General features: G+C 36.1%; 1 protein-coding gene and 1 pseudogene across 1 annotated transcript; one reads left to right on the forward strand and one right to left on the reverse strand.

Moving 5' to 3' along the window:
- Positions 1-19958: 19958 nt before the first annotated feature.
- On the reverse strand, positions 19959-37029 carry LOC130833989 (NF-X1-type zinc finger protein NFXL1-like; annotated as a pseudogene).
- Positions 37030-51355: 14326 nt separating this feature from the next.
- SYT10 (synaptotagmin 10) lies at positions 51356-117975 on the forward strand. Its single transcript, XM_057702932.1, has 7 exons — positions 51356-51820; positions 70450-70807; positions 83672-84239; positions 107249-107369; positions 111762-111933; positions 114322-114451; positions 117904-117975. The coding sequence occupies exons 1-7, from the start codon at positions 51670-51672 to the stop codon at positions 117973-117975; spliced, it is 1572 nt and encodes a 523-aa protein (XP_057558915.1). The 5' UTR covers positions 51356-51669.
- The last annotated feature ends 26204 nt before the right edge of the window (positions 117976-144179 follow it).

A 144179-nucleotide genomic window follows, 5' to 3' on the forward strand; every position in this document is an offset into this window, starting at 1 on the left:
TTTCTCTAGTTGCTTTAGGTGTAAACTTAGGTTGTTTATTTGATATTTTTCTTGTTTTTTGAGGTAGAATGTATTGCTAGAAACTCCCCTCTTAGAACTGCTTTTGCTGCATCCCATAGGTTTTGGGTCATCATGTTTTCATTGCCATTTGTTTCTAGGTATGTTTTTATTTCCTCTTTGATTTCTTCAGCGATCCATTGGTTATTTAGTAACATATTGTTTAGCCTCCATGTGTTTGTGTTCTTTACAGTTTTATTTATCCTGTCATTGATTTCTAATCTCATCATGTTATGGTCAGATAATATGCTTGAAATGATTTCAGTTTTCTTAAGTTTACCGAGGATTGATTTGTGACCTAAGTTGTGAGCTATCCTGGAGAAAGTTCTGGTGCACTTGAAAAAAAGTGATTCTGCTTTCGGGTGGAATGTCCTATAAATATCAATTTAGTCTATTTGGTCTAATGTGTCATTTATGGCTTGTGTTTCCTTATTGATTTTCTTTCTGGATGATCTCTCCATTGGTGTAAGTGGGATGTTAATGTCCCCCACTCTTATTGTATCACTGTCCATTTCTCCTTTTGTGGGTGTTAGCATTTACCATATGTATTGAGGTGCTCCTATGTTGGGTCCATATATATTTACAATTGTTGTGTCTTCTTGGATTGACCCCATGATCATTATGTTGTGTCCTTGTTGTCTCTTGTAATAGTATTTATGTTAAAGTCTATTTTGTCTGATAAGAATTTTGCAACTCCAGCTTTCTTTTCATTTCCATTTCCATGGAATAGCTTTTTCCATCCCCTCATTTTCAGTCTATATGTGTCCCTAGGTCTGAAGTGGATCTCTAGTAGACAGCATATATATGGGTCTTATTTTTGTGTCCATTCAGCCAGTCTGTGTCTTTTGGTTGGAGCATTTAATCCACTTACATTTAAGGTAATTTTTTAATGTATGTTCTATTACCATTTTATTAATTCTTTTGGATTTGTTTCTGTAGGTCTTTTCCTTCTCTTGTATTTCCTGCCTAGAGAAGTTCCTTTAACATTTGTTGTAAAGCTTGTTTGATGGTGCTGGATTCTCTTAACTTTCACTTGTCTGTAAAGTTTTTGACTTCTCCACAGAATTTTAATGAGATCCTTGCTGGGTAAAGTAATCTTGGCTGTAGGTTTTTCCATTCACCACTTTAAATATATCATGCCACTCCCTTCTGGCCTGCAGATTTTCTGCTGAAAAGTCAGGTGATAACTTTATGGGGATTCCCTTGAATGTTATTTGTTGCTTTTCCCTTGTTGCTTTTAATATTTTTTCTTAGTATTTAATTTTTGTTAGTTTGATTAATATGTGTCTCAGCATGTTCTTCCTTGGTTTTATCCTGTATGGGACTCTAGGTGCTTCCTGGACTTGGGTGACTATTTCTTTTCCCAGCTTAAGGAAGTTTTTTACTACAATCTCTTCAAATATTTTCTCAGGACTTTTCTGTTTTTCATCTTCTTCTGGGACCCCTATAATTTGAATGTTTGTGTGCTTAATATTTTCCCAAATGTCTCTGAGGCCATCCTGATTTCTTTTCATTCCTTTTTTCTTTATTCTGCTTCATGGCAGAGATTTCCACCATTCTTTCTTTCAGGTCACTTATTCATTCTTCTGCCTTAGTTATTCTGCTATTGATTCCTTCTAGTGTATTTTTCATTTCAGTTATTATCTTGTTTGCCTCTGCTTGTTTGTTCTTTAGTTCTTCTAGGTCCTTGTTAAACTTTTCTTATATCTTCTCAATTCATGCCTCCACTCAGTTTCCAAGATCTTGGATCATCTTTACTATCATTACTCTGAATTCCTTTTTTTTTTTTTTTTCAGATAGATTGCCTATATCCTCTTCATTTAGTTGTCCTTGTAGGTTTTTATCTTGCTCCTTCACCTGCAACATATTCCTTTGTCTCATTTTGTCAGACTTAATGTGTTTGTGGTCCCCTTTCCACAAGCTGCAGGATCATAGCTCCTCTTGCCCCTTGTGTCTGCCCCCAGTAGGTGAGTTTGGTCCAGAGGTTTGTGCAATTATCCACCTTAATAGGAGGTTTGATTGGTCTTGTGGTGATCAGAGCCTGTCCTAGATACTGAGTGGGACCTCCCCTTTGTTCTGTGTTTTTCACTGCCCTGTCAGGGACAGGGCTTTCTCCCCACTTGTTGGAATAGGGGCCCTCAGATCTGTTTCTTAGCTATGATTCTCACCTGTGGTGGGAGGTAGGTGGGACTGGAGCACTATCACTGAGAGGAAAGCCACTGAGTTGTCCTCCTCTGGAGCTGTTTACCTATGAATGTGCTCTGTTGTGTCCCCTTTTGACTGTTGTGCAGACTCACAAAATATACTGTTGTTGGCACTGCTCTCTGCCCCACCTTATCTGTGGGTGTGCTGGCAATTGGCCCTGGTGACTCTCAGGCATTGTTTTTACCCAGCCACTGGCACAGGTCCACTGAGGTTAGGTCCCAGGACTGCAGTAGTCATGCACCTGGACCCCTGCGGGAGCTATGGAGGCAGCTCAAAGTCTGGTCTGGCCCAAACCCCATGTGTATGTGCCCATAGAGCCCACAGCTGCTAAAGCCAGACCATTCTCAGCTGAAAGAGCAGTTGTTGTCTTTTCAGATTTTTCACAGGTGCTGAATTTAGGAAGCCATTACAGCCCATGGGGCTCACCACCTTCTCCAGGTGAATTTCCTAGTGGAAGGAGCTATCTGCACCCTCTCAGGACAGCAGGGCAGGTCGCAGCACCCACTGGTGGATTTCCTAGTAGTGAGAGATTTCTGTGCACTCCTAGGACAGTGGGGAAGCTCTTGGCACCCACTGACAAATTACCTAGTGGGAGGAGTTATCTGTACCCTCCCAGAACAGCAGGGTAGGTTCCAGCACCCACTGACAGATTTCCTAGTTGTAGAAGCTACCCATGCCCTCCCAGGACAGTGGGAGAGGTCCCAACACCCACTGATGGATTTCCTAGTAGCAAGAACTATCCGCACCCTCCTGGAACAGCATGGGCAGATCCTGGGGTCCTCTGGCAGAATTGCTAGTGACTGGATCAGTCCAGGCCTAGCATCTGCCCATAGGTCTGGAAGAGGCAGCTAGTGCCTACCTCTGGAGCCCAAGAAGGCAGCAGCAATTTTGGTCTGACCCAGAGCTCCTGTGGGCAGTGTCCTGTTGCCTGGGAGTGCTCACAGGGATAGAAGTTCTTATGGTTGCCCCACCTCTCTCCTCGTGCATCTCCCAATAATGGTGTCTTGCTTCTCTGGTGGGCCCAGGCTTTCTCCTAGTACACTCTCAGTTGCCAAGGCCTAACCTTTTGATATTGTTTCTGCACCTAACCCTGGTCTTCTCCCTGGGACTGAACTTCAGATTCTGAGCTTCAGCACCTGACCTCCACCTTCACTGACAGAGGAGTATCTCAGTTTGGGGAGCACAGGATTGTGGTGTGACCCTCTGTTCAGGTTAGTCTCCATTTTGCCTTTCACAAACCAGTTGCTGCTCTGCCCCTTCAGGCTCTGAAATTCCCCCTATGTCCAGACTAATATCTCCACTTGTGAGGAGCCTTCCCAAGGTGTGGGAAACTTTCCTCCTTCACAGTTGCTTCCTCAAGGCACAGGCCCCATCATGATCCCTTCTGTTTCTTTTTCCATTTTTCTTACCCAGTTACGTGGAGGTTTTGTTCCTTTCTCAGATGTCTGAGGTGTTCTGTTGGAGTTCAGTAACTGTTCTGTGTGAATTATTCCATTTGTAGATGTATTTTCAATGTTTCTGTGGAGGGAGGTGGACTCTGCTTCCTACTCCTCCACCATCTTGATGCCGACCTCAGGGGAGTCCTTTTGAACTCACGCAAAGTATTTTCACTGCCCTAAAAATCCTGTGTTCTACCTATTCATCCCTCCATCTCCCAAAATGCTTGGCAAGAAGTGACCTTCTCACTTTCACTAGTTTTGCTTTTTCCAGAATGTTATATAGTTGGAATCACACAGTTTATAGCTTTTTCAGATTAGTTTCTTTCACTTAGTAAAATGTGTTTAAGGTTCCTCCATGCTTTTTCATGGCTTTATAGTCATTTCTATCTAGTGCTGGATAATATTCCTTTACCTGGATGTACCACAGGTTATTTATCCATTCATCTAGTGAAGGACATCTTTGTTGCTTCTAACTGAATTTTATCAATTATAAATAAAGCTGCTATAAATATATCCACATGCAGGTTTTCATGTGGACATAAGCAGCTGGATCATGAGGTAAGAGTATGTTTAGTTTTGTAAGAAACCACCAAACTGTCTTCCAGAGTAGCTGTACTATTTTGCATTCCCACAAGCAATGTATGAGAGTTCCTTTTGTTCCACAGAGTCACCAGCATTTGATGTTGTCATTGCTCTGGATTTTGGCCACACAATATGTGTGTAGTGGTATCTCATTGTCATTTTAATTTGCATTTCCCCTGATTACATATGATGTGGAATATCTTTTTATGTGCATATTTGCCATCTGTATATCTTCTTTGTTGGGGTAGCTGTTAAGGTCTTTGCCCTATTTTAAAATTGGATTATTTCACTTTTTATTGTTGAGTTTTAACAATTTGGTGGGAGGGGGGAGTGTATATTTTGGACAACAGGCCTGACCTTCCATTTATTCAAAGGGTTCTGGATCAGTAAACTAACCTAAGTCTGAGAATTGAACTGGGGGACATGATTATCTGTTTTAGTGATTTGAGTTGGACTCTAGTGCACTTGACCCAGAACTTTTTTGCTTATACAGATCAAGTAAGAATTTAGTAGGCTTCCCATCTATTTCACTTATAGGGATGCCATAATTAACTGGCCAATGCCATAGGTTTGTGAGAGTCAGACTATTCTGATTACTTATCTGTCTCTGCTGTCCATTACCACACCCACCTTGCTTTTGGTGATTGAGTGCCATCCTGGGTGCCCTTGCCACCCCAGGATCCAATTACTCCCACTGCATTAGGTTTTCCAGTTGAGTGGTTATATTTCCCACTCTAAGGTCTGGCCTCCAGAGAAGAACAATCATGGAGCTCTTTAAGGAGCCTGGTACTCCTGTAACAAATTTATTTCTCAAAGTACTGGTGAAAGGTATGTCTTCTGGACCACCCCAGTGTGGGTAAGTAGGTCTCAAATGAAAAATCTACTCTAACATTCCAATCTCTCTAGCTCTCTGACTCTTTTCCTCTATCTTAAACCAAGGGAGATTGGGCATTTCCAATTCACTCATGGTGAACCATCTTTGGTCCATGTTTCAGCTGACCAACCAAACTGTTAAAGCCCTTTCTAACTCTCTAAGATGTAATATTAAACTCAGAATCTCTGCTTAGTGAACCCATATAAATAAATTCAGCCTGCCCCAACTTTATGTTCCTTCCACCATTATCTCACATCCTTTGCAACCATTCACACATATGTTCCCTGGACTTTTGTCTGTATAAATTAGAAAGCAGACATAGTAACTTGGAGTGAAGCATACCTACTCATGTATCACATTTTGTGCTTCACCTTTGGGATTCTGTTGGGACTTGAGTCTAGTTGTAGGCTTAGAAGAAAAGAGGGGTGGTAAAAATGGGTCCTAAGGATAATAAGCATTGTCTAATGTGGCAACTACCTCAGAGGATACAATTACCATTTCCTCAGGCAATGTAGAGTTAATTCTTTCAAATAGAGGTGGAAAAGCTGATATCAGAGTTAGTGGGGAGGCTTCCACTGAGATTGAGAGACCATTTCCACTGGGGTTGTAGAAGCCACTTATGCTAGGAATGCAGTGGCTAATTCCACAGGAGGTGTGAAGGCTGCTTCCGCTGATAAAGAAAACTCAAAAGAACTTGGGGACTCAATGCCTTCCTCTTCATCAGGATCCTCCTACGCACAACCCCATCCCATTCTTTTCCAATCAATCAATGGCCCCACTTTAACAGTAGAAACCTCTGTTATGCTGGAAGTTCAAATTGCATTGTAATTAGTCCAATCACAGTTCAGCATTTGATTTTTAGCAATTTTTGCCTTGTTTTTACAGGAGGTAAAGCTGTCCTTCAGGGCACATGTAGAAAGTTTTAGGTCATTTATATGGCAATTGTCCTGGGAATTTGAATCCCTGTGCTCGTTTTTTTTCTTTCACCATTTTGACCAGCGACATTAGGAGCAACCAACAAACCTCATTACATTCCCTAGTTTTCCCAAAGTGTTCTGAAGTATTATATACAGAGTCATTTATCCCCTTGCCAAAGTGAATGATTAAGAGTATCCAAGGCAAATATTATATGTATCTCCATCAACAGTTCATGGCATGGACTGTCAGTGCACTCTTTACTACTGGAAATAGAGTCATTAGCATCTTTAAGTATGATCAGATAATTTTAGAAACCCCAGAACCAAGTCATAAAATTCATCCTTAAAATTCTTTTCCTCTGAAACCACGCTTGATACCAAAATCTGTATTAGTCAGGATTCTCCAGAGAAATAGAAACAATAGAAGATCTCTCTCTCTCTCTCTCTCTCCCCCCACATGCACACACACACACACACACCCACACACAAATGCATTTATCTTTCATTTATATATGTAAAATATAGAGTTGACCCTTAAATAACACAGGGGTTGGGGTGCTGACTCCCCACCCTGCAAAAGAAAATATGACTTTCAGTTGGTCCTCCATACCCATGTATTCAGCCACGATGGATCATGTAGTACTGTAGTAGGTATTTACTGCAAAAAATCCACATATAAGTGGACCTGTGCAGTTCAAACCCATGTTGTTCAAGGGTCAACTTGTGTGTAAATATATATAGGTAAACATATTTGTTTATAAATTATTAATATATACATTATAATATAATATATATACATTAAAATATATCTATTATGCATAAATATATACTACATATATATATATATAAAATAGAGAGAAAGAGAGGAAGATTTATTATAGGAACTGACTCATATGATTATGGAGGCTGAGAATCTGCTGCCTGCAAGCTGGAGAACCGGGAAAGATAGTGGTGTAATTCAGCCCAAGTTCAAAGACCTAAGAACCAGGAATGCCAAAGTCCAAGGGGAGAAAAAGATAGATGTCAGGTGTGCCAGCTCAAATAGAGAGAAAATTTGCCCTTCCTTCAGACTTGGAATTTCAGATTAGTCTCAGATTTGAAGTTTTCCCCTTAGAAGAATTGGGTGCAATTCATTCATCCATACATTTAACAAATATATTTTGAGTTTTTACCATGTACCAAGTACCATGCTAGGTGGTAGGAATAGAGAAGTCAACTAAAAAATATACCCATCTTTGTGACACTAACATGAAATGGAGGAACACAGATGTTAAGCAGCAAACATTTGAAAAAAAATGTATTTTGGATAATCATAAATGTTACTAAGAGTGTAAATCAGAATAATTGGATCAAGGGCAACTGAAATTTAGGAACTGGGGAAGGAAGGTACTTAAGAAAGAATGTTTAGGTAATGCCTCTTTCATAAAGGAACATTTGAGTGGAGTTATGAGGGATAGGATACAGTGTCAGGCAAGAAGAAGGCTGCCAAAGAACCACATTCCCTGTTCTTTCTTGAGTACTAAGGCACCAAGAATGGTACTGTATGGCAGAGAGAAGTGGAAAAGTCAGTGGTTAAGAGGGGAAAATTTAGGAGCACAATACAACATATTCTATTTTGGAGAGCATGGCAGGTAAAGGGAAGGAGTGTATCCTCCTCTAAGGAGCACAACAACTAAGCTAACAGGCTGGGGAACGTTATGAAATCTCTCCATAAAAAGACAGGAAGGCAAAGGTAGGACAAATAAAGGAGAGGTCACCTGAAGCAAGGAGACAGTTCTAAAGAAAATATATGTTTATTACATAGTTTTGAAAAAGTATATCTTTTCTACAAGCCCATACTTTCCCTGAGGACAGGATTTTTCTCGTTCATTTCTCTATTTCTGATGTGGTCCACTGACTCCTTCTGTCATCACAAAAAGAACCTACAATTGATTATGCTTTTATAGAATAAATGTTCATTAAGTTTCTGTACAAGATATTTATGATGTGGGAGACACTTACTTAAAGCTATATGGAATTTCACTGAGAGGTCATTTGAAAGGGATGGATATACCCAGGAGAAAGGAAATATAGAGGCTATCATGGCCATACCAGCAGAAATAGTGCATATCAGGGAAGATTTCAAATACTTGAAGATTATTTTTGAACCACTCTGCATTAATTTCTCCAAAAATCTTTGTGCAAAGTATAACCTTTGTTTGAGTTTCACTTTTAATTAAAGTTTATACATCTTTCAGACTCATCAATGAGCAAGGAAAAAGCAATCATGCAACTGGTAAGAGCCAGGATATACAGCACACCAGGCTTGAAATTAGTGGTGGCAAAAATAATTAACAGATAATGTCAATACAATGAAATGTTGTCACAAGATGGTCTCCAGCTGTTGTATAAATGTTGCAGTGAGACCCATTTTTAAAGACAAATGTCAAAGTTGAGACATGAATTTTTATCATATAAAGTTAATAACTCTTAAACAACATTCTATTGCCATAATTTATTTCTGATACTTATACTTTGCTCTAAAAAAATACTAGAAAAAGTAATTATTTTATAATAGAGATGCTATAATTTTGTCCTAACTGTTATTTGTTATATTCAATGTTATGATTAGTCAACTTGATCAAAATTTAGCTTTTTAACCATCTAAAAGTGTTTATTTTAGTGTATTTTTCAACATCATTTGTTATCATCTTACTTCCTATATAGGTACCCTGTATAAGTTCTATTTGAAAATAATGATTAGCATCTGATAATTGAAATGCCAGATTATGCCTTTTTTTAATCAGTTAGCATGTTTTATTGACAGTGCTTGAAAATTCACTGTTAGTTTTATCTAATATCTTCAATTGAACATTATAGTATTATATGCTTATTTTTTAAAAATATCTCACCTTTTTTTCCTAAGGAACATATCTACCCAACTCCAGATGACTGTAGGTAAGATCACAAACCTAGATGACAACCAAGTAATCATATCTGGATTCTTAGATGACTCCTGAACTAATTTTGCAGGCTATGGCTAAAGTCAGAGATGTTTGTGTAACTTATTTTATTTAAACTTACTTTAAAATAATTATGTGCCTGTTATCAATTCATTGCTTCTCAGCAGAAAACCCTCTTTTATTTCCTGCTATGTAATAATGGAAATAATAATGTAACCTCATAAATATGTCTCCTTTGCCAGTTGGCACCACGTTAAGCTTTGTTAATGCAGTGCTGGAGGGACCCAGCAGAAGGAAAGGTCTTCTGGTTTTGGTTTCAGGGCACTGGTCTTAGCAAATTCCTGCAGTGTGCAGCAGCCAGTGGCACTTCTCCTTGAGCAGCTTTCCCCAGAAGGCAACTTCCCAGTCCATCACCCTTGCAAGAAGATTACCAGTAAGTTCCACAGTGCAGGACCTCAGTGAACATTTCCACCATCCTGCAGGCAACTGCCACATCCTTTCCAATAAGGTCTGGGTCTGAGCCTTGGGAGAGAATTTCTTCCATATTTGCTGTGTCTCAGCCAAAAGGGAGGTTCATCCCTATATCACTTCTTGTATTCTTCAAAGTTCTCTTTTCCCATTAGTAGATAATCCCGTATAACTAATCATTCTTTATATTAAATTTTCCCTGTTAAAATTAATGTGTGCTTTGATTGGACTGTGACTAGTACTACTTTCAATTTCATGCTTTCAGTTTTTTTTTATTGTTGTTTTGTTTGTTTTTGTTTTAATCACTAGAATGTAGTGGGTTCTTTATTTTCTTATTGAGGTAAGACATTCAATATAAAATTACTCTTTAAAGTATATAATTCAGTGCATTTAGTATATTCACGATGTTGTTTAACCACCACTTACCTCTATCGAGTTCCAAAATACTTTCATCACCCCATAAGAAAACTCTGCTCTTGTTAAGTGGTCACTCCCATTTCCCCTTAGCCTCATCCCTGGCAATCATCAATCTGCTTTCTACCTTTAAGGTGTACCTATGCTGATTATTTCATATAAATGTAATCATATAATATGTGGCATTTTGTGTCTAGCTTCATTCAAATAACATAATGTTTCCAAGCTTCATTTACATTGTCGCTTGTATCAGCACTTCATTCCTTTTTAAGCTGAGTAACGTTCTATTCTATGCATACACCTCATTTGCTTGTTTATTCTCCCCATGAAAGACATTGGGTTATTTGTACGTCTTAGCTATTTTGAATAGCTGCAATGAACATTCATATATAAGAATTGATATGAGTACCTGTTTTTAATTCTTTTGGATATATACCTAGAAGTACAAATACTGAGCCACATGGTAATTCTCTGCTTAACTTTTTAAGGAATCCCCAAATTTTACCATGATGGCTGCATTTTATATTCCCACCAGCAGTGTACAAGGGTTCCAGTTTCTTTGCATTTTGGCATTTGTTGTTTTTCATTTTTTTGATTATAGCCATCCTACTGGTTGTGAAGTGGTATCTCATTGTGGTCTTAATTTGCATTTTCTAATGATGTTGAGCATTTTATGTGTTTGTTGGCTATTTGTATATCTGCTCTGGAGAAAAGTCTATTCATGTCCTTTGCCCATTAATTTGGGTTGTTTGTCATTTTGTTGTTGAGTTGGAAGAATTCTTTATATATTCTGGATAATAGATCTTTACAAATATTTTTTCCATTGCCTAGGTTGTCTTTTTTAGTTTCTTGATAAGGTCCTTTGAATGCACAACTCTTTACATTTTTATGTAGTCCAGTTTATCTTCTTTTCCTTCTGTTACTCATACTTTGGTATCACATTGATAAATCTATTGTCAGATCAACATTGTAAAGATTTATCCCTACAATTTCTTGTAAGAGTTTTATAGCTTTAACCTTTGTCTTTAGATCATTAACCCATTTTGAGTTAATTTTTGTATACAATGTGAAGTAAGCATCAACTTATTCTTTTGCATGTGGATATTCAGCTGTGCAAGCCAAGCATTGCTTGTTGAAGAGATTACTATTTTCCAATTGAATGGATTTGAAATTACAGATATTTTCTATTGGATACAGGTGTATGAGCTAAATTCTTGTCTTTCAATTGTATTCCATCTGTCTCTATATCTATTCTTATGCTGGTAACACATTGTTTTGATTAACTACAGCTTTGTACTAAATTTTGAAATCATAAAGTGTGAGTCCTCCAATTTTTTTTCTTATTTTTCTTTGGGTTAGTCAGGGCTCCTTGCAATTCCATACAAATTTGAGAATTGGTATTTATAAATTCTGCAAAACAATGATGCTAGAAATTTTATGGGAATTGCATTAAATCTATAGACCACTTAGAGTAATTTTGCCATCTTCACAATATTCTCTTCCAATCCATGAACACAGGATGTCTTTCCATTTATTTAGGTATTCCTCAATTTCTTTTAGCAACATTTTGTATTTTTAGTGTATAAGTATCTCACCTCATTGATTAAATTTATTTTAGGTGTTTTATTCTTTAGATAACATTGCAAATGAGACTGTTTTCTTTTTAGATTAATTGTTCTTGCATAGAAACACAACTGGTTTTTGTTTGTTGATTTGTACTCTGCAATTTTGCTGAATTAATTTATTAGCTTTATTAGTTTGGGGGGTTCCATATAGGATCATGTCTTCCATGACAGAAATAGTTTTACTTTTTCTTTTCTAATTTGGATTCCATTTATTTCTTTTTCTTACCTAATTGTCCTGACTTAAACTCCCAGTACAATGTGGAATAGCAGTAATGAAAGCAGGCATAATTGTCTTATTTCTGATCTTAGGAGAAAAACTTTCAGTCTTTCACCATTGATTATGATATTAGTTGTGGGTTTTTCATAAATGACTTTTATCATGTTGAGGTTTGCTGGGTGTTTTTAATCATAAAAAGATGTTGAATTTTGTCACATGCTTTATCTGAGTCAATTGAGATGATCATGAGGGTTTTTGTTGTTGTTGTTCTATTAATGTGGTTCTTTACATTGATTTTCTTATGTTGAACCAACATGTATTCCACGTATAAATTCCACTTGGTCATGGTACATTATCCTTTTCATATGCTGCTGGATTTGGCTTACTGGCAGTTTGTTGATGTTTTTGCATATTTTTTCATAAGTGATATTGGTCTATAGTTTTCTCTTATCTTGGTGTCTTTGGCTCTGGTAATAAATAAGGTAATGCTGGCCCCATGCAATGTTAGGGAGTATTCCTCCCTATTCTAGTTTTCAGAAGAGTTTGAGAACCATTGGTGTTAATTCTTCTTTAAATGTGTGGCAGAATTCACTATGAAAGTCATCTGGTCGTGGACTTTTTTTAGTGAGGTTTTTGATTACTGATTCAATCTTTTTAGTTTCTATGGGTCTGTCCATATTTTCTATTGCTTTTTTACTCAGTTTTGACCATTTGTGTGTTCCTAAGGAATTTATCTAGTTCATCTAGGTTTTCTAATTTTTTGCTGTACTGTTGTTTGTAGTTTTCGCTTATACTCCTTTTAATGTCTGTGAGATTAGTAGCAATGTTGACATTTTCATTTCTGATTTGTTACTTTCAGGTTTTCTGTTTTCTTTTCCCCTTCGTCAATCTAGCTAAAGCTTTCTCAATTTTTTCGATCACTTTAAAGAACCAGTTTTTGGTTTCATTGATTCTATTGTTTTTCTGTTCTCTATTTTGTTTATTCCACATTATTAGTTCTCTTCATTAGCTTTGTATTTAGGTTGGCCTTCCCTTTCTGATTCCTTATGGTATAAAGTTTCCATATTATTGATTTCAGATCCTTATTCTTCTTTTAATCTATTCATTTAAACTTTAAAAATTCCCACAGAGCACTGCTTTCACTGCAAGCAATGTTTCTTATATTGTGTTTTTTTATTTTTTCTATTTTTAAATATTTTCTCATTATTCTCATAATTTCTTCTTTGACTAATTTGTTGTTGAGTGTGTTATTTAATTTCCAAATATTTGTGAATTTTCTAGCTTTTTTTATGTTATTGACTTCTAGCTTCATTCCATAGTGGTCAGAGAAGATACTTTCATGATATCAATTTTTTAAATATACTAAAACATGTTTTGTCACCTATTATATTATCTATCCTGAATAATGTCCATATGCACTTGAGAAGAATGTGTATTCTGATGTGCTGAATATATAGATAGATAAATGATATAGATAGATAGATAGATAGATAGATAGATAGATAGATAGATAATCTTAAGGCTCATTATTTTATAGTGCTGTTAAAGTCCTCTATTTCTTTTATTGATCTCCAGTCTAAATGTTCTACACATTATTGAAAGTAATGTATTGAAATCTCCAACTATTATTTTAGAACACTCTTTGTCACACTTCAATTCTGTCAGTATTTGCTTCATATATTTTAAGACTTATTTGATTAGTATATATTTATAATTTTTATGTATTCTTGATTAAATAAACCCTTTCATCAGTATATAATATCCTTCTTGGTTTTTCTAACAATTTTGACTCTATTTTTCTCATACTATTATATATATCTCAGCGATCTTATTATGATTTGCATATTTTCCCATCTTTTCACTTTGAACCTATTTGTGTCTTTGATTCTAAAGCAGGTCTCTTAGCAATGTTTTGTTTTATTTTTCAGATTTTCTCTGCCAGTCTCTGTCTTTAAATTGGTGAATCTAATCCATTTATGTTTAAAGTGATTAGTGAAAAGTAAGAACATCTACATTTTGCTCTCTGTTTTCTCTACAGCTTAATTTTTATTGCTCCTCAATTTCTCTAATACTATTTTCTTTTCTGTATAATCAGTTACTTCCACTGTACTATTATGATTTCCTCCTCATTTTCTTTTCTGTATACTTTCAGTAATTTTCTTAGTGATCTCCCTGAGAATTACAATTAGCAACATAAATTTGCAACATTCTAGTTTGAATTGATACCAGGTTAGGTTCAGTAGCATTCAAAATGTCTGCTTCTATATATCTCAATTCCCCATTTGTATTGTCAAAAATTACATCTTCATATATCATGTGTCTATGCTAAAGTTTTATAATTATTGTTTTATGTATTTATCTTTCAAACTATATATTAAAAAGAGGTATTATAAACCAGTAGTAGAATAATGCAAGATTTGTATTTATTTATGTAATTATCCTTACTGGGTTTCTTTATTTCTACATATGCCCTCAAGTTACTGTCTAATATCTTTTTATTTCAATGTAAAGGATTCCCTTTAACACCTATTGTAGGGCAAGTCTATAGTTTTATTAATGTCTTAACTTCTCTTTCATTTTTGAAAAATGTTTTCACAAGATATAAACTTCTTGGTCAACAGCTATTTTTTTTTCAGTACTTTAAATATCTCATTTATTGTCTTATGGCCTGTATAATTTCTAATAGTAAATCACTTACTCAGCTTATTGAGGATTACTTGAAGTTTAAGTAACTTCTCTCTTGCTACTTTCAAGATTCTCTATCTTTGGCTTTTGACAGGGTTTGATTACAACATGTCTCATGTAAATCTGTTTCAGTTTATCCTATTGGAGTTTGATGAACTTTTTGGATTTGTAGATTCATGTATTTTACCAAATTCTGTTAGGTTTTCAGCCATTATTTCTCCATATATTCTTTTCTTCTCTTTAGCTCTCTCTCCTTCTTCGGGGGCTCCCATAATGCTATGTTAGTGTACTTCCTAGTGCCTAAAATTTTCCTTAGGCTCTGTTCATTTTACTTCTTTTTTTTTCCTTTCTCTTTCTCAAAGTGAATACTTTCAACTATCCTCTAAGTTAATTGATTATTTCTTCTCCTACTCAAGTATACTGTTTATCCCTCTAAATCTTTTATCCCTCTGGATCTTTTATTTCCACTATTGTATTTTTTAACTCCAAAATTTCTGATTCCTTTTTATAATTTCTATGTCCTTATCAATATTCTATATTTCATAAGGCATCAGTCTCCTAGTATCATTTAGTTTTTCATTTAATTTCTTTGTGCTCTTTAAGCAAATTTAAGATAGTTGATTTTAAGTTTTATCAAGTAAGTCCAATGTCTGGACTTCTTCAGTGATGGTTTATATATAAATTGTGTGTGTGTGTGAATGGGCCATACTTTCCTGTTTATTTATATGCTTTGTAATTTTTTTGTTAAAAACTCAATATTTTGAATATTACAATGTGGAAACTCTGAAAGTCAGATTTTCTCCTTTCCTAAAGGTTGCTGCTGTTGTCTGCTGAGGGCTGCAATTGTCCATTTGTTTTGTGAATTCTCCAAGCTGCTTTAGCAAAGAATTGTTTTTCCTTGTTATATGTAGTCACAGAATTCTCTGTTCCATTATCTCAGCATTCAGCTAGTGACCTGACAAAGGTTTCCTTAAATGCTGAAATTTAACAAACTTTTTCTCCATTAAGTACTTCTCTGGTTGCTATAAAACTTTCATTAGATTCTAGGGTTCTACAGCTTTTTATCAGGATTGCTTTGGCAATTCAGTGTCTTTTGTGGTTCAATATAAATTTTATGATAATTTGTTGTAGTTTAGAGAAAAATGCCCTCAATATTTTGATAGGGATTGCATTAAATCTGTAGATTGCTTTTTGTAGAATACTCTTTTACAATAATATTGATTCTTCCAATCCAAGAGCACAGGATATCTTTCCAGTTCTTTGAATATCTTCAGTTTCCATTATAATATTTTGTACTTTTCAGCATATGTTTTTCACCTCCTTGCTTAAGTTTATTGCTAGGGTTTTCATTTGTTTTTTGTTTCTTTGATTGATTTTGATTTTGGATGTGATTTTAACCAGGATTTTTTTTAACTTTCTCTTTATGATGTTTTGATAATTTATTAGCATATAGAAATGTAACAGATTTCTGTACATTACTCTTGTATCCTGCAATCTTGCTGAGTTAAGTTAATAATTCTAATAGTTTCTGAGTGGAAACTTTAGGATTCTCTACATAGAGTATCATGTCATCCTCAAATGGTGACAATATTACCTCTTCACTTCCAATTTGGATAACTTTTATTTCTTTTTCTTATTTGATTACTGTGAATAGGACTCTTAATACTATGTTACATAGGAGTGGTGAGAGTGGGAACCCTTGTTTTGTTCCTGAATTTTGTGGGAAGGCTTTCAGCTTTTCACTGTTGAGTATCTTGTTGGTTGTGGGATTGTTGTAAATGGCCTTTGTTATGTTCAGATATGTTTCCTTTATACCCACATTGATGAAAGTCTTTATCATTAATAGATTTTGGATTTTGTCAAATGATTTACTAGGTCTATTGAGATGATCATGTGTTTTTTGTCTTTCCTTTTGTGATGTGGTATATCAAATCAATTGATTTGCATATGTTGAGCCATTCTTCTGACCCTGGAATAAATCCAACTCAATCATGGTGTATGCTATTTTTTTATGTATTGTTAGATTAAGTTTGTTAATATTTTGTTGAGAAGTCTGCATCCATATTCATCAAAGGTGTTGGCCTACAATTTTCTTCTTTTGTAGCATCTATATCTGTCTTTGGTATCAAGATGATGGTGGCCTCATAGAATGAATTTGGAAGGGTTCCCTCCTCTTCAATTTTTTGGAATAGCTTGAGAAGGATAGATATAAGTTCTTTGTACATTTGGTAGAATTCCCCAGTGAAGCCATTCAATCCTGGACATCTGTTTGCAGTGATTTTTTTTTTTTCAAATAACATATCCTATTTCACTTCTAGCAATTGATCTGTTCAATGTATCTGTTCCTTCTTCATTCAGTCTTGGAAAGCTGTGTATTTCTAAAAATTTGTCCATTTCTTCCTGGTTAACCAATTTGTTGGCATAACTGTTCACAGTATTCTCTTATGATTTGTTTCATTTTTTGTTTGTTTGTTTTGTTTTGTTTTTTATATTTCTGTGGTATCAGTTGTTATTTCTCCTCATTCATGTCTTATTTTGTTTATGTAGGTCCTCTCTCTTTGCTTCTTGGTAAGCCTGGCTAGAAGTCTGTTAATTTTGTTTACCTTTAAAAAAAAGGTTTTTTTGATCTTTTTTTAACTCTCTTTTATTTATTGTCTCACTCATCTTTATCACTTCCTTCCTTCTACTGACTTTGGATTTTGATTTTTTTATTTTTCTATTTCTTTCAGGTGTCAGGGTAGGATATAATTGAGATTTTTCTTGTTTCTTGAGGAACTCCTGTATTAAATTCTCTCTTAGGACTATTTTTGTTGCATCCCATAGATTTTGTGAGATTGTTTTCATTGTTTGTCTCTAATTATTTTCTGATTTCTTTTTTTTATTTCATCACTGACATTGTTTTTTAAGTAGCATGTTGTTAAGTCTCCATATGTTCATTATTTTACAGTTCTTATTTCTATAGTTGAATTCCAGTTTCGTATATTGAGGGTCAGAAAAGATGCTTGTAATAATTTCTATTCACTTAAGTTTGTTGAGGCTTATTTTATGATCTAGTATGTGGTCTAGCCTAATGAAAATTCCATGTGTGCTTGATGAGAATGTATGTTCTTGTTTTTGGATGTAGTCTTCTGTAGGTATCAGTTAAGTCCAACAGCTCTATTCTGTTATTTAAGACCTCTGTTTCACCTTGTTGAATTTTTGTCTGCATGATCTGCCCATTTATGGCAATGTTAAAGTCTCCTACTCTTGTTGTATTATTGCTAATTTCTCTCTTTGTTAGTATTTGCTTTACATATTTAGGTTCTGGCATACTGGGTGAATTTTTTTGTTAGAGTACCAAAATTTATTTTTTTCTCTCATTATAAGAGGAAAAAATTAAATCTGAGTTATATTTTACTGGTACACTAGTTTCTCAGGAGCCAACTGATTTTCACCAAGTGCAGAGAGAAATGTCAACTTTTTTTGGACAATTTTTTTTCAGATCTTTATTGGAGTATAATTTCTTTATAATGTTGTTTATTTTCTGCTGTACAACAAAGTGAATCACCTATATTTATACATATATCCCCATATCCCTTCCCTCTTAAGCCTCCCTCTCAGCTGCCCTATCCCACCCATCTAGGTCATCACCAAGCATTGAGTTGATTTCCCTATGATATGCAGCAGCTTCCCACTAGCTATCTGTTTTACATTTGGTAGTGTATATATGATGATGCTACTCTCTCACATCATCCCAGCTTCCCTTTATCCACGCACGTCCACAAGCCCATTCTCTAAAGCTACATCTTTATTCTTGCCCTGCCACTAGGTTAATGCAGTACTACTTTTCTAGATTCCATATATATGAATTAGCATAGGGTATTTCTTTTTCCCTTTCTGACAACTTCACTCTGTGTGACAGACTATAGGTCCATCCACCTCACTACAAACAACTCAATTTCATTCCTTTTTATGGCTGAGTAATATTACATTGTATATATGTGCCTCACCTTCTTTACCCATTCATCTGTCAATGGACATTTTGTTTGCTTCCATGTCCTGGCTATTGTAAATAGTGCTGCAATGAGCATTGTGGTACTTGTATCTTTTTCAATTATGGTTTTCTCAGGATATATAGCCACTGGTGGGATTGCTCAGTCATATGGTAGTTCTACTTTTAGTTTTTAAAGCAACCTCCATACTGTTGACCATAGTGTCTGTATTAATTTACACTCCCACCAACAATGCAAGAGCATTCCCTTTTCTTTTCTTTTCTTTATTTTTTTGGGGGGTGTGTTTTCAGTATTTTACTAACAAATGAATTGGCAAAAGAACAACTTACCTGGTAATACGCCCTTTCCCCCATTTAGCATCCACCACGTGCTCCCCCACGATGGCAGGGGTCTAACATGGTTTGCTAGACAAGTTCTCAGTAGCTCTGAGTCTTTCATCCAACTCAGTCACCCTCACAACTGCTCAGGGGCAGGAAGAGATTTCCCTTCATCAAAAGGGCAAGAGAGAGAGAGAAGCTCCTGTTTGGATGCCAGGGCTACATGGGCAAGCCAGGCCTTTATTCCTTTTGGAGGATGGCACTGATTCTTCTTCCTAGGACAGAGTGCCTCTGCCCACAGCATCAGTCTTCTGGAGGTTAGCTTGGTCCATGAAAGCCCTGAGTAGAGCCTCAGCATCATGAAGGCATCGTCCTGTCCCTCAGACTAGCTAAGAGGGCACCCTGTGATCTTTGTCGGCAGACAGGGGAGTCCAGGACTAAGACAAAAGCCCATGGTGGGTCCTTTCTTTGGCACAAAGTCCCTACAGAACCTTGGATGAGTCAAATCCCCACACTGTACCCCCCTTAGTATCTACAGCTATGAAGTGGGAATAATATCAACATATGAGGAGGTACTGAGGAGGAACATTTCCGGTAAAACACTTCTGTTCATTGAGCACCTTTTCCCCAAGAAACATGGCACCAACTCTGCACCATGTCCTCAACACTTCAGTGAACACAGCAGTGACCAACTCACTCTCCCTGGTCTTTGGGCAGGCATTTGTATGAGCTCAAAGTCTCATTCCTCTAATTTCAAATTAAAATAATCATGGCTGTGCATCAACATCTCTTCATAGTATGTTTACAGTAAATAAAATGGCTCATACTTTTCCTGCAGAACTGTAACAGCAACCCAGGGATTCTCCCAATCACAGTGCCCAAACAGCTTGATTTGCACCATGAAGGCAGGACTCCTGGAAGTTCCACCTCAGCAGACCATGGATGTTTCAGACATCCAAGACAGAGACACCCACAGGAAAATATGCCCTCAGAAACAGACAATCCATTTCTCATCTTCAAAGACTTTGGCCTCCTCTGGCTTTATCAAGTTTCCATTTAAGCAAATCTCCATTATGCCAGTGTTCTTCTGTAATGCATCTGCCAGCTGGGCAATCCCCTTGGCTGTGATCTGGTTCTGGATAAGCCATAAATGTTTCAATGTCTGGTTGACTTTCAACATCTCTGTCAAGCTCTCTGCCCCTTCATCATCAAGTTCATTTTTGGTTAGCCAGAATATTTCAGAGATGCATTATGCTGCAGGGCCCACATGAGGATCTTTCCTCCCTTCGTTGAGATGCCGTTCAATGTGAGACTTAGGTTGGTCAAGCCGGAGTGGTTCCTCAGAGCCTCTGCAAAGGCCTTTGCTCCTTCATCACCAATTTGATTGCCCCACATCCCAACTTCAAAGATGGACTTGCTGTTCTTCACAGCCAGGGTGAGACACTTTCCTCCTTCACTCATTATTTTGTTTTTTCCCAGTTTCAGATGCATGGGGATTTTGCACTCATCCAGGATTCTGGTGATGTACCTGGCTCTGACATCAGTGATTTGATTGTTGTATAAAGCTAAAAATGTCAGAATTTTGTATTTGGTCAGCTCTTCATATAGCACCTTCACCCCACTGTCGGTGATCTGGTTCACACTGAGTCTGATGACAGTGAGGAGGCTGAAGAAGGGCTGCAGTTCCCACACACCATAGTTGTTGAGATTGTGGTCGTCAAGTTCAAGTGCGAGCCACTTGCGGAAGTGGTTCAGAACGAAGATAAGGTGTCCATATGTGCATGGGTTTATCTCTGGGCATTCTACACTGTTCCATTAATCTATATTTCTGTTTTTGTGCCAGTACCATTCTGTCTTGATTACTATAGCTTTGTAGTATAGTCTGAAGTCAGGGAGCCTGATTCCTCCAGTTCCCTCTTTTCTTCTCAAGATTGCTTTGGCTATTGGGATCTTTTGAGTTTCCATACAAATCACAATTTTTTTTCATCTAATTCTGTGAAAAATGCCATAGGTAATTTGATAGGAATTGCATTGACTCTGTAGATTGCTTTGGGTAGTATAGTCATTTTCACAGTGTTAATTTTTTTCAATCCGAGAACATAGTATATCTCTCCATCTGTTTGTATCATCTCTTATTTCTTTCATCAATGTCTTATACTTTTCTGCATACAGATCTTTTGCCTCCTTAGGTAGGTTTATTTCTAGGTATTTTATTCTTTTTGTTGCAGTAGTAAATGAGATTTTTTTCCTTAATATTCTTAGTGTATAGGAATGCAAGAGATTTCTGTGTGTTAATTTTGTATCCTGCTACTCTACTAAATGCATTCATTAGCTCTAGCAGTTTTCTGGTGGCATCTTTAGGATTTTCTATGTATAGTGTCATGTCATCTGCAAACAATGACAGTTTTACTTCTTTTCCAATTTGGATTCCTTTTAATTTCTTTTTCTTTTCTGATTGCCATGGCTAAAACTTCCAAAACTATGTGTTTGAATAATAGTGGTGAGAGTGGGTACCTTTGTCTTCTTCCTGATCTTAGAGGAAATGCTTTCAGATTTTCACCGTTGAGAATTATGTTGGCTGTGGGTTTGTCATATATGTCTTTTATTATGTTGAAGTAGGTTCCATCTAGGCCCAATTTCTGGAGAGTTTTTATCATAAATGAATGTTGAATTTTGTCAAAATCTTTTTCTGTATCTATCAAGATTATCATACGGTTTTTATCCTTCAACTTGCTAATATGGTGTATCATACTGATTGATTTGTGTATATTAAAGAATCCTTGCATTCCTGGGATAAACTCCACTTGATCATAGTGTATGATCCTTTGAATATGCTGTTGCTTTCTGTTTGCTAGTATTTGGTTGAGGATTTTTGCATCTATGTTCATCAGTGATATTAGCCTGTAGTTTTCTTTTTTTGTGACATCTTTGCCTGGTTTTGGTATCAGGGTGATGGTGGCCTCATAGAATGAATTTGGGAGTGTTCCTCCTCCTGCTATATTTTGGAAGATTTTGAGAAGGATAGGTGTTAGCTCTTCTCTAAATGTTTGGTAGAATTTGCCTGTGAAGCCATCTGGCCCTGGGCTTTTTTTTCTGTTGTTGGAAGATCACAATTTCAATTTCAGTGCTTGTGATTGGTCTTTACATACATTCTACTTCTTCCTTGTCAGTCTTGGAAGGTTGTACTTTTCTAAGAATTTGTCTATTTCTTCTAGGTTGTCCATTTTATTGGCATATAGTTTGTAGTAGTCTCTCATGATCCTTTGTATTTCTGTGATGTCAGTTGCAACTTCTCCTTTTTCACTTCTAATTTTTGTTGATTTGAGTCCTCTCCCTTTTTTTCCTGATTAGTCTGGCTAATAGTTTATCACAAAACCAGCTTAACTTCTCACAAAACCAGTTTTTAGTTTTATTGATCTTTGCTATTGTTTCTTTCATTTCTTTTTCCTTTATTTCTGCTCTGATCTTTATGATATCTTTCCTTCTGCTAACTTTGGAGGGTTTTTTGTTGTTGTTGTTGCTCTTTCTCTAATTACTTTAGGTGTAAGGCCAGGTTGTTTGAGATTTTTCTTGTCTCTTCAGGTAGACTTGTATTGCTATAAGCTTCCCTCTTAGGACTGCTTTTGCTGCCTCCCATAGGTTTTGGGTTGTCATGTTTTCATTGTCATTTACTTGTAGGTATTTTTTTTTTATTTCCGCTTTGATTTCTTCAGTGAACTCTTGGGTGTTTAGTAGCATATTTTTTAGTCTCCATATGTTTGTATTTTTTACAGTTTTTTTTTTCCTGTAATTGATATCTAGAGTCATAGCATTGTGGTCTGAAAATATGCTTGATATGATTTCAATTTTCTTAAATTTACTGAGGCTTGATTTGTGAGCCAAGATTTGATCTGTCCTGGAGAATGTTCCATGTGTACTTGAGAAGAAAGTGTATTCTGTTGTTTTTGGAAGAAATGTCCTACAAATATCAATTAAGTCCACCTGATCTAATGTGTCATTTACAGCTTGTGTTTCCTTGTTTATTGTCTGTTTGGATTATCTGTCCATTGGCGGAAATGGGGTGTTAGAGTCCCCTATTATTTTGTTACTGTTGATTTCCCCTTTTATTGTTGTTAGCATTTGCCTTATGCTATTGAGGTGTGGTATTGGGGCACCTTATGGTAGTGAGGTTCTCCTCTGTTGGGTGCATAGATATTTACAATTGTTATACTTCTTCTTGGATTGATCCCTTGACAATGATGTAGTGTCCTTCCTTGTCTCCTGTAATAGTCTTTAATTTAAAGTCTATTTTGTCTGATATGAGTATTGCTACTCCAGCTTTCTTTTGACTTCCATTTGCATGGGTTTTCTCTTTCCATCCCCTCACTTTCAGTCTGTATATGTCCCTAGATCTGAAGTGGGCTTCTTGTAGACACCATATATATGAGTCTTGTTTTTGTATCCATTCATGCAGTCTGTGTCTTTAGGTTGGAGTATTTAATCCATTTACATTTAAGGTAATTATTTTATGCATGTTCCTATTGCCATTTTCTTAGTTGTTCTGGGTTTGTTTTTGTAGGCCTTTTCCTTCTCTTGTGTTTCATGCCTAGAGAAGTTCCTTTAGCATTTGTTGTAAAGCTGGTTTGGTGGTGCTGAATTTCTTAACTTTTGTTTATCTGTGAAGCTTTTGATATCTCCATCAAATCTGAATGAGATCCTTGCTGGATAGAGTAATTTTGGTTATAGGTTTCTCTTTCATCACTTTAAATATATCCTGCCACTCCCTTCTGGCCTGCAGAGTTTCTGCTGAAAGATCAGCTGTTTAACCTTATTTGGGTTCCCTTGTATGTTATTTGTTGCTTTTCCATTGCTGTTTTTAATATTTTTTCTTTGAATTAATTTTTCTTAATTTGATTAATATGTGTCTTGGTGTGTTTCTTCTTGGGTTATCCTGTATGGGACTCTCTTCACTTCCTGGTTGTGACTATTTCCTTTCCCATGTTGGGGAAATTTTTGACTATAATCTCTTCAAATATTTTCTCAGACCCTTTCTTTTTTTCTTCTTCTGAGACACATATAATTTGAATTTTGGTATGCTTAATGTTGTCCCCAAGGTCTCTGAGACAGTCCTCCATTCCTTTCATTCTTTTTTTTTTATTCTGCTCTGCAGCAGTTATTTCCACCATTCTATTCTCCAGTTCACTTACCCATTATTCTCGGTTATTCTATTGATTCCTTCTGGAGTATTTTTAATTTCAGTTATTGTGTTGTCCATTACTGTTCATTTGCTCTTTAGTTCTTTCAGGTCCTTGTTAAATATTTCTTTCTTTCTCTCTATTCTTTTTCAAGATTTTGGATCATCTTTACTATCATTACTCTGAATACTTTTTTAGGCAGTTTGCCTATATCTTCTTCATTTATTTGGTCTTGTGGGTTTTTATCTTGCTTCTTTGTCTGCAAGATATTTCTCTATCTTCTCATTTTGTCTAATTTACAGTATGTGAGATCTCCTCTCCCTAGGCTGCAGGGTCATAGTTCCTCTTCCTTCTGTTCTTTGCCCCAGTGGTGGGGGGTGGGGTCCTGATGGAAAGGACAGGTGCCTGCATTCTGGTGGGTGGAGCTGAATCTTTTCCTCTGATGAGCATGGCTGTGTCAGGTGTGTTTTGTGGGTGTCTGTGAGCTTATTATGACTTTAGATAGTCTGTGTGCTGATGGGATTGTTTGTGTTCCTGTCTTAATTTTTTTTTTTTTTTTTTTTTTTTTGGTGTGAGGCATCCAGTGCTGGGAGCTGCAGGCAATTGGTAGGAGCTGGGTCTTGGATTCTGATAGAGACTTCTGTGAGAGCTCTTGGCATTTAATCTTCCCTGGGGCCAGGATTTCTCCAGTGATTCAACATCCTGGACTCAGTGCTCCCACCCTAAAGCCTCAGGCCCAAATTTTGGTGGAGGAACTAGCAATAAAGGGGATTAGAAATAATACTAACAAAGCTCCAGACAAACGGTAAAAAGTTAAATCAAACAAATAGTAACAGCAACAGGGAAACAGGCACACACACAAAAGAAACAAAAATAGAACCAATTACAACAAAAATAAGAGAACAACCAGACAAGCAAAAGAGTCCCAGAACAAAATCAACAATTAAAAAGAAAACAAAGAAAAACACAGACTAAGAAAAAAAAAAAAGAAAGAAAGAAAACCAGAGTGCAAACTGAAGAATGAATCAAAGAAACAAAACAAACCACCAAAATCAATTAGAAAAACAAAATAGAGAAAGGGAAAGAAGACAGAACACAGAAGAGCAACATAGAAATGTAAATATAAAATAAAATAAAATTATAAAATATATGAAAGAAAAGAAAAAATAAAAAGACCAACAAAACCCCAGAGAAATGGTGAAAACAAAATCAACAAACAAAAACAGAAACCAGGAAACACACCACCCATGCTATAAAACAAAAACAGAGCCAAATAAAACAAAAAGCAAGAGAACAACCAGATAAACAGAAGAACCCAAAAATGAAAGCAAACAATTAGAATCAGAACTAAGAAAAACACACAACCTAAAAACAAAACCAAAGTAGTGTACCAACTGAAGAATAAAGCAGGGAAACAGAACAAACCAATATAAGTGATTAAAAATAAAATTATATAAAATAAAATAAAAAGGAAAAAACACAGAACAACAGAAAAGCAAAGTAGAAATGGAAATATTATATATATATATATGAAAAAGAAGGAAAAATAAGGGAAAAGAACACAAAACAGCAGAAAAGCAAACTAAACATAGAAATATATAAAAAATAAAAATAAAAAATATGTTATAAAACACAACAATCCCAGAAGACTAAATTAAAAAAAAAAAATACTAAAACAACAACAAACAAAAAACAAAAGCCAGAACCAACAACAGAAGGAATCAAATCATAATAAAATTAATAGTCACAATTATGTTTCCCTGGGATCTCAGCTGTAAATGTCCTTGCACACCGTTTGACCCACAGGCCACTTCTGCCTCCCCAAGTAGCCCTCCTTTGCCTCTGAGTTGGTCTCTGGACCTGCTGTGGGCCCTGTGGGGACTGCTCACACTCTGATCTGGCCCAATTCCTGCATGTGCTTGCCCTCAAAGTCCACTGATGCTAGAACTAGACAGGTTTCATTTGTGGGAACACTCAGATATTCCATAGACACAGGTTCTACTTAGTTGATGGAGGGGATTTAATCTGTAGCTTGTATAGCTGATGGAAAGATTTTTGATCTTCTTCCTTAGTCCTCCCATCCCTGGGGTTCAGCTTTGGTTTTATCCCCACCTCTGCATGTGGTCCACCCACAGGAGTCTGGTCCTTGGGCTGCCTTGGAGCTCTCAGGTCTGCCTCAGTGAGATGGTATGGCACAAAGGTGGTATGGCTGCTTGGATCATGGGAGTCCCAGTGGTGCCAATGCACAGGGAAGCCAGAGGACCTGTGCATAAGGGATGTGTATATATTAATGAGTGTTATGTCCCCTTCTTGTATTGATCTCTTTATCATTATATAGTGCCCTTCTTAAATTTATTTTATTGAAGTATAGTTGATTTACAATGTTGTGTTAATTTCTGCTGTACAAAAAAGTGATTCAGTTTTTTATATATGTACAGTCTTTTTTATATTCTTTTCCATTATACTTTATCACAGGATATTGAATATAGTTCCCTGTGCTTTACAGTAGGACCTTGTTGTTTATGCATTCTGTCCATAATAGTTTGCATCTGCTAATTCCCAATGCCCAATGCATCCCTCCCCCATTGCCCCTCCCCCTGGTAAACACAAATCTGCTCTCTATGTCTGTGACTCTGTTCCATAGATAAGTTCATTTGTGTGATATTTTAGATTCCACATATAAGTGACATCATATGTTATTTGTCTTTCTCTTTCTGACTTACTTCATGTAGTATGATAATCTCTGGGACCACTCATGTTCCTGCAAATGGCAATATGATGTATGCCCTTTATTGTCTTTCATTATAGCCTTTATTTTTAAAGTCTATTTTGTCCAATGTAAGTATTGCTACCCCCACTTTCTTGTCATTGCCATATGCATGAAATATCTCTTTCCATTGCCTCACTTTCAGTCTGTGTGTGTCTTTCACCCTGAAGTGGGTCTCTTGTAGGAAGCATATTGCAGGTTCTTATTTTTTGTATCCAATCAGCCACCCTATGTCTTCTGATTGAAGCACTAGGTTTTTTGACATTTAAAGTAATTATTGATAGATATGTACTTATTACCATTTTATTCCTGTTTTCCAGTTGTTTTTGTAGTTCTTTGTTCATATATTCTTCTTTTTGTTGTTCCCTTCATGGATTGATTATTTTATTTTGTGGTATTCTTGAATTACTTTCTTTTTTGGTTTTTGTGTATCTATTGTAGGTTTCTAATTTGTGGTTACATGAGGTTCATAGATATTGACTCATAATTATATCTACTTGCTTTAAGCTGATAGTCACAAGTCCAAATACATTCTAAGAGATCTAAAATTTTACTCACCTTCTCCACATTTTCTGTTTTGTATGTCCTATTTTATATCTTCATGTGTATCATTTTACTGTTTATTGTAACTATAGTTGCTTTTACATTTTTTTCAATTTTTAATCTATGTGCTGAATTATTTAAGTGATCCTTAATGCTTACTATATATTTGCCTTTTCTATTTGGGATTTTCCCTTTCCTGTAGATTCTTGCTTCTTTTCCATTTAGAAAAAATCCTTCAACTTTTCTTTTAGAGTAGGTTTAGTATTACTGAATTCTTTTAGTTTTAGTAAGTCTGAGAAATTCTATATCTCTCCTTCTATTCAATGATAAAGTTGCTGGGTAATGTACCCTAGGTTGCCAGTTTTTCCCTTTCAAGACTTTGACTATGCCATTCTCTTCTGGCCTGCAAATTATCAGCAGAGAAATCAGCTGATAAGCTTATGAGGCTTCCTTAAAAATAACTCTTTGTTTTTCTCTTGCTGCCTTTATAATTCTCCCTTTATCTTTTTTCCCTGTCATTTTAATTATGGTATTTCTTGATGTGGGTCTCTTTGATTTCATCTTGTTTGGGACTCTCTGTGCTTCCTGTACCTGGATATGTTTCCTTCTTTAGGCTTGGGAAGTTTTCAGCCATAATTCCTTAAAAGACATTTTCAGTTCCCTTTTCTATCTTTTCTCCTTCTAGAATCCCTATGATATGTACATTGGCACAATTTATTATTCCATAGATCACATGTGCTACTTTCATTTTCTTTCATTTGTTTTCTGTCTGTTGTTCTGATTGGGTGATTTCCATTATTCTGTCTTCCAGATCACATATTCATGATTTTTTGCCATTTAGTCACCTATTCATTTCTTCTTGAATGATTTAATTATCAACTTTTGTTATATTTTCTATTTCTTTGTTAAAAAGATCTGCTTTTATATCAATAATCTCTCTTAATTTAATTAGCATTTTTACTACCACCTTTCTGAATTCAGTATCTGATAGATAATGATCTCCTTAATTTTTCAGAGGATTTTCCCCCTGCCTTTTCATCTTACCCATCTTTCTCTGTCTCTACGAGTTTAGGAGTAACAGTTATCTATTGCAATCTTGAAGGGGTATTTTTATGTGGGAGCACCCGTGTGTAGACTGAATGTGTTGAATGTCTTTGATGTGGACAAAAGCCATGTCTTTCCTCAAGGTATTTGGGAGTTATCACCTTGCAGAGGATGTGGTTGTTGCTGGAAGGCCCAAAGCTTGCACAGCTTGTGTGAAATGGTACTTTCCTTTTGCTCCATGGCTGTTGCCACTCTTTTAGGGGTGAGGCCTTCTCCATAGTTGCTACAGCAGAAGCCCTGAGGGTCAGGCTTGAGCAGGCTCTCTTCCCTTTGAGTTTGTGTTTTGCCTCAAAGGATAGGAGTAATGAAGTAAGTGAGGTTCATGTCCTCACTTTTCTCTATATCCTCACCAACATTTTTATCTATCTATCATCTATTATTTATTTATTTATTTATTTATTTATTTATTTATAATACCATTCTAACAAATATGAGGGAATAGTTCACTGTGGTTTTGATTTGAATTTCTCTGATGATTAGCAATGTTGAGCATCTTTTTTATCCATTTATTGGTCATCTGCCTGTTTTCTTGAAAAAATGTCTACTCAGATCTTCTCCCCATTTTTTTAATTGGGTTTGTTTGTTTGTTTGTTTTGACTAACATATGAGTTCCTTTTATAGCTTGGATATAAACCCTTGTTGGAGATATCATTTGCAAATATCTTCTCCCATTCAGCAGGTGGTCTTTCCATTTTGTTGATGGTTTTCTTCACTGTGCAAGAGCTTCTAAGTTTGATGTAGTCCCATTTGCTTATTTTTCCTATTGTTTCCCTTGCTTGAGGAGACATAGCCAAACAAGTATTGCTAAGATAATTTTTCACAGAACTAGAAAAAATAATTCCAAAATTTGTATGGAAACACAAAAGACCCCAGATAATCAAAACAATCTTAAGCAAGAAGAATAAAAGAGGAGGTATCATGCTCCCTGAGTTCAAAATATACTACAAAGCTACAGTTATCAAAACAGTTTAGTACTGGCACAAAAACAGACACATAGATCATTGGAACCCAAAGTTATCTGGGCAACTAATCTATGATAAAGGACACAAGGATATAAAATGAGGAAAAGACAGGCTCTTCAATAAATTATGTTGGGAAAACTGGACAGCTACAGGTGAAAATATCAAACTGAACTACTTTCACACACCATATACAAACATAAACTCAAAATAAAGATTTAAATGTAAGACCTGAAACATAGGCAGTATACTCTTTAACATTTGTCTTAGCAATATTTTTTTGGATATGTCTCCTCATACACACACACACACACACACAGAGTCCATCTTGTGTAATGTATTGTTTAAGGTGAGTGTTTCCTTGTTGATTTTCTATCTGGATGATCTGTATTGATGTAAGTGGGGTTTTGAAGTCTCCTACTACTATTAAGTTACTGTCTTTTTCTCCCTATGTCTGTTAATATTAGTTTTGTATGTTCAGGTGTTCCTTTGTTGGGTGCATATATATTTACAATTGTTAAATCTTCTTGTTGGATCAATCCCATTGTCATTATGTAATGTAATTTTTTGTCTCTTCTTACGGTCTTCTTTTGAAGTCTATTTTGTCTGATATAAGTATTGATACCCCAGCTTTCTTGTTGTTTCCATTTGCATGGAATACCTCTTCTACTGTGGTATTTCTGAAACAGTAAAAGAAAAGCCTTTTATTTCTGATAACTAGAAAGAAGGAGATAGGGCTAACAAATGACATAAATTGTTATTTATTCATTCATACTTATCAAATGATGATTACTGCTGGCACAGTGCAAGACAATTGGAAAAGAGCAGTAATAAATGAAGAAATGTTCTCTATCTACTAGAATTTATATCAAATTAATTATTCCATTTAAATTATGACATAGATAATAAAAAGAAAGCACAAAGTCAAAGAATTCAGTAAGGAACAAAGAAAATAGGCAGAGGTCAAGTCCCATAGGGCTTTACAGACCACATTCTGGGTATTCTATACATCTAAAGCACAATGGTGACATAATCAGAACTGTCCCTTTAAACAGTTAAACATGATGGGTTGAAAGTGTGTTTTCCTGCCCCTCTTGAAATGACAATAGAGCAATAAAGGCTATAAATCCAATAGGACAAAAAGAAAATGAGAGGACACAGGAGATGACAAAAAATGTCAACAGCTTTATAAGGTAGAAGCAAGTGAAGGAGTAGTAACTTCCCTCCTGAGTAGAGGGAGCTTAAACCTCTAGAGGCAGATAACAAATGAGAAGCTAGTGCATCACCTCACAGATCCTCAGAAAAATGCAAATATGAAGGTACCTTGTACTGATTCTGCAAAAGATGTGGGTAGGGGGCAAAGCTTTAAAAGAGTGGGTTTAGGAGCTAGTGTAATTCTTAAAGTATCTTGAGGTCAAGTCTCCATGCACAGAATTCTGATGGTCAGGTGATTACCCTTCTCCAATCTTGCAAATAAAAGGGTTTTTTCCCTGGAGATAGAAAGGCTCCAAACATGATACAACAGGATTTCAAGAAGCAAAACTGAGGCACCAGGAAAAGGAGAATTAAGTAAAAGCAGGCAGATTTTAATTATTACCCCACATCTCTAATGAAAGATTATATAGTCCCTCTCTGATATTTTGAGGTACTCCAATTCAAAGTACACTGAATCACCCTTCAGTAAAACCCACTAGTCATAAGCCTTATTAATGCACTTCAGCTCCATATTATAGTGCTCTTAAATATAAGTAGAGAGCATTTACATTTAGGCATTTATATCAGCAGACACCTGAGAAAATCCCACAACATAAAAAAAATCTAAACAAACAAACAAGCAAAAGTTATTCAGGGACACATAGTCTTTAGGGGCAGAAGCCTGGTGTGTCTCTGTTTGCCTGGCAAAGCAATAAAACTATCTTTTTCTAGTTCACTCAAAACAGTCTCCGAGAATTGGCTTGGCACCCATGTACAGAGAGGCCAACCTTTCAATTTACAGTTTTGGCAACCACAAAGGGACTGACTTGGAGATAGTCCCATGGGGGTACCTAGAGGCCAGATCACCTGGGACCCTTACTTGGGAAGGCTGAGCCCCAGTCATACCCTATCCACCACACTGCCATTGGAACTCTGAGTCTGGAATAGATGGCAGAAGAGGGATCACCCTAGAAGCTGCCCTTTTTTCCTTGAAGACATACTTCTCTTCCTCCTGCCTGGACTGCCTGGGACTTCCTACTCCAAGAAATTATTTTGGGGAAGCAAAAAAGATAGTGTCTGATGTCACAACACATCTGCCAGAATCTGGGTCTCCCCCTCACCTAGAAGCTCCTTTATATCCCTCCAAAGCCAGGAGATGGTGTGCTGCTGAGAGTGTGAAAAAGAGCAATGACCAGAGCAGGAACTTGAAGAAAAATAGAAGGGACCCTATGATGTTCTTACTGCTCACACTTCTCTAACATTGGTGGGAGTAAAACTGTGGGTACATCCCACTAGAGTAAGAAGATTACCAGAGACCAAACAGCCAAGCCTGCCTAGAGCCAGTCTTGAGACTCCTGAGAAGCAGACATCTCACGCTTTTGGAAACTATTTGTTCTGACAAGCAAAATGAAAGTTCTGTTTTCTTATCCTTTCTCATACCTTTTACCTACAAAACTGCAGATCCATATTGATTCTTTCAATAATTCTAAATGCTAGATATGTGGTCAGCTTCCTATCTCTGGGTCTTCAGGATTGCCTTAATGGATTTCCTCATACAGGGAATAGTTCAAAAATAACTGGCTACAAGTCTCTACAAAGTGCCAGGTCTGGACCAGGTTTCAGCTTATTCCTAAGGGATTGAAATCTTAATCATATAAGACTTGGATCCGGGACTTGGAACTCAAATATTTTTAATTTGGTATCTATTCCCCCAAATTTAGGCAGGACTACACCCCATCTCAGCAGGAAGTAGAGTAGTCATTGCCCCATTCCCTCAAAGATTTGGGGAAAGTTAAAACCTAAGTGGGGATTAAAACCAAATCCCCCTAAAACTGAGTTCCTCTGCTGAGTTTATGATTAACATCTCTGTGATCCAAAATGATTGTTCCCTTTCTCATCCAACATCTATTCTCCTCAAGATTGAGAAGTATCAAAGAAAAGGGGGGAATAAAATTGAGTGAGGTCCTGTGGGGCTCCTGGGCACAGAGACCCTTTTGTCCCTCACTTCTTGTAGGCAAGATACCAGCTTCCATGACCTTCCCTGGGTTCCAAAGGGCAGATTCAAACAGTTGCTAATCAAGGGAGGAGCAGCCAAGAAACCACCTGAGGCAAAATTAAAGGGAGCAGAGAAGCTTATCAAGATTAGGAGACAGACCACCTGGGGTGAGATTAAGGGAGTGCATTAGTCAAAGTTCTCTAGTGACAGAACAAGTACATTTCAAAGGTAGTAAAATTTTTGTATGCAAGAACCCCTTGATGATCATTTACTAAAATGAGAGTGTAAATAGATGAGTTTTTTTTTTGCAGATCATTAATGGATAATTCTAGGTCTCTCATTTGATCTGCATGAATTTTTGACGTAACAGTTTCACAAAATGAAAGCATAGCTCAAAGTCCAAATCCCTATTTGTAGGTTTGAAACAGGAGGGAAGGGGGCAGGGCACAACATCTGAAAGAATGACATAGCCCAAGGACATAACATAAACTGATTAGAACCAAATGGGTCCAAGATGGCCAATGAGTCAACTTCCAGGCACCATGACAGTTCCAAGGCTGACCATGAGGATCAAAAAGTGGGTGATGGCCCAATTCTGGAATACTCCATCCACTCATTAGCCTATGAAATTACCCACCATTACAAAAAACTGACAACTGCCATACCCTGGTGCCTTTCTCACCTTCTGAGATGGTCCACTCTGTCTGCAGAGTGTGTTTCTCTCTAAATAAATCTCTAAATAAACTTCTTACCTATCACTTTGTCTCTCATTGAATTCTTTCTGTGATGAGACATCAAGAACCTGAACTTCATTAAGTCCTGAAACCAGGTGTGTGATCTCAGTTGGAAGATCTTAGGGTTTGGCAGGGTTTGAGTCTTAGCCACGTGGGTTCAAGTTCCAATCAGGGTTTTGACAAGGTTCTAGTCCTGGCATGTGGGTTCAAGCCCTAATCTGAGGTGCATGGTTTCATGTTTTCTTTTTTCTTTTTCTTAAAAACATTTTTTTTCTTTGTTCTATTCAGGGAATGGTATTTTTTAATCCACACTTTGGTATTTTAATACTTAAATTGCTGCAGCTCATGATACACTAAAATGTGGCAGTCATTTCACAATATACACATAAATCATTATGTTGTACATCTTAAACTTATTCAATGTTATATGTCAATTATATCTCAATAAAACTAGAGCAAAAAAGTTATTTAGAGGAAAAAGACACATGACAGAAGCAGTGGAGGAAAGTTAAAGATACACAATTAATATGGTCTGAAAAAAAGCACAGACTACATATCTATGAAATAAGAAACAAAAGCAATTAATAAAAAGGGTGCATATTATAAAACCATAATAGCTAAAATTGTAGAAATTTAATAGTTCGTAAAAGAAAGTCAAGCATACAGGTGGCCAATAGGAATATGAAAAGATGTTCAACATCACTAATTATTATTGAAATGCAAATCAAAACTACAATAAGTTATCATCTCATATGGGTCAGAATGGCCATCATCAAAAAGTGTACAAATAATAAATCCTGGAGAGGGGGCTGAAGGAAAAGAAACTCTCCTAAACTTTTGGTAGGAATGTAAATTGGTGCAGCCACTGTGGAGAACAGTATGGAAGTTCTTTAAAAGATTAAAAATAGAGTTCTCATATGATCCATCAATCCCAATCCTGGGCATATATCCAGAAAAAACTCTAATTCAAAAAGATACATGCACCCCAATGTCCATAGCAGCAGTATTTACAATAGCCAAGACATGGAAGCAACCAAAATGTCCATCAACAGATGAATGGATAAAGAAGATGTGGCACATGTATACAATGGACTGCTACTCAGCCATAAAAAAAGAATGAAATAATTCCATTTGCAGCAACATGGATGGACCTAGAGATTATCATACTAAGTGAAGTAAATTAGACAGAGAAAGAAAAATATCATATGATATCACTTATATGAGGAATCTAAAAGATGATACAAAATGAACTTATTTACAAAACAGAAACAGACTCACAGATATAGAAGACAAACTTATGGTTACCAAAGTGAAAGGAGGATAAATTAGGAGTTTGGGATTAGCAGATACAAACTACTATATATAAAATAGGTAAGAAACAAGGTCATACTATATACCACAGGGAACTATATTTCATAATATTTCATATATATTTCATATATATTTTATGACTTTCATATATATATTTAGGCTTCTGGCTTGTTCATTAGGCCAAGATTTTGAAATGCATGAAAAGAGCTTCCCACATGGACACCTAATCATTCATATTAATATTCATTTTAGAGTAGAATAAGGTAATGACTTCAGTGCAACAGGTCTAAATTTAGAGCTTCTGAAATACCAACCCAGTAACTCTAACATTGGGAAAGGTAAAAAAGAAATCTAAAGTTAAAACAAAAATATCATAAGAAAGGAATGACTGCCCTTCCACTTTAGATACCAGCTAATACTTGAATAAGAAACATAACATTAAACAAATTGAGTTAAAGGAAACAAAATTTTAAAATTCTTCTTTGTACTTCCACTACTTTTACCATATTCTAGTACCTTTCAATTACTGTGTTTTGCATCAAGCATTAGAGTTTTATACATTGATAAAATTATAGGCTCCTGAATATTTTAAATAGTAAATACTCTAGATTTAAAATTTGGTGTGAAAAATTTTAATGCAAACATTAATTATACAAAAATTAAATAGCAAAACCATTTAAAAGGACTTACAATTCAATCAAATTTGACTTACTGATATTTCTCTATCAGTTTATTTTCATAAGAACTGATTATTTCCAGTTGAAAAAAAATCTACTTATAGGATTATGGTAAGAAGAAATAAGAATAAAGTACATAAAGCTCATAAGCCTGTGCTCAGCATACATTGCTCATGAATATTAGTTTTTCTTTTATTATTACTTTAAAAAAAACACATACAAGTTTTACAAAACATGCCAACTTCAGTTAAAAGCTTCTTAACACAAGGCATAGCCACATGTGAGGAATCTAGCCTGACATGTTTTGAAAACAATTATGTTTTCCTCTGAATAATATGCTACATAAAATTTTACATTAACAGCTGATAAAAATTCCTCAGTAATAAACCAGTTTCTGGAGTCTAATTATATAGCTTCATGTTATAATTTAAGAGGTCTTCTAGAGAATATATATACTTTTTTAAAGTACAAAGTTACATGATCAGGAAAAGTACCTTTTAATAAGTACCAAAACATTGTGAAGTATTCCTCTTACTACACATATGGCTCAGTTTCACCTTAATTTAAAAAAATGTAAATAGTAAGTGAAACAGTTATGTTAATACAAGGAAGCACAATGAACAGCTAATGTTACCCTGCCACTGGCTATGTCTTATGAAATATTTTACAATTTCACTCATGCTTTTACTATTAAACAGTGTTATATTGCCACTTCTGGTATGCTAATTAAGATAAAGCTTAACATTCTGTCCTTCTAAACAACAGCAGGAAGAGAATGCAGAGATGAATGTGAATATATATATACACACACACACACACACACACACCCCATGTCCTACAACATTCACTTTCTTTTTTTAATTTATTTATTTATTTATTTATTTATTTATTTATTTATTTATTAGCTGTATTGGGTCTTTGTTGTTGCTTTCTCTAGTTGTGGTGAGTGGGGCCTACTCTTCATTGGGGTGTGCAGGGTTCTCATTGTGGTGGCTTCTCTTTTTGTGGAGCATGGGTGCTAGGTGCATGGGCTCCAGTAGCTGCATCATGTGGGCTCAATAATTGTGGCTTGAGGGCTGTAGAGCACAGGTTCCATAGTTGTGGCACACAGTCTTAGTTGCTTCCCAGCATGCGGGACCTTCCTGGACCAGGGATCGAACCCATGTCCCCTGCATTGGCAGGCAGATTCTTAACCACTGCACCACCAGGGAAATCAGGCATTCACTTTCTAATATTACAAATTTACCAATTTATCTAAATCTAACCTGAGGTCTATTAATAGAGCAAACAGGTTTTAACCCACATCATGGGCTATGTACCATGCAAACACTGAAACCACAACTGCACACACTGGAAAGAGATAATATTTATATTTTTGCCACAGCATTAGCTCAACTGCCCCTTCATCTCTCTTCCTGTTCTTCTTCCAACAACACTTCAGTCTGTTTTCAAAAGCCTTCAGTTCAGCCTGTTGTCTTCATTTATTTCCTCTTAAGAGCAGCTTTGGCTTCTGCATCTTTTACCTCAGATGCTTTCTGCTTCATTTCCTTGCATTGTGTCACATTCTGTGGAAATCTGATTTTCACGTACCTTGTTGCACTGCAATTCCTTTTGTACTCTTTTACAAGGACATCTAAGTTTCACCTTTTGGTTGCAATTAAAGGGACATTCACCAGGATGTCACATTTCTTTACATCTATGACTACAAGCAAGCTCTTTAGGACACTGATTTTTGCAACAACTAAGGAGGTTCTTTTCATTTACATCAGCTGTGGTTATTTTTCTACACTCCACATAGAGATTTGTGATCTTGCAGTGACATTTTGCTCTAAGCATTTGAACACAGAGAAGAATGGAAAAGAATATGAAAAAGAATACATATACATATACACACACATACATATATATGTCACTTTATTGTACACCAGAAACTAACATAACATTGTAAGTCAACTATACTTCAATTTAAAAAAAGAAAGAAAAAGAAAATCAAGGAAATTTCCCAAAATTTCAACTGCAAGATGTAGGGAGTGGTAGAGATAGAAAGTAGAAGGATAACAAAATAAAAGATGCAATCCTAGTGGTCCAAAATCCAACATAAAGGAGTTCCAGAGAAACTAGAAATAGAAAGAAATAAAAAAATAGAAATCAAAGAATAATTGAAGGAATAAATCAATAAAATTTCTAAAAATTGAATCTCTGAAATGCTCACTGAATATCTGTCAGGATAAATGAACAAGTGAACACAGCAGAAAAAGAGAAGACACCAAACCCTCCAGAGTGATGAATCAGGTTGATTACAAGGATCTGGACCCAGAGGAGAACAGGACTCCCCAATAGCAATACCGATGCCTGCTGGTCAGAAATCTGGTCATCATCATCACCAGTTGGGTGTGAATGGCAATTCCATTCTCCAAATTAAGGAATATGGAGCAGGCCCAAGCATGGGCAGGAAGTCAGAATTGGGCCCTTGTGAGCTTGAGCTACTGTAGAACACAGAAAAGGTAGGTGGTAAAGCTTTAAGTAAATTAAAATGTAATATTTGCCTCTGATCTTCATTTTCAGACTGAGCTCAGCTGTTCTGATATTTCCTCATTTACTCACCTTCTTACTTCCTGTCTTTGGGGTCAAGTGATATTTAAAATTATTTGAATGAAAAAAATGTTGCCTGCCACATCAGTAAACAAAGGATGTTGCAGCCATCAAGCCATCACATTGCAGCCACCCCAAAGGTGAGCCCTTGAGGGAACTTGAGATAGAAACAGGATGCCTGCCATCAAGCAGTCAATCACTGCAGCTGAGGCAGGAGACAGATGGGCCCCCAGGACGAACGGTCTGAGTTTGTTCCCTGTGGACAGATACTCCGAGACAGGAATAACAAGACAACTGGGAGAGGAGACTGAGCCCTGCCCAGATAGAAGATAAGAGACGACATATTCCTCATTCTCGAAGTCAGCAGATCCCCCTCAACCACATATGTGCAGGAAGCCTCCTTGGAGGTCAAAAGGGGAGTGATGTCAAATGGCCAAACCTACCCATAGGCCTTGTGGGTAGAATCCATCTTGGCTAAGAGATGTGCACACACAAGCGGGAATATTCTGGGATACACCAAACATGGGCTCTGAACCAGGCAAATCAAAATGATTGGTCAAAGGAAACATGGAAGAAATGCCTCATATAAGTGATTCAAACTGCCATGATAGCCCACCCATGTGTCTATTCACACATATTCTGCTCTGTTTTTCCTAATAAATACTTTACTTCTTTCACTAATTTCTATCTTTGTGGGAATTCTTTTCTGCAAAGCCATAGGGCCAGGGCCTTGTCACTGACCACTGGTCTAAGTGGCTAGGATTCGGTGCTCTCACCACCGCAACCTTACCTCAATCACTGGCTGGGAACTGAAACTTTACTTCAAGCTGCTGCAGGCTGAGACCACCTGAGATCACAGCCACCCTGCAAAGTGCCCCCTGAGGAGACTCAGGATGGGAAAGCACAGAATATTGGCCCCACATAGTTGAGGTGCATATCAAAGGAATGATTTCAATGAGCCCAGACTCTTGCATCTTCCCATACATAGAAAAGTGCTAAATGCCTTAAGATATCTGGTTTTCTTTAATTAACAGCAATCTTTTGATATTCAGACTACCTGGTCTTTATTGCAAAAATGCCTATATATCCTGTTCCCTTACCTCTTTAGAGTGGTCCACAGAGTGATCTGAGAGTCCTAGCTCCCAGGCTTGGGCTTGAAGTCGTCAGAAAATCCACCAAATAAAACATAACTCTTAACTTTTAGGTAGCACTTTTGTTTTTTTTCAGTTGACAATAGCCTTAGGAGTGATTCACAAGTTCCCCTTACCTTGGGGAGACATCTATCTAAGAAGATAACTCCATCTCCTCCAGATTTTGAAAGGCATATAGGAAGGGGTAAAAACAGAATTGGAAGATGATTGAGCAAGCAGGGAAATCAGGGAGTACTGAATGTCCAAAATTACCACTCAAGAGGTTAGTTTAGCTCACACAAGAATTCTCATAAGATCTTCACCCCCAAACCAATTCCTCTTCTACTTAATGCAAAAGTCATTCAGAAGGAAACTGTGACAAATACCCTTACAGCCTCTATTTTTTGACTACCAATGCTTCACAAAGCACTTAGCACAGCAAATGATACTCAGTGTCAGCCTAACCTGTTCTCCCATTCTTAACTACTTTAGCAACTCCTTCAGAGTGTTGGTGAGAAAGTATATGAAAATCTGTATTGTATGGTTTGTTAGGGTCTTATTAGTTAAAATAGTTGGCAAAGAAGTTTAAAAACTGTGAGTTTAAAATCTTGTCATTGTATCCTTCATCACTGAAAAAAAATTGACTTTCAATGCAGTTTCTACTTTCCCAAAACTATTACCTGAGCTTTAATAAGTGACATAAAAACCTAATTTGACTGCAACCACCTGCTCATGAACTGTGAGAGGGTCTAAAGAATAAAGAAAATAAATCAAATGTTTATGGTACTAGTTTTAGATGAAAGCAAAAATACAGGTGAATTCACAAAAATGAATATCCAAGTGAAATTAACTCCACTTGTTGTGGAAACACAGCAGTAGGAATAGTAATATACAGGAACAGCATAAAAAAAACCAGGAAAATTATTTTCAGAATTTGTTTACTTAATATTTAACACTGAAATCAAACATAAGAGGATCATTACAGAGACATTCTGCGTTACTCCACATAAGCAAGTAGAGTCTGTATGTAGTATAAAATCACTAATTTGGTCATCCAACACAACAGCTCATATAGTAAATGTTGGCTTAAAAAATGCTCAATGTGAGAGTTGCGAGTTACATTTTATTTGGGGCAAAAGAGGACTGCAGCCTAGGAGACAGCATCCCAGATACCTCTGAGAAACTGTTCCAAAGAGGCAGGGGGGAAGGTCAATATATATGAGGTTTTGGTGAAAGGGAAAAACATGCAATCAAGTACACATTGTTTACAGAAGGTTTCTGCTAGTCTCATGCAGGTTATTGCTAGTCACAAGGAACAGTTGCCACCATGAAGGATTTTAGTGTTTTCTAGATATGAGGTGATACACGAATTGAGCTCATGAAGTTGGCTCCTGAAAATATCTATCTAAAGACCTGTTCTGCCAGTTTTTTCATAGAGCACAGAGTGCCTCATTTCAGCTCTCCACCCTGCACTCCTTTCAGGGGGACGTTGACAGTCAGCAGCTGCAGCAGCACATGATTTAATCTTTGTAGAGGTAGATGGCAAGTGCCAATTGTAGTTGACATAAATATGAAAACACAGCATTACATTGCAGATTATTTCATATGGGCCTGTCTATCTAGAGTATGGAGGACTGGTGGGCAAGGACAATTGAAAAGGGCCTTATTAAAATGTGTTACTTATGAAACCAAGCAGGACTCTGAGGGGCCTTCCTGAGTATAGAATCCCCTCTGTGTCTCCCATTTCTTGTTGTAGAAAAAAAAAGGCTTTAGGCTTCAGGGCCTTCACTGAGTTCCCAAGAGTAGGCTCAAGCAGTTAACCGTAAGGACAATAGAGTCACAGGACTTCTAGTTCCTCCTGAAGATAGATATACAATCTGATGCATATCTTTGAGTTGTTCTGAAGAAACTAAGACCCCCACCCAGGTGGAGGATGGTGACTACATGTTGACCACAAGTGCTGCAGGAAGAGAGGCCCCTTCCAGCACCAGAGAATGGGCTCTTGTCTAACACTCAGAAGTGAATTGCCCAAGGAGACACACATCCTAACAAAAGAAGAGACTTTATTGGGAAGGGGTGCCTGGGCAGTGAGCAGGAGAATAAGGGAGCCCAGGAGGACTGCTCTGCCATGTGGCTCACAGTCTCGGGTTTTATGGTGATGGGGTGGGTTTCCGGGTTGTTTCTGGCCAATCACTCTGACTTAGGGTCCTTTCTGGTGGTGTGTGCATCACTCAGCCAAGATGAACTCAGGTGAGGAGAATTGTGGGAGGTGGGAAGGACATGTGGACTGGCATTTCCTTTCCCATATTCTTCCAGTTGGTGGTGGTGACCTGCAATAAAACAATTCATGCAAATTGTTATTGTCTGCCTGGCCAGGGTGAGTGGTTACAATCTGTGTTTCCCCTAACAACTCCCTGTGAGAGACTTCATACTCAAGATACTTCTTGGGAGTTGGGGTGGAGGTCTCTTTCCTCTATAATTACTTCCTGCTGAGAGTGGGCATAGTTCCGCCTAGAAGAGCAGATGTCTCTCTCTCTACCTGATCTAAATTGAAATATTCTGTGTCCAAAACTGGCATTCACCCTCAGAGTAACAACAATTTAGCCTGAAACTGTTAGACCCTGTTGGAGATGAAACAGACAGGAGCCAAACAGAATGGTCATCACCATGCTTAGCAAAGGAAGGCAAAATTTGGGGTGAGGGCTGCAGGATGTGTGACTTTCTGATTGGTTGATGGTAGGGTGACTGGGCAGTGCTCCAGGAATCTTGTGCTCAGCCAGAAGTTACCATCCTCCACCTGGGTGGGGCCCCAGTTCTGTACAAGAACTCAAAGATATTGTTATGCATATTCCTTAGGAGGACCCAGGACCCTGTCCAAGGCTGCACCACCATTTGACTGTTTCTTCCCCTGCTTCTGTATCCCTCCCTTCCCAGACTAGCAACTGTTTGCATCTGCCCTTTGGAACGCAGGGAAATTCAAGGAGGCTGAATGAAGCCTATATCCTACAAATAAGAAATAGGGGACACAGAAAGGATTTGTACTCTGGAGCCCCAGAGTCCTGTTCAATTTTTAACTTGGGAAACAGGGTGATGATGGCTCTGGCCACTTCCTGTTAAAATGAGGCACAGTCATGTCTCAATTTGGAGAATAGATACTGAATTGGGAAAATTTTTGAGTTCTAATTCCCAGATCTGAGTTTAGTGTGATTAAAATCTCAGTCCCTTGGTCTGTCATTTTAGTGTAATAAACCCAATGAGAAGTAGTTGGAAGAGTGACAACTGGAATTTTAGTGGGAAAATAAATCTCATTTGTTTTCAGGAGAATAAGCCTGAAATTCAGTCTGGACCAGCATTTCAATGGAGACTTGTAGCCAGGTAGCCAGTTGTCTATTTTTATCTAAATAGGTTTTAACTTTTATGTGGTATTAACATATAGATAACAGCTGCTCTTAGCCACCATATGTCTCTTCTTTTTGTTAATATCTGAGCTAAAGTAATTTTATTGTCTAAAAATTTAGTAGTTAAAACTCAAGTTCTTAGAAATACAAGGACTTATCTGCAATCACATCCATAGTGTCACCTAGTTATTTCGTTGGATATCTGAACCATAGCTATTCCATTTTGACTTAATTGTAATTTTCTCCTTGATAGCCAAACAAGATGTCACCATTAATGATGTTAGTGTTTCTCTAGGTATGAGAAGATGCAAGAGTTTGGGCTCACAAGATCTTCTCCTGAAAACACCTAACTATCCGAAGGCCTGTTCCAGGTTCTGTCACAGCACAGAGTGCCTCATTCCTGATTGCCACCCTGAATTCCTTTCAGGGGTGTTGGAGGTCAGTGGCTATAGTGGCCATAGACTCAGAGGCAGATGGCAATTTTTTTAGTTGGCATAGCCCCTTCAGGGTCATAAATTTGACCATAATTTGGGGGTATTTCATGACCATTTTATCCCACAGTGCTAGGAATGTTCATTTCTAGGTCTGGTGAAGATTTCATTGACAGGCCACTCAATGTGCTGTTATTGGGCTAGGCCTTTTTTTGCAGCAAAAGTCTCTGGACCCCTGCCTCACTATAGTCTCTTATGGTCCAGGAAAATATTCCCTCTTTTGCTTCTTCCCATATCTAGAGTTGCACTATTACAGTCATTGATCTCATATGGAACTATATATCATCATTTTATCAGAGGCTCAGTCACACATTTGGTAATGCAAGAAACAATAATTTTGTAAGCAGGCAAAATAAAAATAACAGTATACCATAACAGCAATGAACTATCTGGGAAGTGAACCTTTGTAAACACAGACCTTATCTGACAAAACTAGAATTTAATATATATATTTTAAGTTTTCCCCATTTTCATCAAGTACAACCAAGACTAATTTGTTTCTAAAATAACTTTGGTGCATTGACCACATAAGTTCTTCCACATTGACTCTGGTGTAATTTCTCAGAAGTCTCAGACTAAATTTTCAAAAGGCCTCTCAAGGCCAAGAAAGTTATGCCAAGGGCTTATCACAGATTTTGCCTAACAGATCTAGGTGAATTCCTCCCTTTTTAAGCTCCCCAAAATACCTTGAGTTTTCTGTACTCATTAGTGAGGTAGCCTTTCTAATTTATCTGATAAAGCTGCTGGGAACCTAAGAGTTTCCAATGTCTGGAGGGAATAGGTAGAGAGAAAAAATAAATGTTTCAATCCTGCTTATAAGGGTATAATTTGCCAAGTTACTGTTAAGTCATAATTAGTTTGAGGGAAAGGTTTTCCTTACACCTGGAAAACACAGATTTAAACCAGTAATTTTTCAGATAGAAACCATAAAATTTGTGACCATATTTACCAGTTTGTTCAGTCCTATGTAACTAATCCTTTTTGTTAACAGCTTATGAAGCCATCAGATTTCTCATTAGGATTTTTCAACTTCTTACCCAGTTCAGCACTATGGTCTGAAAATCAGGAACTTGTATATATCCAAAAGTTTCTCTTATAAATCTTTTTGAAAAGGAAGCATTTTTGTAAAGGAATCAGAATAAAACCATTACCATTTATAATACATAAGGCATAAGAAGGCACGTTTAAAACTTGATTGCAATGTCAAAGAAACTTGGTTACTGATATGACATACAACACTTTAAGATAATAACTAGAATTATGACTAGCAACATTTTACCAGGACATATCAGAATTTTAGGAACTCCATACAATTTCTTGAATATCCATATTAATAACATTTACCATACACTAAAACCTAAGATTCATCACTAATCACTTGACAATGCTTTTGAAGTAATTTAACATACCAAATAAACTTAATTTGACATCTCTCTCTGAGATGTTTCAGAGATGTTTTTCCAAGTGTCCCATAGTCAGCTGGAGGCTAAAAGGGTTTAGTCATATTTTGATATTTGGGAAGTTTGTTAAAAATATCAAAAAGGTTTTCAAACACAACAGGATCATAGGTCACTGTGAAACAATACTTATTCATTTAACCAAAGTCTCAAAAGGATTGAAAGAAAACTAATACAGATCACCTAAGGGCACAGGAACTCATACAATCTGTTATCAAAAAAAGAGCACTTTTAACAGATCAAATTCCAGTCTTGTATTAGGTTACTTAATAAAATCCATTTACTTAGTTAACTTCAATCTAAATTTAGTTAATCCTGACCATGTACAAAACTTTCTCAGTAAAATGTAATCCCATTTCTCATACCTTCTTAACTGAAAACACACATTATACCATACTGAGATGTTCTGTTATTTTCACTAGCTTTAATTATGTATTTAAATCAGAATCCCTGACTCTTAAAAACCTTAATTTCTAGTGAAGGCCAAAAGACAAGTAATAGTTACCAAAATCTGAAGAAACTTATTTTAGATTATTTTTTTAGAAAAATAATTATTTCTATAGTTTACCTAAAAACTCTTATCTCATTTACATTTTACTTTAAAGTTTCATCATATCAAGTTATTTTTCTTGCTGACAACTTTGCAACAGATATAACAAGATTTCATCTAACTTCTATTAAACCTAGGTGCAGTGAAAGTACCATACTTAATGTTGATGGCTTTAATGACATGTCTATATTAATTAGATCAACAAATTTAAACATTAATACTAGGTATTAATTTTGTACTGACTATTTCCCAGTTTACATGAACCTGAAACTCATTTAGCTTAGTTTCTCTTATATTTAGAATTATTTGGTTTGTAAGCTCTTCCTTTTCTTTAAGCCAATTAAATAGATCTCATTTATAGATTAACCTCAACAGTGTTATCCAAAGACAAAGACACATACAAACACACAGAGATATCTCACAGTTCTCATTTCAAAATTTCAGCCCTGAGTCAGGTACAGCAATGTAAAAACCCACCAGTTTACAAAAGGTTGGACTAAGATTGGGTTTCTGGGAGATGGAACAAATCAAGCTCACTTGTCTAGATGGCCAAACCCTTTTTTACTAATATTTATGGAAAACAAGTCAAGTTCTAAATTACTGTACCCTCTTTTTCAAAATTTGCCTTTCAAAAAGATGGCAGAGATAAGGGTTTGGGGGAAGACCAGATAGGACATTTGCATCTCAAGGATACAGGCAAGTTTCTCCTAGGATGACTTTTGTTCCCTTTTGTTGGTCTCTGAGAAGACAAAGCCATTGCAATTATGTGGGCCTTTCACATATTTCTCTTGAGTGTATTCAGCCTTTTCAACCATATCCCTATTATTGAAAACTGAACAAGCCAATTGGACACTGGAGTCTGAGAACCAGCAGTTGCTTTCTGAATTTTGCACCTGATGTCTGGAGCAGACTGGGCTGTGAACTGTCTAGCCAAAAGGACCTGTCCCTCAGGAGAGGAGTGATCCACGTTAATGGTTTTGTACTTCTCTGGAAACCCCCATGACCTGGATAGACTGAGATGTCTTCTTTGTCACCTTGGTGTTTACCACAGAATATGTAGCACCCATATCTATCAGAAAGTCAGTCAACTTGTTCCCCACTGTCAATGTTGCCTCAAGCCCACGGGAGTCCCCTGGCCTCCTATGGGATATCAGGGTAAGGAAAATCACGCTGCTGCAGAAGTGGCTCCCAGTCCAAATTGGGTGCCCTGTTGAGTCTTAGATGGTGATATTAAACCAGGTCCCTGTTCCTCAAAGTTAATGTAGAAACCTCTATTTAATCCCCATATGTAATGGAAACAGAAGGCGGTGAACATGCTGATGGCATGGAGGGAACAGCTGGAACAATTACTGTTGCAGCCTGCCCAGCCATTGAGAGAGCTGGATAGGCTGAAGGGGGATTTAAACCTTGAAACAACATATCTCCACCCTCATTTTTCCTCTTCCCTGTAGAACAGGTTTCCCCTTGGATTTCTTTTCAGACCACTGCACAATAAGGTGGCAGCCCTCTGATTCCGTATCCTCCTGATGCAATAGCATAAATGCTCCTACCTATGGAATCTCATCTCTTTTCCCTGTCCTTTTGCAAAACACTTCTCACTGTGAGATGGTATATTAATTGAGGGACCCATTCAGGGGCCATTGTTCTTCTGATCCTAACATATATTGGGCCCACACCAGATTGCAATAGTATATCATGACTATCTTAGTCACAGGCTCGCAGCTATGTTATATCCATTTATCTAATATACGTCCCAAAGGGCTCTGCTTTGGGATTAATGGAGTATTTCCTGTTTTTATAAGTTTGATAACACCAAACACAAAAAATGTAAACAAATTCCAACATTAAAGGCCTAAACAAATTCTAGTATTGAGGCACACAGAACCAAGACAAAACCAAGACAAAAACCAGTGAACTAGTTCCCAGCAAGCTGGCTCCAAGAATGAGGTACAGTCCAGCAACAATTTACCAGATTTGCTTGTCCCATAAATGAAAAGCCCAGATTGAGGGGGAGTATGTTCCCAGCATGTAGGCCAGAGCAACTTACCTTCCAGAATCAACTGAGTCTGTCGACTCAAAGTTCCCCAGATGGAACCGAATTTCCCCAGATGGAACTGAAGTGGAGTTGAATTGAGTCCATTGACTTGTAACACAAAAGGATACACAAAACCAAACCAAGACAAGGCCAAGACCAAAGAATCAGTTACCAAGTTGGGTAGACTTACCCTACAAAACTGAGTCTGTGAACTCACAGAAGTTGGTGGGTTCCTTGCTTCAACCACCAAGCACTGGAGTAACTGATGCTGCTTCAGGGAACTTTGAAGGGGAGATCCTCAGGACAAATGGTCCTAGCAGCTGCTAGGTCCCTGCCCCAACATTCCCTGACCGGGGCCAGCTAACCCCAAGTAGCATGGCTCCTGGCTGGCCCACCAAATCTGTTACTGAGTCCAAGCTTGCTCTGCTTGCCACATGACAGACCAATGAATAGGAGACAAGGTGTTGAGGCAAGGAATACGACTTTATTTGGAAAGCCAGCAGACTGAGAAGATGGCAGCCTAGTGTCTCCTAGAAACCATCTTATCTGGGTCTGGATGCCAGTTTGTTTCATAGAATCAGAGAGGGAGAGGCTGTGAGCAAGTAGAGCAAAAGGGCCATCAGTCTTACCAAAAGTTTCTGGGAATGACCAGCCTCGGTGAAGGGATATGTTAAATTTCAGCCATTCACACAGGAAGGCAGGGCAGATTCTCTGCCTGTGAGCTGAACAGAGGTACTTTAGTTTAACATCCAGGCAGAGGGGCAGTGTTCCCTGAGGCAGGCTATCATGTGTAATTGTAATAACAAAAGCAGAAAAACTAAAGATTAAAGTCAAAGAAACAGATCCAACATGGAGTCTGATTTAGCTCTTCCTGGTAACACTAGCAGGACTTGTTTCCTCAGAGTCAGAATTCTGAAAAGACATTTGCTCAAGCTTGCTTTTACTAACTGTATATGCAAAAGAACCAGTTTTGGAATTTTAAAGAGTTTTACTTAGACTAACTATCTCTGGAGTCTAAACAAAATGGTGGTCGCATGTTATCCCATTTCACAAGGCAGAATGGCCATCACAAATCACAACAAGGAACACAAAGTATAAACACACACAGGCCCAGCCATCCTAATCAGACACACCCTTAAATACAAGATTGCAGTTTCTCAGAAAACCTCCTACAGCGACATAGAACTTCAGATCAAGTACTATAACAGAGTAAATGGGAATATCTCAGGTCTTCAAAGATTTCAAAGGAAGATAGGAGGCCAGGTAAGAGGGGGAGGAGTAAGAGGGGGGACAAAAGGGGTGGCCTTACAGACATCTCTTGCCACCTGCGGATGCCCAGCCATTATGGAACTTTTCCCTGGGCTTCCAGGAAGGGAGGACAGGAACTTGGCCTTACCAGAAACCAGATTCCAGACCAGAACCAGAACTTGAGTTCTCTGCCCACCAGAAATGATCAGGCGCTGACCCTCAGCTCAAGCTGAGGCCCTTCAACTAAATTCCTGTATCCCGGACCAGGACAGAAGAAAACCAGAATGGGATAGGAGGGGTTGAAAAGAGGCAAGAGAGAAGGTAGAGGAGAGAGGTCAACAAAGTTTCTTATTCCTTACCAAGTCGGGGCACTCCAGCCAGTCATCTCCTTTGGGAATAGGCCAGGGACAAAAAAGAGTCCTGGCTGTGGCCACTGGGTCTGGTCCATCAGCAGGCGAGCTGGTCCTCGAGTACCCCAAGCAATTGGGATGTCAACTGTAGTGAAGAGAGGGTCCCAACTGGGGTGCCAGTTGTTGCAGGAAGGGAGACCCCTTCCAGCACCAAAGAATGGGCTCTTGTCTAACACTCAGAAATGAATTGTCCAAGGAGACACACATCCTAACAAAGGAAGAGGCTGTATTGGGAAGGGGTGCCCAGGGGAGAGCAGGAGGGTAAGGGAGCCCAGGAGGACTGCTCTGCCATGTGGCTCACAGTCTTGGGTTTTATGGTGATGGGGTGGGTTTCTGGGTTGTCCCTGGCCAATCACTCTGACTTAGGGTCCTTTCCGGTGGCATGTGCATCACTCAGCCAAGATGAACTCAGGTGAAGAGAATTGTGGTAGATGGGTAGGACATGTGGGCTGGCATTTCCTTTTGACATTTACCATATTCTTCCAGTTGGTGGTAACCTGTCATAAAATAACTCATGTAAATTGTTATTGTCTGCCTGGCCAGGGTGGGTGGTTACAATCTGTGTTTCCCCTAACACAAGCATGTAGGCCCCAGATTGACTGGAACCAGAAGGTTGAGGTTTTCAAAACATCACCCTATTACCTCACCACCAACCAATCAGAAGAATGTCCAGAAGCTGATCACACACCTTACAAACTTCTTTCCAAACACTGTCTTTAAAAACCCTTGCCTGAAAGCCGTTTGAGCATAAGCTGCCTGTTACTCTTACTTGGTGCCCTGAAAATAAATCCTTACTTTGCTGCAAAAAAGTCAGAGTTTGGCTTTCTGTAACATGGGCACAGGAGCCCTTGTTCAGTAACACTTTATCTTCAAACATAGTGATATCTATGATTTTTTAATTGACAGTGAAATTATTTCTTTAGTCAATCTGATCTAAAACCAACCTAAATCAATGTGCATAAAAACAAAAAGCAAATGAAGCCTGAAGATTTCACTTTGTCTTAATTCATCATAAAAAGAGTCGTAGTTATACCAATTGTCCTATGAATCAGGTCAAAATGACTCAACTAGTAAATGCTCCTTAGTGGGATGCTGTGCTGAATATTTATAGTAACCTTTACCATAGTGTCCTTACAGAGGAAGTAACAAAGCACAAACTGTCAAAGAGTTTAAAATAAAACTATCTATTCTATGGCAGAAAAATCTGCCACCCCAAAATGTCTCTTTGGTGTGCAGGTTATTTTAAGCCAAAAGCAACAATACCCAAAGACTCAGGAAGAAACTTTGACCTTCCTCCTAGCTGCCTAAAGAATGTAGACAGAGCTGTTCCAGGAAGGGCACTATCATCATAGGTAACTATTGTATGAACATGATGTGTAGACTGGGAGGAAACTAGCAAGGTCTGTTTGTTAAAGTTCATATTGCCTCCTGAGGTCTCTATATGGCCGAGTGAACATTTGTTTAAAGCATTTGCTTTTCCATCTCCATGTGAATTGCCTTCCTAACCCCTTTGAGGTACCAAACCACTATCCTCAATATTCTCTTTTGCCTTTAGCTGAATAGGGCATTTAAGGTGAGGGTTTCAGCCATTTTAGTGAGTTACTTATTTTTCCTGAGTCTCTCACATTGCATACGTTACTATTTTTTTTCTCCTATTGATCTGCTCCATATCAACTTAATTCTTAAACCAGCCTGAAGAATCAAGATGGGTAGAGGGAAATTTCTTCCCCCTCAACACGAAAAAATTCAGGATATTCCACTTCTAAAATTTACCTAACAAAGGTTAAATCAATCTTCAGGTTATAATATGGGATCAAACTCTGCCTGAAAACAATTTACAAGCAATGTAAATGCATTTCCTTAACCTTGTGGCACACGTTTATTCACATTATTTTGTAGCTTTAGCTCCATTAGTGATTATCACTCATTTGCATCAGAGAATTATGAGCCCATAATTCTCAGTCAGCCCCTAGACTGAGATAGAGACCTGAAAACAATTTCCTCAGGTTAAGCAATGGTGTGTGTGACAGATTTGAACATACCCCTCCTCCCCTTCAACACCTGTGCCTTGTCTTTTTCAGTATTTAAGTCACTTGAAAGAGTGATATAGGGGTTCAGGTCGCGCAATCTCAATTGCCAATTACAGATTAATGGACAAAATCCTAACTGAATATTAATACATATAACATATTTCGTTTTGCCATCTCCTAAGTTCAATAAAGAAAAAATCAAAAAGGCAATAAATTTAAATTTGCGTGTTCACTTTGTTTATGCATAAAGAAAAACTGAACTGGGTAAACAGGAAATATACCGCTAAGTTAATTTCACTACTAGCAATAAACAGACCTTAGGTTGAATACTCTGTCTCTAGACCATCATAGTTAGAAATCATTTTTAAAATGCTTTCCTGGGATGTCTTTCTTCTTTCTATAGACGTCTAATTTGACTATTAATCTACTCGTTTTTTTCAGTTTAACATTTGCAGTTTGTCTTTAGCTGGAATTACTTTTCAGAAAACTGGAACCGATAGAACATCTTCGCAGTCCAGTTGGAGGGAAGAGGGGGTTGGGGTACGGAGGCTGGGAAAGGTACAGAGAAAACCGAGATGTCTCACCCTGCTGCGCGCCCAGAAGAGCATCCCCACCTCAGCAGGACTGCCCAGCAGAGGCGCCGGGCCGCCCCGCCCCCGCTGTCTCCCCTTCCCCCGGGGACTGGAGAAGGCGGACCGCGCGTTCCGCAAAGGGTCACCGGGCCCGCGCCAGGCTGCGATTGGACGCGCTACCGTCAGGCAACAGCCAGAAACAGAAACGCTTCTGCGAGGCGAGGGCTTTAGCTTTTTTTACGTCCCGCACCCCCTTCCCTCCGCACTCCATGTCGGGTCTCTCTCTCCAGCTCGCTCGGGCTCCGCGCGGCGTGAGAGTTGGCAAAAGCCTCCCCGCCGCCTGCGCCTCGCTCCGGTTCCCGCCCCTGCCTCTCCGCCTTCTCCGGAGCCCTCCGCTCTCGCCATGGGGCCAACCTGGGGCTACTAAGAGTTGCCGCGTCTTAACTGCGCGCTCTCCGACCGAATTCCCCGCGGGCGGGCTATGGCTTAGGGCGCTAGCGGGGCCAGCACACAGGTAACGGGAAGGGGAAAGGACCGTTAACTGAGGGAAACGAGGCCAAACGATGAGTTTCCATAAGGAGGACGGAGTGAGCAGCCTGTGTCAGAAGGCGCTGCACATCGTCACCGAGCTGTGCTTCGCGGGCCAGGTGGAGTGGGAGAAATGCTCGAGCATCTTCCCACCGGACAGGGGCAGCCAGGGCGGAAGTAGCACAGGTAATTGGGGGAGGGGACCCGCGCTCTCTCGGCTCTAAGCTGCAGGGTCCTGCGCCTTCAGCGCGGCGCCGGGGATTCTTTGGGACGCCGCGCTTTCCTCTCCTACCTCGCTCCTTCCTTCTGGTCAGCTCCTGGCGACTTCCAGCGTGGTTTTTTTCGGATTTTGTCTCCTCACCTCCATCTCCCCGCTTTTTCCACTTCTCTGGTCTGCGCGGTCCCCGCCGGCGCCGTCTCGCTCCCAGGCGCCTGCACCCTTCTCTCTGCACTCTCCCACGCCTCCGTTCTCCCTCACGGAGGGGAGAGGCGAGCGCGGGCGGCGTCGTCCAGACCATTAGCCGAGCGCTGCCTGCGGGGTTCATTCGCCACCGGGACTCGGGCTGCCCTAGGTTGTCCCGCGGGTGATGGGTTGCGGTTTGGGGAAGGCGCCGGGCCGAAGAATCCGTGCTTGGACGCAAAGAACCGCCTTGGAAATGGGGCTGCCTTGGCCCCCGAAAGCAAAAAGGATCCCGGTAGGGGTAACCCGCGGCTGCAAACTGTCCAGCATTTGACACTGTGCAAAGCCTTTTAATATATATGACTTTCTAGGGCTTCACGATCACGTTAGACCAACGGCAGGGATTATCGATCCCATTTTTTGAGGCGATGAGTAAGACTCAGCGCACATACAGATTTAAGTGGAAGAGAGGAAAAGGGTTATAAATCCTTTCTACACACGTGCTCATACACCCCCCAACACAGGCACCCTCTCTGCTCCTTCAGGAAACTTGGGGGGAAAGAAACTGGGTAGGGTAGAGGAAGCATATCGACCTTCAGAAATCTGGACGTGGAAAGAAGTCTCAGGTGACAGATTTTTCTTAAAGGGGGGTGAGGATGGGGAGCGTATCAGAGCCACTGTTTTGGTCATGCTTGAGGGAAAGGGTTTTTAACCGCCTGCGCTATGATTAGTTTGTGCAGCCTGTTGTGCTGTTGACGCGGGCGAGATGGATTCTGGGAGGGAGTTGCGGGCCCTGTAGTTTTAAGAGTCCCTTGTGCGAGGGTCACGTTGCTTTGGGAGCTGAACACTGGTTTGGGGATTTTAGTCATCGGGCTGGAATGTTTCCATGACTTCTGTAGGGTCTTGTTTCTTTCCCTGTACTTTCCCGTCGTTTTAGTCTCTGGCGGGGCTTCTTGGGTTGAGGGTAGCCAGGGCAACAGGTAAGAGCTGGACCTCGGCTCAGGGCGGAACGTGACAGTGGAGAACCCTGTGTGCTGGGAAGGAAGCAAGGAAGGCACAGTGATCCCCCATCCACTACCACCAAAGACAAAGGGAGAGGGGATGGAGGTGGGGAATCGATGTGGTTTAGCCTTTCCATGCCATTATTTAAGTGAAATATTTGCGCTTTTTAAAATTCTCTGATCATGGTAATAGGAACCAAGAGAGGATTCTCTCTGCACTTGACAGAACCTGAGGAGATGTTGTTACTGGGGCCCTAGGAACGGAATGATACACAATTGCTACTGTGCGTATTTAGCAAACGTAGACGTTTTGTGAATTTTTATAAACACAGCAGAGTCTTTTCCATTCTTGCAGCAGGTGTTAAATTTCCTAGGAATGTATGAAACTCAACTGCTGGCTGAACATTGTGTATATGCTTGTTTTGTGTATGGTTGCTAAGCATCGGATAAACACTCTAAATAGTGTGAACTTAAAGTCCTCTGTGGTGATTGAGTAAATTCCTCTGAAATGTCTTTGATGATACACATGCTAAAGATAAGACTCAGAAAAGAAGGTGCAGTGGAAGAAATCCGAATATTTAAGCTTAAAGACCTGCACTTTGGTCATTTAACAGTTGATGCTGTGGATAAAACTACTGATTTCCATCCCCACCCCACCCCACCCCCACCCCCTTGTGGTCATACACCACGTGGTGGTTTCCTGGGTCTCTAATTGGCTGGTAATGAGGAAAATTTGAAGATTGGAAACCAAATACCAGCTCTTAAATCTTTATAAATACGCAATTATCAGTTTAAGATAAAACACAGTTGTATGAATTGTAGAAAGGGTTCTGAGCTTGCCCTAAGCACTACAGGAAGTAATTGTAATCCTAATTCCTTTTGGACTTTCCTCTGGTAACAAAAAGTGGGTGAGACATAGTCTAAACAGTTACATAGATATTTTTCTTCCCTTAAGGGAAAATATATACTATTCAGATGAGGTATTCAATTTACTATATGAATATTTATTGAATGTCTATCACTAGAAAAGACATCCTACCGGGTCGTGTATGAGATATAAAGATGCACAAGATAGCTTTATACTTGCCATTTGTAAATCTATGCAACAATTAGAAGTAAAATATTTTAATCTGCTAATAAACCCCCAATACCGATAGTTATCTATGAAATGGACCAAAGATTACTTACCAAATCTTTAATTCTATTAATTAGTCACTTAATTTACATATGTAGTGTATTGGACACTGTAGACACAATGATACAAATATATGCAATTTAGTTTCAGAACAGATTTGGAGATGATTAAATAGCATACTGTTATACAAATAAGAATATTGAGGCTCCTTGAGGATAAAGCCATTAATTCAATTATTCATTCTTTCATTCATTCAACAAATATTTATTGAGACTCAAGGAGCCACAGGTTTTTCTAGGCACTGAAGATAAAACAGTAAACAAGCTGCTGCCCTCAAAGAGTTTACAGTCTATTGAATTAATGTCATCAGTAGAATAAAAGATCAGGAAGAACACAATTATATTTTCAAAATATAGATTATTTTAATTGGAATTGGAAAGTCCATTAAATATTTATGATGTTTATTTTCTGCCACAATTTTGTATAAAAATTGTTTATAATGACTATTTTTCCCCCATAAAACAAAATTATAATGATGACTAGGTTTTAAAGAAAATGTGATTTGAATGAAATAGACAGATACAGTCTTTGTATATTAAATTGTTCTTGAAAGAATCAGATTTCAGAGATTCACAGCTCATATGGAGGGGAAATTCAGATCTTAATTTATCTCAAAGTGGAAAAAAAGTTAAGGCAAAAAAAAATCATGCCAATACTGCAAAATATTGATATCTCAGAATGAAGAATAATAGATGTTTTCTGATACCTGCTTGGACTTTGAAGCCAAGGTAGTTGTCTTTTCCATTTGGAGTAAATGAGACCAAACACAGTGTACATTGATGATCATGTAAAAACGAGACTAGAAACAGTAGAAGCTGGCCGGTCTTCAGTGGAGTATCAGTGCTGAGGAAGGAAAAAAACCCTCTAACGCATCTTTCTTGGAATGGGCCTATAGATCGGAATTAATTGTGGTTCAGTTACTCTTTTTGAGACCTGCAAGTCTCAAGGAAAGATTTCTACTATGTTTCTAAATTGTAATTGTTTATACAATCATTAGAATGTTTAAAATTGAGTACTGTAGTGATACACAAATAACTAAATTAATAGGGCAATCATTTGCTTTGTATCTGTAGAGAAAACCCATTAAGTTAATTATGATAGACTTAAAATGCCTTGTTCTCAAAGAAAATCATGATGTAATTTTAAAAATTTTACTTAACTATTATTAGTTAATGGTTTTCTTATTAGTCAAGTAACTTCAATGAAAATGTTTGCCGTATAAATACCTACTTGTTCCCACATCTAAGAAATTGAAGAACACACATATGAATTTAGAAGAATTTGTTTAAAGTTTTAGTTTAGAATTTTTAGTACTAAATTAAAAGTGTAAAAATGCAAATTTAAAACATGAATGAATTAAATGTTTATTTAAATATTTAAGTTATGGTTAGGTCTATACCGTTGTGATGTGACTGTGAGCTTAAGTGGGCTTGATTAGCTGCATTTATGAGGTCTGCCTTTCAAGCAACAAAGTTTCCTAAAACCTCATAAGCATTTGGATATGGAGTAGCAATGAAAGACTGACCAGAAATGAACTCAAATCCAGTTCAAAAACTGTTATGTATATTCAATCACAGTATACATGAAAAATTACATTTAAGGCCAATATATTGTTTTGTATTTTCCCTAAGCAATATAGTATTAACTCCTATTGTATCAATATGTTAATGAGTTTAGTGGGTGACCTATCTATTTACGGGGTGGGGGAGTCAGTTGGTAAAAAGAGTGCAAAAATCTATTTTCTAAAAAATTGCACACGATGAATTTTCTAGTGTACAAGTAATGTTGATATCAATAATGTCTCTAAAAAACTATTCCAAAAGAGTAAATAGTTTAACTAGTGTTGCCATCTGCAGTTAAGTTTTCGTAGTTTGCTAAAATATAGGATCTGTCAACTTGATTGCTTGATCCTCAAGTCAATAACACTGCTGGTGCTCCTGCTACTGCTGTAGCAGTAAATGGTAAATGGTAAAGAGAATGGTGAAGATTGCTCTTTATTAGCATTAAAAAAAAAAAAAAAAGAAACGGTAGGAGAATATCTTATTTATATATGTGATTTGTGACTTCTTTAAGGTACAATAACTTTAGGATTACAATCAGCCCTCTGTATCCATATTTCATATCCATGGACTCAACCAAACACAGGCTGAAAATATTAAAAAAAAAAAAAAAAATTCCAGGAAGTTCAAAAAACCAAAACTTGAATTTGTCACACAGACAACTATTTACATTACATTTAGATTATATTTACAACTATTTACATATGTGGATAATTAATAGAATTATCCTATGTAGATAACTATATCACATATTTAGTTTTATGATAATGGCAAAAATTAAAGCACATGAGGCATTTAAAAGCTAGAATGTAATGAGCAACATTCTCATGAAAAAGTAACTGAACAGCATGTGGATGTACGTTGATTTTCCTGAGTATGTTCAGGTAGAACTATGATTCTGTGTCTCAATTTGTGTTACCTAATAAATGTATTGAGTTTATTAAAGTTCTAGAAAAGTGGGAATATCTGTTTAATATACTCATTTACAATAGTAAAAGGAAAGTCTGTTAGTTTGCTTAAGTAGAAAGTAGCATGGGAAAAATAATCATATCATTATTCAAATTGCTGTTGGTCATTCCAGTTAGAACTAGAAATTATCATTTTGCAGTTGTGAAAACTAAGGCAGAAAAAGTTACCAACTTCCCCTCAATCACAACTAATTAGTGATGTAGGTAGGATAAGAATCCTAGGCTCCTTAGATCCTGTCCTAGGCTCAGCAAAAAGTAGGAATAAAAAGAGATCCTGGGGCCATCCATGGTGTTAAAGGGCACTGGGGCAAATGTTTGTAAAGATAGGCTCTTAATTGTTGTACTATTTACTATAATTAATGGCATACTGGAAGGTATAAATAAGATTTCTCAGTATGCAGTTATTACCCAAATCCCAAACTTTCTTTTTACCAGTTTGCTGTCATTCAAATACAACGTTTTTCATTTTCCTTACTTGAATACATGCAAGCTGTCATTCAAAAACAACGTTTTTCATTTTCCATACTTGAATACATGCAAGCACATGCACTTAAGTGTGCACCAATAAGTGCTTACCCATATACTTGGCCAAAATTTGTTTCAACAGTAACATCATGCAAACAATTTTGTTGTGCTTGAAATGCAGAACTTTGAACTCATGTAATTAGAAATATAGCTCCTTTTATATATTCATTACAAAGCCTATAAACAAACAAATAAAAATTAATTTACCGGTTAAATTGCTTTTGGTAACTTTTAATTAGAAAAATAATACATTAAAATCTTACATGTTTCATTTATATTCCTACTATATTTTGCATGTTAAGTAATTAGCAGTCCATATTATTATTAAAATTTAGCACTATGAGGCACTGGAAACAAAATACTACCATGGAAAAAAAGCTGAGTCATCTATTCAAAAATCCCAAAGTATAGTTAGTATGAATATTTCAAAGAAAATAGACTTCCTAATGAGGAGTATTATTACCAAAGCTCAATAAGTTATTTTGTTTCTAATCTGCACAATACCAATTTCTTTTGTTGGTGGAATACTCAACACTGACCAAGTTTAGAAACAGAATCCCTGAAGAGATGGCTTCTAAATAGCATAATTTACTTTTTCCTCATAACGTTAAATATCCTAAGTGGCCACTGAAGCTGTAAGAGCTGATATTAACATGGTTTAGGCAGACTATCAGAAAATAAAACACTATATATGTACTATATATATATACATTCCTTCATGGAATTGTGCGGTCATGGCCTAAGAGCTAGAGGGTAGAATCATCTAGAGGGGGTGGTGAGGGAAAAAGGAACTGATATTAACTTTTTTTCATTCAGGATTATTTTAAACAATGAAGACTATTGTTTTCTCTTCAGTCTTCATTATTCCTTTAGTTGTGCTGCATTAGTCATAGATTTACAGGAATATTGGACAAAACAATGTTAAGAAGCTTATCATCATTTCTAATATGTTGTAGTATGAGTTGTTTGTGTACCTGAGAGGTGGTTTTAGCATTATGCATTTATCCAACAAATCTTACTGACCTCTTATCATGTGAAGGCCACTATGCCAGACATTAAAATGTACTGGTACCATTTACCAAATGTTGTGCATAGTTAATGTGAATGTAGAATTAATATACAATCACAGGTTATAAATCATTTACTTAATTATGAATATATGTAAAGATTTAAAAAATAAACTTGACTAATTTAATATGATATTTGGTACTATACTAGATACCATATTTCACTGAATCTAAGATGCTGTTGATTACAAGATGCAATATTATTTTATATGATACCAAAAAAGGAAAAAGAAGGATGCAAATTAAATTATGCTTTCTTATAGAATTTTTATTTTATAGTTATGGAAAAACTTCTGTTAAAACTTAGACATAAACTTGTAAAACCATATATCAGTCTTGTACAAATATAAAAGGGAAAACATAAAAGACAAATAGGTTAAAATACTTTAAAAACTAAAGTTCTGAGTCTGATTCTTCTGAATGGCTTTTTGACTGAGCATCAGTGATACCTTTGTTTATCCACTCATTATTGAACTCTGTGCCATCAAGAATGCTGTCAAGAGTAGTAATTATGCATTTTTTTCCTTAAAGGAATTCATAAGCGATAGAAAAGCCAGTGCTGCAGTGCTCTAAAGCTAGCTGTGCAGTTATGTCAAATATTGGCAATGTCACCAAACTCATATGACCCACTAAAAGCTTGGCTTATGAGGGTTATGGGTGTGCTTCACTATTTTCTCCAGTACTTTCTTCCAAGCTATGTAGACTCATTCTGTGACTTCTGGTGCTAATGCACTTGCTTTAGCGCATACACAAAGTAAACTGTGGCACACTGTTAGCGATCGTAACAAGTCGCTGATACTCATACATTCTGATTTCAGAAAATGAAGATATTTTAAAATATACATTTTATAATCAATCAAATATGGTGTTAATATAAAGTTTTTATTATTTACTGAAATTCAAGAGAGAGGCAAAAGTCAATAACAATTAAAATGAACATCATATGGGGCTTTGTTGCAAGGGTAACATGTTGATTGATTATGTATTGGATTTATGGATGAGGAAGAGACTGCTAGCTGTTTCCCAGTATTCATTTCCCCTTCTATTCCTCAGTATTCATTTTAGTTTGGTATGTGGCAGCATTAAATTTTTTTTTTAAAAAGAACTTTAAAAAGGACAACTTTTTTCAGTGTATCTTGCAGTTTGGTACAATCACATGACTAAGTTCTGACCATCAGAATGTCAGCAGCATTGATGTGCACTACTTCTAGGTTTTGCCCTTAAAATGAAAGGACATGCCATCACCTTCCTTTTCCTCTTGTTATTCTTCATCCAGCTGCCTGGGATGTAGATATGTAAGCTTGCCATCTTGGACTTTCAGGAGAAGGCAAAAACCTTTGAATAGAAAAGCATAAATATGAAAGAAACCAGGATTCCAAGCACCTGAAGCTGATGTGTGTGCCCTGGCTTTCTTATGCTGGGCTAATTAATTAAATGAGAGAGAAATAAACTTCTATCTTGTTTAAGTCACTATTAATTTGATCCCTTGTAGAAATCAGAATTATGCCCCATTATAATAATAATACCACATGAATAGTATAAATAAGTTAACTTCAAAGATAATTCCAAATTTTCATTTTAGAGGCAGCTTTCCTCAGCTTTCTTTGAATAAGAGTTGCTGGTTTGAGTTTTGTTACCCCTTGATCTCTACAGAACATTGCCATAAACGTGGTCTGTCATCAAGCAACAATGAGGACGACCAAAGAAACAAAAGACTTGGAATATACAAGAAATTATAATTTCTGATTGAGAAATTACTTCCTTGTATATTTTGAGAAATTAAAGAACTAGAATTTTAAAATTAAAAAAAAATGATACAGAAAGACACAGATAAGATTACCAACTAAGGCAGCAGTAATTGGAATTGAGAGCATACCAATTGGTATATGTGTTTCTGCATCATCGTAGCAATTTTCACGGGTAATAGGTTATTAGACCTAACAGTATTTACAATTCAGAGTAATTAGAACCATGCAAATGTTAAATTTTAGCAAAGTTCTGTTTTACTAAAAGTTTCTGAGGAATTAGCATTTTGGGCTAAATATAATCAAACCAGAGTTTGAGGAATTTCAAACTTGATTATCTTTGAGTCTAATCTAATTTTTGAAATTTCATTCACTGTAATTCTTACCAAGATATAATTGAATGAATGGCATATAATGGATTCTTTTTAATTATCCAGAGACATTGAAATTTTGAGCTAGCAAGATCCTTCTCATCAAGTTTGCTCATTACAACGGGTAACTTCAAAGTCTGTGTGGAGAAGGCAAACCCTTCATGTTCATCACACTGGCCTCCCAGTGGTTGGCCCCTTTCCTCCAATGATCTTCCTCTCCACCTTACCTCATTTCTTTTAGCATCATGCCTAAACACTTGTCATTATGTTAAACAGTACTATTTTAGAATTATAAATTCAAATATTCCAATCCCCAACCAAAAGCTCCTATGCTTTTATCTTTCTCATTTGGAAACTACATTTGGTTTTCTACCTCTGTGTGAATTTCCTGTCAACAAATACTGCATCATACTTATAATACATCATTTCATCACTGCAATCATTTTCTCCATTGAGGTTTATCACATTCTCCTGGGAGGGTAGGGGGTGCTCACTCATGGATAAATCCGTTTGCTTGTCTATTCCTACACCAAAGAAACTGAATATTTAGGATATTTTAAAACCAGGCTGACTAGTATCACTCAGTCTCCAATTTCAAAAGAACCCTCAATTCTGACTGGACATCCTATGTTTTCCTTTTCAATTGTTCCCTGTTGTCTAAAGTTCATATATCAAATTTTTCCCCTTCTATTTAAATATTCCAAATTATTCCCCAGTATCCCCCAAAAAACTGGCAGTTAACCCTAACTCCTACCTTGTGGAGAAAGTTGTACTTATAAACAAGAAGTCCCTTGACTTCCTGCCTATACCTATAAACTTACCTGATTCCAGAAACATCCTTTTTTTCTTACAAAGGAAGAAGTGATCCAGTCCTTTCACCTTTGCTTCAGACTCCGTCCACTGTCACCTTTTATGCAACTTTACTGTTAATTATTCACTCTGCTTAATTTTCTACCTCTTCTTGTCTACTGATTCCTTCCCATAAATTTTAAAACATGCTGAAATATTGCACATTCTAATAAAAACATCATCAATTCCACATTCTGCTCCTTCCTCCTTTCCTAAATACAATTTCCTGCAGGAACTATCTACACTCACAGAATTCATGTCCTCACTCCCATTCATTCATTAAACCACATTCATCTGCTTCACTACTCTCATTGAATTCACTAAAGACCTACTTGTTAAAGTTAATGGTTGCTTACCAACCTTTGTTTGAATTGAACTTATTTTAACTTTTTCTACTACTTACCACCTCTTAAAATATTGTCCAAACTCCTATGAAAGCACATTGACCTCATTTTTTTTCACACTTCTACTCTTTCTCAGTCTTCTATGCAGGCTCTTTGCTCTTTAAAGTTCTTTTTCTTTAATTATCGGTGTCCTCAGGATTCTGTTGAGGAGCTTTTATCTTCTCTTTCATGGATTCAGATTCTACCATTTAAGAAAGTCCTTCAGTTTTATCTTGAGTTGCAGTGACCAATAGCTTACTCAAAATGTCTACCTATGTGTTGGGCATGTACTCCAAACCCAACACAGCTGAAGCTGAAGTCATGGGCTTCCTTACCATCATTCTGTTTGTCTCCCAATGAATCACATTCTTGTCCTTCAATTTTCACACTCTTTCACTAGAGCCTTGATTTCCCAGTTACCTCCAGAATGTACTCTTTTTCCCATTTCTTCTACCCTTGTGTAGAACCACTATAATCTCTCATGGGATGACCACTGTAACCTGTTAACTATCATTTCATCTCCTACTCTGGCCTCCACTCTTATCTTCTCCCTCACTGGAGTGTTATTCTGAAATGCATATGCAACCACTTCATACCTTGACCTAATGTTTCTGGGACTATTTATTTTATTTAATTTTAAGCTCTTTATTGGAATATAATTACTTTACACTGTTGTGCCAGTTTCTACTGTACAACAAAGTGAATCAGCTGTATTTATACATGTAAGGGACTACTTATTTTAATTTGAGCTAAGTCCAAACTTATCCTTCATGTCATAGTTAAATGTTGAATCATAAAAAATCATTTTAAACATTTTGATGACTTTATAAATTTTCACAGATTCTCCCTTAATCTTTTGATAGTCAGATTCTTTTTGATCTTGTTTCACAAATTTTGTTGAAAAAAATGTCATAAAGACCTAAGAATTAAACTCTCGGTTTTGTTTTTTTAGATCCTTTTAATAATTAGGCATGATTGCAGTAATAGCAATGTAAAAATATTCAACACTATAAGCTTGTTTTTGTATTTTTAGTTTTATTTTTCTCAATAAAATTCTAATTAATGCAACTTCTTTCACTTCTTGCTGTTGTGGGGAAATCCCTTTCCCCCTTGCTTTACATTTCTGGAGGGAAGGAGTTGCAAGATAGGATAATCATGGAAGCTTGGCCTTCCCCATCCCTAAGAAATTACTTATCTGCTTCCCTCTTCTTTGAGTCATTAGCTTGGTATCCTCTGGAAACAAATATTCTCTGCTCCTTCACGTAGTAAATCTTATAGCGTCAAGTACCCCTGGGGAACACTTGCGGTTGTCCAGCCAGGCCTGTGACTGTATGGGCTAGTCTAGTTAACTCAAGGTGACATATTAGCAAGTCCACTTTCTAATAGACTTAAGCTGATATTCACTTGTATTTTAACTGCTACCTGCTTGAACAGTTTCTCTGAGCACAACTGGGTAGAAAAATAGAATGTTATTTATTAGCTTCCTGAAACATTAATGTTTACTTAGAAATTTTGGTCTCCATTATAAACAAATTCGCTCCTTTCAGTACCAAATAGCATTAAAAGATGAGTTTCTCTTCTTACTAATCTGTGAATCACCATTCAATCCATACTCAATCCTTACCCATGCCTCTTTTCCCCTAGGTATTCTTGTGTAAAGAAAAAAAGTAGTTGATAATAGTAGCAACCCAGTGTTGCACTTATGCAAATTATGATGCTAAATAATTTATATACATTTCCTTATATAAAACTCATAACATCCTGTGAAATAAATATAAATTCCCCCATTTTACTGAGACTCTTAAGACCTAAACAAGTTGCCCAAAGTCACACAGTGGTTGAGTTAACATTTTAACCCAGGTCTAAATGGTTTCATAGTATAAGTTAGTTTATTAAACTATTTTCCTAGTATAAGAATTTCTGCATATTCCCTCCATATCACTCAACTTTTAGTTATCCAGCCATCTTGAAGTTCATAGACATTTGAGTATCTTTTCAGATATATTCAGTAGCTCCATAAATATTTTTGACCATGTGATATATACTAGACACTAAAAATAAAAATGTAAAATAAAGGGAATGAGTATATTGGTAGGATGGGAGCATTTGGAGGAGCAAAATAGGTACATATCCGCAAACCCTTAGCCACAATTATGAAACCTCCAAACCTTTGAAAACTGAAAATTATTTTGTGAATTGTCCAATTTGGCACCAACACCTTACCTAACTTGACATTAAGTTGCTTACAGTTTTCAGTGATCCCACTCAGTGTGACTAATATATATTTTATTACATACATATTAATGTGTTTGGTTACTAGATGTTATCCCAGATAATGTATGCCATATTACCTTTCTAGTCTCCAAAAGAAAATAACTTTTGAAATCGTCATGTCTCAAGCATTTGGGATAAAAGATTACAGGCCAATAAATTATTACAATACTAGTGGTGGTGGATGTGCTTTAAAAGCCCTTAGGAACAGAGGAGGCAGAGAGAGCTTCAGGGAAGAGGTACTACTGAATCTAGTTATTGAAGCATGAATACAAATTTGCCAGGCAAACAGATAGGAGGAAAAAATGCACTGGAGCTACTTGAAACAGTCTGAACAAAAATCATGAGAGTAATGTGTAATTAGGGGAAGGAGAATAGGTAGGAGAGTGGCAGAAGAGTGAAGTTGGGTCAATAGCCAGGGGTCAAATCACAAAGACGCTGTGGAATGCCATGCAAAGTTTAGATTTGACCCAGGTTGGCTAAGGGGTAACCTGGAAGCATGTTAGGCTAAAAGAGGTAGGATGACCATTTATCTAAGCTGCCAGAATATGACGTTACTCCCGTTACCCTGGTATCATTGATGGTACAGCCTTTCACTTGGTTTGGATGAAATATTTTATGACCCACATTAGTGAGAAGGGAGGTGTGATATTGTGCATATATATTTAGTCTTCATCCACAGTGCCTGGCTCAAAGTTCCCAAAACCCTTAGAATTTCCTTGTGATGAGAGCCATAAAGCTGCCTTGTTAGGTTAATGAGGTGATTTTTGGACCCCACTTAAGGATAGGGGCTGTTTTCCAGAAGAATCTACCATGTGATTAGAGGGTTGGAACTTTCAGTCCCACCCTTGCTGACCTCCTGGGAGGGGAAAGGGACTGGAGGTTAAATCAGTCACCAATGGCCAATTATTTACTCAATCATGCCAGTGTAATGAAGCCCCTATGAAAATCCAAAAGCATGGAGTTTGAGAGCTTCTGGGTTGAACATGCAGAAATTTGAGAATATTGTGCTCTGAGAAGGCATGGAAGCTCCATGCCTTTTCCTTGTACTTTGCTCTATGAGCTCTTCCATCTGAGTATTCCTGAGCTATATCCTTTTATAATAAACTGGTAATCCTTTTATAATATATCCTTTTTATAGTAAACTGATAATTAAATGTTTCCTGAGTTCTATAAGCTGCTCTGGCAAATTAATCAAACCCAAGGAAGGGATAGTGGGAACCTCCAATCTTTTGCCAGTTGATCAGAAAACCACAGGTAACAACTTGGGTTTGCTACTGGCATCAAAAGGGAGAGGGTAGTCTTGTAGGACTGAACCCTTAACCTGTGGAATCCGATGCTACCTCCAGTAGGCAGGCATCAGAATTGAGTTGAATTGTAAGAACACCCAGTTGGCATCCAGAGTATTGTTGGTAGTATAAGTTCCCCCTCACCCCTCACACAGAAGTTGAAATTGGGTCAAGGAACCTAAAAATAGGGGGCATTTTCAGTTATAAACTGAAAACTATTTCCATCCTTTCCCCGATCCCTTGTTGTCCTCCAGTTTCCTTATATCTTGTCTTTGGCTCTAACTGAGTAGAAGCTAGTCACTGAAGAAGTTAATTGAGCTAAAAATATCCAGAAAAATACAATGTAAGTGGAGCTGAAAAATACATAAAGATTATGAAGCCATTATTGACTTCCCCCATTATAAAACTGTAATTATTAACTGCAGTTATTAACTAATCAGGAAGCACATTCATTTTATAATTTTTCTCTTTTCCTCAAGTTATGGTGCTAATGAGTCATTTTAAAACAAAAATAAACTACAAAATATAAAATATGATCACACATTCCTCACCAATGGACTATAAATGAAAAATATATTCAATATAGCTTTAAGTAAACAATTGAAAAATGAAGGAAAATATTAGTGTCTATGTATCATGGCATGTCAAAATTAATTTTTATTCTTATAATTAAGAAGCATTAAAAACTTGGAATTATTTCAATTTCTGAAAGGATTTATATCAGCTACAAATTGAGAGTTTAAGCAGAACCATTTTATCTAACTAATCAGAGAAATATAAATTAAAACAACGTATCATTTCCCCATCAGGTCAGTGAAAATTAAAATACAACAGTATTTCTCTGAAATTGTAATAACTGGCAAACTTATATGATGTTTTTGTTAGTCAGTCCAGGATTCTTTTTGGAAATATCTAGTAAAGCTAAATGTGTGCATAACATTTGACCCTGCAGTTCTATTTCTAGATTTTTGCTTTAGATAAACATTCACCAATATGCACAGGGACAAGGGTACAAAGATTCTCATTGCAGCTATGTTGTAATAGCAAACTTTGAGCATAATCCAATGTTTCATCATGATGAAGTATTATGGAATGCTGTGACGTGAAGTTAGACCTCAAGTATTGTTGAATAAAAAAAGCAAATTGAATAAAGAAATATGCAGTAGCCATTTATATTAAAAATTGTGTTAAATAATTCTATATTTTATGGTTACTTAGGAGCTATTCTTATTAGTACTTGGGCTGGACAGACACACACCAAACTGGAGTTGGTGGTTGCTTTGGAGGACGGGTGAGACCTCCTGGATTTACCATGGTGGTTAAAGGAAATTAGATTTATCCTTTAGTTTGCTAGGGCTGCGATATCCAAGTACTACAGACTGGGTGGCTCAAACAACAGAAACTTATTCCTCAAAGTTTTGGACGCTAGAAGTCTGAGATAGAGGTGTCAGGAGGGTTGCTTTCTTCTGAGTCCTCTCCCCTTTGGCTTGTCTGTGGCTGCCTTCTCCCTGGGTCTTCACATGGTCTTCCTTCTGGGACTGTCTTTGTCTTCATCTGCTCTTTTTATAAGGACACCAGCTGTGTTGGGTTAGGGCTCATCCATACGGCTTCATTTTGCCTTAATTATTTAACACTACCTTAAAAGTCTCCATCTCCAGATACACAGTCTGAGGTCCTGGGGTTTAGGACTCTAACTTGTGAATTTGGAGGGAGTGAAGGGACAGAAAATTCAGCCTATAACATATTGCTAATATCTTTATTTAAAACAAAGAAACACGGGGCAGGGGGTGGGGGGCACTGGGATGAAGTAAGAGGGTGGCATTGACATATATACACTAAAAAATGTGCAATAGATAGCTAGTGGAAAGCTGCTACAGAGCACAAGGAGATCAGCTCGATGCTGGGTGATGACCAGGGGTGGGATAGAGAGGGTGGGAGGGAGACTCAAAAGGGAGGGGATATGGGGATATATGGATAAATACAGGCAACTCACTTTGTTGCACAGCAGAAACTGGAACAACAAGTGTAAAGCAATAATACTCCAATAAAAAAAAAACAGAGAAACAAAAGAGATTGGATTCATATTTGACATTGATGCTAAACAAAGCTGTAAAAGAAAAATATAAGGTTATCTAAATCTAGAAAAATTTTCCTTCATGGGAGGTCTGTTTGGTCTTCCAAACTTTGAGTGCTATGACACCAGTGTGTTATAACACTAATGCTATAACTCCAACATTTGTTATTTTAGGAAGGTGAAGATGGAAGTGGGTAGGGATATATTCTTTTTTTTTCCTTAAGAACATTTATTGAGATATAATTGACATACAATAAACTGCATATATTTAAAGTGTACAATTTGATTTTTTTTCTTATTAGTAATGCATCTATGGCAATCCCAGTCTCCCAATTCATCCCACTCCAACCCCCCTCCCCCACCCCATTTTCCCCCCTTGGTGTCCATATGTTTGTTCTCTACATCTGGGTCTCTGTTTTTGCCTTGCAAACCAGTTGATATGTACCATTTTTCTAGATTCCGCATATATGCGTTACTATATGATATTTGTTTTTCTCTTTCTGACTTACTTCACTCTGTATGACAGTCTCTATGTCCATCCATGTCTCTACAAATGTCCCAATTTCATTCCTTTTTATGGCTGAGTAATATTCCATTGTATATATGTACCACATCTTCTTTATCCATTCATCTGCTGATGGACATTAAGGTTGCTTCCATGTCCTGGCTATTGTAAAGAGTGCTGCAGTGAACACTGGGGTTGCATGTGTCTTTTTGAATTATGGTTTTCTCAGGGTATATGCCCAATAGTGGGATTGCTGGGTCATATGGTAATTCCATTTTTAGTTTTTCAAGGAACCTCCATATTGTTCTCCATAGTGGCTGTATCAATTTACATTCCCACCAACAGTGCAAGAGCATTCCCTTTTCTCTACACCCTCTCCAGCATTTATTGTTTGCAGATCTTCTGATGATGCCCATTCTAACTGGTGTGAGGTGATACCTCATTGTAGTTTTGATTTGCATTTCCCTAATAATTAGTAACGTTGAGCAGCTTTTCATGTGCCTCTTGGCCTTCTGTATGCCTTCCTTGGAGAAAGGCCTATTTATGTTGTCTGCCCATTTTTTGATTGGGTTGTTTGTTTTTTTGATATTGAGCTGCATGAACTGTTTATATATTTTAGAGATTAATCCTTTGTCTGTTGATTTGTTTGCAAATATTTTCTCCCATTCTGAGGGTTCTCTTTTCAGCTTGTTCATAGTTTCCTTTGCTATGCAAAAGCTTTTAAGTTTCATTAGGTCCCATTTATTATTTATCTTTTTTTAATTTCCATTACTCTAGGAGGTGGGTCAAAAAAAATCTTGCTGTGATTTATGTCAAAGAATGTTCTTTCTCTGTTTTCCTCTAGGAGTTTTATAGTGTCTGCCCTTACATTTAGGTCTTTAACCCATTTTGAGTTTATTTTTGTGTATGGTGTTAGGGAGTGTTCTAATTTCATTCTTTTACATGTAGCTGTCCAATTTTCCTAGCACCACTTATTGAGGAGGCTATCTTTTCTCCATTGTATATCCTTGCCTCCTTTGTCATAGATTAGTTGACCATAGTTTATCTCTGGGCTTTCTGTCATGTTCCATTGATCTATATTTCTGTTTTTGTGCCAGTACCATATTATGTTGATTACTGTAGCTTTGCAGTATAGTCTGAAGTCAAGGAGTCTGATTGGAAGATATTCTTAACATTTTAAAATGGATTTTTCTTTCTAAAACAGTTGTAGATGTGCATAAAAATTGGGGAAGATAGTATAGATTTCCCATATTCCCCACACCCAGTTTCTCCTCTTATTAACATTATACATTAGTATGGTGCATTTGTTACAGTTGATGAACTAGTATTGATACCTGATACCTTGTTAATGAAAGTCCATACTTTATTCAGATTTCCTTAGCTTTTACCTAATGTCTTCTTTTTTAAAAAATTCCAGGATTCCATGCAAATTGCATTTAGTTGTCATGTCTCCTTAGTGTCTCCGGGTTATGACAATTTCTCATACTTCCTTTTTTTTTTTTTTTTTTTTTTTGACTACATTGGCAGTTTTGAAGAGCGCTGGTCAGATATTATGTAGAATGCCCCTCTGCTGGAATTTGTCTTGTGTTTCTCTTGTGATTAGATTTGGGTTACTGGTTTGGAGAGAAAGAGCGCAGAGATAAAGTGCCATATTCGTCACATCATATCAAGGGTATAAACATGATTTGTCAATGTTGATGTTCTCTTTGATCACCTGGGTGAGTTTAGTATTTTTCAGATTTCTTGTATATAAAGTTACACCATTTTTGCCTCTTTCCAAACAAGTACTCTTTAGGAGGAAGTCACTTAGTGCATCCCCACAGTTAAGGAGTGGAGAGCTAGGCTTCACTTCCTTGAGGGCAGAGTATCTACATATGTTGTTTGGCATGCTTCTCTCCCATTTATTTGTTTATACAATCTTATTAACTTTTTTTTACTGTATTCATTTTAATTATTTTGCATAATGATCATATATTAATTTTGTAATTATTTTTAAATAAGAATATTTTAAAGATACTTAGATTACAAATCATTAGCCAATTTTGGACTTTAGAAATTAGGAGCACGCAAGCTTATTAGAAAGGAACTACGGAGTTTGAAAATACAGTTAATTGTGTACCCATTCTCCATCAGTAATGTATTGTTCTCATTTAGACCATAGAAAGCAGTTTATACAAATATTTAACATTACCTCTTTAGAGAGTAAGAAGGTTGCATTTTTAGATCAAAGATGAAGCAAACAGAAACCTTTCTTGTTGTATACACTTTCAGAGCATCTTAAGCTTCATGACTCCAAGGCAGGTCGCAAGTAGTTAACCTTCATTTTGCAAACTCTCGGACCCCTTGTGCTATACTTGGAAATTATCTGTACATTTCATGCTTTTCTTGTATACAACTGGAAACTTCCAGGGATAGAAGTTTTCGATTGTCTCCTTTGAGAATTTCCAAACATAATTATTATTTCCTCCCTACAAAGATACTTAAAAGTAAATTTTTGAAACTCTAAATCAGCAAACTATTAATAGTAACCATAATATCAGACTATCCCACCATTCTTGCCCTTTTATGTATACTATCAATGACAATATTTCTTTACATTGTAATTTTTTCCAGATATTTCTGTCAGCCTGTTAGCAGTTGTTGTCAGCTTTTGTGGCCTGGCTTTGTTGGTTGTTTCACTTTTCGTCTTCTGGAAGTTGTGCTGGCCTTGCTGGAAGAGCAAACCCATGACTTCCAATGTCAGTGCCCTTCCACAGAGCATGTCAAGTGCTCCCACTGAAGTTTTTGAGACTGAAGAGAAAAAAGAGGTTAAAGAAAATGGAGAACCAGCATTAAAAGCTATTGAGCCTGCAATAAAAATCAGCCACACTTCCCCTGATATCCCAGCAGAAGTCCATACTGCTTTAAAAGAACATTTAATTAAACATGCACGTGTGCAAAGACAAACTACTGAGCCTGCATCTTCATCCCGGTAAGGAAAGATCAAATACATGAAACTATATGGGCGGGGGGGGGGGGGGGTTATATGTGATTTTCTAAGAGAGAAAAACTGAGGTGGAAAAGGAGAAAAATAAAACAGGAGAAATGAGAAAGACGCAGGAAACAGATAATAGAATAAGGAGGGAATTGGTAGGACAGAATAAATAGGGATGAAGAGAGAGAAATTGAAGACAAGGAAACCAAACAGAAAGCAGCACCATGAAAGGGGCTTAGTGGAATTTGAGGTCTCAATAAAATTGTCTAATTAGAGATTATTATTTATTGACTTTTTCCTTTGAAATTTATTTGGTTGATCACTGTTATTTACAGCCTTTCAATTTAGTTTAAAACAACCAGTAAATATCAAGAAAACAGCCATTTGCAATGCGTTTCATGAAATCACGTACAAGTTCACAGTCAAAACTGAGTAACAGAGACTAATGTTTAGTCTACAGTTGTTTAGCACCTACACCATAAACTGCTTAAAATTTCATTACTTATTTGAACTCATATAGACCAAACTCTTAGACTGGTTAGAGAATGGTAAGCTCCACAGGAGCTTTGGTGAGTATCATGAGCATAGCAAGGAGTGTACATGAAAGGAAGGAAGAGGGAGACCTCCTTAAGGAGATACATTTTAAAGGGGTACATTTTAACTCAGCCTGTAAAAATCAGCAAAAGTTTGCTTGAAGGAAAATAATTTGCTATAGTATGTTTCAAATTGTGTTAACTGTAAAGGGAAAAAGATTCTTGTCAAGAGCCATTTTTTCTACTACGTATGGTCTTCAATCTTTAACATGAAAAACATGTTAGTAGCAGTGTTTTTCTGATTACCCAAAGTAGCAACTAGTTTTACCCTAGGACAGGCTAAAAATCAATAGCAATGGGGGTAAGTGCTGTTTTCTGCTAATTGACTTCCTAATCTTACCTTCCTACTTCTCTAAATCAAAGATGCATCTATGCTTTCTGACATGACATACTTTTTGTGGGTTTGTAAATCTACCATGTTGTAAAACCACATGGGTCATGTTTGCTACTGGGATTGAAAGAATATTCAATATTTTTTTTCTTAAAAAAAGGATTGTATCTATAAATAAATGTTCTTTCTGAAGTAATCCACAGGGATAAGTAAGAATAATTGTTACTTTGGGGATGAGGAACTTTGGGTTAACTAGGATGGATGGAAGTGTTATACTTTTCTGAGCTATTTAAATGTTATAACCAAGGTATGCTTCATATTTAGTTATTATGTTAACAAGTTTTCCTGAGCACTGCATTTGGGTTCATTTTTATGATCCAATATACATTAATTTAAATTTATTTGTGGATATTTAACTCTAAAATAATTATCCCATGTGCGACTTCTTTATATTTACAGGAGAAACTGCTTTAAAATTATTCCATGTGGTTACTTATCATTACTATCAAAACTGCAAACTGTGGCCAACTGTGATATTTAATAAAGCCTTAACATACTTAGAAATTTCAGGGTAAAAATGTTCAATTAATCTAAAAAATTTTTTTTAATATTGATAATGGCTATTACTATATATCAACTTATTAGAATTATCCAACTCTTTTAGTTGATAAGTACACCCTACATAAGGACACTCAAATAATGAAGACAAATTAAGGTAAGCTGTGAAAATAGTTGCTTTTCTTTGCTCATTTTTTTCTTTTTTTGGAAACCTCAGAAAAACAAATTACTATCTCCAAAATATTATCTGTTCAGTGTAACATACAGTTTATCTGGTTATCCCTAGCTAGGGGAAAATGAAGGAATACATACTGAGAACATGTGTGTGAAGACTTGGTTTTGGATGCAGAATTGGTTTTCAGAAATAAAATGCAGTAGGGAATGACAGAGGGTCATTTTAGCCCTGGATTTCTCAGTAGTTATATGAAACTGAAGAAATCAGAAGAAGAAACAAACAAACAGAAAAAAACCTTTATCTCTCAATCTTAAAAAACATAAAAATCAGATTATACATGTTACCTCATATTTTCTGAGAGGAAAAAGTGGAATACAAATTCATAGCTTTGCTAAAACTTTGATATCATTTCATTGGCCTCTTTGAATTTCCTTGTGTATGAATGGCTGGAGAAGGAAGAAAAATATTGTTTTTGAGTGCTTGCAATTTAGTCACTGTGCCAGACATCCTTCCTGCTAATCTTCTGCCAGCCTGCATGAAGTATTATTAATTATCCCCATTACTTGTGAGTTAACTGAAGCCCAGAGAGATTTTAAAAATTGCCTAAAGCCATGCAGCTGGTGAAAGTTAGAATTCAAATTTATCCAGATTGATGGAACACATTTTAAGAGTTAAAGCCAAGGGAATATGGTTTTTCACAACCAAAGATGGTTAAAGTCTGCTGAGGACAGGTAGCTTGGAGGCTGGAGAAGGAAAGAGTCTTCCTGCTCATTCTGCTCAGTTAGAAATATGGAATTATACGTGGTTATCATGAATCAATAGAGTCATGACTTCAATGTTTGGCCTTGGAATGAATTCCTTGCAGAAAACTTGATTATTCCTAGTTCTCAAAACCCCTCGTCTATGTTAATTATTTCATCATACTAAAATTTACCTTTCTATATAGAGAGGAAGGGGAAATTGCTGAGTTTATTATGCAGACAGGCAAGTCCAAGGCACATTATTATAAATCAGATTATCCTGCTCAAATGCTAGTTTTTCATGGAGGTCTAGCAAAATCAGACCCCATCTCCCCAACAGACACACACACACACACACACACACACACACACAGTAAATTTAATGCTTGGTCTCCTCACCTTATTAGGGTATCCTAGCTCTAGTCTAGTGCTGGGACTCCCTTTTATTTGGCTCAGGCAAGAGATGACAAATGTATCCTCTCAAGTTTTATTTGTCTCTATTCTTAAGTGACATCCTGATTAGTTAACAGCATTGCTGGAAACTGTCACATTTCCCAAGCTCTCATCTTACTTTTCAAATACCTGGACATTTGGCCCCATCAGCCTGCTGGCAGACAAACAACCCAACAGACATCTGTGTATTTCTTATTATTAACATTCTTCTAGCATCTATCTTGATTGCTTGTTCATTCATCCAATAGCCTTACTCAGTAGATGTGGTGAGTAAATACAACTTTTAGATATAGTCAATGTATTCTGCATACTCTGTCCACTCTGCAAACTCTAGGGAACTGGAAAAAAATCCACAACATAATGCAGAGAGATAAGAAACCAACTTCAGTATAAGGAATTACAAGTGCAAACTGTTTCATGGAGAATGTGGAATTAAGAGAACAGAAAAATCATTTCCAGCTGAGGCATGGTGAAGGGCCATTAAACTGAGGCCAAAGGAAGCTAGGAATTCACATAAATGGCAATTGGAAGAGGGTATGCATTCCAAGTAGAAACATTTTATGTGAAAAGACACAGAATGGCAAATCTACTAGGAAAATAGCAGGTAAGTTACAGAAAATAGAGGTCAGAAAATAGAGGTCAATGGAAGAATAATGGAATATGAAGTCAGCTGGAATTAAAGTCGGAGGAGGTCTTGAAATCATGGCCAAGATGTTCAAGGTCTGTCCTGTCAAAAATATTTGCAGCAGAAGAGTCCCTTGGATAAAGAGCTGTGTTTTAGGAAAATTAATTTGACAACAGTTTGTACGATAGACCATAGAAAAAGACATCTATTTTGAAAGTAATATAGTAGTTCAGGCATGATAAAAATCAGGAAGTTGCAAACAATAAAAAGAAACCTGAGAAAAGTTATGAAGGAAGAATCTAAGATCTCATAAAAAATGTTAAGTGATACTTCAGTTATTCCAAGTCTAGTCCAAACCTTTTAAAAGCCTGACATTCAAAACTTTTGATGTTTGATGTGTGTGCCTTATGACACACAAGCTGCCATTGTAACATTTTGGGTCTATATTGCCCCATACGTACAGCTCTACACTGCCTTATTAGGCAGAAAACCTGCCGATTTCACTTCTGTGTGGTTCCTGATACCTAGACAAAGCACTGTAGAAACTCAAGGTATATTTGTTGCATTTAAAAAATCAGTAAATGAATTTGATTTCATCTTATCTCTCCAAATGAATCTTTCATGGTTGCCAGGTAGAAGGGTGCTTGGTCTTTTTTCCTTCTCCTGTAGACCTCAACTCTCTGTCTCTGTGCTTTTGCTCATGCTGCTTCCCTTGTCTAGAATGATAAACTCTTTTTTACCCACTATATGATCTTTAAGGAAAATGCATCTTTTTCTGTCCAAACATAAGCTATCATCCTTTAAAGCCATAGCTACAGTCTAGCAATTATTTATTGTCTTAATGTTGAGCTTTAGCTGTTTGACAGATCTGAGCTGCTAAGTTCTTAGAGAACAAGTCTGTATAACCTACTTTAATGTGCTCCTAATCTCCGTCACTGGGAGTGATAATAAGCATCAAGTGAATGATTTTGATTTATTGATTATCTCTCCACTTCACTTTGCTCTCTTAAAGACAGCATCAGGCAGTGAGATAAACAGAGCTAATATTAAGAGGAGGTTAATGATGGTATACTCCCAAGGATAAGTATGAGGACCAATTTTCTGTGCATTCATTAATAGTGTGAAATGAAGTGAATTGTAAATGGCAAAATAATTTGTTGAGGGTGAGAAATTATGTAGGTTAGTGACTGTTAGAGAGAATTCTAAGTACCTACTGAAAATAATTAGGAGACCTAGCGACAGATCCATTTGAACATGAACAAAAGCATGATATGGAAAGAAATCATTGACTCATATGTGCGGATGGATTTACAGTTACCTATGGTTGCTTAGAAAAGTAATTCTTAAAATCATCACATGTAAAGTCAGAAAGAACACTCAATGTAGATTGTTATAAGAAAAATGAATAATTAGGTAAAAATATGTAAAACTGGATTGCATAGTTTTAAGAGATTTTAAAAAAAATTAAACCTTTCTCAAAAGATAGCAAAAATTGCAATTTTCATTCCAAGATATTGTAAGGAGTAGAAAACAAGATGTTCTACAAAGGAAGAAATTAAAATGTATTTAACCAGCTAGGCTATCAAGAAGCAGTACTTGGCCAGAACACTGGATAACCTGAGATCTATCTCCTTGAAATAAAATTTCATAAAACATGCTGTCCAGGTGCTTGAGGTGGTTAAATCTTCTTTATGAAACATATGTATTTGGTATATAAACTAATTCCTGAAATAGGGTGGCTCTTTGAACCAAGGTCAGAGATAAAACCTTATAAAATACATTCAAACTTGGAGAGTTTGTTTTCTGGTACTGATAAATATTATCTACTCTTCACAAGCACTGATTGTAAATTGATTAGACCTTTCTTCTTCATAGTACAAATAATTCTTGGGAAGTTGACTTTTATTAGTCACAAGAATCTTGTAGTAAATTATTTCATACAAATTCCAACAGACATTTCTTGAATCCCAGCATGTGTTTATTATGAAATTCATGAAAAGATTAATAATACTTAGTTTCTGCTGTTGTAAAGGCTACTAGTGGAAGGGTTGGGAAACGGAAGACAGATCTGAAAACAATACACTCTTTACAGTATGCTCAAGGAGATGTGGAGGTACAGAAGGGGGGTCCCAGGATAGTAAGTGAACTCAGTTGAAGGACTACCACATTTTTCTTTAAATCCTAGCTGACCTCACTAGGAGAGAAGCTCATGGTAGCCAGCAACATATGTCCAAGTAAGGGAAGGCCTAACTGACACACTGAGCATAGAAATTTAGAGCTAGAATACATAGTTAAGGTCAAAAGACCTTATAGGGACCTAGCAACACCAAACAGAATATTTTTGGATTTATTATTCTAAGAAGTTGTTATTGTGAGATTTTTTTTAAATTTAGGCTTCATTTTATATTATTTCTTTTCTTTAATATAAAATATTATGTTCTCAGAACTTTGTAGATCAAAAACTACCAAGAAATTTTCCCCAACCTAATTACTTCATACACTATTCCTTTAAATATATGCTGGATCAAAATCAATCCTTATCATCTCTTGTTATGATTTGTAAACTTTTAGCATGGTGAAAGGTGAAGGGACAAATATTTTCAGAATAACAACACTCATTTCATTAACTGCTGTTAAAAACAAGTTTCCTGTAAATTGTTTGAACAGAATAAAGATAAGTTATTTAATTTTAACCATTACATTACATAATTGAGAAGAAAACCAGTGTTTTCTCCAAAAAGTTTTTATTATTGGGTTGTTAGTCATATTTCAGGGAAAATTTTGAACTTATTTATTCAACAGTATCTATAGAGCACTTGTTATTTGCCAGGCATTTTTCTAGACATTAGATACACATTAGGGAACAAAACTCAAAAATTCCCACCTGCATCCTTGCGGAGAGGAGCCAAAGAGTGTAAGTAAGTTACACGATGTTTTAGAAGATAAATTCTGTAGAAAATAATAGTGCAAAATAAGGGGATTGGTAAGTCTGAATGTCTGAATGAGGAGAGCATCCCAATTTAACATTCGATAGTCAGGATAGAGCTTGCTGAGAAGGTAACATTTGAGCAAAAACTTGAAGAGATGGAAGGGTGGTCCATGCGGGTGTTTGGGGAGAACTTTCCTTGTGGAGGAGGCAGCCACTGCAAAGGCCCTGAAGGTGGAACCTGCCTTTTGTGTTCCAGCCATGGCAAGGAAGCCAGTGTGATTGTAGCAGGGAGAGCAAGATGGGGAATACTAGGAGGAAAATCAGAGAGGTAGCAGGATCCAAACTCTGAGTAACATGGGAAGCCACCAGAGAGTTGTTTTTCATTTGTTTGTTTGTTTGTCTGTTTCACCATGGAGTTTTTAATCAGAAGAGTGCCATGATCTAACTTATGTTTTGAAAGGATTACTCTGTTGTTTTGCATATAAACATTGAAGAAGGCAAAAGGATAGAAACAGAAAGACCACTATGAAGGCTGTAATCCAGGCCAGAAGTGATGGTGGATCAGACCAGGGAGACGGTAGTTAATGATATATCCTGGCTGGATTCAGGATATACTTTGAAGATAGAACAAAACAGAATATGACACATTAGCTTGGGCATGTGAGTAAGAGAGGAGTCAAGAATGACTGCAATGTTTTGGCCTGAGCATCTGGAAAGATAAAATTGGTAAAGATGAGACTGTGAATGGAGTGAGTTTGAGAGCTAAGAACAGGAGATATGGAACTGTTGTGTTTAAGGATTTTGTTAGAAATCTTAGTGGAAAAATTGGGTAGGCAACCAGATAATAACTCTGGAGAAAATATGTGATACAAACATAAATTTGGAGTCCACATATAGATGGTGTTCAAACCCAGGAGATGATACCATCAAAGAGGTAAGTGTAGATAAGAAAGAGAAAACCAGAGATGAATCCCGGAGGTATGCCAATACTAAGACATAAGGAACAGCATAGTAGACTGAGAAGTTGAGACTAGTAAAGTAGAAGGAAAGCCAGGAGGGTATAACCTGAAAGCCAAGTGAAGAGAGTATGTAAATAATCAGGAGGGATTAACTGTAAGGTGACAATTGTCAGGTCAAGTGGGGTGAGGACCACGGATTGACCCCTGAGTTTAGCAATGTCAGGGAGACATTATTGACATTTTCAAGAGTGATTATGTCAGAATTGGTATATGAAAAGCTAGTTAGAGTGGGTTTATATAGAATGGGAGGAGATGAATTGGACAATGGATGTACCATCCTCAATTCTTTCAGAGTTTTGCTGCAAATGTGTTAGAGAAACAGCAGTACAGAGAGAGGAAGTGGGGTGAATGGAGGGTTCCTTTAAGATAGCAGAAATAACAGTATCTTTTTGTGTGGATGGTAATAATCCAATAAAGAGGCAGAATGAGTAATACAGGAATCAGAGCGGAGCAGTCTTGAAGTTGACATGAGAGAAAACAGAATTTAGTATACAAGAAGAGGGACTGGCTTTAGATAATAGTGTGGGTAATTAATCATATCAATCAGGAAGGTAAAAAATGTGGATACAGATGCTGATAACAGGGTTTATGAGGTGGAAGGTTTCTGCTTTTTGCTTCAACTTCATTAGTGAAATGGGAAGAAAGGCCATTAACTGAGATTGGGAATGAGGAAGGTGATAGAAGTTTGAAGAAAGGTGAAAAGGGGTGAAATAGCCTTGTGAATCTAGGAGACTGAGAAGGAGAATGATTTGCTGTTCAGTGTTAGGGTCTAATGAGGAATGTGGACATGAATTTAAAATGGAACATTGAAAGTTGTTTTATGTTTTTCTCTAGTTGTATTCACTTGCCCATGTACAGGTGTAGAAATGATGCAAAGTTGAATTCAACCAGGACTGTGGTTTTGCCCTGCAAGTAAGAAGGGAGAGAGCAACACGAGAATTGGGGATGTATGCGTGAGAGTGGCTCTAATGATTAACAATGGAATTGAAACTGGATAAAGAGGGGAAGTGATATCAAGGAACTAGGGATTAGGAAATAGCGATAGAATCAATGGGTTAGAGGTTCTTGTGAGCTGGAAAGGTTATTTGAATTGGAGTATAACAGGGTATGAGCTGGAAAGAGGTGTTGATCAGAGAGAAGCTTGCATGAAATTGGGGTTGCAGAGAGTTTGCAGCTAATGATAATGACAAAATCTGGCTATGCACCTGGTAGTAACTGAGGTAAAATAGAGAACATCATTGAGGTAGAGGAATTAAAAGAACCTGTAGGCCAAGTAGTTGGAAGAAACTTGTGCATTGGTAGGAATTCAAGCAAAAACATTGTCAAAAGTAGTTAGTGAACCAAGTGGTTAAAACAATGAAGACTTTACGGGGAGTGATTTGAGTATTAGTAAATCACTAATAGTAAGCGATAATGGGGATACGATCTGTGGACTTGAGCTTCAGAGCCGGGAGTGGTGTGTTCAGGGAGAATGATGTGAAGGTGGTAATGAATGACATGAGGAATGGACAGCTTCTTCACTTCAAGGCCCCGTGGAACAAGGATTATTGCAGCAATACCAGCCACCACATGAGAGGGGCACAGAGCAAACAGTGTCCTTGGGGAAGAACCAGGTTTCTACTGAGCAATAAGGTGAGAAGAAAATTTAAAGAAGAGATTCAAGATATAGAGGACTGTGCTGACATCAGACAATGAACTATTTCCAAAAATTCCTTGTGGTATATTATACAGCTTAGTCTGCCTTCATACATATAGTGCCTGCCTGGTATACGCTCAGATATTTTTGTGCTAAATGAGTCACTCTTGTCACTGTTTCAAATTGAATGGAAAAAAAAAATAGGAAACGAATAAAGATGAAAACTTTGTTTACTGGAAAATTAATTTAGTCTTATTATTTGAGCCTCCTTAGCTATGAAACAGGATTATAACTTTTAATATAGGGTGATAGGTTCCTATATAAATATTAGCATTAAAACAAGGAGACATGAACTCCTTGTAAACATATTGAATAAACAAACAAAATACTACTAAATGTATTTTTGCCTTTCACCTCTGACTTCTCAAGCAATACCTTAAAAAAATTTAATAGCTGGTTAAGACACTGCAAGTAAGAGTAGGAGAATATAGGTTTCCTAGCTAAGGAAGAAAGAGCCGTGGGGTGTGGAATCAGAGGGAGTCTGCTGTCCAGGGTGCTGCTCCAGGGCGTGTTCACAGGGGAATGACCTTGTGCCATCTCTGCCTCCCCAAACAGGAAACCCAGATCTGAGGCTGTCAGAACCAGAGAGATCGTCATGGCATTTGCACTTCAGCTCCATGTGTCCTAAACTCTAATGATAATTATTAGTACTATGAAAAATGATAGGTTTCAAAGTTATCTGTAATATCTCATTTGACCTTCACAGCTATGAAAGACCGGTTTTAGGGATGAAGACAGTAAAGTTCAAAAAAGTGAAGTGACTTGCTCAAAGTTGCCCTCATTCCATAGGGAGGCTGGGACCAAACTACAGTCTGATTTCAGTCCAGCAATTTTTTTTTTTTTTTTATCTCATCTCAACGTAATACTCTTCAAGTGCTTTCTCCTGGGTAGTGGGGGAAAATTGGCACAGTTTTCAGTGAGGTTCCAGGACTCTACTCACATGTCAACCAATGCAGCTCTGTCCACACATATTGAACTTCTGGTCTCTGATTTTGTTTGAAAGAAAGGATCTGTTGGTAAAAAGAATTTGAAAATTACCATATTAATACATTTTATGCCTATGGCATCAGGTAATACTGACTGTATCTGGTAACTAATCTCAGATGTTGAAGGTAAGGTGGGGAAAGTTTTTCCTTCTCCATCTGGAAGAGTACTTATGTGGTGCCTCCCTAGATTTGAAGGGTAAGAGAGGGATCAGTAACAGTCAAATGGCCTGTATTTCAATTGGTTGAATATGTGTAAGACTAAATAGCTACTTACCACTGTCATTCCAAAAGAGAAAAAAAATGCAAGGAGATAAAGAGGATTTGTGTTCTCATGGCAATAGTTTAACATTGTAATAATTAGAGCTTTTCTTAACTGACTAGCTACACTGTGACTTGGAACATGCACAGTTTACTCTACAATTAGGGCACTGGCTTACTAGAACAACAGTGTTGCCCTTTTTCATTCTTGTTAGAAGGGGCTTTACAGCTGTACAGTTATATTCAGTGGCATAAGAAATAAATGATTGATTTTTTAGGGAGAGGCTGGAAGATTAAATTTTACTATATTGAAAAACCTAAGGGAGGTAAAGTTATGGATCATTTTATAAAAAATAAGGAATTAATTTCTTGGGGGTTTTTTGCTCACAAAAATTTTAAAAAAATAATTTAAAATTGTTGCACAAGTAAAAGTGATTTTGGCAGAAATATTAGATTGTTTAGTAAAATACCATAAATCTCTTAAGAATATTGGATATATAAACTGCATTATACTAGACCTCTTTAATAATTCACAACATGTACTATCTGTATTCCTTTCTAAATTATTATTTCCTCAGTGCTCCCTGATGGTTCCCTGGTCCTAATTTAAGTCTTTGATCTTGTATATCTGGGATATAGTCAGGATCAAAATACATTTCGTAGCATGTTCACTGCATTTTTTTTTTTTTTAGATTAAAGCACTTACATACTTTACTGTATTTTTTGTACATAGATCAAAAGTAAGTTATAATACAGAGTACTTAGAACAAGGTCAGGTACATAGCCAGTACTTTGTGGTTATTATTTACTCTTATCTTCTAGTTATCTATCCATTTCAAAGAGTCTACAGAATTTTTTAACACATTAAAATGGGACCAATTTGAGGATCAGTCTGAGGAAACAGATCACTTCAAGCTTTAAATAAATTAGTAAAGACTTTTACATATATACTCGGATACTGAAGCTAAAGTACTGGGTCTTAAATTCAGAACAGTTTTAATTAGGAGCTAATTCCTTCATCTCAGATAAAGTAGTCCTATTTTGTTTCTTTATATAGAAATAATTTTTCAATTGTGATTAAGTGGAAAAAGGTATAACAAGAGTAAAGGATTTTGAAGTAAGTGCTGGAGAGATATTGAGTGTGAGAGAGAGCTGAAAGAGGGAAAGCCAAGCTGAAGGCTACCGTAGAAAGCAGAGTATGAGGCAATGAGGAGCTGGACCAAATAGCAATGGAAATGGAGCAGGATGGACAAGTATATTAGATGTCTCAAAGCAAAATATCAGCAGGACTTAGAAAACTGAGCAAATCCCATGAATTAAAGGAAAGGCGATTCAAAGCATACTGCAGGGCTCGAAGCATAAGTGACTTTTAAAGCTATCATCAGAGATGGTGGAAGAGAGAACTGGTTTGAAAGCAAAATAGAGAAATAATGAGTTTGCTTGAGTTTGGGGCAAAATTAGGACATTTGTTTAGAATTCCCCTTGAAGACAAAACGATCTGGAAATGGAATTTTGTCTATCTGAGATATATCTAGGGAATCATCAGATTCAAGATAGTAATTATAGACCCAAAACCGGGCTGATGGAGGGACTCAGAATAAAAAAGAACAAAAGACCTGGAACCAGACCTTGAGGAAACACATAATTTGGCATAGCTCACAGTAGAAATCATGGAGAAAGTATAAGAGAAGCAGATCTTAATACAAATCACATTTACAAGACATTAGTAAGCTGATACATCTAATGTCCTGGAAATGTTGGCAAGATAAATAGTAACAGTAAGTATAGGAAATTCAGTTTGAATTTTAAGAACTATTATTTAACCCCAAACTCTAAAATTCTACAGTCTTTTAATCCTTAAGAGTTTCCAAAGCCCACTCCATGTTGAAAAAAGGAAAATGTACGCATTTTGGCTGTCATAACTATATATTCTTTTGAAAAGTAAACATTCATTTAGTTATCTTAAGTATTAGAAATAACACAGTGTAAGAATATGTGGACTTAGTTTTTTTTAATATTGTTATCACTAAAACGGGAAATTCAGACCAAAATAGACGGATGAAAGAAACCAACCATCTGAATGATTTGTTTACATAATGTTTACATCTAGATACACCCAGGTAAGTGATAACATTTATAACATTTTGTAGAATGTTAACTTTTTTTGATAATCATCTTTCTTTACAATTGTGTGTAATTGTTGTGTGCTTATGATGATGAGTAAAATACCAAAAGCCCATAAAAATGTACATTTGTGTATTTCAGGTGTTTCTACAATTTTAGGAGACTTTTCTTTGAATCTTGCATTCTTGGTTTTTCAAAAGTAACTCTGTGTGTGTGTGTGTGTGTGTGTGTGTGTGTGTATCCCTCAGTTTACTGCTGTAGATATAATGCTTCCATTATCCTGGGTGTGGGGGAGAGTATATATGCCACTGTATATAGCATTATCATCAAAATGACCTACTTAAATGATTTTGTGTATATGTGTGTGCGTACAGACACAATTCCTTCAGAAGACACCTACCAAGGCAAATACAGGTTTCCAGTGTTGATTTTGGCATGGGCACAGAACCCATCTTACAAAGAGGAGAAACAACCACCAGCATTGGGAGAATAAAACCAGAGCTCTACAAACAGAAATCAGTTGACTCTGAGGGCAACAGGAAAGAAGATGTCAAAACCTGTGGGAAGCTCAATTTCACCCTCCAGTATGATTATGAAAATGAACTTCTAGTTGTTAAAATTATCAAAGTCTTAGATCTCCCTGCTAAAGACTTCACAGGAACTTCTGACCCTTATGTGAAGATGTATCTTCTTCCAGATAGGAAAAAGAAATTTCAGACCCGTGTGCACAGAAAGACTTTAAATCCTCTGTTTGATGAAACTTTTCAGTTTCCTGTAGCATATGATCAACTAAGCAACCGAAAACTACATTTCAGTGTGTATGATTTTGACAGATTTTCTAGACATGACATGATTGGGGAAGTGATTTTTGATAATTTGTTTGAAGCCTCTGATCTCTCCAGGGAAGCCACAGTATGGAAAGATATTCATTGTGCTACCACAGTAAGTTATAATTCCACCAATATATTCCTTTTTATTTGACCTGCAGTAATATAGAAAAACTAATTTTTACCCAGGTTTGTTCTACAAAGTTAGGGAAGTTATGTCCTAAAGACCTTCAAATAGAATATGTGATTACATGTATACGTAATAATTCAGACACTTAACACTATGTAGGAAACATTAGTGATTGTATAAATAAAAAGTCTTTTCCCTCAACATCTAACCTTTGTTTCTACACTTCCTGTTTGGGGAAGTTCATTACTTCACCATATTGGACAGTTCTCGTAATTTGCCAAAGATAGTAGGCCTTTCCTCTTGTAAAATATTTATTTGTAACCTATAATCAGTACTCAGTTTCCTCATAGTTATTATTGACTTTCATTATTTAAGATGGTTTTGTTCCTCCGATTAAACCTAAAATGTACTTTGATGCCATCGAAAAGTGCTCAGTTTGGTGTAAAACAGCCCATTCCTTCAGAAGCCTTTGTGGAATTGATACAGTTACAACATTTGAAATGCCGAATGATAAAGAAGTGATTGTTTACATTAAAACTTTTCCTTTTCATTACAAAATGATTTTTCTGATTATAAATAATTTAATATTGAAAATTTTAAAAACAGAATAAAAAACATAAAATTAAATAATCCATAATGCCATGAATTATATGTAAAAACTTGGCATATTGCTTCCTAGTTTTTTCTATGAATGTTTTAAAATAATTAAGATCAACCTAAGTTTAAATTTTTTCACACTCATTTTCTCATGCTATATTTGGTTTCGTACATGATGTTTAAATATATGATCCATTTTCCTAACCATTCTTTTATTGTAGGCATTTGAATTAGGCATAAATTTTTTATACTAAACCTTGTTGCATTCTTTTTACTCAGATCTCTCTTTTATTCAAAATTGTTTGTCCAGAATAGAATTGGAGGAGCAGAATCAGGGAACTAGTCTCTTAGGAGGTTAGATTGCTAAATTTCTTTCATTTATTAGTTTTTAAATGAAGGTATTTAAGTTTTTACTACCAGGTTGTCTTTATGTATTTAACATCTTTTGCCTAAGTTTTACCACAAACTATAAGCTTGAAATTTTGATGGTTTGGACAGAGAGAGGAACTATTTAAAAAATAAGAAAACTATTTTGTATTTTCCCTTTATCAGTGTTTTAGTAAGTACAACCAATATTTGGGGTCATTAAATTTTCATTATAAGTTATATGGATAAATTAAATAAAAACGTATACTGTCAATTTGTTACATTACATCATCAAAACATTTTTAGTTGTTGGGTTTTTATTTCATGGTCTCCACTGTGATAGTCTATTAGGGAACAAACTGGATTATATTTCAAAGGCACATTGGGGCTCTTTTGATTTCATATTGTTTTTCACTTTATTACTTACATTCCTATAGGAATGAAAGCGGTGAAGAGTGAATTTTACTGTTTTAAATATATGACACCTTCTATATAATTCTACAAATGCAGATAATAATTAATTGTTAGATTATTTCTCTTGATTCTGCAATCTTATATTATTCCTTCTTTTATTCATTCAACAAATATTTGCTGATTGCCTACTCTGTATTTGACATACTCTAAGTAATAAGAATGCAACATACATTACCATAAAAAATTGTTTTGACACACATTCTGTTCATATATTTGGGTTCAGAGGTAAGTAACCCCTAAATGAAGTCTAAAACTTACCATAATTTTATAGGGGATTGACAGTGGATTTTTTTTATACTCATAAATTTTTGTGTTCCATACTGGTCCTTAAAAAACAGTAAGAATTCCTAAAAAAAGAAAAGAATTCTTCATGGAAGCTTCAATTGTTTACTGCTAATAAAATAGAAACCATTTTTTGGTAAATATTAATGAACTCTTCAATTTTATTTTCAATTCTCCCATATGCTTGAAATATTTTTTTATTTCTGCTGTAAAAGTTACCACAAGTGTAGTGTCTTAAAATAACACAAATTTATCACCTCATACTCCTGTGAGTTAGAAGTCCAACATAGTCTTATTGGACTAAAATCAAGGTATTGTCAGGGCTCTGTTCCTTTCTGGAGGCTCTGGGGCTGACCCATTTCCTTGCCTTTTCCAGACTCTGGTGGTCACAGGCATTCCTTGGTTTAGACGAGCCCATGGGAGCAATCCAGGATAAGCTTCCCATCTCAAGGGTTATAATCTCAATCACATCTGCAAAGTCCTTTTTGCCATGTAGATAACATACTCAGGTAGGGAAATTAGGATGCAGCCCTCTTTAGTGATGCCCTATTCTGCCTACCACAGCTATAGACATTTTCATTTCAGTATTCTGGATATCAAAGGAAGAATGCAGAAAATAAAATGGATTATTAAATTATTCTAGTCAAATGACGTTTCTCTTTAACTGGAACACCAAGCCACACACGGTACTAGATGCTGCTTATGACTTTTTTGTTGCGAAGATAGTTATGAAACCTAAATTTCTTGACTATGGGACCAAAGTTTGCAGTATACATTAGTATCATCTTTATGGTTAATGTATATTAACTAAAACTTCTCATCAGCTTTTGAAAAATTATTAAACAATTTTATATTCTCACATTAATAAAAATGAAAAAAAATGAATTGAAATTTGCTTAAGAAACTGTCTTTTCCTTCTCACACATCTTTAATTTTAAATAATTTCACACAGAAATTGTAGAGTTTTCTAGAAAGAAGGAGACAGGAAAGAAATAGAAAGTAATGTAGTCATATTCCCTCACTAAATACTTGTTGAATAAATAACAGCATATTTTCATATGGGTCAAGTGAAAGAACGTATGTTAGTACAAATCTCGCAGAAGAAAAAACAAACAGTGCAATGGTGTTTCTTTTGATATGCTTGGTTATATTTGTTGACATTGACTACTTTCTGTAGGCAAAAATTATTCAGTATATAGCACAAATTAAAAATTATTCCACGTGTAACACAAATTCATATGTGACATAAACCAGAAATATTTTAAATTTATGCTTAAAAATCCTATCCGGTTGAAACAAGAGACACATATCATGTATTTATAATTTTATTACTAATAAATTATTTCTGTACAAGAAGGATTAATATGTTTATTGGAAATTAGCAGGTTTTTTAAAGTTTCAGGTTGAATGACAAAGAAAACAATAAAGGTGTGTCTTTATTCTGTGCAAAACATTAGTTTTAACTTTAGAGCTATGTATTAGCAAAATGGCAAGCCAATCAGCTCTTCAACTAACATAGAAATATATCCAACATAGGGGAAGATTACATTGAAAGATAATATGTACCCTATGCCTCTACTTCTGTAATGGGAAAGAGAAATATATATTCACATTCTGTTATATATACAAAAACAGTCTCTATAAGGAGACACAAGAATTTATTAATAGTTGTTACCTATTGGCAAAAATGGTAGAAACTGGATGAATATGGAGGAGGAATGATTTGAAACATATTCCTTTATATAGATTTTATGTTTAAACTATGTGAGAATAATATTCAAATTTTAATAACTTTTTTCAAAAAGTCCTATATCATAAAAACTAACACATTTTGAATATAAAAACATAATTTTCTTATGCACCCTCAAGAAGCCATTGACAGTTTAAATAGATATGGAAAAGCTTTCCTTCTTATGAACAGAACTACTTCATTTTGCATTATTTATTTATTTACTCATCTATTCAAGTAATATTTTTTTCAGCACCAACTATGTTCTAGACACTTAGGAACTCTCAAGGGAGGAAGGATGTGTGTGTGTGTGTGTGTGTGTGTGTGTGTGTGTGTGTAACTCCATTGGCCTGGTTTACAGCTATAAAATGCTTGAATCTATTATCATCTAACTAAGGGTCTATCAAATATTTATTGAGTCTCTTTCTGTTTTGTGAATAAGTTCATTTGTACTATTTTTTAGATTCCACTTATAAGTGATAACATATAATATTTGTCTTTCTCTGTGTAACTTACATCATTTAATATGATAATCTCTAGGTCCGTCCATGCCATGTTACTGCAAATGGCATTATTCTTCATTATTAGCTAAGTATTATTCCTATTCCTATTTCACTAAGTATAGTATATATGTATACATATATATATACATACACACATACAATATATATATTCCATTGTATGTGTGTGTGTATATATATATGTATATATATCACATCTTCTTTATCCATTCTTCTGTTTGTTTTTAATTATTTTATTTTTTATTTATTGGCTGCATTGGGTCTTTGTTGCTGTGCACAGGTGGAGAGCAGGGGCAACTCTTCATTGCTGTGCATGGGCTTCTTATTGCAGTGGCTTCTCTTGTTGTGGAGCATGGGCTCTAGACGCACGGGCTTCAGTAGTTGCAGCATGTGGGCTCAATAGTTGTGGCTCGTGGGCTCTAGAGCACAGGCTCAGTAGTTGTGGCGCATGGGCTTAGTTGCTCCACGACATGTGGGATCTTCCCAGCCCAGAGATCGGACCCATGTCCCCTGCATTGTCAGGTGGATTCTTAACCACTGCACCACCAGGGAAGCCCCTATCTATTCATCTGTTGATGGACATTTAGGTTGCTTCTATGTCTTGGCTTTTGTCTTGATACAAACATTGAGGTGCATGTATCTCTTCAAATTAGAGCTTTCCTCTTCTCCATATTTATGCCCAGGAGTGGGATTGCTGGATCATATGATGACTCTATTTTTAGTTTTTTAAGGAACCTCCATACTGTTTTCCATAGTGGCTGGACCAAGTTACATTCCCACCAACAGTGTAGGGGGGGGTACCCTTTTCTTCACACCCTCTCTCCAGCATTTATTAGTAGACTCTTTGATAAAGGCCATTCTGACTGGTGTGACATGATACTTCATTATAGTTTTGATTTGCATTTCTCTGATAACTACCAACAATGAGCATCTTTTCACATGCCTATTGTCCTCTTTGATGTCTTCTTTGGAGAAATGTCCATTTAGGTCTCTTGCCCATTTTTTGATTGAGCTTGTGTTTTATTTTGTTTTGTTTTTGTTATTGAATTGTATGAGCTGTTTGTATATTTTGGAAATTAAGCCCTTGTTGATTACATCCTTTGCAAATATTTTCTCCCAGTCTACAGGTTGCCTTTCACTTTGTTTATGGTTTCCTTTGCTGTGCAAAAGGTTATAAGTTTGATTAGGTTCCTTTTGTTTATTTTTGCTTTTGTTTCTGTTGCCTTAGGAGACTGAGGTAAGGAAACATTGCTACAATTTATGTCAGAGAATGTTTCACCTATGTTCTCTTCTAGGAGTTTTATGGTGTCATGTCTTACATTTAAGTCTTTGAGCCATTTTGAGATTTTGTTTATGGTGTGGGGGAGTGTTCTAACCTCACTGATTTACATGTGGTTGTCCAGATTTCCCAACACCACTTGCTGAAGTGACTGTCTTTTCCCCACTGTATATTCTAGGCTCCTTTGAGATTGACTGTAGGTGTGTAGGTTTATTTCTGGGCTCTCTATTCTGTTCCCTGATCTTTGTTTTTGTGCCAGTGCCATGCTATTTTGATTGCTGTAGCTTTGCAGTGTTGTCTGAAGTCTGGGAGGGTTCTGCTTCCAACTTTGTTCTTTTTCCTCAGCATTGCTTTGGCAATTCTGGGTTTTTGTGGTTCCATATAAATTTTAGGGTTATTTGTCCCTCGCTTCCTGCAACACCAGTTTGTTCTTTGTATCTATGAGCCTGTTTCTGTTTTATTGTGCTTGTTTGTTTTGTTTTTGTTTTTTAGATTCCACATGATGAAATAGCACGGTATTTGTCTTTCTCTTTCTGATTTATTTTATTTATCAGAATACCCTCCAGTTCTATCCATGTTATTGAAAATGACAAGATTTTATTCTTTTTTATGACTAATATTCCATTGTATACATATATATACCCCATCTTTATCCATTTATCTATCAATGGAAACAGGTGGCTTCCATACCATGGCTACTGTAAATAATGCTGCAGTGAACATAGAGGTGTGTATATATTTTCAAAAGAGTGTTCTTTTCTTCAAACAAATACCCAGAAGTGCAATTGCTGGCCCATATGGTAGTTCTATTTTTTCATTTTTTTAAAGGAATCTCCATACTGTTTTCTATAGTGGTTGCACCAGTTTACAATTTCCACCAGCACTGTATGACGATTTCCTTTTCTCTACATCCTTACCAAAAATTTTTCTTGTCTTTTGATAATTGCCATTCTGACAGGTGAGGTGGTATCTCACTGTGGTTTTTGACTTGCATTTCCCTCACGATTAGTGATGTTGAGCACCTTCACATGTGTTTATTGGTCATCTGTATGTTTTCTTTTGAAACTTATCTATTCATGTCCTTTTTCCATATTTAAATCAAGTTTTTTGTTTTTTCAGTATTAAGTTGTATGAGTTCTTTGTATATTTTGGATATTAACCCCTTATCAGATATATGATTTGTAAACATCTTCTCCCATTCAGTAAGCAGCCTTTTGGTTTTGTTGGTAGTTTCCTTCAGTGTGCAAAAACTGTTTTAGTTTGATCTAGTCCTGTTTGTTTATTTATGCTTTTGTTTTCCTTGCCTGAGGAGACACATCCAAAAAAATATTGCTAAACCAATGTCAAAGAATGTACTGCCTATGTTTTTCTCTAGGAATTTTACTGTTTTGTTTCTTCCATTTTGGTCTTTAATCCATTTTGGAGTTTATTTTTTTAATATGGTGTGAGACAGTAGTCAATTTGATTCTTTTGAATGTAGTCCAGGTTTCCAACCCCACTTATTGAAGAAGCTTTCTACCATTGTATTTTCTTGCCTCCTTTGATGTAGATTAATTGCCTGGCTAAGTATGGGTTCATTTTGGGGCTTTCTATTCTATTGCATAGGTTGTTTTGTGCCAGTACCATACTGTTTTGATAAATGTAGTTTTATAGAATAGTGTGAAGTCAGCGAGCATGATACCTCCAGCTATGTTCTTCTTTCTCAAAATTGCTTTGGCTACTCAAGGTTTTTGTTGTTCCATAAAACTTTTAGGATTATTTGGCCCAGTTCTGTGAAAAAATGCCATTGGCATTTTCATAAGTATTGCATTGAGTCTGTAGATTACTTTGGGTAGTATGGACATTTTAGTAATATTGACTTGTCCAATTCGTGAAAAAAGTATATCTTTCCACTTATTTGTATTGTCTTTAGTTTCTTTGCTCAAAGTCTTAGAGTTTTCAGAGTAAAGATCTTTCACCTCCTTGGTTAAATTTTTCTAGGCATTGTATCATTTTTGATGCAGTTTTAAATGGGATAGTTTTCTTTATTTCTCTTTCTGATACTTTATTGGTGTACAAAATGCAACAAATTTCTGTATATTAGTTTTGCATCCTCCAGTGTTACTGAATTCTTTTATTAGTCCTAATACTTTGTTGGTGGAGTCTTTGGGGTTTTCTATATACAGTGTCAGGTTGTCTGAAAACAGTGACACTTCTACTCTTTTCTTTCCAATTTGGATGCCTTTTGTTTCTTTTTATGGACTAATTATTGTATCTAGAAGTTCTAACACTATGTTGCATAAAAGTGGAAAGAATGGGCATCCTTGTCTTCTTCCTGATCTTAAAGGAAATGCTTTCAACTTTTCACCATTGAGTATGATGTTAGTTATGGGTTTATCGTATGTGGCCTTTAGTTTGTTGAGATATATTCCTTCTATGCCTACTTTATTGAGAGTTTTCAATCATAAATTGATGTTGAATTTTATCAAATGCTTTTTCAGCATCTATCAAGATAATCATATGATTTTTATCCTTTGTTTTTATAATGTGGTGTATCACATTGATTTATGTGTATTATAGCATCCTTGCATCCCTGGAATGAATCCAACTTGATTATTCTCTCCTTAACTTTAACTTTTACCATTTTAATTATATGTCTTGGTGTGGATCTTATTAGGTTCCTCTTGTTTGGGATTGTCTGTGCTTGCTATACCTGGATGTTCACAGGTTAGGAAAGTTTTCAACCATTATTTCTTCAAATACATTTTCTGTCTCTTTATTTCTCTCTTCTTTTTCTGGAAACCCTGTAAATATTATAATGCTTGATTTTTATCCTAGAGGTCCCTTAAACTCTCCTCATTAAAAACAAAAAAACACTTTATTCTATTTGCTGTTTTTGATTGAGTGATTTTACTCTTCTATTTTTTAGATTGCTTGTTTTTCTTTGTCATCTAATCTGCTACTGATTTCCCCTAGTATATTTTTATTTCGGTTATTGTATTCTTCGTTTCTGATTGTTTCATTATTATATTTTCTAAGGCTTTGTGGACGTTCTCACTGAATTCTTTCATTCTTTTCCTGAGTTGAGTGGGCATTCTTGTGACTATTTCTATGAACTCTTTCAGTTAAATTACTTGTTCCCATTTCATTAGGGGTTTTTCCTGGGGTTTTGTTTTGTTCCTTTGTTTAGAACATATTCCTAGGTCTCCTCATTTTGTTTGACTTTAGTTTTTGTTTCTATGAATTAGGTGAAATGGCTCACTCTCTGTGGTCTTTATGGAGTGGCCCTGTGTGGCTGTGTCTCCTGCGTGGACTGCTTGTGCCTAGTGGCTTTGGCAGGCTGGCTGGAGTTGAGCAGTACAGGCCAAGGGCAGTTTCTAAGTAATGCTGTCCTGAGGCTGCCTTGGTGGGCCAACTGAAGCTGGTTCAGGCCAGTCTGGTGGGCAGTCCTTGGGGAGTGCTACACTGGATGTCACCTTGGCAGGATGGATGGGGCAGGCACTGGAGTGGGCATGGGCTGGTCGCTGGTACCTTTGACACCAGAGAGGGGTCCAGCAGTGCCCTGTTCATTTGGCAGAATCTCTAGGATTAGTAAATGGATTTTCTCCCCATATAGTTTACATGCTCTTTAAACTGCTGCTTTTTTTTTTCACTGTGTCCAAGAGCAGGTAAGTCTGTGCTTGGGCCCCTGAGCAATATCCCTCCCTATTGCTGGTTACTGCAATGGGAGGGGTTCTCATAGATACCGTGTCTCTCTCTTTCCTACCCATTTCTATGTGGTCCTTCTGTGTTCAATAGCTGTTCAATCAGTTCTCAGGTATTCCAGAGGAAATACTCTATATGTAAGTATAGATTCAGTATGTCCCTGGGAGAAGGTAAGCTAAGGGTCTTCTTTTCCTGCCATTTTGCCCTTCACCCCAACACCTACTCAACTTTTAACAACAGACTGTTAAAAGGGACTTTGTCTCATAAATATTTGGTATTCAATAAATCACCAAAGCCTAAGTTCTTTAGTAACCAGACTTCACTTCCTCTTAACTATAGCCAGAGAGAAACAGAGAGACAGAGAAAGATGGAGAGAGACAGAGACCCATGGATGATAGGCAATCTGGATGGCAATTGTACTCTTTACAAATAGAACAATGTGAGAATTTAAGTTGGAAATTATGTAGATGCTATGAATATAGGCCAAAAAAAATCATCTTGCTTTTTAAACAACCCCAAACATTATGATTAAAAATTTAAGTTTTAGATATGCATTAACTTTGAATTTTTGTGCAACAGACTGCTGTAATGAATATTACAGAAATCTACTCCTTAAACTGTGACTAAAAGGCTAATATAATCATTGTTGTGGAGTCTGGAACAAACTGACCATGGCTTTTGCATCCTTGCTGTGTCATTTATCTGTGTGTCTTTGAGCAAGTTACTATATCTCTCTAAGTCTTAATTATCTTATCTGCAAAATGGGGATTATGAGAGGTGAACCATAGTTTGTTGAATAGACTAAATAAGGTAAGTGCTTAGCATAGAGCCAGGCATTTGTAAATGCTCAATATACATTAGCTGCCAAGAAGTATTAGCAGAATGATATCACTGGGATATGATTTTGGTTGTTGTAGTTAACGTATTAAATAGAAATGAGGATCTTGGTGCTAAAAGATGGCTATGTCCTCTAATGAAGATAGTTTTAGGTGGTGTGCTTTTCTATTTAGCTCAAAAAGTTTTGTGTGAGAGATAATCTAAATCTATTTAGTTACTGTATGCTGTGATTCAGTGCATAGAGACTATTTTTTCCTTTATGATATATATACTCATACTGCTATCTAGCATGCCGCCACCTCCCACCTGACTCGACTCCTCCTTTTCCACTGGGCAAATCTCCTCCTCTTTTTTCCCTCACCTGCCTCTGCATGCACTTATAAATTGTGTCTTATAAAACCTCAAGAGTTAACAATGCTGGTTATCTTCTGTGTGTTCCTTTCCACTATTCTTCACCCTGTTTGGGGCCTTAAGAGGCTGGCATGTTTGTCCACAAACTTTCTGCACTCTAATTCAGGCAAGAGATGTTAGCACAGAAGGAGAATGACATTTGGGGATATATTCTCTTTAGATCTTTCTCTGAGAGATCGCCTCAGGCTGGCTATGTGCTTTACCTGAGGGTACAGTTCCTCTCAAAGTAAGCTTTTCTTATTACCACCTCTTTCTGAATTCAGGTGACTGTCCCCCCACCTTGCCCTTTCACACCTAGGGGTCATTCCTACCTCCACTCTTACCAGCACAGGGCACCACCAACCCTGTGGCTTCCCTGCTTCCTGCTCACATCCCTGGGGGTAGCCCCATTATTAAGCTCTCTGGAATCACTCTAGTTTGTGTGGGTCATCTGTTTTTTCCTATATCCCTGAATGATGCCACAAAGAAAGAAAATGATTCCTGATTACAAACAGTTAAGTTTCCTGTAACCTTCTTAGACCATGCCATGTGTCTAAGACGTTCTATTTATTCCCTTTAGGGAAGCTAAATGAGTCTTTTAAGTGCTTGATAATAACATAAGGCATTCAACCACAAAAAGAACCATGGCATTGTTAAAATCTTCTAATCTTTTTTACACAGAGAATTTTAAAGATCTTCCTTACATTGGAATTTCACATTTCATCAAAAAAAGTCCAAATTTCTGCCTTTTAAAAATCAAGATTTCAGTAAAAATAATGCATCATTTGTTTAGAATAGTCTAAAAATTGCCCAAATTTATGATAATTTTATAGGTTTCAAAACATATATTTGAGTGCCCAGTTTCTTACTTTAGAAATATAAACTAGAAACACATAAAATGCTATACATGTCCTTATTTTTTAAGTAGAAGCTACTGTCACCATTAATTATGATAGTAAATTTAAAAAGCAGATTTTTATTTTTGCCCATTGTTCTATTACACTGTTTTCTCTCCATATAAATATACATGCTTCCTGCATTCTTACAGCTCCAGTTGGTTGCTTTTAGGTCCTATGATAAATATCTAAGTTGGGAGAATTATACAAGGGTGAGTCAAAAATTATCTGCATTCTGGCTGTAGAATTTACTTTAATTAACTTTTAGAAAAGACAAATACATCAATTTTTGACATAATATCCTTGCTTTTCTTTTTTTTAAATAAACATTTATTTATTTATTTATTGGCTGAGTTGGGTCTTTGTTGCTGCACGTGGGCTTTCTCTAGTTGCAGAGGGCAGGGCTATGGGCTTCTCACCGTGGTAGCTTCTCTTGTTGTGGAGTACAGGCTCTAGGCTCACAGGCTTCAGTAGCTGTGCAACTGCTCAATAGTTGTGGCTCGCAGGCTCTAGAGCACAGGCTCAGCAGTTGTGGCGCCCAGGCTTAGTTGCTCCGAAGCATGTGGGATCTTCCTGGCCCAGAGATTGAACCCATGTCCCCTGCATTGGCAGGTGGATTCTCAACCCCTGCGCCACCAGGGAAGTCCCTAATCTCCCTGCTTTTCAATACACTTTGTCCATCTGTCAACAAGCTTTTGTATTCCCTCATTAAAAAATGTTTTAGGCTGAGCTGCAAGCCACAAATTCACCACTCTCTTCACTTCTTTGTCAGAAGTGAATCTTTATCCTCTTGGGCTGCTTTCAGGGGACCAAACAGGTGAAAGTCTGATGGAGCAAGATCAGGACTATAGGAAGGATGTTTTAACACCTCAAAACTAAGTTTTTGCGGAGTGTCGACAGTGTGGGCAGAAGTGTGCAGATGTGCACACTCTTAGACCACAAAAAATGAATAACTGCACACTGCTCTTCTTCTGTGCAAATCACAAGTGGGACACCCATTTTTTCTGACACTGCAGTTACAAATGAACTGATGTAACACGTTCACACCTGCACAGCAGTGACTAGGAGACAATAGGCTTGAAAGGAAAGCACTGATAAGACAGTGTGGTGAACAGAAGTTTTAATATAACTGGGGTGCAAATAATTTTTGACTCACCCTCATATATAAGTAATATCAGTATGTATTAAATAATGACCTGAGATTTTGTTCTCAGAGTAAAGTGCATGAGACTTATAATAGGTCAGAAATCTTTTTATATTAACCTAAAAGTTCATAGGTATGTTCTGAGTGGGATTTTGAAAGTCTAGATCTTATGATCATATTATTTTAGAATTGGTAGAGAGTTCAAGTGATCCTTTCATTTTATAATTTAATAAACGGAAGTCCAGTAATAATAAGAAAATCACTTAAATTCACACAGCTGTTGAATAGAAGGTTTAAAACTAGATTTTAAATCATTAATTAACTCTTAGTTCAGTGTTGTCTGCCCTAAGCTATGTTAGATTGTTACCATGCTTGAAACATGCTAAAAAAAATTAATGAATTAATTTTTTTAACATGGAAGTTCACTTTTGGTTTACAAAATTAAAATCTCAAAATACTTACATAAACTGAATTAAAGAAAATTTTAATATGATATTTATGAGAAAATATATGTGTAAAACCTTTAAAATTTATAATCCTGTCAAATCCATCTTAACAACTTTCATCAAAAATGCATGAAGAACTAAGCAATGACTCTCTTGGCCTTATTCAAAACAGCAGTCAGAATCAGTGTTATTTCAGGAAATTTCTTTTCCTGACAGAAAGAGTTTTTCTTTCTTAGTGAAAAATCCATATTAAAAGTATAATTTTGTTGTATCAATTGTGTCTTTCTGTATTGTAATGCTTTGAGGTTGTAGGAGATAGAGAGAAGCTCTTTATCCCTATGATGGTCTAGCAACCTATGTGAGTTTGCTGCAAGTTTTAGGAATTTAGTAGAACTCTACAGGTAGTGTTAAAATTGTTCCTTTTTCTCTTGCATTTAACTAGTTTAATTACTAACATTCTCTTACACAGTGAAAAGAATATGCAGTTGATTTTTAAATGTGAATGTTCAAAATATTCTCCTTTTTCTCTATAATAGACTGCATTAGTTTACTAAAATCCAGGTAACTGATTTTCTAGTTTTAAAAAAAAATTTTTCAAAGAAATATGGTAATTCATTGGCTAGCTTTGAAATCTAAGGCCATGAAAACAATTTTGAGTTTGTTCTTCTGGCTAGTAAAATGGGAAGCAGTATTTCCACTAGAGAAAGTCACAGAGGAAAGCAGAAAACCACAGGAACTCAAAGTGAGTGGCCTTTCATTAGAATCCTGGATTTGCTACCATCTAATTATATCACTTTGGGGAAATTGCTTACCATTTCTGAACTTGTTTCCACAACCATAAAAAGAGGTTTATAATAATATCAACCCCACAGGAATAATTTTGAAAATAAGATAAAATAATAAATATGCGGTTCCTGTAAAATTTAAAGTTTCTGAGTGTCAATTATCCCCAACATGCAGCATCTTGCAAACAAAGAAAACAGCTATTTGCTATCCACTTGATTACTCACATCCCAGTTCCTTCCATGTCTTAAATTTCTTACCTTAATACTTAGCTTTCTTAACTGTAGTACTGTTTCACTTTTTAAAAAATGAATGAGATATTCTTTACTATTATCCTCAATCTTAGATTGAATAAAACATGACAAGTTATAAAGACTGTGTTGTGGCATACACTGCATGAAGTCTTTCTATAAAGTTAATTAGTTCACTAAACCAAGGATCTTACTGACTGAATACCAAAGTTTACCTGTGTTTTTGGAGTGCTTTTAAATTTGTATATATTCTATGCACAATCCCACATCCCATGGTAAGTAAAGGGATCCTTTATAAGTGTAGGCACCTGTGAAATAACAGCCTAGAGAAGAGCTTAGATAACCAGAAGCAGAAAATTAGGTCCAAACAGGCTGTTATCACACTAAGGAGACTGCAAATATTTTAATTTATAATCTAGTTCTTTATAGAGAAGCAAGTATGATATATTGCCCATCCAGTGAAAAATAATGGCTAGGAGAACATTTTTCTAACAGAGCCTGGTTATCTGCTATGCTCATTTGTAGACGATCTTAAATCTATCAATTCAACCAGCTTCTACTTAGTTCTATTTACCAAACACTCTTCTAGATGTTTTAGGACATAAAATGTCCCCAGACTAATAAGGCTTGCTTTAGAAGCCTTTAGAAAAAGGAGACAGGTAATAATGAAAGAAATATTAATAAGTCCAATGAATGGAAGTGATATATGAAACATGAGGCAGGGTAAAGGACAAGAAGTGGCAGTGAGGTAGGGCCACTCTTCATAGGGTGGTCAGGTAAGGCCTCTCTGATGAGAGTGATAGATGAGGGTCAGATCATCTAGAGACTTTAGGTCATGGAAAGAACTTTGAGTTTTATTCTGAGTGACATGTGATACCATTGATGGCTTTTGATCAGAAGTGAGCCATGGCTTCATTTATTATCAATAAGATTTCTGGCTGCTATGTGGAGAATAGACTTTAGGGGGGAGGGGTGGAACCAAGTAAACCAATTTTTTATTCATTAAAATAGTGAAGCTAAGTTCATCAAGTTCAAGTGTCTACATACAGCAATACTGAGAGGAATTCCTTCAATTAGGAATTTCCCTTGTTTGCTTCAGGGTCCTTATTATGCAGGTAGTTGGGAGACTTGATTTGTTAAATCCATGAAAGGTTGTTTTAAGGCCTCAGCTCTGTCTCTTCAACCTGAACATGAATGACTCCTGGTAGCTAAGTCTATGGCTGTGTTGCATAGGATAAGTGCTAAACCACTGTGCCAGGAAGAGTTACTTCCTGCTTGGATTGAGGGCTGAAAATGGTTCTCCCACTGAGAAGAGGCAGGGGCACTATTAAATAGCATTGCTGGCAATAATAGCTCTTGGTTGTGACCATTAAGCACGTAATGCTCAGTAGGGTTTATAACGATCCATCTCTCACACTACCATGCTTTCTGCCCATTTCTGCCCTGACTTCAGCAAAGTTTCACCTTGTCTTTGTGCCATGGCCAAGCACAATGCTTAATACTGTATGCTTAATGCAAAGGCAGCTCCTCCTTCCTGCAGAAATATAGTAGGTCCTGCTAAACGACACCAGGTGAGCATTTTCTCTACTTTTAAGTGGAGATGATGGGAAAGAACCAATAATAAAAACGTGATGTAAGAATCCAGAAATGTAACTAAGTTTTGTGATAGGACCCACCTCTGGCTGTTTCTTCCCCACCTTTATTGAACATGATGAAATCTGGTTTAATCAGAATAACTGGGAGAAAGAAGAAGGTCAGGGAGGAAGTGCTGTGTGAACTTTGTGGTTCTTTGTAGGAAAAGGAGGGAAGTGGGCTAGAGAATGAAACAAGATTATAATGTTAATTACATTTCCTAATTGTATCCTATCAAACAGCTTCTTCCTCCTTCTTGTTGGCTTCCCATAGTCACAAAACTGCTTGTGCTGGCTGAGTGGAAGAGATGGCCAGATGTACAAAGAAAAGAAGCACTTTGTCCACCTTAGGGATACATTTACTTCTGAAATTCCAATGTGATATAGAATTATAACAAACATAACATCAGATCACACTAGAGTAGAGGGATCTATAAAGAAATAAGTTCAATAAAACTAGTAGATAAGTATTGTGTAACTTCAGCTCCCCAGATCTTTAGTGTACCTTTAAATGGCTCAAAAGTGTTTTGAGCCATATATGGACATGCCCTTGCACACTTCTAGGGGGTTTCACTCAGAAAGCCCTCAACACTCACAAGCAGTTTCTTTGCTCAGAAGTCTTCACTTCTTCAAACTACTGAAGTCCCTGCTGCCCTTGAAGTCATGACCTGGCCTGATGTTTTTATGATTTATTCATTCAATATGCTTTTTATTGAGCATCAGCCTTATACCAGTCACTGACCCTAGAAAGACTGCTATAAACTGGAAAAAATAGTATTTGTTGCGTACCTACTATATGTCAGGCTGCAAACTGGACCCAGGGCACTCTTAATTACCTTTGTATATTATCCTTTTAAATCTAAATGCAACCTCTCCAGGTAATTGTTTTTAGCCATGAAAATGGATCTCATCCTGACTACAGAGAAAATCTGAATTGATCTGAGTAATTATTCCTGAGAAGGGATCCTGTGCCCGTGATCTCTGTTTACCTTCTGGTCATGGTTAGACACTTCAAAGTCTCACCTCACAGCTTCTTTATATGCTGCTCCCTCTATTTTTAATTCCCTTTGCCATTAGTCATTCTTCAAGACTCAGATTAAAAGTCACCCACCTCTGAAGTCCTCCTAGATCCTCCTGGGAAGAATCAAGTACTTTTCATTTCTATTCTCATAATTGAAATTCCAAGAATCCCTCTTAAAAGTGCTTACAACACTGCATTAAAAAAAAAAAAAGTCCTTTAAAATTATGCGGACCTATGTTTTTATTCCAGTTTGTCCCCTAGTTAATTATGCAATGTTCTGAGAGGCTGTGTGACTTGTCCACAATCCCATACAAGCCCTATGAGGAGGAAAATTTTGTCTTGATCATCAGTGTTCTCCCAGTGACTAGAACAGTGCGGGTCCTTTTGGATATTCTCAATAAACACAAACATGCTAAGGAATGGATGAATGTTCAGAGATTGATGAGGTATTTGATATAGTTGGAGTGCAGAGTTTCAGGGTTTGTTGTGTATAACAAGAAATTTGTAGAATGAAGGTAGGAAAAAACATAAGGACCAAATTGTTAGGGACCACATGTGTCACAGTGAGGATTATGGACAGTACTGTAGGTCCTGTGTGTCCAACACATATCAGAGTCAAACATAATCCCCTTGAAATTTTTAGCAGAGCCAGAGGACAGTATAAATGACACTGTACATTCATTGTCCAGTGTGATCTTTCCTCAAGAATCCCCAACCGAAAAAAAAAAAAAAAAAAAAAAAAAAAAAAAAAAAGAATCCCCAACCGCATCAACCTGATGCTCTCTGCCTGAAGGATGGGATCATTCCTCATCTAAGCCAAATTGTCTAGAAACTTAATTGATAGCTGTGTTTTATGACCACTTATTCTTGAACTTGAAATCAAGCTATTAGCACCAATTGGTCCTTTCTGGTCTTTCTGACGAGGCTTTGCCAGCTCTGTAGTGCACAAAGATGAAAAGCGCCTGTGCATACGTTCCTGAGCCTATCTGAGCTGAGTGTACTACTTAGTCCTCATTTTACTGATGTTGAAGACTACAAAATTTTAGATCTGGGAAATAAACTAATTCATCTCTTTGAACATCCTCATTTTATACCAACGAAGCTGAGGCCAAGTGGGGTTAAATGGATTGATCGAGGTTATGGTCCATGATTTTCTCAGGTGGATGTGAGGTATGGATCCGAGAGAGAGAAGTATTTTACTGTAGTTTGAATTCAGTAGACCCACTTTGGGTCTGCATTTCACTGTAGCTTCATTTCATGAAGTAATGTACTAACTTAATGAAGAAACTCATTTGATCCAATAACGTATCATTTAATAGTGTGAGGAGGGCAGGCTGCATTTAGGGTGCTAAGTGGATGTGTTGACTGCTGTAACCAGGGCAACCAATTGTTCATTTAAAGATTTTTTAATGTCTTAATGATTCTTCCTAATACATCTCTGAATTCAAACCTGTCTTCAGCCAACACCTTCCTGTATCTGTTTATTTCAATGACCCCTCTTTTCTATCTTTGTTCATCCTAATCTAGCCTACTCAAAATAAATGTGTTTTTTTAAAGATTATTTTCATTAGCATCATTATTTTTGAGTGTCTGTTTATGCCAGGTAATTTATATGCATGATACCTACCTTGTGAGGCAGATGTTATTATTCTCATTTTACTTGTGATCAAACTGAAGTTAAAGAGGTCATGCATTTTTGCCAGGTACTTGGGAACTAGCACATGGAAGATACAGGATTTCAGCTCCAACTTTTCTGATCCAGGAACCTATGCCCTTTCCTTTCTGCCAAGCTCCCACTCTTCTGTGTTACCAAAACTTTTGGATCCCTATTGCCCAGAGAAGTCACCAAACCAACTACATTTAGCCTTAAACCTCCTCCAACATGTCACCAGACTCCATATTTCTCAACATGAATTGCCCATTCTTATTTCTGAGTATTAATCCTAGTACTCACATATAGCATCATTCCTATTCTTCTCTGTAAAATCCGACCTCTAATCCTTCAAACCCCAATGTGATGATTATTGCCCCCCAGGAGTGCTTCCCTTGGTTATTATAATCACTGGCTGTTGAGCCTTTGAACTGCCTCCCCTCCACAGCTTGAGCTCACTGTTGGTTCAGTTAGTCCTGAAATAAGATATGCAATGCAACTGCTTGCATATCAATTTATCTTTCCAGTGATTTTTATTTTAACTTTGGAGAGGCAGTACGTACAAAGAATGTATAAGTGAATATGTCTGTGAGGTTGAGTATCGCCAGTCATCAGAAAATGATCTTTATCTCCCCAGCAACATGTTTGTGAAGCCAGGTGGAAGAAATCGAATATATAATCCCTGATCCAACCTCAGTGTTAACTTTTTTTCGTAAGCCCTTCTCCCAAGTATGGATTCAGAAGATCTGCACTGTGAATGTCTCACCAATTACATTTGTGCATGTAACAATGAAATAAAAGTCTTCCAACCTGAAAGAAATTTTACAGACCATGATATCCTAGACTTAATAGTAGGCTTTCAAATAATTATTTGCCCAAAGACACAAACATTTTTCAAAGGTTAATATGGGAATTTTGTGTTTATATAGAATTAAAGTAAATGAGATTACCCATAAATGAAATTTTCAGAAACTCAAAGCCCTTCTCATTGTAAGCCAAAATTATCACCTCGAACATTTTAAGGGTTTTGGATAAAAATAACTAAGAAATAGCATACACTTCTCTACCTTCTTAAACAAAACATAGAGGATAATTTTCCCGAGGTTGATGTCTCAGTGTCATCATTTTGAACATTAATTAATCTTCAAGTGTGTAATAAAATATCATTTTTAAGTTACTGAGGTCTTATTAGTATTAGTTGTCTTTGATACAAAATTATTCTAGATTGGTACCCTTTTTAGAATATGGTGTTTTCTTCTTTTTTATATGCTTTGTGTCTTTGCAAGTATCATTTATCTCTGCCTTTGCTAGACCTAGTACTATTAGTTCCTCCATCCTTACATTTCACATGTGAGTTTTGACTTCCTATAGATTGATATACTAAATAAACATTCTTATTAGAATTTTATCTAAAATAATAGTAAACGGGTGTTGAATAAGAGATGATATAGTCTCCTTAATAAGAGAATTTTTCTGCATAACTTTGTTATATTTATGCTATATGTTCAGAGACCTTTCAATTTACTTCCTGGTTCTTTGCTGGGTATTAGAGGGTTCAGATTGTTGAAACTGAGTATGACTTTCCTTATAAACTGCAGTGGTCTGGGGCAGACAGAGGCAAATAAAACTCAGCCTGGTCTCTAGAGGTGGGCAATCAACCCAGGGACAGATTCAGTGATGGGCACTGAAATCAGTGCACACTGCAGCTCAGAAAACTGTCGCCAAGGTCTAGAGTTCTGATGTTACTTTTGTTATGGGACTTTTTTAAAGGTCATACAGCCACTTATCTTAAGTTCATTTCTCGTAATTATCTCATATTTCTTCCAGGTTGAAAAAGTTGGAGAATATTGGTATTTACCCTAGAGAGTATTTTGCCCTTTTCCATATGTAGGCAGTTTTCGTTCTTTCACATTCATACTTCCTGAAGGAAAAAAATTAGTCTAATGAAGACAAATTTTTGTGCAGTTACTATGCATGCATACTCTACATTAATTTTTCCCACCCAGTTAATTCCAGTTTCCTTAAAACCCCTGACTATATGGAATTTAAATATTTAAGTAGATTTTTTACTACTGCAGTAAGCAAAAAGCCAACTAGCTTGTCATACAAAGTTGCTCAGAGATGTCCTTTGATCATGCTCTTTGCTTTCAGTTTGTTTGGGCTAGTTCTTCAGTCACTTTAACCTTTATGTATTTGCCAATACTAGTAAATAGTCAAAATTATGTTGCAACTGGATTCATAAGAAGGATCTTTGAGAGATGAGGCCAAACACAGCAAACTTTCTTTGTTCCAGCTGATAAACGTGTGATACAGCTAAAGAAATAGAAAAATTACTTCTACAGATTGTGTGATGTGCAAAAATAAAACCATACCAGTCAGACATGTGAAATGTTTTATTTTCTAATCCCTTTAGATGTATCTGTTTGTGTGCTTTTTTTCTGCTTGTATGTGGTTCATTTCCTGTTGAATTCTAAGTATTTCATCTCTGAGATCGTGTCTCCTATTTTTCCCAGCTTCTCCATCACCATCCCCAACATGTTTCTTTGTGAAACTTGGTAACTTATTCTACATTTATAAAGGGATCCCTTAATTTTTACCAGTTTTCAGCAAAATATGCCTACTCTGATTGATAGTTCCTGGGAGGCGAAATGTCCAGTAAGGGAAAGAAGGATGGCTACCAGACAGAGAACTTCAGCCTATTGATTTAGCCTAAAGAAATACTTGGAAAAAGAGAGAGAAAGAGAAATAATGAATCAGATGAAAATAAAATTCAAACTTGTTTCCTTAGCCTTTTATAGCCTACTCTCTTATTCCTCCACTGAGATCTTCAAGGGCAGAGTCATGCCATTTCTATTTTGGTATCTACAGCACCTACCAGTGCACCTAACAAATAACACCCAGTATTTGCTTGGTGCTGGAAAGAATGAGTCTGGTAGGAGCCTGTGCTCTTCCTGGTTTTCCTCAGGCCACTCCTTTTAGATCTTTCTTGCTGTTTTGGATCTGCAGCAAACAGCCCAGAGGAGGCCCATTTGGATATACTTTTGTTTTAAAATAATTATTTTCTTACTACTTTTCTCAAAAAATAATAATTGCTTCTCTTTATTAATTTTCTTTATTTATCCAGTGTTTCTGAGTGCCTGGTGTGTGTAAGGCCCTGCTGCATGTGATAGCAATACAGCAGTGAACAAAGCAGCACGCCGGATCCTATGCCAGACACTGTGTTAGATGCCCTGGACTTTATTTACATTCTCTCAGTTAATGATTAAAACCCCCATGGAGAGGGCATTTTTCTCAATCTGAAAATGAATTTTCAGAGATTCAAAGCTTAATTACATTTCCTAGGATCTCACAGCTAAGAAGTAGAAAACAAGCATCAACTGCAGTTTAACTGACTCTAAAATCTATGCTCTTCATTGATAGGCTCTACTATTTCTAGATCACGAATAAAGAAATGGGAATTTAAAAAATCAGAACCTAAACTGTAAGAATAAGTCCAATCAATGTTAATAGTTCTTCATGAAGGATTTTTAAGAACTTAGTTTCATGGACCTGGATGCATAGTGACTTATTTCCCCCCATATTAAATCTACCAGAGTGTCTTACCAGGAATAATTTGACTTAGCTCCTGTAAACAGCTCATTGAGGAGCATCCTAAATGTGCCTTGTTCACACTCATCTTCGTTTGTCCACTATCTATGCAGCCATTGACAGCAAACTTATCTACACCAGGGTACTGTGGACAGTTTTACTTTACAAATGAAACAGAGAAGGTCAGTTTTTATCCAGATTAATGAAAAATCTTTTCATTCCATTAAAAATTGCACTGAGAGCCAGCTATGTACCTTCATTAGGATATAAAAATAAGAGAGAATAACCATGCTCTCCTAGACCTTATATATGGGAATCAGGGAAACAAAAAATAAATTTAAAAGATAATTTCTGATGATGATAAGTGCTGTGAAAAAACTATGAAGGATCTGTGAGTGGGGTGGGTATAGAATAGGAAGGCCTCACTGAAGAGATCTGTTTGACCTAGGGAGAAGAAGTCAGCCATACAAAGATACGAGAGAGGAACAGAAAATGCAAAGGTCAAAAGCAGGAGCAAGAGCCATCTGATTGAATAAGAGAAAAAAGTTTTTGTGCCATTGTGAGAGTGAGCTAAGGGAGAGGCAAGGATGATAGAGTGATCGGTGGGTCCAGAGCACATGCGGCCTCCTTATGTGTATGACTGTGAAACGCATTATCTAAACAAAGACAAATTTAATAATAGAAAAAGATGTTCTTAATAATTATATCAAGACAATAGGTATAAATCTGGAATTTCCTAGATATACCAGGATTTATAATTACCCCACTTATATGCCAGGGTAAAGAATTTGAATTTTATTCCAGTATAGTTGTGAGCCTTTAGACGGTTTTAAGCAGGAAAGTGAAATAATGTGGTTTGTATTTCTTAAGTGATCACTTTGACTGCTTCTGAGATCAGTTTTAGAGATTAATGAAGCAATCCTGTCAAGAAGTGGTATTGGCTTCAATGAAAGTAATAGAGCTGAAAAGAAAGTTGGTAATTTCATATATGTTTTGCAGACAATGTACACAAGGCACGGGTTGGTTGTGTTGGGGTGAGAGAAAATGAAGAATGAAAGTGACTGCTAGGGTTTTGCCTCCAGTCTCTGGGTGAATTATGAAACCACTTCCTGATTTTGGAAAGATGACAGAGGAATTGCTTTCAGAAGATGATTGGGAATGAGTAGAATCAGAAGTCTAATTTTGACTATATTAAGTTTGAGATCACTGTTAGAAATACAAGTGGATATATCAAATGAGCAACTGGAATATACTCTCTTTTCTTACTGTGTTTATTACAGCTTTTTTGCAATGTCATCTGTATCCTCAATAAAACAATTTAAAATGGCATTCAAATATTCCATTAAAGTGATCTTTCACTCAATTATATTTTGTTTTCACTATCTGGTATTTGAAATTGCTAACATTACTGATTGCCTTTCTAGGAAAGCATAGACCTGGGTGAAATCATGTTTTCTCTTTGTTATTTGCCAACCGCTGGACGTATGACATTGACAGTCATCAAGTGCAGAAATCTGAAGGCTATGGATATCACTGGCTCCTCAGGTATGTACAAGATTGGCTAGTGGGTACCTTCCCAAATAAAATAATCCACATAGCCAAAGTTATATATGGCTATTGAATTACTGAATTCATTTGTCTGTCATGGAACACTGTAAAAGTGTAAAAAGAGATTACCAAATAAAGTGCTCCAAACATCTCTTTAGTTTACATTATCGTTATAAATTTTTTTTAATTTTTAAAAGGTATTATCAAATTGATTGACTTTGAACTTGGGTTTTTATTTTTATTTCTTTCTCTACTGATTTAGTTCTCTCTCAAAAAATGCATGATTTACCATACAATTTCCTACTTGAAACTAGTCAGCTGCTTATAAAGGAAGATCCTTGGACTTTAAGCCATTCAATTTAAACTTACATTGTTGCTTTATGAGTAAGAGCCCTAGGAAGACATTTTTAGACTGAATTTATTTCCCTCACCTGATCTGCAAGGAAACAAGGTTCCAAGACCACCATTTGCATTCTTACCACCTTTCTAACTAGAAATTTGGATGACGATAGGGACTGAGAGAAATAATAAAGTAAATGAATACTCCTTAAAGTTTCGTAAAGACATTCTTGAAGGAAATTTCTCTTGTGCTAACTTTCATAAAGAGGTAAAACCACGTCATTCTCTTTAATCCCTTCATTTAAATCACCACAGTTCTAGAGGGTTATTTGTACATGAATAGGTGAACTCTGGCATAGCTGTGTGGAAGTAAAAATGATAAGGACAGAGTAGGGAGGTCAGTAGCATTTGTCAAATTAAACAAATAGGAAATAGTAGTGGAGATATAGTAAAAGATGACATGGGGAGTGGATCTATAACTTTTTAGTTCTTCAGAACAAAGTAATAAACTAAATTTGCATCACAAAAAGTATGAGGGAACTCTAAGTTCTAATGTAGAAAGAACTCCAGGATATACTAAGTGAATAAAAAAAAATGAGGTACAAGCATAAATATGGATATCATGCTCTCTTCTATGTAAGAATGAGGAATCTTAGAATATATATTCATGTTGCTAATATTGGCATAAAGAAATACTTGAGTGTTACACAAAAACTGAAGGGTGGAGAAGTATGGGGACAGATTGGAGGGAAACTTTTCATTGCACGTCTTTATCTCATTTTTGAACGATGTCATGAATTTCCTATTCATTTTTTAAAATTCGCAATGCATAGTTGAAATATCAAGATAGAAAGCAAATAAATTCCCCATTCATTTTGGTGAAAAGGTCTTAGGTAAGCAAATGTTAAAGAACTTTAGATAAACAGCATACTCTACAAGTTATTTAGTTTACTCTTTCTACCATGTATCAAAAGAGAACCAAATTTCAAGAAAAACAGCATCAAAGTTGTAATAAAGTGCAAGTGCAGGACTACTTTTTATTTATATGAAACTTCTCATCAGGGGAGTGCTTGCTCTGAGAATATCACCTTATTAATTCTCACAACAACCTTGTGAATCAACTAAGGAGCCAGTAAATTATCCTTGTAACTAGTGGAGAAATGTCATCAGAAACATGATGGAGGTAGCAAACAATAAACCAGGCCTCATTCCCATTGTTAATGAGACGCCTAGGCCTGGGGCTTATACATAGAAGTATATCACAAAAGTGAGATTCTTCCCTAGAATATGGTTCTTATTATTAAAAAAATTGAAAAACAAATAGGAGTCTCTGTTTTATAAATAAATTCATTTGTATCATTTTGTTTTAGATTCCACATATAAGTGATATCAAACAATATTTCTTTCTCTGTCTGATTTCCTTCACTTAGTATGATAATCTCTAGGTCTATCCATGTCACTGCAAATGGCATTATTTCATTCTCTTTTATGGCTGAGTAATATCCCATTGTTTATATGTACCACATCTTCTTTATCCATTCATCTGTCGATGGACATTTAGGTTGCTTCCATGTCTTGGCTATTGTAAACAGTGCTGCAGTGAACATTGGGGTGCATGTACCCTTTTGGACCATGTTTTTCTCCAGATAAATGCCCAGGAATGGAATTGCAGGGTCAAATGGTAGCTCTATTTTTAGTTTTTTAAGAAACCTCCATATTGCTCTCCATAGTGGTTGCACCAATTTACATTCGCACCAACAGTGTAGGAGGGTTCCCTTCTCGCCACACCCTCTCCAGCATTTATTGTTTATGGATTTTTTGATGATGGCCATTTTGACTGGTGTGAGGCGCTATCTCATTGTAGCTTTGATTTGCATTTCTCTAATAATTACTGATGTTGAGCATCTTTTCATGTGCCTCTTGGCCATCTGTATGTTTTCTTTGGAGAAATGTCTATTTAGGTCTTCTGCCCATTTTTTGATTGGGTTGTTTGTTTTGATGACATTAAGCTGCATGAGCTCTTTGTAAATTTTGGAGACTAATCCCTTGTGGGTAACATCATTTGAAAATATTTTCTCCCATTTTGTGGGTTGTATTTTCGTTTTGTTTATCATTTCCTTTGCTGTGCAAAAGCTTTTGAGTTTAATTAGGTCCCATTAGCTTATTTTTGTTTTTATTTCCATTACTCTGGGAGATGGATCAAAAAAGATCTTGCTGTGATTTATGTCAGAGAGTGTTCTGCCTATGTTTCCTTTTAAGAGTTTTATAGTATCCGGTCTCACACTTAGGTCTTTCATTCATTTTGAGTTTGTTTTTGTGTATGGTGCTAAAGAATGTTCTAATTTCCTTTTTTTTACATGTAGCTGTTCAATTTTCTCAGCACCATTTATTGAAGAGACTATCTTTCCTCCATTGTATATTCTTGCCTCCTTTGTCCTAGATTGATTGACCATAGGTGCTTGGGTTTATATCTGAACTTTCTATCCTGTTCCATTGATCTATGTTTCTATTTAAACAGCCTCACAGATTTAGAGAACAAATTTATGGTTACCAGGGAGGAAGGGTGGGCGGGGGGAAGGGATATTCAGATTGACATGTACACACTGCTATATTTAAAACAGATAACCAACAAGGACCTACTGTATAGCACAGAGAACTCTGCTCAATATTATGTAACAACCTAAATGGGAAAAGAATTTGAAAAAGAATAGATACATGTATGTGTATAACTGAATCACTTTGCTGTACACCTGAAACTATCACAACATTGTTAATCAACTGTACTCCAATATAAAATAAAAAGTTTAAAAAAATAAATAGGAAACAGCCATTGAACATTTCCTTTTTACCTCATCTTCCTCTATATACCCTATTTCCAGCCACAAAATGTGTTTTTGCCCCTTGGTAGAAATGCTTATGAAATACACAGATACATTTTTCTAGAGACCTAAAGCATTCATTTCATTCATTTGCTCAAATAAATTAATGTTGCCATGTTTTTGCCTCATTCTAAGGAAATAAGATTTGTTACTACATTGATAGAAAAAAAAGGTTGTGGTGCCACAGCTGGAGGGTAACTATAATGAAAAAAAAAAAAGAAAGAAAACGAATGAAGGTAGAGCAGACACTGTGTGTTTTAACCACCTAGCATACTCACCCCAATGCCAATACCCACCCCCCAAAAGCATACCCTCTTTTTATAAAAAGTTACAAAAAGTAAGGATTTTTAAAGAAACTTCTGATAAATATTGTAGAGTTTTCTGTAGTACTGTAAGTTTTTCTACTTAAGGTGGCAGGAGCAAGAGAGTAGAGGTCAGTCAGCTAGGGAAGAACTTGATAACAATTATTTGACCTCTTAGGCCCATAAAAACATTGCCCAACAAAATTTTTCTCTTTCTAGTTGGCTTTATGCAGACAATACATATAAGGAAACTTCCTTGAGAACATCTGTAAACCAAATATCACCTTTTTATTGTATACTCTTGAGCCTTTACAAAATGATTTGTAGTGATCGTTTCTTCAATCCAAACTCCTTATCATGCACTATGACTAAAACAGGACCTCTAAGATTAGTACCTTTTCCAACAATTTAAGACGGTGCTAACAGTTTTTGCTAATTTCAATTCATTGTGATTATATATACTTATCTAGATACAATGCTGCACTTCCATAAATTTTAGTCTTCTTCTAAATCATTTTGAAGGAAATTAACTTTAATACAATTATTTTTACTTGTTAGGATTACACTCCCTAGAAATCACTTGGGACAAAACGTGTCCACTAATAGCTGTGACTAAAAGACACATTATAGTTTAGACTGGTTCTTAATAAACTCGTGAGCTTTCTCTGTTGTATTAAACATAGTGATCAAGTCATTCAGTTAGAAGTGTTAGAGAGTCTATTGCTCCCAATTATGTCATTTGAATTTAAAACTGGTAATACTGAAAGGCTTAATATACCACTTTTCTTATTTAGTAACAATCAATCACAGTTTTCTTTGTGCTTTGTACTGTTACTTTCATTTTAATAAAATTGCCTTCCCATTGATAGATCCTTATGTCAAAGTGTCTCTGATGTGTGAGGGTCGAAGATTAAAAAAGAGGAAAACAACTACAAAGAAAAACACTCTGAACCCTGTGTACAATGAGGCCATTATCTTTGATATCCCTCCGGAGAACGTGGACCAAGTCAGCCTCTCCATTGCTGTCATGGATTACGACAGGTATGTTCACCCCGCAACTGACTGAATAACAGCAACATCTAGTCATATGTAGACCAAATTCAGCTTTTCAGGTTGTTTACTGCTATAAGAGTTTTAATTTAAATTGGAAGAGGGGAAAATTATTCATTCAACATTCATTTTATTACATGTTATAATATATCCTTTTTCTTTTCCAAAAGACATCATTCTTAAGTTGAAGGACAGGATACCTGCAGATGGTGAAAAAATGGGATACAATACAGGAAGCACCTTTGTGAAGGCTTTTTACAGTAACAACAGAATTACAATCAACAATTTTGTTTCCCAACTGGGCTGGAATATGGAAGTCATGACACTTACCTGCATTCTATCAATAACTAGCTGTGTGGAAGGGCGAGTTACCTCTTAGAGATTCACTTTTCCATTTGTAAAGCATTAGTGTGATGTGGAACTGTGAACAGTGAGTGTTAAGAGCAGAAGGTGAATCGTGTCCACAGCGTTACTGCCATGAGGTTTTCACATGTCTTAAATCACTGCTTTGTGGATAGTTTTTCCAGCTCACACACTTTGATTACTTCTCCTTTCGTAAAGTAAATCACAGACTCCCCAGGGAAGCTCTGAATCTCCTTCCTGCTGCAGCACCCACTCCCTCCTTGTCTTCCCTGTTGCCCTGCTTGGGGTACCTCATCCCGCCCAGGCTTTACAGCCCTGCTTAGTCAACACTTCTGTGTCTTTCTCGGCTAACCAATCTCTTCTTCCTCTGAACTTTTGTCTCACTAAAGGTTTATATATCTTCTTTGGTGCTTGCTATATATCTTTTTATTGTTTTGCTTTTTATACTTATAAGACTTTCGGAAAGGAATCCTATATGTTTAACTTAAAAAATTATCAGCACATAGACAACATCTTATTTTGTTCTAATGATAACACAAGTGGTACAGAATACACATACACAAATATTCAAAGAGTGTCTGTTTTATATTATTATGCAAATGGTAATAACCAGGACCCTATAACATAAAGTCATTAAAAATGGTATCCTCTGGATGAGAGCTAGAAAAATGAAGCACTGAAGAGTAAAATGATTTATACCATCTATTTGAAATTAGTTTACATCACAGTTTACAAAGAAAGTTGACACTACTTAAAGAGAGAGAGATAAATCTTGAATTAGTTGAAATGGCAAACTCTAAAAATGTTGTAATGTTTTCATCGGAAGGCCTTGTTCTGCTTTACCAAAAAATTAATCCTATGATTTCTCACAGCACAGACTGCATTCAGGTAGATACAACTATCTGTCGCCCAACTAATTTTAGGGAAATGGACCCTGACAAAATATAAAATGGAAACATCTTTTAAAGTTATTTCTAAAAATATGCTTTTGGGGAAACTTCATATTAAGGAAAAAGATACTAAGTATACATATCTCTTAATACATCAGTGACAAGAAGAAAATAGTGAAATGTCCTAAAATCATCTCAAAAGCCTCCCTAGAGATGTCTGTCAAAATCATCCTACAGAAAATGCCTTTAAATTACATTCCTTTCTTGAAAAACAGCTTACCACATGCATGCTTGAGTCAACTGTCTTGATTCAAGTCCTGCCTCTGTCTCTTACTAAGTGTACAAAGATGGGCAGGTCCCTTAGCTTCTGGGTGTTAATTTCTTTGTCTGTGAAATGAGATGATGATAATGATATTCGTGGTCATGGTGTGAGGATTAAGTGAGTCAGTACATTTAAATTACTTAAAACAGTGTCTGGCACATAATAAGCTCTCAAAAATACTAACTATCATTATTATTTTGATTTGTTGCTATGAAAACAAGGCATAAGAATGCTGTTCAGTATGCTCTGGTGCAATGCAGTAATAAGTCAGATGCCGTGGTTCCAAATGCAGTCTTGCCCTGTTTCATTGTAATACAAGCAGTAACATTCATTGACATGTCATTTAGAATCAGTTAATTATGGTCAGTTATATAAGAAAGTGGGTATTGAGCTCTTGGCGAGAAATGCGGGCATCATTATGAAATGTTAAGCCTTTTGGAAACAAGGAGATTAGATTTACATCACTTAAAGTTCATAGGTCTGCTTCCAAGGAGGAAATGCATCATGTACATAAGGACCAGCTGGCATTTCTCATTCACACTATTATTATTGTGAAATGTGCTCAATTTACAGAGCATTAAAATGGTTTGTGTGTGCTCCTTTTACAAATTCATTTTTGAATGCTGATCCTGTTTAGCAAATTTTAGTTTACTTAAGACTCTTCATTTGACCTGAAGTAGTTTAATATGTAAAATTATCTAGAACCTATCACAAAATCTACTGTTTTAATCATAAATTCTGATAAGGTGTGTGAAACTTGTCTTTGAATGTTGGAATGAAAATAAAATATTCTCCAAATCATAGGGTAGGACACAATGAGGTCATAGGAGTGTGCAGAACAGGACTGGATGCTGAGGGTCTTGGGCGAGACCACTGGAATGAAATGCTGGCCTATCATCGGAAACCAATAACGCACTGGCACCCCTTGCTGGAGGTAAGCTCTGGGACCCATATCTACTCTCTTCTTTACCTCATGCTTCAATATTATCTACCTGCTGATGCTTCACTAGCATTGTATGTATTCACCTATTTTTTAAAGCAGATATTGCTCTTGCTTTTGTCTCACAGACTCTACTATCCAGTGTGCAAAGTTCTGTGTGCCTTGTTGGTTTTTAAAAACCACTAAACTTTCTGAATTTGATATTCCTTTACAGTAAGTCCATAAAAAGTGCAAGTCTATTATTTTCTTTTCATTGTCTGAAGACTTTTAAAAAAAATAAACTTATTTATGTATTTATTGGCTGTATTGGGTCTTCGTCGCTGTGCTCAGGCTTTCTCTAGTTGCGGAGAGCGGGGGCTACTTGTCATTGTGGTGCACGGCTTCTCATTGTGGTGGGTTCTCTTGTTGCAGAGCACGGGCTCTAGGCTCACAGGCTTCAGTAGTTGCAGCATGCAGGCTCAGTAGTTGTGGCTCCTGGGCTCTAGGGCGCAGGCTCGGTAGTTGTGGCTCACGGGCTTAGTTGCTCGGCGGCATGTGGGATCTTCCCAGACCAGGGATTGAACCTGCATCCCCTGCATTGGCAGGCAAATTCTTAACCGCTGTGCCACCAGGAAAGTCCCATTGTCTGAAGACTTATATCAATGAGTAGTGGAGAAATCAAGTAAACTCCTTACTAACTGGAAACCGAATTTTGCTGTTTCTCTTTTGTGAAAACAGCCACCTCACCATCCCCAGAATCCCTAAATAGAGGTACCATTACCTAACACAACTCATCTATGTAAGGGGGCAAATATATATCCACTGACTCTGGTCAGGAAGTAAAAGGGCTCACATATTTTTTAAATATTGAGGCATCAGTTTGCCTGAGTTGAAAGGCTGGCTCTGCTATGTGACTACATATTGGAGAACCTTGGGCAAGACTTAAACCTTCCTAAGTTTCAGCTGTTACTCTGTAATAAAAGTAAACTCATAGAATAAAACTAAACAAAATGCAGAATATTAAGTGCTTAGCACAGAGTATGGCACAATGTTTACTCTAATTATAACTAATATTGATATATTAACCAGAAGAAGTATCAATACCAGTTTCTATCAGGACTTTCAGCCATGGAAGCAGCTGTCATTCTACTCAATACACTGACTGTTGCTAGATGGAATGACTTTCTTTCCCAAAGACAACCGCTGGAGTCTCTTGAAGAGTCTCAAAATAAGTAATCTATATGACCTGATTAATTGAGAGGTGATGCTGGTTGATAAAATGTTGTATAGTAGAGGGTGGAATTTACGCAATTTAATAAAAAAAAGTTATGACAACCACATAGTAAGTGAAGGATACTTTGCCATCTCTCCCATGGATAAGATTCTATTTCTTGTTCCTTTAGTAGCACAGGGTTGGATAGGAGAGACAGAGCAGTGTAATTAGCTAAATGTCAGTGAGTCCTGGTTCTAAGCTTAGCTTAGTCACAAAAATGTGACCGTGGCTGTGTTACTCAAGACATTATAGGGAAAATTTGATGAATGCTCTATAAACAGCCCATGCTCAGACAACAGAGGTGACCTGTCATCATAGATAAGATATCTGCTTTATTATATTAATGTTCCAAACCTTTATCTCACTTCATCATTTAATGTAAATCATAAAAGACAGACACACATGTAAATGCACATTCACACAGCACTTTCCCCTAAGTAATAGCTCAGTGAGTCTCAAGAAGGTGGTTGTTTCATTTCAACAACGTGGATTGTCAAGTATACTCTACTGCTTTACTATCCTTCTCCTGATTCTCATCTTTGGTTTTTTATTTCAAGTTTGAAAAGTGAATGTTAAGTCTAAGAATCTAGACATGAGAGTAAAGTTTGCTGGGCAGAGAACCACACTGAAGGGAGACATGGATTCTAACCCTTGCTTCTCTGCTGTTTAATCGTAGGCAGACCACATACTCTGTCTGCAGCTATATTTCTCCATATTTAATGAAAATAAAAATGCACACCCCTACAGAGTTCACAGGAATGATGTAGGGAGAAGTGAGATGATGTGATTGACAACTTTTAACTAATGAAAGGACAGATGTTATATGACCCAAGGCATATTATAATCACCTATGACTGTTTAATAAGCAGTTATACCTTCATATGATGAAGAGGAGCTATGAAGTAGGCATGTGTTTGTGTCTGAGAACATGTGAACACTTTTCAGTCATTGTATGATATATAGGAAGAATAAGGTACAAGATCGGCATCAGAAGAAGACCCCAGATATATTTTTCTAGCAGCTGACTATCAGAGGACAAGTGGGCCAAAAAGATTATGTAAATATACTTTCTCTAGCAAATAGCTCCCTTTTTCCAACTCCTGCACCAACATTCACTGGTCAGACAGAGACCTAACAATTGGCTAGACTTTGAATTGTGGGAAAGTGATGCATGTGTAATTATGCATTTTGTTGCCACAGCAGGGACTAAAACGAGAAGGAAAAATAATTCAAGAGCTGAGTAAGTTGGTAAGAGAGAGACTGAAGCATCACTTGGAAAATCTGGCTACTTCTACCTAGATACAAAAGTTCATTCTGCTGTAATTAAACATTTTAAGTACACATAATGTTTAAGGACCATGAGAAATTATTCTTTATCACTCATGGCTCCCTTTTTCCCAGCACCTCTCATCTCATTAATTGCTCCTATAAAAATCACCTCCTGCCTTAGAGCAGGTGGAATACAATCTCTTGTGTCTTGAACCTTCTTGCTCTTACCAGCAATTGCCCCAACTATAGTAAACCATTAGTTATTTTACAATAAGAACTAAAAACCTGTGACAGAATGTGAAATGAATGCGCAGTTGCTCTGCATGCCAGCTGTGCACCATGCTCTGCCTACATCTTTGTGAGATTTGTGTCCCCTCATGCTGCCTGAGAAGGTGAGTTCTGAAGGGCCTGGGGAGTTACATGTATCTGCTCTTCAGAGACTTGCATATCAGGGGTGAATGTTCACTATTAAAAAGTAAAAACAGGGCTTCCCTGGTGGTGCAGTTGTTAAGAATCCGCCTGCCAATGCAAGGGACATGGGTTCAGTCCCTGGTCCAGGAAGATCCCACATGCCGCGGAGCAACTAACGAGCAACTAAGCCCGTGTGCCACAACTATTGAGCCTGCGCCCTAGAGCCTAAGAGCCACAACTACTGAGCCCTGAAGCCACGTACTGAAGCCCACACACTTAGAGCCCGTGCTCCACAACAAGAGAAGCCACTGCAATGAGAAACCGGTGCACCTCAGCGAAGAGTATCCCCCACTCGTCACAGCTAGAGAAAGCCCATGTGCAGCAACGAAGACCCAACACAGCCAAAAAAATAAAATAAATAAATAATAAAATAAATTTTTTAAAAAGTAACAACAATTACCCACTTCATTATTTTTTACACTGGGTCATACATTATGAAATTGTTATCTTTCAGTTACCTGGCCGGGCGACCAGTTTTGATAGTCAAGGATCCTGTCCATCTCCCAAACCGCCTTCCACACCATAACACTTTCAAAATAAGACCATTATAATAAGGACCCAGGACCAGGTATTCATCAGATCAGAAAAAATGTGGAACATCTGATTTCCTCATTTAAAACATATCCTGATAATGAACAAACTTGATGTGCAATTTTTATTTAACTTTTTTGTCTGTTTATTAACTTTGGACATCTTGATATATTTCACTTGAATACAAATAGTCCTTACTTACATAAGGCATTTTATTCTTAATTTCATATGCCAATTAGCACAAAGAGTGTTTTTAATGTTGTAAATTCTCTGCATAAGCAAAGAATACATTTTAAAAAAATAATCCATACTTATCTAAAATTAAATACAGTTAATGCTGCTAGTGTATAAAGTAGCACATACATGTGTATTGTTTTGAGTTTGTTGAAACTATGTTCATTTCTAGTTGTGCACATGGTTCTATATAAATTTAATGGAAATTTTGAACTTTATTCACAGCATTAAATTCTTGAATAATCCAATTAATATTAATTATCTGATAATATATTCTTTCATTCTCAACAAAATCTTTTCTTGGTGAAGTCTGGTTCTGCTAAACTCAAAACTTTTTCTTTCAAACTTGTTCTTTAAGATACAGAGGAAAAACTATAATTTGAAGAACCTCTGAGTATAAACTTAAGGAGTAATATTTAGTAGCTGGCCAATGGATATTGAGCCGTTTGGGCCACTATTTTTATACTGTCTTAAAGTTACATTAGTTCAAACATCCATAGCACTGTTTAACTGGTATTTTAATAATTCTATTGTGCTTAATATTGAATGTAGCATTAGTATTCCTAAGTGAATAGAATCAGAGCTCACAAGTCCTCATAAGTTCTCTAGTACTGCGACCTACTGATTTTGTGACGTAAAGCTATCACATAGATCCTCTATTTCTGATAGACATACTGACACCAAAGTAAAATAAATGTCTGTGCTCACTGTCGTCAGATTGTACACAGTAATGTTGACTTTTAAACCCAAACAGAAGCTAATCTTTAGAAGTGGGTATTTTCTTAAAGAAAAAAATTACCTATTTTTCAGCAATTATAAAACTATACCATAAATAATACTTCAACATTTAACAAATACAAATCAATAATTCTTAAGGCCCAGACCCAGTCTTTCATGAAAGGTATCTGCCTTCATAAGGATCAAGGATCAGGCCACTGGTTGTAAAAACTATGCAAGTGATTTTACACAACAGAGCTTTCCTTTAAATCATGCCAACTTTTATTGTCTTGTTTCTGGGCCCCAGAATGACCCCAGGCTTACTTTTGAGATGTGTAGGGTGCATAGTGAATTTTTCAAGCTATCCCAGGGGAGAAGTTTAAACCCCTCCCCAAAAAAAGAACCAAAAGGCAAGAAAATCTATATTAGTCTATAAAAACATATTAATCAGAATGAGAAAATTTTATCAACAGTTACAAAATCTTGATTTTAGTAAAATCCCTTATTTCTAAATATTAAAAAACACAGAGTTTCAAAAATCTTGAAATTTTGTATGTTGGCATGTAATATTATGGTATTACTATTAATTAAGATGTAACTATTTTGCACATTAACATTTTAAAGTCAAACCCTAAAATTTTTCAAAAATGCTTGTGCCATGTTAATGAAAACAAGTATTCCTGGCTAACATTTTCTAATTTAAAATAATTAAAGAAATCTGTTTGAAAATACCTGGTTACCTTATCAAGCCTAAAAGAACCACTTGCTGTAGACAGAATGAGGATGACACTTTCCTTTTATAAATCTTTGTCTTACTAGAAAACAAAATTGTCAAATGGGAAAACAATAAAATAACATTTGGAGACAGTTGTTTATAGGTAGAGCTGCAACTTGCAATTAATTAGCAGCTATATTTCCTTAGTATAATAATTATTTTCACCTAAAAATATATTTTAAGGACTTTTTATCCATGCTTTTCTTTGCCTCCTATGGAGAAAAGGTCAATATTTATGTTGAAAAATACAAACAACCAGCCAACCAGGAGACTTTAATATGGCTGTTGTGGATTAAAATAAATGTTTAAGGTAATTTAAAAGAAATATTTTCTAGGGGTTACAATAAACTCACCATGACTGAGAATTTATTAATCCTTGAGAGATTAAGGAGAGAAAATTCATAACTCAGATTCATGCATCATTTAAAATGGTAGTTCATATTATAAAAATGTAATCCTACCATTTTCAATACGATACATCCTCACTCTGCACAGTCACTCAATCGTACAAACATAACTCATCATCTTTCTACTTGTGATTGAAGATGGAATGTTTTTCATTTCAGTATTTAAAACAAGGTTTGATGTTACAGATATCCTCCACTAATTTGTGTGGAAAACCACATTTTAATGACTGCATTGACACATTATGAAGTTGCAGTTTAGGTATATAATACAGGGGACCTACTGAGGGACTTGCCAAACATAAACCTAAGAAAAAGGAACAAGTGTTGATTAACTAGGCTAACAACAGTGATGTTCTTTTTGGTTTTGTTTTTTATTTTATTAATTTACTTATTTATTTTACCTGATTCACTAAGTAATCAGGTGAATGAGGAATTGAAAAAAACGAAAAAAATATTAATGTTTGTGGAATATATAATCGTCTCACAAAAATCTGGACAGTTGATGCTTTTTTAACCCTAGTTTCTTAATATTTCTATTGACAATTTTAATTTTTTTTTAGGCCAGCTCTGTTTCTGGTACTTTATTTTACATATAGAACTTATGATGTTAATACATTCACAATTCAGTGAAAAACATCATCAGGACTAGGGCCAGGGAACTAGAGATGGAAACACGGAACCAAGCACTCATTTTCTTATGCAGTTTTAGGGAGTGTGCGCATGTTCTATTTACTTCAGGGAGGCCACAACTGATTGATACTGACTCAGGTATTAGATAAAGGCAAAGTATATTTGACCCTATTTGGTTGTGATATTTAATTGACACCTGTGCTTTATCTCCTGTAGTATTTATTATTTTAAAATTTGCAAATTGAATAAAAAGCTATCAGTCTCTTAAGGCTTTAATTTAATGGTTAATTGCTTCAAAAATGAAAAAGCCAAACTTTTGCTATTTTTCTCAAATTTTACTGTCCATGAAACAAAATATAACTTATTTCAGAATGAGTTATCAAAAGAGCCAGAGACTATTGCAAATAAAGGGACACAAAATCTTAACATTAAAAACTTGGTTATTTCTTTACCTCTTTAAAAAGAATACTCCATATCAGCTCAGATATACTTTCATGGAATGGAGTTCCATATGATTTTTTGCCACCTTAGTTGCAATTATGACCAAGTAATTTAATTACCTAATAATTTAAAAAAAAAGAAAGAAAGAAAGGAAACTAGAGTTGATGAGGATTTAAGAAAGTCATTCATCTTCCAACTAAATCTATTCTTGAAGCAGCTCTGGTTGTTCTGATGTACTGTAATTGATTTAAACTTTTATAGTTTGTAAGTTAAGAATTTATTGCTGCCAATGAGAAATAATACAAAACATGGAAAGTAAAATAATTTAAATTAAGAATTTATACAACTAAATGGCAGTTAAACTCAGATGTTAAATCATATGGAAATAAAAGCATTGAATGCAAAATCAAAAGCCACCTTTGTATTTTAACTTTTAGGAGAAAGTAAATTCTCTGACACTGTTCAAAAAACCCATCACCTAGCATTTTAATCGTCATTCAGTGACGTGGCTCAGGATATGATTCATCTGAACCTACTAAGACCCATTATTTAAAAGACAATCGTGGGTTTACATTTTATATGGGAAGAACACTAATTAAGCTAAATGTTGTTTCCAATATGTTATTCAGTGATACTCTTTAAAGTAAGAATTTTCTATTTCATTAAAAGACTTTTCCTATATTTGCTCAATCTTATGTTAAATTGAATAGTAATTTAATTACAGATGCATTGGTAATACTTGTCATCTGTAAATTACAGTTAACCAAAAAAATGTGCATTTGAACAGTGGCAAATAATTAATATTCAGTTCAAGTGTTTTCTCATCAAAGCAAAAAATTATTTCCACCCTGTTCATCATGAAGATTGGTAATCAGGGTTTGACCTGATAGCATGATAATATCTGTACAGGATGATGAATTTCAATTATTCAATATCATGTTTTTGCTTCCTCAAAAACAATTTATTGGATAACAGTGCATATTATACAAATAAGTCAAAAATTGTTGAGAAGTAAGTCCCAATGTTAGAAAGTTAATGCACTGGATTTTCATTTTTGTTACATTTTCAAAATAGTTTTTTATTTTCCCAGTCTAAACATGCATATAGGGAGTTATGTTTGACTATGACTTTGCTGTAGAATAAAGTTTGTGAAACAAAACAAACAAACAAACAAACAAAAACAACCCTATAATCCCTAAGGCTATGTATAAACTGATCACATTATCATTCCCGATAAAAATTGCATGGTTTATTCTACTTATATCCATATAGATTGTTTTGTGAGTTTTATTATATACTTTTTTGTTTTTTCTTTTAAAAGACCCTTTAAGCTTTCCATTTAAAAGCACAGTAATCCCCAATATGAATAGCTTCATAAATTCTGTCACGGTATAAGAAAGAAGCGGGTAGACTAACTCTAATATACAAAATATTTGCATTTGTAGTTTTTTATATACAAAAAGTCCAACTCAAATTTATGTCATTTGCACTAACTTATTATTGACCTTCCAATTGAGATAAGTGATTGGGCTCATCTGCAAATTATAGATAAATTATGGAACACATGAAGTGAGATCGTCATTGAAGAATGAAGAATGAAGTCAGAATAGAAATGTCTCATATTGTAAATATGATAAGTCTTTAGTGAATACTCAAGGTATTTGCCAGTTATTCTAAATTGGCAGAAACCGTGAAAATTCTTCATTTCATACATGACTTTGAATAATTTGGATCCATCATATTTGATTTTTTTCTGTATCCTTCAGTAATTGTTCATTAGGTTGCTTTTTAACTGAAGTTTGTGATGTAATATGTAGCCATTGTTCAAATCAATATCTTTGACTTCTGTATTATAGAATAAAAATTTTTAAATCTTTTGAAATTCATGTTTCTGGCTTTTGTACATGGTAACCAGCCATTTGTGAAACTTGACAACATATAATTGTATTACTTAGAAGAAATGTTTTGCAACCACCTTTAAAAGATGTTACATATTTCAGTATTTTTACTATGTCTTTAAAATATGTGAACATGTCTGTCAGGTTCAGATGAATTATGAAACAATGAAACCTCAAAGCTCTTGTGACGTGTACAGTTTATGATTACTTTTGTAAAAGAAAATGGAAAAACACTTGAAATATAATTTTACTGTTTCGTATGTATTTTGAAAAGTAAATAAAGTGATTATAAATTATTTTTTCTTGTCTTTGAAAAAATATCCTTTTCAGACTTAATTTTGAGACCTTTATGTTGCTAAGTCTTTCTTTAATACTCATTATTTTTGTCACTCATTAGAGAGCAGAGTAATTCATTTATCAATAATTCAGTAACGGGAGCAACTGGATATATCTTAAAAACCTCATTTAATACATACCATTATTTTAACAAAATTATGAACCTAAGGTCCTGGATTATTTCCATTAAGGAATAATGAAACAATCATTAGTCAAGTGTTAAAAGAGGCAAATGGCATTTACACATATTAGCTACATTTGTTTCATTTGCAAAAAGTCCCTATAAATACCTTAGCAGGTGATCCAGTAGTTGGGGAGGTACCAGTTATTTTGTTTATTTCTGTTTTACCTCAGGTTTTCAAAAATATTTTCATAAGGAATGTACATATAGCAACTAGTTTTAGGCAATCAACACAGCACTTACTAAATAGAAATCATAATTGTTGATAAACCAGATGTTCTGTACATAGAGTCATTGTTTAAAAAAAAAATACAACTCCTAAGAAGAAGCAAATAAATAAATCTATGCCTCTGTGTAGGGCACAGTATAATGAGAAGTCAGTGATGTGACTTGTCTGGCCTTGCTTAAGTTCCTACATCCAAAAAGTGTGAGGAGCCTGAATGAAATCTAAGTTGCCTCTTTAAAAAACTAGTCAAGTGGCCATTGTCAAAGATTTTTTGTTAGTATTTCTAAATGTCTCCCCAGGAAGTATTTAGGTTTATATTTATACTGATTCAAAATGTATATTTCCACTAACAATATCTGAGAGTTTCCAATTGCCCTAGTCAATACTTGGCATTATTATTACTTGAATCTTTGCCAATTTGAACACAACAAAAATGATATTTCATCAGTGTTTTCATTTTATTTCTTTTTTTATACACTGGTATTAATCATTTTTCCAATTATATTTTGACTGGAAATTTGAATTTTATTGGTTAAGAGTTTTCTCATTCTTCTGTTTGAATTGTCTTTCTTCCTTGTTCATTTTTAGAGGTTTTTATTCCTTTCTTTTTTAATGCAGACATATTCTTCATATGACCACATCTCAGACTGATTTCCATTCTGCAAAGCTGAAGGCATATATTAGGTTATAACCTGTAAAGGCACTTTATACAATCTATACAAATGAAAAATGTATACTAAAAATATGCGAGAAGTTAAAGGTACAATCAAAAGTTACCATGTTTTGTCTTCAAAAACATGAGTTATTATCTTGACAATGTTCTAGATCATTTTGTGCTGTCACTTTCAGTGTATCTGAAAGAATTTGAAGGCATCCCGTTCTTGGATAAGCCACTATTTGTTATTTTTTTTAAGTTAATTTCTGTGTTAGATTTGAACAGTTTCAAATTTATCCACTTTTGTAAAATAACACAGAACAAAGGGAAGATATATTCATTAATGTCTACAAAAAATAAAACCAAAAATCTGGACAACAACCACAATAGAACACTTAACAAACAATTTCCATGTTTTTTTAACCCCAGTTTTCCTTCAAATTAAAGAAAATAATCATCCAAAGTTCCACTTAGAGGTATAAATTATGTGGATGGAATCAGTTCTAACTGTGAATGCACTTAGCAAGTCTAATTGTTTAGCTTGTGTGCGTTTCATGAGGAATGTTTGTGGAGAGGGAGTGTTTGTTTTTTATAATTTTCAGGACATACATGGCTGAAAATTGTACCTTAAATGGGAAGCTAGACTTGAGTCAGTGACAGGAACTTAAACCAGAAAGTAAAGGAACTAAGAATTATATTGAGAACACAAGATACAAATAGACCACCAAACTGCACAACTCCTAGAGTCACTGATCACACTAGTCTATGTAAATGGTGCCTCCAGCGGCATATGAATCTAACCACCTTAAATTAGTGAATAACAAGGAAAAAGCATACTAAAAGCTATATAGGTATCTTCACCAGATGCAGTAATTAAATGATAGAGTCAAGAATTAGGGAGATTTTTTTTTAAATTGTAGAGCACAGCTTTGAACACACGGTAAACTCATTCCTAAAGTTTGGGCTTTTATTCTCCACATATCATGAAACATAAAAGCTATTGTTTATATAATTTTAAAATATTTTCACATTTTCTGTTTCTTAATCCTTATCAAAGTCATGTGGGTTTTATCACTCCCATTTTACAGAGATGGTGATTGTGATTAAGAGAGATGAAATGAAGGCCCAAGGTCACATTGTAGATGGCGGGAATGGACCTCAAATCTATATCTCTGGCCCTCAAACTACCAACATAAACAACCCAATGCTTTTTCAGTATAACATTCTAAAAATACAAAAGATAACTAATTGGATTTTTTGCCTCTGTAGGCAAATCACCAAGATAAAAGATGTATAAACTTTATTAACATTTACTCATCTCTAGATTGAGATCAGTAGTATCTGCCTGATCTACAAATTAGTTAATGTGCGTGTCATTTTTATAACATATAAACAACTATGCAAATAATAGGTACTAGTTTCATCACCAGCATCATTCTCATCATTAATATCTAAAACCCACAAATGGGGTAAATATTTTTAAGAGCCATAAGATAGAATTATGTGCAGATCAATTTGCTAAAAAGAAGGAAGTCCCTTCAGACATTGAATTGACCCTGACCTGACAAAAAAAGAGCAAAGAAGGGAAGAGAAGGAGCATAGACCCCTGCTAATAATAGTTCATTTAAAAATTATTTTTCCATTGACACTACTTTGGTTCAGACCATGAACCCTCTTATCTGCATTTTATAAATCTTGATAATTGACTAAAAAACCTTAATAACCTGAGAGATGTTATTAAAAGCAACAAGGGAAAAATGACAAATAACATACAAGGGAACTCCCATAAGGGTAACAGCTGATTTCTCAGCAGAAACTCTGCAAGCCAGAAGGGAGTGGCATGATATATTTCAAGTGATGAAAGGGAAGAAACTACAACCAAGAATACTCTACCCAGCAAGGAAATCATTCAGATTCGATGGAAAAATGAAAAGCTTTACAGACAAGCAACAACTAAGAGAATTCAGCACCAGCAAACCAGCCCTACAACAAATGCTAAAGGAACTTCTCTAAGCGGGCAACATAAGAGAAGAAAAGGACCTACAAAAACAAAAACAAAACAATTAAGAAAATGGTAATAGGAACATACATATCAATAACTACCTTGAATGTAAATGGAATAAATGCACCAACCAAAAGACACAGACTGGCTGAATGGATACAAAAACAAGACCCAAATATATGCTGTCTGCAAGAGACCCACTTCAGACCTAGGGACACATACAGACTGAAAGTGAGGGGATGGAAAAAGATATTCCATGCAAATGAAAATCAAAAGAAAGCTGAAGTAGCAATAGTCATATCAGATAAAGTAGACTTTAAAATAAAAAATGTTACAAGAGACAAGAAAGGACATTACATACAGATCAAGGGATCCATCCAAGAAGAAGAGATAACAATTATAAATATACATGCAACCAATATAGGAGCACCTCAATACACAAGGCAAATGCTAACAACTATGAAAGAGGAAATGCAAGGCAGAAATAGAGACACAGATGTAGAGAACAAACACATGGACACTAAGTGGGGAAAGCAGGGAGGGTTGGGGGGGGATGAATTGGGAGATAGGGATACCAAATTGTACACTCTAAATATATGCTGTTTATTGTCTGTTAACTGTATGTCAATAAAAATTCTAAACAAAAGAAAAACTAAACACTTAGTGCTGCGAAGAGTACCATTAAAAAAGTGAAAAGACAACCCACAGAATGGGAGAAAATATTTTCAAGTTATAGTTTGTATCCAGAATATGTGCAGAATTCTAACAACTCAATTATTAAAAGACAAATCAGATGAACAACAAGGTCTTACTGTATAGCACAGGGAACTATATTTAATGTCCTGTGATTAACCATAATGGAAAAAAATATGAAAATCACTATCTGTATATGTATAACTGAGTCATTTTGCTGTGCAGCAGAAATTAACACAACACTGTAAATCAACTATACTTCAATAAAATTTTTTAAAGAAGACATAACCCAGTTGAAAAATAGGGAAAGGATTTGAAGAGACATTTCTCCAGAGAATTTGTGCAAATGACTAATAAGCACATGAAAATATGCTCAACATCCTATGTCATTATGAAGAAATGCAAATCAAAATCAAGTGAGATGTTTTTTCACATCCACCAGAGTAGCTAGAATAAAGACACCCAATAACAAGTGTAGACAAGCATGAGGAGAGGTTGGAAGTCTCATTCATTGCTAGTGGGAGTGTAAAATAGTGTAGCCACTTTGGAAAACAGTTTGGTGGCTCATCAAAATGTTAAACATGGATTAATTCTGTGACCCAGAAGTTCCACTCAAGAGAGATGAAAACGTATGTCCGTATTGTTCATAATAGCAAAGAAGTAGAAACAACTTAAATGTCCATCAGCCGAGGAAGGATAAATAGGAGTATATCCATACGATGGAATAATGTTCAGCGATGAAAAGGGATGTAATACTGATACATGCTACAGCATGGATGAACCTTGAAAACATGTTATGTGGAAAAAGCCAGTCACAGAAGAACATTCATTGTATGATTTTATTTATATGAAGTCTCCAAACCTAGAAAGGCAGAGAATAGATTTTTGCTTACTTGCTGATGGGGATGGGTGAGGGAGAGTATGGAGCAGCTATTAATAGGTATGGGGGGAGTGATGAAAATATTCTGAGCTTAGATGGTGGTAGTGGCTGTGCTCCTCTGTGAATATACTAAAAGCCAGTGAATTATGTACTTTGTGTACGCATTTTAAGGTATTTGAATTATATCTCAGTAAAGATGTTTCCAATAAGTATTACTGAGGGTGTGTATTTTCTATATGAATATATACTCTCTTTTTCTTTGGATATAAACTGTTGATCCAATCAAGTTTGACTTTTGAGTGAGAAATGTTTTTCTTGTGTATTTGTTCAAATTCTCATGTATAATATAATCATAAGTTATGTTTATCATATATTTCCCATCTTAGTGTCATTTTGGGGACTGTCTTTTACATTTTACTGTGAAAATTTGAACAGTCAAACATATATGCTTTTTTGTTATAGTAGATTTCATTTCTTCAGAAATAAAATTTACCTTTTAAAAAAAAAAAACCTCAAGATTCTCATAGTTGTCACTCTGTGCTGTTAGATCCACCTCCAGAAATGCAACTCTGTACATCCCATGTGCTTACACAAAAACCCTAAGTGAATCATAAAGGAGAAAAGAATGGTACTTGAACAACTACAAATCCATAAGAAAAAAAAATAATTTGACTCTTGACTCATATCATACATAAGAGTTAAATTCAGATACATCAGGCCTCAATATAAATCTTAAACCTGTAGAACTTCTGGAAGACCAAGGAGGATATCTTCATGATTTTGGTGTAGGCACACCTAGCTGAAATGTTGTAGTTTCTTAAAAAATAGCCCAAGAAAATTACAGAAAGTCTCAAAAATGTAACCATTTAAAATTCCTCCAAATTGATCTAAACCAACTCAACTTTTCAAAGCAACTCCAATTAAAATCCCAATGAGGATTTTTTTCCTTTAATATTTATTTTATTTATTTATCTATTTTGGCTGCACTGGGTCTAGTTGCAGCATGCAAACTCAGTTGTGGCATGCATGCAGGATCTAGTTCCCCGCCCAGGGATCAAACCCAGGCCCCCTGCATTGGGAGTGTGGAGTCTTACCCAGTGGACCCAGGGAAGTCCCACCAATAAGTCCCCTCAAGAAGAGGTGGACTGGGATCCTACAAGCCTGCAAGATCTGGAGAAGTGCCACAGGCCTTTCCCTAGCCCAGCTGGCCCTGGCAAGCCTGTTGGGTGTCAGAGTCTGTCTTTCAGTGCCCCCTTCAGCTGTTAGGGTCCTAGGAGAATAGGAGGGAGGGGGTAGGGAAGAAGAGAACCCAGGGGGTAGGGACTCTCTGAGATTGGAGGACTAGGGGAGGTGTCTAGAATTTCTCCCACCAACTTGGGCCCTGGGAGCCTGCTGGGTACCTGGACCTGGTCCTTTGCCCCCAGGACCAGAGACATTCCTGTGTTCCTCTGCCTCATTGGGCCTAAGTCTGATTCCCCACCACCCCCAGGGCCTCTTCTAAGCATAAGCCCTGCCCACTGCCTAACCCCTCCCTGACCCCCACCCCCCACCTGCCCTCGACTAACCCCTGCCCCCACAGCCAAGGCCTTTTCTGGCTTTTTTTTTGCTTCTTCTTCTTTTCTTTTTCCCACCTCCTCACTTCAGCTATTGAAGTTGTTTTATCTTCCAGTTGTTGCTCCATCTATTTTTAAAAAGTTTTTTTCTAACACATTTGTTAGTTTCCTATGCTTATCATATTTTTTATCTTGCTATTGTTCTGCTGCTCTGCTTTTTTTGTTTTTGGCTTCTGTTTGTTTGTTTGTTTGTTTGTTTGTTTTTTAAATTTTTTTCATTTTCCTGCTCCACACAGCTTGTGGGATCTTGATTCATAAGTCTGGGGTCAGGCCTGAGCTCCTGATGTGGGAGCTCTGAGTCCAAAGCACTGGACTAACAGGAAACCCCAGTCCCCAGGGAATATTCATCAGAGTGAGGTCTCCTAGAGGTTCCCACCTCAACACCAAGACCCAGCTATACTCAACAGCCTACAAATTCCAGGGCTTGAAAACTCAAGCCAAACACCCAGTGGAACAGGAACACAATCCCGTCCATCCAAAGGGAGGGGGGAATGAGATGACAAAAAATATGTACAGATGAAGAAACAAGGTAAAAATACACAAGACCAAATAAATGAAGAGGAAATAGGCAGCCTAGATGAAAAAGAATTCAGAGTACTGATAGTAAAGATGATCCACAATCTGGATAACAAAATAGAGAAAATACAAGAAACAGTTAATAAGGACTTAGAAGAACTAAAGAGCAAACAAACAGTAATGAACAACAAAATAACTAAATTAAAAATACTCTAGGTGGTATAAACAGCAGAATAAGTGAGGCAGAAGAATGAGTGAGTTGGAAGATAAAATCGGGGAAATAACTGCCACAGAGAAGGAAAGAGAAAAAAGAATAAAAAGAATGGAAGACAGTCTCAGAGACCTTGGTGACAACATTAAGCACACCAACATTTGAATCATAGGCATCCCAGAAAAAGAAGAAAAAAAGAAATGGTCTGAGAAAATATTTGAGGAGGCTATAGTGGAAAACTTCCCCAACATGAAAAAGGAAATAATTAATCAAATCCAAGAAGTGCAGAGAGTCCCATATAGAATAAACCCAAGGAGAAATACACTGAGGCACATATTAATCAAACTAATGAAAATTAAACACAAAGAAAAAATATTAAAAGCAGCAAGAGAAAAGCAACAAGTAACATATAAGGGAAAATCCATAAGGATAACAGCTGATCTTTCTGCAGAAGCTCTGCAGGCCAGAAGGGAGTGGCAGGATATACTGAAAGTCCTGAAAGAGAAAAACCTACAGCCAACAATACTCTACCCAGCAAAAATCTCTTTCAGATTCATTGGAGAAATCAAAAGCTTTACAAACAAGCAAAAGTTAAGGGAATTCGGTGCCACAAAACCAGCCTTACGACAATTGCTAAAGGAAATTTTCTAAGCAGGATACACAAGAGAAGGAAAAGACCTACAAAAACAAACCCAAAACAATTAAGAAAAGGGTAATAGGAACATACATGCCAATAATTACCTTAAATATAAATAGATTAAATGCCCCAACCAAAAGACACAGACTGGATGAATGGATACAAAAACAAGACCCTTCTATATGCTGTGTGCAAGAAACCCACTTCAAACCAACGGACACATATAGATTGAAACTAAAGGGATAGAAAAAGATATTCCATGCAAATGGAAATCAAAAGAAAGCCAGAGTAGCAATACTCATATCAGACAAATTACACTTTAAAGACTATTACAAAACACAAGGAAGGACACTACATAAAGATCAAGGGATCAATCCAAGAAGAAGATATAACAATTGTAAATATCTATGCACCCAACATAGGAGCACCTCAATGCATAAGGCAAATACTAACAGCTGTAAAAGGGGAAATTGACAGTAACACAATAATAGTAGGAGACTTTAATACCCCACTTACATCAATGGACAGATCATCCAAACAGAAAATAAATAAGGAAACACAAGTTTTAAATGATACATTAGACCATCTCGACTTAATTGATATTTATAGGACTTTCCATCCAAAAACTACAGAATACACTTTCTTCTCAAGTCCACACACAACATTCTCCAGGATAGATCACCTCTTGGGTCACAAATCAAGCCTCAGTAAATTCAAGAAAATGAAATCGTATCAAGTGTCTATCTTCTCTGACCACAATGCCATGAGACTAGATATCAATTACTGAAAACAAAACTGTAAAAAATACAAACACATGGAGGCTAATCAATACACTATTAAACAACCAAGAAATCACTGAAGAAATCAAAGAGGAAATCAAAAAATACCTAGAAACAAATGACAATGAAAACACAACAACCAAAAACCTATGGGACACAGCAAAAGCAGTTCTAAGAGGGATGTTTATAACAATACAGTCCTACCTCAAGAAACAAGAAAAACGTCGAATAAACAACCTATCCTTACACCTACAACAATCAGAGAAAGAAGAACAAAACAACTCCAAAGTAAGCAGAAGGAAAGAAATCATAAAGATCATATCAGAAATAAATGAAAAAGAAATGAAGGAAACAATAGCAAAGATCAATAAAACTAAAAGCTGGTTCTTTGAGAAGATAAACAAAATTGATAAACCATTAGCCAGACTTATCAGGAAAACAAGGGAGAAGACACAAATCAACAGAATTAGAAATGAAAAAGGAGAATTTGATGGGTGATGTTTTAGAGGATCAGGACAGGAAGGGTGGGAGGGAGTCACGGGAGGGAGGGCATATGGGTATATATGTATAAATACAGCTGACTCACTTTGGTGTACCTCAAAAACTGGTACAAGAGTGTAAAGCAATTATATTCCAATAAAGAGCTTAAAAAAATGTCAAATATATATATATTAGATATGTGACAGAGGGGACATACTAGGTTGTGGGGAAAATGGAATTATTTATTTAATGATTGGCAGCTGATTATTTTTAGGGAAAAACATAAATACTGATCCTCTTTTCAGTTCACATGCTAAATTCAACTTCAAATGACATTAAATATGAAACAGAAACTTTCAAAATTCTATTATAAAATATAAATGATTTAGAGGGAGGGAATGGTTTGTTATGACACAAAATATGTTCAAAGACCAATTATTATATCAAGTAATTTGACACCAAAAGCAATGGCAACCAAAGCAAAAATAAACAAGTGTGACTACATCAAGCAAAGGCTTCTGCACAGCAAAAGAAATTAACAACAAAATAAAAAGGCAACCTACTAAATGGGAGAAAATATTTGCAAATCATATATCTGATAAAGGGTTAATATCCAAAATATAGGCAGCATTCATTTAACTCAATAGCAAACAACAAACAATCCAATTTAAAAATTGTCAGAAGGCCTGAATGGACAATTTCCCAAAGAGGACATGAAAAGACATGGAACATCACAAATCATCAGAGAAATACAAGTCAAATCTACAATGATATGTCACCTCACACCTGTTAGAATGGCTATCATCAAAAAGACAACCAATAACAAGTGTTGGCCAGAATGTAGAGAAAAGGGAACCCTCCTGCACTGTTGAGGGGAATGTAAATTTGTGCAGCCACTATGGAAAACAGTATGGAGGGTCCTCAAAAACTTAAAAATAGAACTACCATATGATCCAGCAATTCCACTTCTGTGTTTTTATCCAAAGGAAAAATGAAAACACTAATTTGAAAAGATTCATGAACCCCCATGTTCATTGCAGCATTATTTACAATAGCCAAGATATAGAAACAACCTAAGGGCTCATCAACAGATAGATGGATATAATTCAGCCATAAAAAAATTAAGAAAATCTTGCCATTTGTGACAACATGGCTGGACTTTGTGGGTATTATGCTTAATGATAGTACATGATCTCACTTATGTGTGGAATCAAAAAAACAAAAACAAAAAATCACACACATGACAACAAGCAAGCTCACAGATACTGAGAAGAGATTGGTGGTTGCCAGAGGTGGAGAAGTGTGGGGTGGTGGTGAATGTGTGTTAAACTGGTGAAGGGAGTCAAAAGATATTAAACTTCCAGTTATGAAATCAATGTCATGGGTATGCAAGGTACTGCATGGTGGCTATAGTTAATACTATGCTGCATATTTGAAAGTTGCTGAAAGAGCAGATCTTAAAAGTTCTAGTACAAGAAAAACTATGTAACTATGTGTGGTGACAGACATTGACTAGAATTATTGTGGTCATAATTTTGCAGTAATATACAAATAGTGAATCGTTATGCTGTACATCTGAAACTAATATATGTCCGTTACACCTCAATTTAAAAAAAAGACTTAAATAAATAACTTTTCATTATCAGAAATCACTTTTAAAAAGTGAAAAGTCAAGCTACAAATTAAGGATAAGATATTTACAAAATATATGATTAAGAAAGAATTAGTTACAAATTACATAAGTAAATCCTACAAATCAATCATAAAAGCTTAAATAACCCAATTTAAAAAGGCAAAAACATGAAAATCATGAAGGTATTTTATGGGAGAGGAAATATGTATGGGCAATAAACATACGGAGGAGCTCCACCTCATTAATCAAGGAAGTGCAAATCGAGCTTGTAATGAGATGATATATGATATAGCATTAACTGACAAACTCACAAAATCTCATAATCCCAACTCTGAAGACCAATAGACAAATAGAATTTCCAATATATTTCTGATAAGAGAGTAATAAAAAAAACAATTTGGAAGTATCTATTAAACACTCATATATCCAGAATGGAGTAATTCCACCCCTAAGTATATACCCAGAGAAAACTTCATCCATGTGTATTAATTGAGAGGGCAAAAATTGCCATAGAAACACAGTAAAAAATAGAGGGGATAAAAATAGGAAGTGACCTGCATACCTATAGAAAGGTGATATGTTTTAAAACTATGGTATATTCAACAACAAATTGATACACAATGGTGGAATAACTTAATTATTGTTACCTATGACATGGATAAATCTTAGCAACAAAATGTTGACTGGAAACCCTAAAACAAAAGAATTTATGTGCACAACTTCATATAATTTTTTTTAATCTTGAAAGAACATTGTATTATTGCAAATAAAAACTACACACAAACTAATGTAATAAAGCAATAAAATTAAAACTGTGATAATTGACTAAGGATGAACATATAAATCAATGCAACAGAAATTAGAGTCCAGAAATAAACACTCACATTTATGATCAACTGACTTTTGACAAGCGTGCCAGAACAATTCAATGAGGAAACAATAGTCTTTTCAACAAATTGTGGTAGGACAAATGGGTGTCCACACCCAAGTAAGTGAAGTTGGACCCCCAACTCACAGAGTATACAAAAAATAACTCAAAGTGAGTCAAATAGCTAAATGTAAGTGCTAAAATGATAAAACCCTTAGAAGAAAAAATAGGGGTAAATCTTCTTGACCTTGGATTTAGCAATGGTTTCTTAGATATGAAACCAAAAGTATTAGCAATCAAAGAAATAACAGATAAACTGAACTCTGCAAAATTAAAAAATTTTATGCTTCAAAGTATATCATCAAGAGCTTAAAAGGACAGCCTACTGAATGTGAGAAACTATATGCCAGTTATATATCTTATAAGGATCTTATTTCCAAATATATAAAGAACTCATAACTCAATAATGAAAATTAAGAAACAAATTTTTTAAATAGGCAAGAGATCTGAAAAGACATTTCTTTGAAATGATATACAAATGGCCAATAAGCACTAAAAAAGATACTTAGCATCATCAGTCATCAGGGAAATAGAAATCAAAACCATGAGATACCATTTCACACCCCCTAAAATGTCTATAATTTAAAAGATAATAAGTATTGACAAAAATGTAGGAAAATTGGAATCCTCATTGACAATTGGTAGGAAGGTAAAATAGAGCAGACACTTTGGAAAATTTCTGGCAGTTCTTCAAAATGTTATACATAAAGTTCCACATGACCCAGCAATTCCATTTCCAAATATATACCCAAGAGAAATAAAAACATGTCTACAAAAAAACTTGTACATGAATTTTCATAGCAGCATTATTCATAATAAGCAAAAAAAAGCAAATGATCCAAGGGCCCATCAACTGATGAACACAAAAATTAAAAGTGGTACATCCACATATGGAATATTATTTGGCAATAAATAAGAATAAAGTACTAGTACATACTACAACATGGTGAACCTTGGAAACATTATGCTAATGGAAAGAAGCTAATCACAGGACTTTCCTTGTAGCACAGTGGTTAAGAATCTGCCTGCCAATGCAGGGGACATGGGTTCAATCCTTGGTCTGGGAAGATGCCACATGCTGCAGGGCAACTAAGCTTTTGCACCACAACTACTGAGCCTGTGCTCTAGAGCCCATGAGTCAAAACTACTGAGCCCACATGCCAAAACTACTGAAGCCCAAACGCCTGGAGGCCATGCTCCGCAACAAGAGAAGCCACCACAGTGAGAAGCCCATGCACCACAACAAAGAGTAGCCCCTGCTCGTGGCAACTAGAGGAAGCCTGCTTGCATCAACAAAGACCCAATGCAGCCAAAAAAAATTTTAAAATTTAAAGAAAAAGAAGGCAATCACAAAAGATAATGTATTGTATGATTCCATTTACATGAAAGGTACATAACAGGCAAATCTGTAGAGACAGAAAGTAGATTAGTGGTTGCCTGGGGCTGTCTTGGATGAGTAGACTGGGGGTGACAGCAAAGGGGACAGGATTACTTTGGGGGCTGATGAAAATGTTCTAAATTTGATTGTGGTGATAAAAACCATTTAATTATACACTTTAAGTGGATGAATTGTTTTGTATATGAGTTATATCCTAATAAAGCTGTTACCAAAAAAAATAAAGAGAATGACAAACAAAAAATTCAGGATAATGTTTATTTGGAAGTGGGAACTAGAGGAATAGAATAAAGATGAATAAATGTGCAGGTATAAATAACTAGAAATGGTCTAGTTCTTAAGATTTGAGTTCACAGATGCTATTTATACTGATAAATGCATATATGCACCCTACCAACAATATAAAATAAAAGAGGACCATGCATGGACCAATGAAGATAATTTGTCTACAAACTAAACATTATGATTAACACAATTCTGTGCAAATGAGATTCATTTAAAAATTCATTAATTAGCATTTATCCTGCTATATCTTGTATATCACATTCCCAGTTCACAAAACTGGATGAGTGCATTAAATGTGGTTAATTGAATCTGTTAAATAGAGATAAAAATTTAATTTTATAACAAAATGATAAGTGCAAAATTAATAGACATTGTTCTCTTTAAATCATTCTTCTATCAGGATCAAGAATTATGTCTGTGTTCATTCCCCCACTGTCCCTGTGTCCCGCATGCCCTATTCTCTTTCAAATAGATCTGTTTCATCTTATTTACACTACAGTCTCAGTCATCCCATGCAGAAAAAAAAATAGTAGCAGTGCTGGCCAAAAGAACTGACATACAAAACTGGCAATGGAATAGAGATTGAGAATAATGTTCTCCTCAATCTAAAACATAATTTATAAATAGTCTCACAAAATTTTTAGCCTAAAAATTTTTGTTTTGTTATTTATAAATCTAGTAACTGTGAAATATCAGTTTTAGTATTTGATTTTTGGTTGTTTAGTTGCTTGATTGGGGGTTCTGGTTTTTGCATAAATTCCTCTTTAATCTTTTCGATGGTTTTGTTTCTCTTAGATGCTTCTACTTTTGGAAAGTGAGGATTGGCTATATATTTACTTTGGCACCCTTAAGGCTAAATCCCCAGCCCTTAATAAATGTGATGTAACAATTTTAAGGTAAAGATAAAATTTGAATCTGGAAGCCAATGTCAGCAAATCACTTCAATTATTAGCCAAGTTACATTTTTGCAACTTTGTTTCATGTAATCCATGTTATACAATTCAATGTGGCAACTAGAGAAAGCCTGCTTTTGTTTTCAACAAAAAATATTATTTTCTACATGGTACACCTTTGCCTTCTTCACAAATATTTTGGGAAGCAAAATGCCTATCATCTCTCAGATGCATAGTGTCATAAAAGTATTTTAAAGTTCAGAGAATTTTGGAATTCCTTACAAAGCCTCACCATTGTTCAATCCAAACAATAGATTTTCTATATCATCACTAAAATTCAAATGTATATGGATGCCGTACCCATAAGCACAGATCTTATTTAAATTAACTTTGATTTATTTGACTCATTACAATAAACTTTGTTTCCAGCTGTCCCTTCAACAAAAATAAAATTTAAGAATCTCTCCTTAAGCAAATATTGATATTTAACTCTGCTATCTTACATGAACTGACAGCTGTCATTTATTTGTACATCAGTATTTCCACCAGAAACTACTAACTAAATCCAAAAAGGATCTAGTTACCAATGCCATGCAGCATTTTAGTCCTTATGCTTCTATTTTAAATTTGCACAATTTTATTGGAATATTGTCATAAACTAAAACACTGGGATAGTTCTTTTAAGGATTGTATTCATAATGAAGTAGATTATATCTCTTAAATATAGACATAGTTGTCTAAGTAAATATAGTAACTATTAATTTCAAGTGCATTCTAACTGTTGAACCTACTGTGTGATTAGATAATTTAATTATAATTGTGAATATATAATTCTAATTATCAGCAATAGTTTTACCATGAAATTGGCATTCAGTCCTCAATTGTATTGATTTCAAAATTACTTAATGTCCTTTATATTTTCTAAAATTTCCCAATGTTTAATTTAGAATATTTTATATCATAAATAGTTATTTTTCATGGGTAAATTTTTATCGTTAGAACAAATGACACAAACAAGTGAATTCTACCTCCTACACATAAAATGAAGAGAAAAATCTGAACCAAGATGTTTTAAAATTTCAAGTGTTATTTTAGTTTCCTTGCTTGAAAGGTAAACTTTGATTGATACTATTTCTCTCTTCTTTTCATGACTTTCAAAATAAGTGGGTAATTATAACCTCATAATAGAACCTCAAAGTATTCTCATTATACTGCACCGATGGAAACTTGTTGATAATAATAAAATATTTGCTTCACATTCTTGACTTAGTAATTGAATGAATAGAAATTGTGAAAATGTTAGTACAGTTTGTGTTGCACAGTTTAAAAGTCATCACAGGTATCAAGAAATAAATTACATCCAACCACAGCTAAAATTTAGGAGATTTTATGTCACACATGATAATGTACGATGTTGTGGTAAACAAGCAAGCATGTTTGAACAGGCTGTAGGCAGGCCATAAGCAGGACAGAGACAGTAAGACTGCAGTAAGAAAATCAGTTGTGTCATTTTCATCTGCTTTTTGGCTAAAATTATTCAAGTGTTCACCTTGTCACAAAACATGATTTCTCTTTTACCTTATTGATTACCTATACTTAAAAAAAAGTACCACATTCTATCAGTTGCACATTCTCACCCTTCAGATTGTGGGTATGTACACCAAAATTCATTGACCTTATTCTTAAGATCAAAAAGTAGAACAATATTCTCTGAGTTTTGCAGAGAAAAAAAATTGAGATAAAAATTCTACACAAGGCTGAATTTGCATTCAACTATAAGGACAAGAAAAAGATATTTTTAGATGTGCAAGTATACAGAAAGTATAGTATATATATACACTTAACAAAATATTTGAAGAAGTAATTTAACAAAATGACAAAAGAACAAAAAAGCCAAGATCTTAAGAATAGGGAAGTCACAGTATAAAGGAATTATCTCTAAGGAAAAAAACTATTTTAAAACTGAATAAATGTTAAATTATAAAACTTACTATAATATAAAAACATCTTGAAAAAGAATATAGGATATAAATATGAAATGATAAGAAAGAAATTTCATATTTCACTAACAAAAACTGGAAATGAAATGGGAAAGGGATGGCAGAAGAAAGGCAAGTTTAATGAGGTTGTTAATAAATGCTTAGATGGAAATGTCCAAGGATAATAATAGTTAGGTTATAGTTACCTAATATAGTTACTGTAATGAAAACAGAAAATACACCTTCTAAATTACCAGAGAGAAAAAACAAATTAAAGTAGTCAATATAGCAAAAGTCCATAAAAAAGGAAAACAATAAGAAAATATTTAAGAAAATAAATTGTAAACAAGATGACATAAGGTCAAATATCAGTTAAGATAAAGCAAGTAAGAACTCTTACATATTTGTATCAAACAGAGTTGGATTAACTAAAAGGCATGAGTGTCTGACAAGATTTTTGGCAAGATAAGTTACGCTACATACTGTGCTAAAAAAAATCACATTTCAGAAGAATACTTAATGATATCAGAATATTATTTTTATAAATTTTAAAGAGAAATTGTGAGCAAAAGATCTGGTTTGTAGTAGCAGCTCACACAGTAGTGCAATTAGAGTGCTCTCAACTGCCATCTCAGGTACATTTTGATGCATAGAGAGAAGTTTAAAAGAAGATAAAATTGTACTGTTTCAGAAGAATGCATTTTGGCATGATTGTTTTTTGCTTTATATATATTTTAATGTATTTCAAATATACAGAATATATTTTACTAAGATGCCAGAGGTTTTCTAACAAGGGAGAAAACTCTCTAGTCATTAGTTTATTCCATAAATATCTACTGAGCAGCTATTCTATGTCAGCCATTCTTCTGGAGACTTAAAATTCATCAGTGATCAAAAATACAAAGATAATCAAGATCTTATGGTAATTAAATTCTAATCAAACAGTCAGACAATAAACTATATAATTAATAGATAAAATTTGTATGGCAGAATCTGATAATGGTATTAAGTGAAAAGAACAGATTAAGAGGATTCACAGGTACTAGGAAGGGTGGGTTGTAATTCTAAATCAGGTGGGAAAATAAAAAGTTAAACAGGGTAAGCCATTGGGAGGTCACATTTAAGAAAAGAGTTGAAGGGCAGAAGGAGTTAAACATGAAGCTATCTGGAGAGAACAATGTCTCAGACAGAGAGAATAGCAGGGAAAAGATCCTAAAATGAAGCATCCTTAAAGATTCAAAGAAAAGCAAGCTGGCCACTGAGTTGCAATGGAGGAAGAGAGCAGCTGGGAATGAGATCAGAGTGGAGACAAATCACTGGGACTTTGTGGGCTGTTATAAACACGTTGGCTTCCTTCCAAGTTAGGGAGTCATTACGGGGGTTTCAGAAGATGAGTGACAAAATCCAACCATTTCATCAAAAATTAGCCCAGCTATTGTGTCAGGTATAGAATCTGACTGCATTATTAGGAGTCAGAGAGACCAGAAAACATTATAGCAACAATCTAGGTGAAGGATAATGACCACTAACAGCAGGGTAATCACAGTCAGAGATGGAGAGAATTAATTGGTTTGTAATATATGTTAAGGTTTGAACCAAAATTTCCTGGCAGGTACAAAAATGACTAAAAGTCTGTTGGCCTAAACAGCTGGAAGGACTAAGCTGCCCTCACCTAAAATGGGAAATCACATAGAAAGAGTGAATTTGAAGCAGAAGGACAGGTCAATTTTGCATAGCTTTAAGTTTGAAATATCATGTAACTGTTGAGTGGACAGTTGTGTATATGAGAGAAGTTCAGACTAATGATATAAATTTGAATGTCAACTGCATAAAGTTAGAATTCAAAGCCATTGTATCACTGAAGGAGCGAATATAGATATAAAAGAAAAAAAAATACTGAGCCCCAGGGGATTCCAACAGTGAGGCATGAATCAAGTATAGGACGCAGGAAAGGAGACTAAGAAGGCACAGCAGGGATGGTGGAGGAAAATCAGAAGGATGCAGATTTCTGAAAGTCAGCTGAGGACAGTGTGTTAAGGAGGAGGATGTCATCAATTGAAGTCAAGTGTTTCAAATAGATCAAATAAAATGAGGACTGAGATTTGGCCAGTAGATTTAATAACCCAGAAGTGACTTGTGACCTTAACAAGCACAGTTTCAATGGAAGGATGGGGCCAAAATCTGCTGAGATGGGAAAAGCGGGGGGTTAAGAGATAATTGGAGGTGAGGTACTTGAAACAGTGAATGCAACAACTACAAAGAAGAGAAGAAGATTGGATTATATTTGGTGGGGAAAGTAGGGTCAAGAAAAGTTTTTTTGTGTTTTTTCTGTTTTTTTTAAGATGGGAAAAATAACATCATGCTTGTGTACTGTTTGGAATAATAGTGTAAAAAGAGACAACATAGGGGCTTCCCTGGTGGCACAGTGGTTAAGAATCCACCTGCCAATGCAGGGGACACAGGTTCGAGCTCTGGTCCAGGAAGATCCCATGTACCTTGGAACAACAAAGCCCATGTGCCACAACTACTGAGCCTGTGCTCTAGAGCCCGCCAGCCACAGCTATTGAGCCCACATGCTACAATTACTGAAGCCCATGTACCTAGAGCCCGTGTTCCACAATAAGAGAAGCCACAGCAATGAGAAGCCTGTGCACTGCAACAAAGAGTAGCCCCACTCTCTGCAACTAGAGAAAGCCCACAAGCAGCAATGAAGACCCAACACAGACAATAAAATTAATTAATTAATTAAAATAAAATAAAATATATGAGTGAGGGGGGCTGAAGTCTAATGCACCTGTGAAAGTCTTCCCTTGAATCTGGAGCACAAGGAGTTTATATGCCAATGTGCCATTAGATCTTTTAGCTATAGGTGTTGGTAGGTTGGTAGATGTGGTGCTGGGATCTGGGGAAGTTCTCCTCTGAATGATTCCATGTTCTTAGTGAAAAAGAAAGCAAGGGTGTCAGCTGCAAGCAAAGGCCACAGGGGAAGTATTCAAAATCTGAGAAAGGAAGATGTGAGAAAATCTTCCAGGACAGTGGAGGCTTGAGAGTGAGAAGAGTGAGCAGCCTAGGAAAATGTACTGTGATTGCTGGGCATAATTAAGGGATTACTTTGAACTTTATGGCATGAATTTGAAGTAGGAACAGTCAATGTGGATGTGTGTTTTTCTCCAGTCATGTTCAGCTTCAGGGCTACAGGCACAAAATTTTGATGAAACAGTAATAGTAGGAGTGAGCTGGAAAGATAGGAGATAGTGATCCAAGAGCAGAGTGCATGAGACTGAGGTAATAGAAGGCTTGCAGCTATATATGTCTTCTATGAGGAAAAAAAAATCATAGAAGAATCAATTTTGACCACTTGAAGTCAAAATAAAGGTGGAATAACTACAGTCTGTAAATTATGGTAAACTGACTGATTTAAAATGATTCATTCAGTTTTTCCCATGGATGTTATATTGAGAATCTATATGAGTGAACAAAACAGAACCAGATCCTACCACTGTGGAGCTTACGTTGAGGGTAAGAAAGAGATATTAATAATTCTAATTGAGACATGCACATTTTTTAATGCTGTGTAATAGGAAGACCTAACTTAGTCTGTTGGAGAGCTTAGTCCTTGGAGGCTTCATTGGAAGAAGGGATATTTTAGTTGAGATGTGAAGAATGAGGTGTAAGGTGGATGGGACAGAAAACAAAGAAAAGTGCCTGTGCAAAGACCTGCCTGTGTAGAAGAAATGAAAGATGCTGATTATGGGTAAACAAAAACTTGGCAGTGTGAGGAGTAATACAAGATGAGGCTGGAGAGATAGCTGGTTAAGAGGCAGCCCATGCAATAATATGTCTACTACTCATTTGTTCTTTCTAATAGGGGGATGGGATGCCTGCAGCTAGGAGAATTTTTTTAATATTGCATCTTTTTTAATATTGAGAGAATGGATTGGGGACTGCAAGAGTGAAACAGAGACAGAGTACACTGAAGAAGGGGCATTTTTGATGGAGAAGGGGTGGTTCAAAAATAGTTTTCCACATACTGAGTTTGAAGTGACTGAAACATCTAAATGTCTATGTCAAGTAGTTCAAACTATTTTCTGAGAATAAGAAAGAAGTAGGTCTTTAAAGATACAAAGGAAAGTTCTGAAATAGTTATTCAGGAACATGAGGAAGCTACATGAGGAAATGATGCTGAAGGGCTGAAGCATAAAAATAGAACAATTATGACCCAGCGTGGATGGACACAGAGGCATTACACTAAGTGAAGCGTCAGACAGGGAAGAGTTGTGTGATCTTGTTTACACATGCAATCTAAGCACACTGAAGTCGTAGAAATAGATAGTAGGGGCTTCCCTGGTGTCACAGTGGTTAAGAATCCTCCTGCCAATGCAGGGCACATGGGTTCAATCCCTGGTCCAGGGAGATCCCACATGCAGCGGAGCAACTAAGCCTGTGTACCACAACTACTGAAGCCCGTGTGCCTAGAGCCCATGCTCAGCAACAAGAGAAGCCACTACAATGAGAAGCCCACACACCACAACGAGGAGTAGCCCCCCACCCTGCTCACCGCAACTAGAGAAAGCCCGTGTACAGCAAGAGACCCAAAGCAGCTAAAAATAAATAAATAAATTAATTAATTAATTATTTTAAAAAAGAATTAAAAAGAAAAGAAATAGTAGAATGGAGGTTGCCAGGGATGGGGGGGTGGGGAAAAGTGGAAGATGTTAGTCAAAGGATACGAACTTCCAGTTATAAGATGAATAAGTTCCAGGGATCTAGTGTG

The sequence above is a fragment of the Hippopotamus amphibius genome, chromosome 12 (assembly GCF_030028045.1).
Source record: "Hippopotamus amphibius kiboko isolate mHipAmp2 chromosome 12, mHipAmp2.hap2, whole genome shotgun sequence".
NCBI classification, from domain to species: Eukaryota; Metazoa; Chordata; class Mammalia; order Artiodactyla; family Hippopotamidae; genus Hippopotamus; species Hippopotamus amphibius.

What these genes read in the sequence shown, in the direction of transcription:
- SYT10 (XM_057702932.1), top strand. Translation starts at nt 51,670, where the DNA reads ATGAGTTTCCATAAGGAGGACGGAGTGAGCAGCCTGTGTCAGAAGGCG. An exon ending in CCAGGGCGGAAGTAGCACAG is followed by an intron (nt 51,821 to 70,449) that starts GTAATTGGGGGA and finishes AATTTTTTCCAG; the next exon opens with ATATTTCTGTCAGCCTGTTA. An exon ending in ACTGGCACCCCTTGCTGGAG is followed by an intron (nt 114,452 to 117,903) that starts GTAAGCTCTGGG and finishes GTTATCTTTCAG; the next exon opens with TTACCTGGCCGGGCGACCAG.